The following is a 144,179-nucleotide window of genomic DNA, read 5'->3' on the forward strand; positions in this document are numbered from 1 at the left end:
TTAGACATTTCTTACACTCAATAAAACACAACAACAAGAAACAAACAAAAAAAAGGAAAAAAAGAGAGAAAAAAAGAAGAAAAAAAATAACTCCCCCAAAAAAAGAAAAAAAAAAGAAAAAAAAAACCCTTAATTCCCCTTTGAAATTACAACCAAAAACTAAAAAAAAATAAAAAAAGTTAAATATAAAATTTTTTTAAATTATTTAAAAAAGATAATAAAAAAGCTTCACTCCCAACCCAAAAATTAAAAAGAAAAAAAAAACAGGTCAGAGGTCTCAATTACCTCCTCTTGTTTAAACTGCCTAATGCGGTAACTCCCCCAAAATATTGGGTGTGAGATAACTCACACGCAGCTGATGACTTCTGGAAATTGGTGCCCACCCAGTTCCCTCTCCCAACTCCCATCACTATTTAAAATCTTCTCAACAAAAAATAATAAAATTTTTATTTCTTTTATTTTTTTTTAATCAACTTTGCCATTGCGAACTTCCATTTCTTCCAAAAATCTGATTCCCTTCTTGCAGCTCTGCCCTCTTTGGAGACTGTGGAGGACTATGTCGTTCCTGGAATATCGTAATTGGTAAAGACTGAGCAAAATCCATAGCTTCTTTAGGATTATCAAAGAACTTTGGTTGATATCCATCCTGAAAAATCTTCAGTACCGCAGGCAATCTAAATGTTGCCTTATATCCTTTTTTCCACAATAATTCTTTCACAGAATTAAATTCACGTCGTTGAAACATAATTTCCTGACTCAAATCTGGATAGAAGAAAACATGATTACTCTGAACCATCAAAGGAGATCTGTTTTGCTGTGCATTTCTAATAGCCATACGTAAAATAGTCTCTCTATCACAGTAATTTAAACAGCGAACCAGAACAGGTCTTGGATTCTGTCCTGAAAAAGGTCTCCTTCTCAAAGCTCTATGAGCCCGTTCCAATATTAAACCTTCAGGAAACTTATCTTGTCCCAACACTTGTGGAATCCATCCAGTAAAAAATTTTCTTGGATCTGGCCCTTCTATGCCTTCTGGCAAGCCGACAATTTTCACATTATTCCGTCTGGATTGGTTCTCCAAATAATCAACCATTTTTGCTAAATTTTTATTCTGATTCTGTAGCGTTTCAATTGTCTTATTCACATCTTGCAATTGATCTTGTACATCAGATAATCCTTGATCACACATCTCAAGTCTTTCAATAGTTTCGACTTTAAAAGCTCCATAATCAGCCATCTGTTGAGTATTGACATCCACCAATGCATTAATCTTAGAAGTAAGATTATTCATAGAATCACCTTAATGCATCATTGAAGAAAATATCTTATGTTCAAGACTCTTGAAAAGTATATCAACATCAGTAGATCCAGACATGGTGGGATCCTGCTGTTCTTGTGGAATCAGAGGACCTTCTATCCCTTCTTTTAATTTAGTAGCTTTTCTTGCAGTTTGACTCCGTGTAAGAGCCCCTGCCACAGACCCCCCAGAAGTGTCAGGAGGCTGATGATCAGGGTTATCTTTGATCCAAACCTCCTTTAAAAGCTTTGTTTCATCAGTATCTGGAAGAGCTGTTGTAACTGGTGGTATAGCAGTCAAATAACAACTCTTTAACTCTCCAACTGGTGGCGCCGCAGCTAATTCAGCAGTCAAAGTCTCAGTAGACGTTGTTTGAAATACTGGCATCTGGCCAGCCCTTTGTTCTAAAGGCAGCTGAAAATGACCTTCAGAAAGACTTACAAATTCAGAGCGGAGCTCCAAGGCCAAATTCTTCGCTTCTTTTCCTGGATTAATTTCACGCTGAGTCGTCGATTTTTGTAAACAAGCAGGCTCAGATAATTTCGGAAAATATAATTTTTTAACAATCTGTTGATGTTTCCTTTTACTTTTTTTTAACAAATGTACCATTAGGTATTAATTCAACACCTCATACTATTTATAAACTTTTTAAAAAAGTTTTAATGGGTACTTAAAGACAAAACAATAAGTTAGAGTCAGGAGAGGACTGGAAGGTACATCTGTTCCTTACGCCATCTTGCCACGCCCCCCCCGCAATGACTTCTGTCTTCCCCGACTTCGACCGCACAACATCCGACCCCACCAGCAACCGTTGTAGCATGTGCCCCGAGCATCTGCACCAGCCCTCGCCATCACCGAGAACTACAGCAATTTCACTTCCGGCTCACGCCGTGACGTCCCTGCTGCCAGCTGTAATGATGTCATTTCCCCTGGTGCAGCAGACACGGCTGGGGAAGGAGGCCAGCCACGCAGCAGCTCCCCACGTGCTGCCGCCATCTTGGGCCAGGCAGCGCCCAACAGGAGGGCCCACAACGTTAAGAACGATGTGGTCAACACGGGCGATGACCAGGCCGCCCTACCAATGCTGACCGGGCATACACCCCCATCCCCATGCAGCTATGGGGCATGCAGGGCCTCCTTGACCACCAGGGGCCCGCTTCAGCCTTAGGAGATGAACCCGTCCCCCAACCCATCCAATATGACCCGCATACGTCGACCCCGGCACCCCTGACCACCCCTCCACCACACCAGCCACACACACCCCTGCCACCAGCCCCCCACCACTTCCCCTCTGACCAGTGACCAGGAGCCAGACCTACGACGGTCACAGAGACCCCGGCAGCCGCCAAATTGTCTCAAACTGTAAATATTATATGTACATAGTGGGTGTGATTCCTTGTTATTGCCCCCACCCCCGGACAATTTTAAAAGGGGTGAATGTGGTGGTACTCCTCCGGCCTACTGCAGGGGTTGACCTCAGCACCTGCAGGAGTGTACCACTGGCCTACTACAGGGGGCAACCTCTGTACCTGCAGGAGTGTAAGGGGACAGGACAGCACCTGGGCAGTTGCCAATCAGTCGGCCTAAATGGATCAAGCCCCACCTGGTCGGGTGTCAATCACCCTCCGGGATATAAGCCTCCGCCGGCCTCCCGAGGCCTCACACTGAGTTGCTGCACCCACAGCCAGCCTGGCTCTGTGGAGGTTTTTGTGGATTAAAGCCTGTTGTTCAGTCTTTACCTTGTGTGTGTCCGATTCTGTCTAACAGTGCACCACAGTTTCCCAGCAGTTCAGTGCAGTGGCAGCTACTGTATCTGTCCTGCAAACCTGCGGCTGTACTGATATTTAGGGAGACATGGTCAGCAGATGCAGAATGACCAGCTGAGTATTTCCAGCATTTCCTGTTTTTTTGTTTTAGATTTACAATATGTGATCCCCCCAAATTGCTACATTGACACATATGTTTTGGTCTTGTTGATCCTTAGAAATCTATTGGAAAGAAAATTTTTAATGTCTTTTCAACTATACTCCAGGTGGGGCTACAACCCAATCCATTAACTGTTCTTTTTGGGGAAATGACCCAGATATAGGGTGTTTTTCTGTACCTGTTCAATGGGCTGTGGCCTTCTCTACATTGTTGGCTAGAAGAGCCATCTTATTCAAATGGAAAGACTCTTCTAGGCAGCAGGGAGATGGAAAAAAGGAGATAAACCACAGAACTACAGGATGATAGGCTACACAACTTCAGCAGGGGGGAGGGGCCAGATGAATCTCTAGAATGTTCCACCTCAATGCAGTTGTGCAGTGGTGGCAGATCACAGGAAATATCTGAAGAGAGTGATGGTTATTTTTTGAATGAACACAATTGTTAGTTGTGTGAAACTGGCTCAGGTCAGACCTCGGGCAGATCAGCATTGATTACGACTGAATGGTTGCTCCAGACCACAGAGTCCAATGACTGCTTATCCAGACTTTGCACGACCATACTTTACTGTAGACCCACTGATCCAGCTTTTCCTCAGAGAAGGAATCTCCCTCAGCTGGATCTATGTGAGTGTTATAAATGAAGGTTCATATGAATCCCACAGATTAAAAACCAGACTGAGATCGAGGTACAAAGTATAGGTTTATTCTCAATGGATGTAGATGGAACAACAGAATCAAAATGCTAAATTAACCTAAACACACAGTATGCAAGGGGATGGATATACACTGCGGTTAATGAGGGAAAACTGGCAGAACTTAGGAAATTACACAAATGCACATACAATAAAAAATCAGATCAAGGTAATGCTATGTGCTCCCACCCCTTGATTTGTATGGACACGGCCCTAACGAACTGGTCTCGGGACTCACCCCAACCCAACACAAAAGGTGATACTCACAGGCCTTGAGGAGTCAAAAAGAGATAGAGCAAAGGAAAGCATGGCCCTTTATAATCCTGCAGCAGTTATTAGGGTGCCAATCACTCAAGGGCTGTCTGGGCTCCATTGGCTGCTGTGACCAATGGCTCAAAGCCAAGTGCAGGGGTTTGGCAGGGGTCAGCACAGGTTAGGGCTGAGTCCAGGGAGGCTGCCTGGACTGCAGCACCTGATCATTTAGAAGGGGCAATCGCAGGGGTCACCTTGATGGCTTGGGCCAAGTCTGACATGCATGTGTTCTCCGAATAGGAGCACAGCAGTGGCACCATGTGGGGGGCAGGATCTCTCCATTATAAACCACCCCTTTGGAAGACACAGTGCTCCCCAATCATAATGTACAATAAATACATCTAACGGGTCAATGCCATGGTCTGTATAATTTGGCAGGCACAGCACAGAATGATTATAGAGATGATAACCTGGATGAAGGCAATTTCCCGATATATAATAGTTGCCTGGACACCCATTATGGAGCCATGTGTCTCCCCATGAGGTGGTATGTTGCAGGACTGGTCCCTAATTTTTTTAAATTTTAGCCACTGTGTCCCAAATGTGGTCAGCTAGGTGGGTGATGTTGGTGGATTCAACGGGTATGTAGGTGCAGCACTCCTTACCAATGACAGTACAAGTGTAAAGTTAAAACCTTGTGCTTTGCTTTCTGTTAATTTTGTGACTCTCCCTTTAAGAAAAATTGTTGTTTGTAGAATTACCATAGTTGCTATGATGTCATATGCTGTAGTATCCTGGCAAACGGGGAGCTTGAGGTCAGTCTTTGGAGAACCATGGAGGAGGTGTAAGCATTGAAATACTTTTCTTTGAATTCATCAATCTTATCATCTTATTAGTTTTAATCATTTCTTATATTTTTATGTCTTTAAATATAATGGAATGCTTCGTTAATTCATCATTATGAAATTCTCAATGTGGTTATGCAAATATACGTTTATATCAACTAATTAAAGGATACATAAAGCTGCAATGAAGAAGTTTGGTTTATTGGAGTGATAAGATTGTATTTTGGAATATCAAGGCTTATGTTTTTTAGAAGATGACATATTTTGAAATTGGGAAATAGGAACAACATCTACAACAGGTACCACCATTTGCTGCCAGCAGGTAGTTCAGGGCCATCTGATTTTGAAGTGCAACCATGCAAACCGCCATCTGCTCCGCCGCCATCCAGGTCAAAGCATCTTGCACGTGGTGCAGTTTCACTGCCGTCTCGTTGGCCAACATCTCGAGAAAACCAGTCATTTGGATCACTTCAGTGGAGAGCCGGGTGGAAAACCTTGCCGCTATTATAATGGCTCTCTTGATGCAGTGGTCGCCAAATGCTGGGTGCTCCCCCCAGGTCATTGAGAGAGTGGATGAAGTGTGACAGCTCTGTAGTCAAACTAAAGGATGCAATTTGTGCTTTTCCCTTCAATACACTTTGGAGCATAAGAGGCCATTTTCCTTTTGGCCATCTTGAGCTCTAAGCCACCTTTTCAAAAAGCTGAAAATATGTATCTATATCTCCCTCATCAAAAGGAGGAACTAGATTTACCTCTCTACTAGCCAAAAAACTCTCCCCAGGAGTTACAGCCTCAATTTTCTATCTCAATGTATAACTTCTCTAATTGAAACCGTCTGTCCCTTTCAATCTTTTCCAAGTCATATTTTCTTTGCCTTTCAGTTTCCTCCAACTCATATTTCCTCCGTTTTTCAGCCTCCAACACTCTCCGTTTTTCTCTTTCTTCTTCCACCTCAATTTCTCCAATTCCAATTGCAACTCAACAGATCTATCATCTGGAAAATTATCTAAGTCTTTCTCAGCAAACTTTCCCTCACCTATATAAAATTTCACTATAATCCTCTGTATTTGTATTTTCCTCATCCAATGCTTGACTTCAGTCAGCTTTAATGCCTTAGAAACAACCATCAGTTCTTCTTTTCTCTTGCTCTGCAGGTGATGGTTGTAACAAAACTGTACTAACATCCATTGCTGCTGTTTTTCCACACACAAGCTTTAAATTAGCTTGAAAAAAACAATTAACTAATAACTCACAAAAACTCCAATTTTAAATCCAAAAGGACAGACCCCCATAAAATATTATGAACCCAGAGGACCCCAAAACCCAGCAGCAATAGATATTCACCAAGAAAAAGTTACTTAAGCAAATGGTGGTACCTGTTGTAGATGTTGTTCCTATTTCCTTTTGATTATCTTTAACAATGAAAACAGAAGCACACTTTAACTTAACATTATTGACTTAACTAACCTAACTTAACCCCCCCCCTTCTAATTCTACGCGCACGAGTATGTAATGGGTGCGTAAGTTCAGAAAAGTTCTTTGGTTCACAGTCCAATCTCACTTCTCATTCCTCCAAGTTCACTGGTTGCAGGCAATTGTTACACTGTGCACAGAATTTAACATTAATAAAGATCACCAGACTTTGGAGCTTGAAAGGTAAATGGTTACCGCTCAGGAAGGTTCTTGTCAGTTTTCAGAGAGAGATTTGTTGTTCCAGAACATCCACAACTAATTTACTTCCATCAGCCACTTCAGTGTCTTGCTGATGAAACTTGCCCCTCAGGGTTCTCCAGATGATAACCTTTCTTTCAGGTCACCATAGAGTTCCTTTCTGTTTCCCTTATTCTAAGTGAAACATTAGACAGCCAGTCTACTCCGTTTGCATGAACCACACAAGTGCTTCGGCCAGGCTGAACTAAACACTCACAACCTGTCTTCCAAATGAGGTTTTCCACAAGCTTGCCAGCTTGTCCTGTTCCAGTTCCAGTTCTGCTGCTGACTGTAAAACTGATGAACTGATCTATCTCTCTCTCTCTCAGAGAAAAAGCCTGTTTTTTTCATTCTGCTGGCCAAACCACATGACCCTCTTAGAACAGCAAGTTCCACTCCAGGCAGCCTGCGGCCTTGAGATGTCTAGCATTAGCAGACCTCCAGTATTTTAAATATCTGTTTTAAAGTGTTTGTATGTGACCTAAACACTAACAAACCCTGCCCCAATTTATCTCCCTAAAACATACCTATATTTTGTCACAGTATGGCAGCACTAATGTGGGGAAACAGCAGCCATACCAGGTGGCAGGGAGCCAGGGGTAGGTGCGGTGCCTGCAGACCCAGTGAGTGCCATTGAAGGTCTAGGGAGCCCCCAGCTTGGTGACACCATTGGAGGTGGTGAGTGTGGAGCCTGGGTACCACCTGTGCAGACAGTTAGTGTCACCGACTGTGAGGTTGAAGGTGTAACAACTGGGGAGTCTGCACCAGTATTTCTTTGGTTTGTGGAGGAGCTGTGGGAAGATGTGCAGGGTCGGGACTCGAGTGGAGGTCAAATTGTAAGGGAAATACTAGTTCCTAAAGCACCCCATCGGGGGTCACTGGAAAGGACAGTGTTCAGTGGGAAGGTCAGGCGTGGTGGGCTGCAACTGGGCCCATCCCATACGGATAACCTGAAGCTTGCTGGAGCAAAAAATCTATGTAAGCAGTTCATTTGAGAGTCATCCAGCAGATTGGGGGTGGGGGGGTGGGGGGAAGGGTCAATGGTCATGCTTGATCGGCATATGCTGGGGTTTGAACATAGATCCAGCAGTCTGATCTGTTTAGTAGTAGTGGGGAAGTCGTAGGCAATGCTGAGGGAAGGTGTTTGTTGATGTGACATTGCCGATCATCTCAGCGAGCAGCAGGGATAAGTGCGAGACTTTTATCGTCTAGGGGGGGGGGGGGGGAAGGGATTAGAAAGGAAGGGAAAAGAGTGAGTGGGATGTGGAGACAAGACGGGTTAGACTGGGCCAGGATCGCGACCCAATGGGTGTCCCCAGCACCCATTTTGGGGCTGTGGGGGGGGGGGGGTGGCGGACTGGTGATTGTCATCCCACACTCTCCCCGAGTCCTCAGTTTGGAATCAGGAGATGGGGAGTGTGCCAGGTGTTGGGACCGTGGGTTCTCCCCTTGGCCAGTGGGCCATAAGTTTGATTCACAGCCTGCTGCAGCATGCTCAACCAGTGAGTCGGCTGTCAGAGAGCAAATGCTCTCTCTAAGCAGGCCATTCATTCTTTTGATTAACCCTGATGCCTGTGGGAGGTAGGGTAGTGGAAGAGCCACGAGATCCTCATCTCAGCAGCCTAGCCCCAGTGAAGTGTGAGCCCTGATCAGATTGTACCTCCCACAAGTCTCCATAGATGGATGAGAGGTACTGCAATCCTTTGATGGTGTTATTCTGGTCGGGTTTCTCGCAGGGCACTGCCACCAGTACACCAGATTGTGTGTCCACCATCGACAGGGCATATTGGTTTTTATTTTGGCATGGGAGTGGTCCGATACCTTCAATAGGCCATACGCGACCTGCTCCCGTACCGTGGCGAATGTGATCTGGCAGCCCCATTGGCCAACCCCGTGGCTTCACCTATTGACAGGTAGGGCAGTCCACAACACTGATCCAACGTCAGGGCAACCCCGAAATGCTCTGTCCATCGCTATGTGATATCGGCCCCTAGATGGCTGCTTTTGTGCTGTGTCCATGCAGCCAGCGCCCCATTGTTAGCTTCAGGTGGGAAGGTGGTGGCAATGCATATTTGAGCAGCCTGGTCCACTTGGTGGACTGTGATCTCCCTGTGGATCTCCTGCTACCAGATAAAATGCAAGTGCTGCTGCTGTTGTCCCCAGAGGAGGAGTCCGTGGATTTCCCACCCCATCTCGTGCCACCGGGCCATCCACACTGCCATGATGGTGGGATCCTCTAATGTGCGTGCTACTGCTGCCAGCTCGGCGAGCTGGCTGGAGCTACCCTCCCCTTTCCCCTACAGGATTTTTCCCGTAGCAGGGTGAAGTGCCGCCATCTACCAATACTGTTCTTTCCCGCCCCTTTCCAGCGGCTGCAGCCATCTGTGAACTAGGCGTGTGATTTTTGTTGAGGGCCAGCCCAAGGACACAAGGGAGGGCGGGATTTCCGCTAACTCTGGGACTGGGTCCTGGGTCTGTGGGAAGTGTGATATAGAGAATTTAGGTTAAAAAGACTTAAGTTAAAATGTGATGATTAATCATAAACAGGGAAGCCAGAACGGACAGAGAGTTTACTAGCAGTCAAGGACAGAAGGATCTGCTGAATATGTTTTTTTAAACCTATCTTTTCATGGTCATAGTGAGAGACATGCAGGAGACAAAGGATTGATAAGAAGTGTGAGAAACAGAATTTAGTGAATGTAGAGTTCACAGCGTACGTAACGAACGTGATAATTAATAATGCAGTTATACTTAGAATGTTTTTGTAATACTAACCAATTAAAACAGTATTAATAAGAAGGGGAAGGGCAAATAATAAGGGTATAAAAATCAATGCACTGTATGTATCGGGGCTTAACTGGTGAGAAACCAGTTGAGTCCAACTCTGCAGACTTGTAAATAAAGCTTGTCGTGTCATCAGTTTTAAAGAGACTCATGTGTGAGAAGTTTTATTTCTGACAGGAAGGACATGACTTGCTCGTGGAGGAGGCTGACCCCTTCTGGACTGGGCTCAGCTCGGTCCACGATGTACTATTGCCACGAGATAACCGCTGGCACGGCCTTCTTTGTGGGTGGAATTGGAGGATTTGACCCACGCATGATGGGCAGGTGGACTGACTGGGTCAGTGCCGGTTTGCCAGGAAGCAGGCAAACAGCTGGAGCCCAAATGGGCTGTTGCAAGCAGCGACTTCAGGCTTTGTCCAGGAAGCCCAGTGGGACTCTGCGACCTTGGAGCTTTTGCCAGAGGCTCCCATCAGCTGTCAGCTCTCGCCCAAACCTGCAACTCAAGACGAACACCTGCTTGTCTGGGAGCGAGGGCTAATGCTTCTTCGACGGCTTGCTTTGCTGTGTCAAAAGCAGCCTGTTGTTCGGGTCCCATGGGAAGGTGGCCACTTTACGCGCTACCCTACAGAATCATCTAAGTATCATGGTGAGGTGGGGTATACGCTGTCTCCAATAACCCAGGAAACCCACGAAACTCTGGCTGCCAGATTTACTAGTGAGGACAGCAACATTTAACATCTGGTTTCTGGCCAACGCTACCCAGTCATCTCGCCCGCGTCCCAGGAGGGCTACCCTAGTGCTGCAAATTAGAAGCCGAGTTGATGTAGGATGAGTGAGATCTCAGTGTTTCTACCTGTCCTTCCCCAGTTACCAATCTCCCAGCCCATTCGTGAACTGCTTTTCACTCCCCCCCTGCAGTGGTCTCACACACCCCACCCCCTTCACTCCTTCTACTGTCCGGCATCCGATATCCTCGGCCCTTCTGTCCTCACTCTCACGCTTAGCCTTATGAAGGTTCCCGACCCGGAACGGGGACCGTCCGTCCCGCCCCATGGTCCTGTCTGACCCGATGAGGCCCCGCAGCTTCTCTTACGTTATTTGTGTGTTAGAGTCGAAAGTTCCTCAGCATGGAAGCAAGCCGTTCGGCCCACCTTCCCCATGCCGGCCAACCTAGACCCATTTGCCAGTCTTGGTCCATCCCCTTGTTCTTCATCGTGAGATTCCCTTGGATGGGGTGACCTGTCTCCGCCCCATCGCTGCCGACTGAACAGTCAACACAAACAACGATACCAGTTGGAGAGACGAGTTGAATAATGTGCCCGCGGCCATATTCACTGGGAAGTATTTGGAGCGGTGAATGGAGCCAGAGGCTCCCTAATTGAAACCGGGACTATCCCGAGTGACCCGCAGGAATGTGCGAGGCCACGGACGGCTGATTGGGGCGTTCATTGCGGCTCATTAAGCAGCGCTGGTAGAAAGAGGTGGCTCGGTTCTACGGCTTCACTCAGCCGGCTGGCGTGACTTGTGATGGACGGGCTACGGGCTCTGAGTTTGATCTTCGCCGCGATGTGTTCAGCGCAGACTCCCTCTCTGCTTCTCCCCGCAGATAAATGTTGGTTGTCTCCCCAATTCCGCAAAGCTTGTGGGTTTGCGGGAATTTCCGGCCGCGAGTGTGTGCGGAGAGGCTGTTGCTTTGATGGAGGGAGCGCGGATTCGCCGCAGTGTTTCCACTCCCTGGACAGTCTGCCCGGTGAGTGTATTCCCGGCCCGCCGGTGTTCCGGGACTCCCCGGGTGTCTGGAATCGGGCTGTGGGCAGCGTGTCGGGGACAGACTTTATCCGCTCTCTTCTCTAGTGACAAATTCCCTCTGGAGAGGGGAACTATTCTGTCTCTGGACTCCTCTCCATCACGGGAGGGTGGTCTTGGTTACTGCCTCCTCTACTGACGGGTTGGGGGTCGCTGGTGGTCTGATTTGTTCTCTCACCGTTCAGTGCCCGAATTTCTTGCTCTTTAATTTCTCTCCCGAAAGTGTGAGCCCCAATGCCCCGTTAATGCCGTCTATTCGGATTCACTCAATCCTCTTCAATGGATGCGATGCTTCTCTGGTAAACCCGTGCGGGTAAGAAGCTTGTCAATTTAATACCAGGAATTGGTGACGGTGTGGAGGCGTCGAAGGGGATAGGCGGGGTCTTTTCGCTGAGGTCTCTCCCGGACACTGATTCCCTGATTCCCTTGGCCATTCGTAGTGTGCACGGAAGACGGACGGGTGCTGGTCGCCATCTCCAAGGATCTGACCCTGCCTCCTCTGAACCTGAGCTCGGTGCATGTGAAGGATGGCTCCGGAGCTGAGTGCCATGCCACCTCCGTCTCTGCGGACACCGTGCTCTTCCAGTTCCGACTCACCGAGTGTGGCACCACTCAGCGGGTAGGTATCGGGCCAGGGATCCAGGCAGGCGCACAACCGGGGGCTAATGATCTGATCTCCCCTTCAGATGGACGGCGGGAACGTGGTGTATGAAACGGACGTGTTGGGGGGGTTTGAGGTGCTGGATGGAGCTTTGGGCTCGGTCACCCGAGACAGTCCCTTCAGGTGAGTGAGGAGACCGCTTCAACGGGGAGCGGAGGAGCGCGGTAGGTTTGCAGAGTCATGTCGGTTCTCTTGCAGGGTTCATGTACAGTGCCGTTACAACGGAAGCCAGCAGACCGAGCTGCATGTGACGCCTGGGGTTTACCCCGTGTCTCCGCCCCTGCCTGCCGTGGAGACGGGCGCCCTGCTTCTGGAGCTGAGGATAGCGAGAGGTAATGAGCGCTCACGGACGCCCAGTGCACAATTGCAGGCTCTCTCCAAACAGTGGCCGATCTTCACCGTTCTCTCTGCAGACGGCGCCTACCGGAGCTGGTACGTGGCAGCTGACTACCCGATCACGAGGGTGCTGCGGGAGCCCGTGTTTGTGGAGGTTCGTGTCCTGAACGTCAACGACCCGTCGCTGGTGCTGGTTCTCAATGAGTGCTGGGCCACGCCTGGACCCGAGATGTTTTGGGGTCTTCGCTGGGATCTCCTGGTGGACAGGTGATGGTCGGAGTGTTTGCGGCGAACTGGGGCCGGGGAGGCCACGGCTGTGAAGCACCGCCCGGAGTTCTTCTCCCCACCCCACCCCCCCTTCTCATTGAACCCGCTTTATCCCTGTTCCAGGTGCCCATTTGCTGGTGACCACTACAAAACTCGCCTGTTCCCGATGGCCGCCGCTTCCCACCTGCGCTTTCCAACGCACCATCAACGGTTTGTTGTCAGCACCTTCGCATTCTTGGACTTGGATCCATCCCGGGCTCTGAGGAGGGAGGTGAGTGCCCTGCAGTGCCTCTCCGGCCTTCACTTGCCTGCATTGTGTGCCCTCCTGTCAGTGATGGTGGGGGCCCCCGCTGGTCCCCTTTGACGGGAGAAGTATTGATCTCCTGCCTCGGGTATTGGCCTTGACCGTGCCGCATTCTCCATCCCCAGGTTTACTTCCATTGCAGAGCAGAGGTTTGCTCTCCATCCGTCCGAGACGCCTGCACGGCTCCCTGCCACCCCAGTAAGTAGCAGCTCGGAGATTCCGCGACTGAGTTAAACAAGAAAATCTCAGATGTTGCGGTCAAGTGTAGGAGGCAGACACTCGACACTTTATACAGTAAAGTAAAATGTGGGCTGAGCCCTTCATCTGGAAAGTAGAGCCGCCTGGATTACGCGGGGAGGAACACGGGATGCTATCTGGATGCATAGGAGAAGAATAGAAAAATCTGTCGAGTGGTGGATGGAAGCGGCAGAGAATGGCTGCCCTCTAGGAAAAGGCAGGGAACTGGGGGAAGGGTGCGCTCGAAGAGGCCAATTGAAATTGGAGAAGTCTTTATTGCGAACTATTCTGGTTGGGGACGTGCTAAGATGGTGGTCCTCTAATTTTTGCATTGCCCCGAGTTGGCAGCACATGAGGCCATAGACCGATTTGGACAGGTGACGGGTCATGGTTTCCATTTCAACGAAAGAAGCGGTTGATTTTTGTGATGTCCTTGCTCTTACAGCGGACAGTCAATGTAATCACCAAAAAATCTTTCAGTCTGCGCCCAGCTTTTCCGGTGTGGAGGATGGGTCATGGAGAGCACAGGATGCAGTGAATGACCCTGCAGGTGCAAGGTCAAGCTTGTGGCTGCGAATATTGAGGAGGTAGTTAATTTCTATTTGCCATACAAGTAGATTCAAAGGCAGTGGATTTAAAAAGTCCTAGAGGGAGCGAATCTTGCTCAAAAGGACGAGGTATTGTTTCTGGGATCCTGTTGTAAGTGGATGATGTGCGACGGCTGGCGTTCAAGGTAGTGACAGCACCTTGGGGACGTGCCAGGGTCAATTGTGTAGAGAAATGACTGAAATGCAGAGGAATAGTGAGTTGATAGCAAGAGAAGGGAAATCCCCCCCCCCCCCTCTGTCGAAGCAAGACAACATCCTTGAAGCACGTCAGCAGATATAGAGTATAGTGAGAGAAAATCCTTGCAGGAGGCTGGTGGGAAGAAGTGTAGTTGAGGTAACTCTTGAGTTGGTGGCTTTGTATCCAATCTCTCTGAACGCTGCATCTCCCAAGAAAGATGGAGATGGAGAAAGCAAATTCAATGTCTGGGTGAATGTTCACAGCAATGTTTATAGTTGACGACCCCTTCATGGACGCAGGAGGCAGCACCAATGTAGCCAACGCAAGAATTGCAGAACCTGGCCTTGGATGGATGGCGGAATGATAGTCGCGTTTATTTCTTCCTTTAAGCGGACAACTGAACTTTGCTTGTCAACTTGAATGTACCCGAAGTTTTATAAGGGAGGCTGAAGTGTCTGAGCCGTGATAGAGGGACGGTGATTGGAATTCGTGGTAGCGCCTGAAGGGAGGGGAAGGAGCACACTTGCGAGCCTGGGATCATCACACTCCTTCAGCCCTAATGTTGGTGCTTGGAACATCGGGGGGTTGAGTGCAACCTGCCTGGACCTGCTCGCTCCTGGGACGGCAGGGCTACCGGATATATCGGGCGACCGGGACAAGGGCCGAACCCCGGCCTGGAACATTTTACGGCAGAATTGTTGCTGCGCTGAGCATCCGCGACACCAGTGATCTCTCGTCCTGAATGTTTTGATCTCTGGCACATATTTTCGATTCCCCTGGTAATTGAGGGCGGGAGATTCTAGCAAACGAGCAGTTGAACAGGTTCCAGGGAATCCACTCGTCCCATCCTGGTCTGTTCTTAACCGTCTCCCATTTGGTGACATTTGTCCTTGGGTGAACTCTACTCTCCCAAACACTCTCCTTGATGCCCGCCTCCCCCACATCTGTTCTCATGGTGACTTCGACTCCAGGACCTCTTCCCTGTAAGAGGCTGTCCTACACAAAGTCCTTGTACGCATCTATACCAGCGGAAGCTGGACCGAGAAATGGGTGTCTCCCGAGCAGAAACAGGTCAGATTCCCTTTGGCCTCTGCAGCGAACATTTCGGCCACGTTAACTCTATCCCAACACCGTCCAACCAAATCCATTGCATCGGGTAGTCGGTGTGACCTCTTGCATCGGCGAGGCCCCAGCTGGTGAATTTTAATTTCTCTTGCCAGTCTCTCACGAACAGTGCTCGACCATTTGCACATAGCGATTAGGCCCAAAACTCAGAAGCGCATCACAATTCCTGGAAAGCCTTTAGACAACCCCCGTCTATTTAGTTCCGGTATGTCCAAGACTTCACTTTCCCTCTTTTCTGTAACCACACTCCTGCCATGGTCTCCAGCTGTCTCCCCACCTCCAACCTGTCCAATCCCTGTCGTCTGATCCTCCTCCAGCTGGGGGGTGTGGGGGTCCCGACGCGAGACATTGTATTTCTCTCAATGGACGCTGCTCGACTCGGGGCATCGCTCCAGCCCTCGTTCATTCGAATTTCCGCTTCTGCACCTTATTTCCCCACCCCATCCTTGTCTCTCTCTCTCCCTGCCTAGAAAGACGAAGAAGCGCAGAGGGCCGGGCTGGCACCTTGGTTACGGCCGCTGGGCCCATCATTCTCCTGGAAGACGAGGAGCGCTTAGGCGCCGGGTTGCACCAGCAGGAGGAAGGTAAGACTCGTTCCTGCAACCGGAGTGAGCGGGGAGGTGGAGCCGCCCTAATCTCGTCTTGTCCTCACAGATGGTGCCGACGATTCCCAGTCCCTTGTCCTGTCTGGAGTGGCGGTCGGGGCGGCGCTGCTCTCCGTGGCCGTGTTGGTTGGTGCTGTGGCTTTGTGGAAACGGGAGGCAGGGGTCGGCGCCGGCTCCGATCGCTGCTCAGTGGAACTGTAGGTCTGTCGAAGAATAAAGTGCTGTTGTGCCTGATCTCCGCTCTCCACTGGTTCTTTCTTCAGCTGGGAGGTTGTTCTCCTTTCCAGCGGGTATTTACTTGCTGGGATTTGGGATGTCTCCGGGAGTGATTGCCGGGGACATTAAATATTTGGAGAAATCTTTTCCGGTATTTTACGCAAGTTACTGAAAACGATGGTGAGAGTAACGGGGCTAAATCCCTTGATGCCTTTCCTGAGTCGAAGTGTTGCCATTGTGTAGGGTCTGTATCCATGTGCTTAGTTTCCCGGGCTCCTTCCGCACAGGACTTTGACCGTGGGGGAGACTGAAGGTTCACTAGCCTGGTTCCGGGTATATGGACTTGTGTGTCATATTAACCATAATAACACAGAAACGGGCCATTTAGGCCCTTTTAGTCCCACCTACTTGCACCCTTTCCATAACCCTCCATTCCCCGCCCATCCATATACCTATCCAATTTTTCCTTAAACCACAAAATTGACCCTGCTGTCACTATTCCCGGAAACTCATTCCATGCAGCCACGACTGAGTAAACTAGTCCCCCCTCATGTAACTTCTAAAGTTTGTCTCTTAACTCATGACCTCTTGTTTCAATCTCACCTCTCAAGGGGTGGGAAGGAGAGGGGGGAAAGCCTATCCACTTCTACTCTATCTATCCCTCTCAATGTTAAATACCTCTATCAAAAATACCCTTCATCCCTTCTATGCTCCAAAGAATAAAGACCTAATCTGCTCAATCTTTCATTGTAATCTAGATTATGAAACTCTGGTAACATTTGCATAAATATTCTCTGCACTCTCTACCTTGTTGATAGCCTTCCTATGATTCAGTGACCAGAACTGCACAATACTCTAAATTTGGCCTCACCAATGGCTTGTACATTCTCATCATCACTTCCCAACTCCTGTATTCTATGCATTAATTTAAGGCCAGCATACCAAAAGCCACCTTCACCACCCTATCCACCTGAGATGCTAACTTTAGGGAACAATGCACTGTTATTCTTGGATCTTGCTGCTCCATTGTATTCCTCAATGCCCTCCCATTTACTACATTTGTCCTGTTTTGATGCTTCCTACCAATATGAAGCACTTCACACTTCTCAGCATTAAATTCCATCTGCCATCTTTCAGCCCACTCTTTGAAGGAGTCCAAATCCTTCTGCAATCTCTGAAAACCTTCACTATCCTCTACACCTATTTTAGTATCCTATGCATATTTACTATTCTAGTTTATCAGATTAATGTATGACAAACAGCAATGTGCTTCCAGCCTGACAGTTATCCACTATGACTCTCTGGCATCTCCCTTCCAGCCATTGTTGAATTAATTTGACTCTCAGAATTCATACCCATGACTGAACATTCCTAACTAACCTTGCATGCAGAACCTCATTGAAGGCCTTACTCAAGTCCATATAGACAACATTCCTAGTCACCTCTCAAATAAAATTTCAAGATTGGTCAAACATGACCTTCCATGCACAAATCTGTGTTCCTGATCAAACCCTGTCTCTCCAGAGACTTGTATATACTATCTAAGAATGCTCTCCATTAATTCAGACATCAAATTTACAGACCAATAATTGTTAGGCTTGCTCCTTGAACCCTTTTCAAACAAAGGAATAAATGTGCAATATGCCATCTCTAATATTAATGAATTCCAAGGCTAGTAATAAATTTTCACAGGCTTTGATATTGACTAACACCATCTTGTATCTAAGTAAATAATTGAGATATTTATATTGTATTCTTTATAGGGGGTTATTTGTGTGACCCTAAAGTCCAGAGAAATGCTTTTTCATCTGGTTTACATGTACAGTTAAATATAAATTTTGCAGCATCTGAAAGTCTTCTGGAAATCCAAGGATACAAAATTCTCTGGTTCCCTCTATTCACTGCACCCTTCATGTTGTCAAAATGTCACTAATTTGTAGACAGGAATGGTCCTTCCTGAATCCACATGACCTGCTCCTGATGGAACAATTTCTGCCTCCATATTCCTTAATGATATATTCCTGCATTTTTCTCATTGCACTCAAGAAGCCTCCTGGCATTTTGAACCCACACTCTATTCCACACATGGTCTTAGAAAAGTCTTCAACTACAAAATGTCATCGCAACTCTTGTACTTAGACTATATTATACTCAATGACTGTAAGCATGCCTAACAATGTCTACTTTTATCACCATTCTTTGAAAGTGGTGAGAAACCTTTACCCCTGGGGCCTGTTCTACCCTCCAGTTCTGTATTAACTGTACATTCTATTTTATCTTCCCAAGATGCATTATTTCAATTGTTGAAGCTAAGTGCCACCGTTTATTTCTTTGCACACTTTCCCAGCTTATCTGGATCTTGATTAAATTTTTTAAAAACTTGTATGGTGCCTACCACACCACCCACTCTGGTGTTATTGAAAAATATACCAATAATGCCATAATGCACTTGCTTCCAAATGATTAATATACTCTATGGTGGATCTCCTCTGGTCAACTGTGGCAACAATCTTTGAATGGCACAGTCAGCAGTACTTGATACTTATTGATTCATACTATGGATGGTTTGAGATAGTAATGACTGCTGAAGAGGTGATGTCAGGTAAAAGGTCTAAATTGAAGAGGCACTTTTCAGACAATGGCACACAGTTTACAAGTGAGAAATTCACTTTGCAGCAATGTGGGATTTTGACCACATCACGAGCAGCCTGGAGAACCCACAGTCAAACGGGTTGGTTGAAAGAGCTGTTAGTGCGAAGCTGCTCATGGAGAAGTTCCACAGGGAAAATACAGATGTGTTCCTCAAACTGCTGGACCTCTGGAACATCCCTCATGACACCACATTGGGCTCTCTGGCACAAAGCCTCGTGTCAAGGCAGATGTGGGTGACCCTGCCAGTAGCAAGGTTGCTCCTGGAGCCTCAGCTAAAGAAACCCACAAGAAGTTAAGTCTCAGCTACTAAACAGGAGACTAACACACAAAAGGTGCTATGATAGAAACAGCTGACCACTTGAGCCATGAACAAAAGGGCAAGTCATAAGGATGCAGACTCCACGAGGTTATGACTGCATGGGTATAGCAAAAAAGGAGCTCAGGTCATACCTGGTAAAATCAGAAGGGTGTATTGGAAAAACCATTGACACATCCTACCTGTAAAGGAGTTACTCCAATCCCTAACCATTCCTGATGAGACTATAATCCCAGGATCTGGAATGTGAACCAGGGGTAGGCAGAGCTCCCTCAGGAACAACCCATGAAACAAATGGCTACACCTGAGACCACAGATAGCACATCCTCTTGGGCTGAAGCACCCCAAGCATCCATGTCCACCAGTGGTTACTATGTAATATGCGCTGGGTGTATTTGTAAGACGAACTCAAATTATCGGACTAAACTGAATTGGCTGTTCATCACTGAAATGTAACTATTATAAGGTACAGCACCAACATGGATTGTGGTATGTGGGGAGGGGGCTGCTCCCATTGGCAGCTTTGCACCCGCTGCAATTGTGTTCTAGCCATCGTACTTGCCACAGCGCTACTGTGCATGTGCAAGTCCCCGTGAGGTGGGGCTGTTAAAAATGGAGCTTGGATGATAGCAGATGCTGTTACAAGAGGCTCCCATCGTACAGTTTGACAGTAAAGCATTGATTAAGGTTACCACTTGTTATTTGGTTATACGGTGCAATAACAAACAGATCTGATCTGCAGGAGGACCTATACCCTCACAGGTATGTTCACCGGTGCTGCTGGGGAGGGTTGAAGCTAGAGTTGCAGAGGGGATGGGAAACTGAGCAGCAGGTGAAGGGATTAGAGCAGGAACCCTCTCCTGTGCCCTTCTGTTCTGAGCTACCTCCCTTCTTCAGTTCCATGAACCATCTCTTTCACCCCCCCCCTCCCCCTCCCCCAGTATCTATTCCAATGGTTTCATGATGGCAGGAGTTGTGGATGGCAATTTCCCTCTTGAACAAAGGCAGCAGAATGGAGTTGAGGCAGAAAATATGCAGACGCTGCAGTAGAGAATCTTGAAGAAGATCCCAGGCCTTACGCTGGTTGCCCTTCCAGTAGTGAGAATGCAGAAGGACCAAAGGAACTGCTCACACTAACCATCCGAGACTCTCCTATGTACAAAGCAACACTTTTTTATTTGCGTTGCTGATAGTTGTCCTGCATGTGTATTGTGTGCGTGTTTTGCCCGAGGTCCGGAGGACGCTGTTCCCTCGGGTTACACTTGCACCATCCGCAGAAAATAAATGTGGACGTGCCTTGCTAAATTTCTGCAGCACGTTTGAAGATCAGCGGGGTGGAAACACTTGTAAGGCGCATGCGTGAAATTAAGTCACTTCGAAGGCGCGTGCGCCAAGTGGACCCTGACAGACGCATGCGTGGAGGGGGCCATCATGCCGATGAAAGGTCGGTTCCCGGTTCGCCGAACGCTCGAGTACCTGCGGAGCGGGGCGCTGGTGCTCAAGGACTCGGTCAAGGTTGTGGCGGTCAATTATAACACCCACGGCGAACTGAGCGAAGGGGCGAGGTCAGTATCGGGGCGGATGTCCGGCACAGCTCTGCACTGCGGAGGAAGGGAATTGGGGGGAGGTGGAGGTGAAGAGAGGGTGGGGAGGGGGAGGGGAGGGGAGGGGGAGGGGAGGGGGAAGTAGAGGAGTGGGGAGATGGAGGAGAAAAGAGGTTGGGAGGAGGAAATGGAGGAGAGAGGGTGGGGTGGGGGAAGTGGAGGGGAGGGGGAAGTGGAGGGGAGGGGGAAGTGGAGGGGGAAGTGGAGGGGAAGTGGAAGTGGAGTGGAAGTGGAAGTGGAGTGGAAGTGGAAGTGGAGTGGAAGTGGAGGGGTGGGGGGTGGAGGGGAGGGGGAAGTAGAGGAGTGGGGAGATGGAGGAGAAAAGAGGTTGGGAGGAGGAAATGGAGGAGAGAGGGTGGGGTGGGGGAAGTGGAGGGGAGGGGGAAGTGGAGGGGAGGGGGAAGTGGAGGGGAGGGGGAAGTGGAGGGGAGGGGGAAGTGGAGGGGAGGGGAAGTGGAGGGGAGGGGAAGTGGAGGGGAGGGGAAGTGGAGGGGAAGGGGAGGGGGAGGGGAGGGGGAGGGGAGGGGGAAGTAGAGGAGTGGGGAGATGGAGGAGAAAAGAGGTTGGGAGGAGGAAATGGAGGAGAGAGGGTGGGGTGGGGGAAGTGGAGGGGTGGGGGAAGTGGAGGGGAGGGGGAAGTGGAGGGGAGGGGGAAGTGGAGGGGAGGGGGAAGTGGAGGGGAGGGGGAAGTGGAGGGGAGGGGGAAGTGGAGGGGGAAGTGGAGGGGGAAGTGGAGGGGGAAGTGGAGGGGGAAGTGGAGGGGGAAGTGGAGGGGAGGGGGAAGTGGAGGGGAGGGGGAAGTGGAGGGGAGGGGGAAGTGGAGGGGAGGGGGAAGTGTAGTAGTGGGGAGATGGAGGAGAAGAGAGGTTGGGGAGGGGGATATGGAGAAGAGAGGATGGGGAGGGGAAGTGGAGTAGAGAGGGTGGGTATGGGAAGTGGAGGAGTGAGGAGGTGGATGAGAAGTGTGGGTGGGGAGGGGGAAGTGGAGGAGAGGGTGGGGAGGGGGAAGTGGAGGAGAGAGGGGGAAGTGGAGGATTGAGAAGGGGAAGTGGAGGCGTGGGGAGGGCAAGTGGAGGCGTGGGGAGGGCAAGTGGAGGCGTGGGGAGGGCAAGTGGAGGCTTGGGGAGGGCAAGTGGAGGCTTGGGGAGGGCAAGTGGAGGCTTGGGGAGGGCAAGTGGAGGCGTGGGGAGGGCAAGTGGAGGCGTGGGGAGGGCAAGTGGAGGCGTGGGGAGGGCAAGTGGAGGCGTGGGGAGGGCAAGTGGAGGCGTGGGGAGGGCGTGGAGGCGTGGGGAGGGCACTGGAGGCGTGGGGAGGGCAAGTGGAGGCGTGGGGAGGGCAAGTGGAGGCGTGGGGAGGGCAAGTGGAGGCGTGGGGAGGGCGTGGAGGCGTGGGGAGGGCAAGTGGAGGAGTGGGGAGGGCAAGTGGAGGAGTGGGGAGGGCAAGTGGAGGAGTGGGGAGGGCAAGTGGAGGAGTGGGGAGGGCAAGTGGAGGAGTGGGGAGGGCAAGTGGAGGAGTGGGGAGGGCAAGTGGAGGAGTGGGGAGGGCAAGTGGAGGCGTGGGGAGGGCAAGTGGAGGCGTGGGGAGGGCGTGGGGAGGGCGTGGAGGCGTGGGGAGGGCGTGGAGGTGGGGGGAGGGCAAGTGGAGGCGTGGGGAGGGGAAGTGGAGGCGTGGGGAGGGGAAGTGGAGGCGTGGGGAGGGCAAGTGGAGGCGTGGGGAGGGCAAGTGGAGGCGTGGGGAGGGCAAGTGGAGGCGTGGGGAGGGCAAGTGGAGGCGTGGGGAGGGCAAGTGGAGGCGTGGGGAGGGCAAGTGGAGGCGTGGGGAGGGCAAGTGGAGGCGTGGGGAGGGCAAGTGGAGGCGTGGGGAGGGCAAGTGGAGGCGTGGGGAGGGCAAGTGGAGGCGTGGGGAGGGCAAGTGGAGGCGTGGGGAGGGCAAGTGGAGGCGTGGGGAGGGCAAGTGGAGGGCAAGTGGAGGCGTGGGGAGGGCAAGTGGAGGCGTGGGGAGGGCAAGTGGAGGCGTGGGGAGGGCAAGTGGAGGCGTGGGGAGGGCAAGTGGAGGCGTGGGGAGGGCAAGTGGAGGCGTGGGGAGGGCAAGTGGAGGCGTGGGGAGGGCAAGTGGAGGCGTGGGGAGGGCAAGTGGAGGCGTGGGGAGGTGGGAAGTGGAGGCGTGGGGAGGTGGAGGAGAAGAGTGTGGGGAAGGATGGGGGAGTGGGGGAGAAGAGAGGGTGGAGAGGGGCATGTGGATAAGTGGGGAGGGCAAGTGGAGGAGTGGGGAGGGCAAGTGGAGGAGTGGGGAGGGCAAGTGGAGGAGTGGGGAGGGCAAGTGGAGGAGTGGGGAGGGCAAGTGGAGGAGTGGGGAGGGCGTGGAGGAGTGGGGAGGGCAAGTGGAGGAGTGGGGAGGGCAAGTGGAGGAGTGGGGAGGGCAAGTGGAGGAGTGGGGAGGGCAAGTGGAGGAGTGGGGAGGGCAAGTGGAGGAGTGGGGAGGGCAAGTGGAGGAGTGGGGAGGGCAAGTGGAGGAGTGGGCAGGGCAAGTGGAGGAGTGGGGAGGGCAAGTGGAGGAGTGGGGAGGGCAAGTGGAGGAGTGGGGAGGGCAAGTGGAGGAGTGGGGAGGGCAAGTGGAGGAGTGGGGAGGGCAAGTGGAGGAGTGGGGTGGGCAAGTGGAGGAGTGGGGAGGGCAAGTGGAGGAGTGGGGAGGGCAAGTGGAGGAGTGGGGAGGGCAAGTGGAGGAGTGGGGAGGGCAAGTGGAGGAGTGGGGAGGGCAAGTGGAGGAGTGGGGAGGGCAAGTGGAGGAGTGGGGAGGGCAAGTGGAGGAGTGGGGAGGGCAAGTGGAGGAGTGGGGAGGGCAAGTGGAGGAGTGGGGAGGGCAAGTGGAGGAGTGGGGAGGGCAAGTGGAGGAGTGGGGAGGGCAAGTGGAGGAGTGGGGAGGGCAAGTGGAGGAGTGGGGAGGGCAAGTGGAGGAGTGGGGAGGGCAAGTGGAGGAGTGGGGAGGGCAAGTGGAGGAGTGGGGAGGGCAAGTGGAGGAGTGGGGAGGGCAAGTGGAGGAGTGGGGAGGGCAAGTGGAGGAGTGGGGAGGGCAAGTGGAGGAGTGGGGAGGGCAAGTGGAGGAGTGGGGAGGGCAAGTGGAGGAGTGGGGAGGGCAAGTGGAGGAGTGGGGAGGGCAAGTGGAGGAGTGGGGAGGGCAAGTGGAGGAGTGGGGAGGGCAAGTGGAGGAGTGGGGAGGGCAAGTGGAGGAGTGGGGAGGGCAAGTGGAGGAGTGGGGAGGGCAAGTGGAGGAGTGGGGAGGGCAAGTGGAGGAGTGGGGAGGGCAAGTGGAGGAGTGGGGAGGGCAAGTGGAGGAGTGGGGAGGGCAAGTGGAGGAGTGGGGAGGGCAAGTGGAGGCGTGGGGAGGGCAAGTGGAGGCGTGGGGAGGGCAAGTGGAGGCGTGGGGAGGGCAAGTGGAGGCGTGGGGAGGGCAAGTGGAGGCGTGGGGAGGTGGGAAGTGGAGGCGTGGGGAGGTGGAGGAGAAGAGTGTGGGGAAGGATGGGGGAGTGGGGGAGAAGAGAGGGTGGAGAGGGGCATGTGGATAAGTGGGGAGGGCAAGTGGAGGAGTGGGGAGGGCAAGTGGAGGAGTGGGGAGGGCAAGTGGAGGAGTGGGGAGGGCAAGTGGAGGAGTGGGGAGGGCAAGTGGAGGAGTGGGGAGGGCAAGTGGAGGAGTGGGGAGGGCGTGGAGGAGTGGGGAGGGCAAGTGGAGGAGTGGGGAGGGCAAGTGGAGGAGTGGGGAGGGCAAGTGGAGGAGTGGGGAGGGCAAGTGGAGGAGTGGGGAGGGCAAGTGGAGGAGTGGGGAGGGCAAGTGGAGGAGTGGGGAGGGCAAGTGGAGGAGTGGGGAGGGCAAGTGGAGGAGTGGGGAGGGCAAGTGGAGGAGTGGGGAGGGCAAGTGGAGGAGTGGGGAGGGCAAGTGGAGGAGTGGGGAGGGCAAGTGGAGGAGTGGGGAGGGCAAGTGGAGGAGTGGGGAGGGCAAGTGGAGGAGTGGGGAGGGCAAGTGGAGGAGTGGGGAGGGCAAGTGGAGGAGTGGGGAGGGCAAGTGGAGGAGTGGGGAGGGCAAGTGGAGGAGTGGGGAGGGCAAGTGGAGGAGTGGGGAGGGCAAGTGGAGGAGTGGGGAGGGCAAGTGGAGGAGTGGGGAGGGCAAGTGGAGGAGTGGGGAGGGCAAGTGGAGGAGTGGGGAGGGCAAGTGGAGGAGTGGGGAGGGCAAGTGGAGGAGTGGGGAGGGCAAGTGGAGGAGTGGGGAGGGCAAGTGGAGGAGTGGGGAGGGCAAGTGGAGGAGTGGGGAGGGCAAGTGGAGGAGTGGGGAGGGCAAGTGGAGGAGTGGGGAGGGCAAGTGGAGGAGTGGGGAGGGCAAGTGGAGGAGTGGGGAGGGCAAGTGGAGGAGTGGGGAGGGCAAGTGGAGGAGTGGGGAGGGCAAGTGGAGGAGTGGGGAGGGCAAGTGGAGGAGTGGGGAGGGCAAGTGGAGGAGTGGGGAGGGCAAGTGGAGGAGTGGGGAGGGCAAGTGGAGGAGTGGGGAGGGCAAGTGGAGGAGTGGGGAGGGCAAGTGGAGGAGTGGGGAGGGCAAGTGGAGGAATGGGGAGGTGGAGGAGAAGAGTGTGGGGAAGGATGGGGGAGTGGGGGAGAAGAGAGGGTGGAGAGGGGGATGTGGATAAGTGGGGAGGGGAAGTGGAGGAGTGGGGAGGTGGAAGCGAAGAGAGCGTGGGGAGGGGGAAGTGGAGGAGTGTGTAGGTGGAGGAGAAGAGAGGGTGGGGAGGGGGAAGTGGAGGAGAGATAGTGGGGAGGGTGGAGTGGAGGAGAGAGGGTGGGGAGGTGGAAGTGGAGGAGTGGAGAGGTGGACCAGGAGAGAGGGTGGGGAGGGGAAGTGGAGGAGTGGGGAGGTGGAGGAGGAGAGGTTGGGGAGGGAGGAGGGGTATCGGGGAGGAGTGGGGGAGAAGAGAGGGTGGGGAGGGGGAGTGGAGAAGTGGGGGAGAAGAGAGGGTGAGGATGTGGAAGTGGAGGAGGTTGAGGAGTGGGGGGAGAAGGTGAGGAGTGGGGAGGAGGAGGTGGAGGTGTGGGGGAGGAGGTGGAGGAATGGGAGAGAAGAGAGGGGGAAGTGGAGGAGTGGGGATGAGGAGGAGGTGGAGGAGGCAGACGTGTGGGGAGGAGTTGGGGAGGTGGAGAAGAAGAGAGGAGGGGAAAGTAGAGGAGGGGGGAGGTGTGGGGGGAGTAGGAGTGGGAGGAGTTGGGAGGGTGGGAAAGAGAGGAAGGATAGGAAATTCCTAAAGGAAATGAGCCAATGACAATTTTTCTCAAGCAAAATATTTCAGTAACAATTGGGTCTAGAGCAGTGATTCTCAACCTTCCCTTCCCACTCACGTACCATCTTAAGCAATCCCTTACTAATCTCAGAGCACCAATGGCATAGGGATTACTTAAAGCGGTATGTGAGTGAAAAAAAAGGGTTGAGAAACACTGATCAAGATCATTAACATGGTTGGCGATTGATAGCTTAAACTTCGGCTCACAGGTGAAATGGTCATCTATTATAGAGAAGACCATCTCAAGTACTCAATGCATTGGATCAGGTTGGGTGATGAGCAGGCCTGATATGGAAGGTCTTTTCTGTCAGTGTAATGAGGGGGGACTGAGTTTATACTGTTTGAAGATTTATCTTCACTCACACACGCATGCACACCGCACACGCACATACAATATTGTATTACCAGTTTCATTCCCTTTTCTTCATTATTACTCTAATAAAAAATGATGAGAAAAGAAAGAAAGGAAGGTATATTTGTGGTTTTCACACTGTCTCTGCAGGAATCTGTGAAGAAAATGATGGCACTACCTTTTGGAGATTGGGTTTCAGTAAGGGAGATGGGAAGGGTATTTATCCTGGAGCAGTTTTCTCTAGGAGGAACATAGCAGTCTCTGCAGTGATGGCCTTTGGGGAGGGCTGTGTCTATGTCGACATCTGAATTGAAGGTGAGGGGATGTGGAGGGGCATTCTGCCCGTGCGGACTAGGTGAGATGAGGGGCAAGCACTCTCCTCGTCTGGCTCTCATACAAAAGACAGGTGGAGGATTAGGGTGAATGGTGGAGAGAGAAAGGGAACATGCTGGGTTTGAGCAGGGGAGTTGACATCCACACAGCTCTGCTGGTAGGTAATAGCTTGGAGGGAAGGAGAGGGTAAAGCTGCATGTATGCGTTTTGAGTTACAGAGTTTAAGGAGGTTATTGTCCGTGTACAATTTTGGCTTTTTCGGTAGAGGGCACTGTTTGTTATCCCTGGAATTTTTAAATTAAAAGGTTTGCCGAAGGAAGATTTTTAAAATCTTTATTCACCATCCTTTCAGGCAGTATGTTTTCGATCTCTTGCTATTTAAAGTTACTGAGACTTTTTTGTGGATTGCTAAAAGGGTGACTTACAGAAGCTTTACTAATCTCCAATACAAGTGGACTGCAAAGTTGCTAAGCTTGTAATGCCAGTATGTTTACATTTCTCTTTACAGAAAGTTTGTTTTTTTCAACATACCTCAGATCCAGTATCAGAATCCTTGGGTTCAGATTGTCATGTTCAAGAACCAAACTCCATCATCATTTCTTAGGTTTTATTTGGGTAAGGTTTTTATCTTTCTCTTGGGTTCTGAGATTATGATGCTACCTTGAAACCACTGACACATCAGCTGCCAGCTTGTTGGGAGTGGGAGGGGCTGTGGACTTCAGGGTAGTAGCTGCACAATCGGATATTTTCTGATGGCAGGAAGAAAGTGCATGGAGACTCTTTTGGGGTGGGTGGGAGAAAGTCTACAAGCTAGGGGTGCTTCAGGGTGGTCGATGCTTCTTCAGAGTTTGTGCAGCACACGGATCAGGTGGTGGATGCTGGTTTGGGATGCTTTGATGTTGTCACACTGCCTCTGGGTTGAAGGGCCTTATCTGAAACTTCTGTTGATGGGCAGCCTCTCCAAGGATGAGGGAGTGTACGCCATTACTGCACGCTAACCTTGCTTGAAACTCACAGGTCACACAGTATCAATAGAAAGCAAAGGGGAAACTAATGTTTGAGGCCTGGGCCCTTCATCAGGTATAAGCAAAACTGAATTAAAAAAAAAGTGAGGGGAAAGGAGTGGGGGAGCACAGGTGGGAGGGTAGGAGAGAAAGAAGCTGTGCAGTCCAGGGGGAAGGGATAACTAATAGGAGAGGGAGAGCTGGAGGGATAGGGAATGAGAGAGACGAGGGAAGGAGGTTAAAGGAAGTTGGGGGAAGATTATGTTACTACCGTCTGGTTGAAGTCCGCTGAGACAGGATACAAGGTATTGGCCGTCCAATTTTCGGTAGGCCTCAATTAGTAAATGCACGGACAGACGTGTCGGTGTGGATATGGGGTGCGGAATTGAAACATTTTCCCAATGTGGCCTCCTCTAAGCCGGGGAGACTGGGAGATCATTTCGTTGAACACCTTCGCTCTGCCTGTGGCAACAGCAAGGTCTTCTCAGTGGCCAACCATTTCAAGCCCGAAACATTGGTTATCCTGAACTTCCTCTGGATGCTGCATGGCCTGCTGAGCTTATCCAGCACATTTGTGCATTGCACCTGACCCCAGTGCGTGTGGACTTCTCCTGTTTAACTTGATACCAAGCAGTATTAGCATAGCAGTTAGCTCAATGCTATTACAGCATCAACAACACTGGTTAGAATTTGCCACACTCTGCAAGGAGTCTGTACATTCTCCCCATGGGTGTATTTGGGTGATGTGAGTTTGTGGACAGGGAGACTTGTTACCATGCTGTATGTCTACTAAATAATCTTGGAGGAAATGGGTACCTTGCTTGTAGATTCATACATGGATACACTGCAGGGTATTGCTTCCTGAGGGGTGAGGGGTGATAGATGAGGAGGGGAGTATACTCAAACAAATAGTCCTGGCTCTTTTTGGTGTTAGAGATGGTCCATCTCAGTTCAAATCTGTCCAAGCGATGTCAGGGTATGCTCTCAAGGTAGATTGACCTGTTGAGCTTTGCCATTTTGCAGTTTTCACAGGCCAATCGTCTCAGATGGGTTGATATATTGTGGTGAGATGGTCTCAGGTGGAGCAGTATGGCTCTAGAGGTTTCTGTGAGATTGTCTCAAGGGTAGGGTTGGTTCACAATGAGAAGGTGGGTGGGAACTGAATGGTGAGACCTTGCCAGTGGGAATGTTAAGTATGGTTCAGTGGGTTGATACCTGTGATAGGTCCGTCTTTCTTGGGAGAAAGAGTGGAACTGTCCCAAAATGAAATGGGACCATCTTAAGAATTGTGGCCAAAGAGGGGGATTGTGTCAGTATCTCCTTGCAGAGACAGATTGATCCAAGGGCTGGCCAACAGTATAATGTTTAAAATGATGATTTTTGCCATTTTCTCCAGGTGATGGTGAGCAGGTCTTGGTTGATGTGGAAGGAAAGAATCACCGAGAAATCACTGACCATGTCAAGATGATCCTAGGAAAGAGCCAGTAAGCTTTTGTTTTGTCCCCAGTGCCACCTTGAATTGATCAAGCTGTAAGTCAAAAGATTCGAGCAGCCTAGTTACATGACCAGCGGTAACCCAAAAGTGTTGGTTCACAAAATTCACAAATGACTAAATCTATGCCATAACAGCTTTGTTGTGAGGAAAATATTTTTTTACTATCTGGCTCGGGCTTGTCCCCTTTTTTTTTGTCCTTCTATCTGACAGTGTTCTGTCCTCAACCCTCCCCTTAGCGTCCTCCATGCCTGTCGTTCTCCTATCTTAAACCCTCTATCTAAGGCAGCATCCTGGTGAATCTTCTCTACACCATGATTGAATCCTTCCTATTTGGTGCTTGCCAGAGCTGCACTCAGTTAGTGGCATGATCTGTGTTTTATAAAGTCCCTTGAACTCCCCAATAATGATAAGTATCCCATGTGTGCTCTTCACCTTCAGGGAAACGTGGACTCGTGCCCCAAGTCACTTTGTTCATCTCAATTTGTAGGGCTGCTTGTAGAAGGAGAAAAGAATCAGGGTTAAATTGCACTATCATTCCTCCACGCATCTTGTTTCCTCGCAGGTTAGCAGTACCAAGTATATACATCTACAAATTTACCAATTAAACCTCCAATATTTATATAAAAATGGTCAGGCCAAATGTCCCAGCACTGAATTTTTTAACCCCCCCCCCATGGTACAGCACTGGTGACAGGCATCCAATCATTAAAACAACCACCACCATCATCTCTCAGCCTTCCTTACCAAGCCAGTTTTGTATCCAATTGGGGAATGGCATTCTGAACCAGCCTTTCACAAGTCCGTGTAGATTACATCAACTGCACTGCCTTCATTGATGCATTTTGTTACTACGTCAGAAGTATTTCAAATCAAACAGGATCTCTTTTCCCCCCACCCCTTTTTAAAATAAAATAATGCTGACCATCTTTGATCCTATCTCTCAGTATGTGGATTGGTCTGATCCCTTAGCCTTTTCTTCCAATAATTTCCCAACCAGGATGACAGATTTCTTCCAAAAGATGTAAACTCTTGGAATGTCCCACTCCTTTACTTTACCCTGTAGGATGGCTCTTCTAAATGTACGGTTAAATGCCTTGATGTCGAGGACATTCACACTCATCTTGTCTCTTGGTCAGTAGCTAACTGGTCCTGGTTAAACCTGGACTAGACAGTGGTGAGCTCTTTTCTGGAGAGTGACTGCTCCTTCACAGCACCTGCGTCGTCTTGCTGAAGGCGAGAGGAGACTGAACAATCAGGTTGGATTTTTCCCACCTTTCTATTGACACTACATACCTGAACAATTTTCCACATTATTGGGCAGATGCCAAAGTTTCAGCAAGATGATGAGTGACAGTGACCTAAATTTGAATCTGCTGCTGTCCATGAGTTTCCTCCTGGTGCTCCGGTTTGGCCTATCCTCTCAAAACATGCAGGGGTTAGTTGGTGCCATGGGCAGCACGGGCTTGTGGGCCACAGGGGCCTGTAATCAGGCTGTATCTCTAAAATAAAATTAAAATGAACACCTTGGTTAGAAGCACAGCCAGCTCTGGAGTGCAGATGTTCTCCAGGATATTGTCTGCTTCATTGACTCGGCCACATCTGATGGTGGCTTCTGTAATGGTATGGATCTCTGCACTTGTGGCTGGATGTGGTGGCTAATGCTGTATCTTTGCCCTTCAAGCTCGCATGGTATATCCTCCCACTGTGAGTGGTTTGACTGCCCACTCCTACCCACAAGTACATCTAGGCTGTCCAGGCCTTTCAGCATTTAAAAAGTTTCAATGAGATCCCACCTTCATTCTCCCAAATTCAATGAGTACAGACCAGGAACCATCAAACCTCCCTTCTATTCCTGGAATCATCCTTGTGAACCGCCTATGAACTCTCTCTTACGTCAGCACATCATTTCTTAAATGAGGAGCCCATAACTGATCTCAACACTCTGTGAGGTCTCACCAGTGCCTTACACAGCATCAACATCACATCCCTGTTTGTATTCTATTCCTGTTGAAATGAATACCAGCATTGCATTTACCTTCATCACCACCACCTCTACCTGCAAGTTTACCTTCAGGGTATCCTGCATGAGGACTCCCAGGGTACTTTGCATCTGGGAATTTTCCATTTTTCTCCATTTAGAAAATAGTTTGTCCATTTATTTTTTTTCTACCAAAGTGTTTATGCACTTTCTGACATTTGCCACTTTTCTGTGCATTCTCAAAGTATGTCTGACCTTCTGCAGCCTCGCTGTTCCTCAACACTATCTCCTTCTACCTAACATTGTATCATCTGCCAACTTGGCAACAAAGCTATTCATTCCATAACTAAATCATTGCTATACAACATCAGAAGTGGCCCTAACATTGACTCCTGTGGAATACCACCTGCAACTGCCAACCAACAAGTATGTACTCCCTGTATTCTGACACTGCTTCCTGCTAATCAGCCAATACTCTACCCACACTAGCATGTTTCCTGATTATACTATGGGCTTTTAATTTGTCAAGTAGCCTCGTGTGTGGCACCTTATCAAAGGCCTTCTGAAAATCCAAATACACAACATCCACTGCATCTCCTTCATCTAGCCTGTTTGTCCCTTCAAACAATTCCTATAAGTACAGCTAGCAAGATTTTCTTTCAAGGAAACCATGTTGGCATTGGCCTATCTTGTCAGATGCCTGCAAATACTCTGTAACCTCATCCTTAAGGTTGTACAGACCATAAGAGGTATGGTTCCTGCAATTTGCAGGTGGTCTCAGTCTGGCAGTGCATGAAACCATGGACCACTGGTTCTCGACCTTTTCCTTTACACTCATATACCACTTTAAGTAATCCCTATGCCATAGTTGCTCTGTGATTAGTAAGAGATTGCTTAAGGTGGTATGTGTGTGGAAAGAAAAAGTTTGAAAACCACTGTTTGAATCGTACCTAATTGACTCATTATGTGTACAGTTTCATAACTCCAAAGGAAAAGGACCAATGACAAATTTTCTTAAGCAAAATATTTCAATAACAATTGGGTCTAGAGCAGTGATTCTCAACCTTCCCACTCACATCCCACTGTAAGCATCCCTTACTAATCACAGAGCACCGATGGCATAGGGATTACTTCAAGTGGGAAGTGGATGGAAAGAAAAAGGTTGAGAGCCACTGTCATGGACAGATATTTCAGCAACGGAATAGGGCACAAGGCGATTGATGCTAATGCAATGGACAAAGCCGAGCTGCTCAATGAAGCAATTTCCCAGTCTGTGCCCAGTCTCTCCGATGTAAAGGAGACCACAATGGGAGCACCGGATGCAGTAGTGTTAGGTCTGCTTTGTTCGAGAATGAGTGAGTCAGACACCAGACTGAGTCGAAATCAAGGTTCTTTATTACCGGATTGTAACACTTACAACTAACAGTGTTAGTTGGAGAAGGCGCATTCTTCTGATATCAGCAAGTGGTGTTTTTTTATACCTCAGGACACGTACTTAGTAAATTATCATACCATTACATTGTCCAATGAATAAGCTGTTGCTACCCTTCCTTCTCTGTTAGTCTGCTGCTCATCAGCTTGTTATTGCTAAATTTATCTTGAGCGTACAAGGTCACACCTGCATCCTGTTACTCCTTAGTACTGGGTGACTCCTTCTCCAGTCCCAACTCATGATGTTTTTACCTTACAGTAGATGACCTTGCAAATTCACTCGTGAAGTGTTGCCTCACTTGGAATGACTGGGGTGCCAGTGGTGAGGGAGGAGGTGTGGGCACAAGTGGAACATTTCCTGTGGTCACAGATAGGGGACAAGGGGATGGTTAGTGGTGAGGGAAGAGTGGACGAGGGAGGAGAAGGGAATGTGTCTGGTGGTGGGATTACGGAGAAGATGGGGGAGGATGATATGTTGGATGTGGAAGCTGGTAAGGTCGAGAAATCCTGTCCTTGTATATGGGGACGGAGTGGGCCTGGGCCTTGAAAGAAATATGTGTGGATAATGGAGGATATGCGGTGAGGACCAAGTTGAAGGTGGAGGAGGGAAAGCCACATTGTTTGAAAGTGGTCATCTCTGATGACCTGGTATGGAAGACCTCACCCTGGAAGCAGATGTGATGCAGACAGAGGAATCTATTCCAGAGGAATAGATGACAGGGGTGTATTCAAGGTAGCTATGGGAGCTGGTGGGCTTGTAGAAAATACCTGTCGAGAGTTTGTCTCCTGAGCTGGAGATGGAGAGACTGTGGAAAGGAAGTGTTGTTACAGATGGACCAAGTGAATTTGAGGTTGGGGTGGAAGTTGGCATCAAAGTGGCTAAAGTTGACGAGCACCAAACTAGTCATTGAGCACCTCCACAATAGCATGGATCTTCTGGTGGCCCTCTATTTCGATTTCCCCGCCCAATTCCCTTGCTGATATATCTCCATGGTCTCATGCACTGCCAGATTGAGAACACCTGCAAATTGGAGGAACAACACCTCACATTCTGTCTTGCATTAACATTGACCTCTGGTTTGCATTCAAAATCTGCACCCCCAAATCTTTCCCCATGTCTCCTCTCTCCCTGCTCTGTCCCTCTCTTCCCTTTTCCTTCTGTCTCCTTTCACAGCTCCAAAACTAATTCTCAGCTTTCCTCTCCTATCCTGTTATTATATCCAATTAACACCTTTTGTCGGTCTGTACTCCTCCCCCTACCAACTTCCCTTTTTCACCAGCCTTCTATACAAATGCTATCTTTTTAACTCATCACTTGTGGAAGGGTTCAGGCCCAAAATGTTGGAAATAAACCATTACCTCCTTTGGCTGCTATGAGACTGGCTGAGTTCCTCCATTATCTCAACATCCTTTGGTTTCTCTCCAGTGTAATCACATCTATATTGTCAACTGATGACTGTAGCTGAGCGCAAAACTCCAAATGCAGCCTAACCGCTGTTTTGTAAACTGTGTTTTGTGCCCTGTCCTCCGAAGACAATTGTGCCATATGGCTCATTACCACCTGATCTCTTTCAGGGCAATATTCACTAGAACTAGAAGAAACCTCTATCCATTGACCTTCCTTCATACCCTACCACTTGTTTTACGTGACCCAACCCAACTTGACTTCCCAAATTGCATGACTTTGCACTTGCTTAAATTACATCTACCCATGTGCCACTTGGCTTTCAATCAAAGTTGTCTCCTGCTCTATCATTGGACAGCCATCCTCGCAAAACTATCCTTCCACCTCTGCACTCTGCCTCCAATCAAGAAACCAATCATGGATCCAATTTGAATCCTAGAACAATTTGGCCCATCTCACTGATGCTGACTTGTGTTGACATTCTCGGCTGCTTGTTTTTGGCTTTAATCCTTTTAAACTGTTCCTATCCATATTTGTTCAAAAGTCATTTAAATGTTGGAATTATATCCACTTCTATTCGGCCCTCCTGCATTGTTCTACACAATGACCACGCTTTGAGTGCAAAAAGTCACCCCTCAGATCCTCCTTCAATCTCTCCCCTCTCACCTTGAGCCTATGCTCTCTAGTTCTTGAATCATCTACTCTTGAAAAAGGAGTGAGAAATCCTCAGGTCCCACTCACATCATAAATCTCATTAGCACTCTTTCCACTTTAATGATATCCTTCATGTTGCAGTGTTCCAGATATGGCACACAAAGCATGATGCTATTACAGTGCCAGTGACCGTAGGTTGGAATCCACTCTCTGTAAGGAGTTTGTACGTTCTCCCCCATGCCCACGTGGGTTTCCTGTGGGTGCTCCAGGTTCCTCCCACATTCCAAAGGTATACAGATTAAAAAATTAATTGGTTACGTGTGTATTTGGGTCGAGAGTGGGCTTGCGGGCCCTTAGATCCTAGATCCTACTGCTCTGTAACACTGCCCAGATCACTGCCATTTACTGTGTAGGTTCTATCCATGTGAAACTTCCCAAAATGTCAGCGGTAAGTGTTTTTACATAGTGGATGGTGCCTGGAATTCACTTCCAGGGCTGGTGGGGGAGAATGGTACAATGGGGACATTTAAATAACTCTTACATAGGTACATGAATGAAAGAGAAATGGAGGGTTCAGGGCTGTGAAGGAGTGAAGGGTTAGATTGATGTGGTGTATATTTACATAGGCTGGCACAACATTGTGGGCTGTAAGGCCTGTACTGTAATGTTCTGAGTTTAAAGATGCAGCAATCCGTGAAAATTGCTCATCCCGTATTGGAGCCATCTCTTGTGTTGCCTGGATGGTGCAGTGCTCCCTGGGTTAGCTCTCTGTGTAAAGAGCACTCTTTCTTTCCCCCCCCACTGTGCAGTGTTCCCTCTGGAATTGTGTGGTGTCTGGCCCATAATTATGGCTCCTAGTTACAGCAATACCCCTGATATTGAGCAGAACTGCCTCTGTGCTCCCTCTGCAGTTACACTCTATCCCAGTCCCATCCTTCATCTGTGCAGTGCTGCCTTATTACTTCTGGAGTTGCTGCAAATATCATGCAATAACCTGGTGACTCTCTTCTGAATGAAATGCCCATCCAACTCTCCTCTCTTTCCAAATGTTCAGCACCATGCCTTTGTACAATTCCCACTCGCATTTATTCTACAGCTGCAACATGTCCTGATTGCTGCTAAACAGCCCTGCGAGTGTAGTATCAATGCAGCTGCTGTAATTTGGCTGTATCATGAAGCAGCAAGATTCGAGGGGGGGGGGGGAAATGTACCGTGTATTTTTGTGGAGTGGTTCCTAACAATATCCTTCATTTCCCTCCCACAGAGAGTTGCAGGATGCAGCACAACTGGCAAAGGACAAGCATTCGCATCCTGCCAATTTTGGATGCAAGAAGTACTGCTTACGGGAATGCATCTGTGAAGTTGAAGGACAGGTTCCCTGCCCAGGTCTGGTGCCTTTGCCCAAGGAACTCACTGGAAAGTTTCGTGCTGCCAACAAATAGGAAAAGCTATGTAAATAAAAGTTTTTACCAAGGACTATGCTCAGTATTTCCAGAAGCCGGTGACCAGCTTGTTGCTCTTCGTCCAGTGTAAACTAAACTTCAGCAGTTCCACACAAGACCATTGAAGGGGCAGGATTTCTTGATCAAGAATGCAAGTATATTGGTGTTAAACAAGAACATCCGCAGACGGTGGGGTTGAGTGCAGTACACAAACTTGCTGGAGAAACTCAGCAGGCCATGCAACATCCACAGGAAGTAAAGAATAATCAGTGTTTTGGGCCTGAACCCATCATTGGGAATCAGGAAAAATAGATAGCCAATGACAGAAGATTTGAGAGAAAGGAATAGAATCCATCCATGCATCTGAATGGGAAGAGTGTAGTCGAGGTGACTATGGGAGTAAGTGGAATTTTAGAGGATATTATTATGGCCCTGTGGCTCAGAAGGGAAGGGAGGAGAGACGAGTTGTCGTGATAGGATATTCGATGGAGGAACAGAGGTTCTCTGCACAAGATATCAGGGTCTAGATGTCTTGGATTAAGTAGAGCCTTCACAAGAGGGAAGGTGAGCAGCCAGACATCATGGTTCATGTAGGGAATAATGACATGGGAAGGAAGGGAGATGAGGCCCTGCAAAGTTTGGGGAGTTAGATGCTGTTAAAGGACAAGGCCTTCAGGGAATTAGTATTGCGATCTGTGCTGCATACTAGTGAGTTTAGCAATAGAAGGATATGTGGCAGGAGGAAGGGCTTCAGATTTCTGGATTGTTGGGTACTCTGCCAGGGAAGATGGTACCTATACCGGCGGGCCGGTTTGCTTCTGCACTGGAGAGGGACTAATATCCTTGCAGGAAGGTTTTCTGGTGCTGCTTGAACTAGATCTGCACGAGGATGGGAATCAGAGTGCCAGAGAAGATAGTGGAGTGGTTCTGGATAAAAATGATGTGACACCTGCATACAAAGAAAGGAACAAAAAGGTGGTGGGAATAATGTTCTGAGTTGTGTATATTTCAAGACAATAAGTATTGCATAAAAGCCGGACACACTTAAAGCTTGGATTGGCATGTGGAATTATGGCGTTGTGGCCATTAGTGATACTTGGTTGCAGGAGAGGCAGGACTGGCAGCTCAATGTTCCGGGGGTTCTGTTGTTTCAGAGGTGGATCGACGCTGCCAGTCAGAGAAAATGTCTTAGCCGTGCTCAGACAGGACAGTCTAGAGAGCTCATCTACAGAGGTTATAGGAGTGGAACTGAGGGGATGACCACATTAATGGGATTCTATTACAGACCTCCCATTAGTCAGCAGGAATTCAAGGAGTAAATCTGCAGAGAGAAAGCAGACAGCTGCAGGAAACATAAAAGTTGCAATAATAGCTGATTTCAGTTTTATTCGTATTGACTGAAATTCCCATGCTGTAAAAGGGCTGGATGAGTTAGAGTTTGTAAAAATTTGTTTAGGAAAGTTTTCAAGATCAATAGAAAGAGGTCCCAACTCAAGCGAGAGTGCAACATTGGATCTCCTATCTGGGAATGATTTAAGGACAGGGATTGGAAGTGTGTGTAGGGGAACATTTTGGGTCCAGTGATCATAATGTAATTTGTTCAAGAGAATTATGGACAAAGGAAAGTTGAAATTTTAAATTGGAGAAGGGCCAATTTTGAGGCTGTAGAAAAGCACTGGTAAGCATGGATCGGGGCTGGTTGATTTCCTGCAAGGGTGTGCCTGGTACATTAGAGGCCTTCAAAGGGTCAACTTTGAGAATAGAATTTATATGTTCACGCCAGAATTATTTGACAGGCACAGGGAATCTTGGTTTTTGAGGGATATTGATGATTGCAAATTCTTCTGACAATTGGCTCTAGCATCTTGGATGTGAAACAAACCAGCCTGCCATATCCTGCTCTTTATCTTCATCCTTTTTTTGAACAAAAGAGGTCAAGTTTGCTATTTTCTCATCCACTGGTGTCCTCTACCGGCACCACCTACGGCTCCTAGAACGCTTCCACCAGCGTTGTCTCCGCTCCATCCTCAACATCCATTGGAGCGCTCACACCCCTAACGTCGAGGTACTCGAGATGGCAGAGGTCGACAGCATCGAGTCCACGCTGCTGAAGATCCAGCTGCGCTGGATGGGTCACGTCTCCAGAATGGAGGACCATCGCCTTCCCAAGATCGTATTATATGGCGAGCTCTCCACTGGCCACCGTGACAGAGGTGCACCAAAGAAAAGGTACAAGGACTGCCTAAAGAAATCTCTTGGTGCCTGCCACATTGACCACCGCCAGTGGGCTGATAACGCCTCAAACCGTGCATCTTGGCGCCTCACAGTTTGGCGGGCAGCAGCCTCCTTTGAAGAAGACCGCAGAGCCCACCTCACTGACAAAAGGCAAAGGAGGAAAAACCCAACACCCAACCCCAACCAACCAATTTTCCCTTGCAACCGCTGCAATCGTGTCTGCCTGTCCCGCATCGGACTGGTCAGCCACAAACGAGCCTGCAGCTGACGTTGACTTTTTTACCCCCTCCATAAATCTTCGTCCGCGAAGCCAAGCCAAAGAAGAAGAAGAAGAAGGTGTTCTCTGAGCATTCCATGAGTTTGGAAGATTCGAACGCCAGGCCCACTCTCCCCACAGCCTTTAAACCTCTTTACTGCAGGTCATTGGATCTTGGTGACTTCTATCTTGAGGCCTGGGAATTTTTCTGATGCATGCTCCTCCTGTTTGGGATTGGCTCTGTTTGGACCAGCAGCAAACAAATTTGTTTCAGTGATGTTGGAAGGTGTGTTTTGATGCAAACCATCACCAGCTGGTCAAAGCACAATGTCAGTGCAACTGAGCAGTAGTCATTTCGTCTGGTTACAGGCACTTTCTTGGGCACTGGGTGGGTACCTTGAAGCCTGTGGGGACAATGGACTGCTGCAGGAAGATGTAGTCTATGTCCATTATGACTTCTATCAGCTGAGCCACACAGATATTCAGCACCCGAGCAGCTATTTTATTTGGACCTGCTGCTTTGTGCAGGTTCACCCTGAATAGGATCTTCCTCACCTCAGCACCTTGAATGTACATAGTGGTATTAGGCATCCAATCCACACCACAGGTTCAAAGTTGAAATGACTGTTTTACAAGTGCTTCCCCATTTCATACTAAAATAAGTATCATTTCAGTTGTGAAATTAATGGAGATTAAAATAGATGACCTCCAAAAACTTGTAAATGGAAATTAAATCAAGATCTTACTCCTGCTCCTAATTTGTGTGTTCCCATGTTAGTTTTCTCTCTTCATGGGCTTTCTTTCCAGAATTCTCTCTTCTACTTTCCAGAAGTTGCAACTCAATTCCAGCGTGATTTTTGTCTTCTGTCTATTCTCCTCTTGATGCCCTTCCAAAGTCTTCTCTACATGGCATTTCTAAAATGTGACACATTCCAAAGATTCAGAAATGACCAAGTATTATTTTACTTACGGTACTTGTTTCAAACTTTATTTGCAATTAGTAGAAGCTGATTCTGGCCATTGAAACCCATGCCACCCAATTACACCCAGTTAACCTAGAACTCTGTATATTTTTGGAGGGTGGGAGGAAACCAGAGCAGCCAGGAAAAACCCACGCAGGTTGCAGGTACAACCTCCTGAGAGTCAGCACTTGATCATGTGGGAGGGTTGTGAGAAACCCCACTAGTAAAACCTAACTCTTGATTGTTACGTGTATGACCAAGCTACCACGAAAACCTTTGCCTTGCATGCTATCCAGGCAAGTCAACCTATAAATAACTATAGCAGGTACTTTAAAAAAAATTGAAAACATTATCGACCATGTTAGGTTGTGTCAAAGATACAACCGGTTTTATTTCTGTTGTGCTATAAAAGGAATCAATTTATGCTTTCTTGGGAATCAAACACTAGATGGCACAGCAGGTAGAGCTGCTTTCTCACTGCACCAGAGACTGGGATTTAATCCTGACTTCAAGTGCTGTCTGTGTGGAGCCTGCAAGTTCACCTGACTGGGTAGATTTCCTCAGGGTACACCCGTTTCCTCCCACGCTGCAATGACGTGAGGGTTGGTGGGTGAATTATCTGCAGTTAATTTAGAGACACAGCACAGTAACAGTTCTACTGGCCCATGAGCCCCCACTGTCAAAATACACGTGTGACCAATTTACACACTGCCCTGTATACCTTTGGAACATGAGAGGAAGCTGGCACACCCCGAGGAAACCCATGGGAAGAACGTACAAGCGTCTTACAGCAGCATATTCGAACCTGGATTGCTGGTGCTGTAATAGCGTTCTGCTAATCGCTATGCTAACCATATCTGGCCTGTGTGGGTGAGGCATAGTATCTTGAGGAAAGTGGGAGGAATAAGATTGGATCAGTGTGAAATTCTGTAAATGGGTGGTGGTGAATGTGAGCTCAATTTTAACATTTAAGAAAAATTTGGACATGTAGATGGATGGGAGGGATATGGACTGGGTGCAGATCATTGGGGCTCGGAAGAATAATAGTTTGGCAAAGACAAGGGCCAAAGGACCTATATCTGTACTGTAATGTAAAGTTCTATAAAGCTCTAGTTAGATCACACTTGGAAGTTGTGTTCAGTTCTTGTTGCCTCATTACAGGAAGGATGTGGAAGCCTTAGAGAGGGTGCTTCCTTGATTGGAGAAGACTAGACTAATAGAGCTTGGGCTTTTCTCTCTGGGGAGAAGAAGGATGAGAGGTGACTAAATTGAGGTTTACAAGAGTGAGAGGCTTAGGGTGGACAGCCAGTACCTTTTTCCCCAGAGTGACAATGGCAAATACCAGAGGACATCTGTTTAAGGTGAGGGGAGGAAAATTTAGGGGCGATATCAGGTCATTTATTTATACTGAGAATGGTGGGTGGCTGGAATGCATTGCCAGCGGTCGTGATGGTGGATGCTACAATAGGGACATTTAAAAGACTCTTAAACAGGCATATGAATGCAAGAAAAAGAGGGTTATGTTGTAAAATAAGGAAGGTTTGCATTGTTGAACAGGTTGATACAACATCATCGGCCAAAGGGTCTACTATGCTGCAATGTTCCATATATAATTTTAAAAGGGGCCATTTAATTGTTAATATCAGCTAATAAATGAAAGAAATTGCAACAAATAGATATTTAAGCTATTATTTTTATTCAATAAATGGCCCAATGCATGCTACAGGAATGTTATCAAACACATTTGGTACCAAGCCAAATATAGATATAGGAAAAGGTCAAAGGTCAACTTTAATGGAGGTAAGAGGAGAAGCAAAGAGATGCAGGGAGAAAATTCCTGAGCTTTCAGGTCTTGGAATCAGAAGAGGTTTTTGGCAACAATAAACCAATTGTACTCGGGGATGACTAAGAGAGGTATATGGATAATTTGAAAGATTAGAAAGCTGGGCAGGTTGAGAGGAAAAATGAAGTGGCATGATTGGGAAAGAAGACAAATTTGAACTGATGAACATCCACAAATACAAGCGCTGCCTGGTGAGATACGACAAATTAGGACATGGCAGCAGGGATTTGGATAGCCGGAATTAAGGTGGAAGCAGAAAGCATTTAAACTTGTGAATCTACAGGAGTCATCTACTGCATCCAGTGCTCCTGTTGTGGTCTTCTCTACATCAGAAAGACTGGACACAGACTGAGAGATTGCTTCACTGAGCACCTTTGCTCTGTCTTCATCAATGACTGGGATCTCCCATAGCCAACCATTTCAATTCTGTGCCCCACTCCCGCACCAAAATGTCTGTGCATAGCCTCGTGCACCGCCAAACCAAGGCCACCCATAAATTGGATGAGCAACATCTAATATTCCATCTTGGCGCTCTCCAACCAGATGGCATTATCATCGACCTCCAGTTTTTGTTAGATCACTTCCCATTCTCCCTTTTCCCTGTACCCCTCTCCTTTCCTCCAACTCTCCCCTCTTCATTCACACAGTCATTCACCCCCCCCCCCCGTCATTGTTTATTGTTGTCCCTCCTTCCCTTACCTACTCTGTGGGCCAGTACTCCTCTCCCTGTCACTCACCTCCAACATTTTATTCAGGACCCTGCCTCGATGAAGAGCTCAAGCCCAAAAGTGGTCATGTATCTTTATCTCTGCTATATACACTGTTTGACCCGCTGAGTTTCTCCATCATTGTGTTTTAAGTTAAACTAATTATAATATCCATGCTCTTAAGACATTGAGCTCAGTGGAGCAAAACCATACTTCAAAATTTAGCAGCATAGACCTTATACGATTATCCCAATAATATTTTTAAGGCACAGGATCAAAGCTCACAGCTTAAAATCTGAGCACACATTTTCATGCTGAATTCTGACCTTCATATTCATCTTTCATTTTGGACTGAACTCCAACATACCCTCTCACTCACTTGTGAAGCATCGATTAGATTCTACTGTGTTCTGATAAATAAGGTGATGTGTCTCTTCAGCAAGTCTATATTAGTTGTCGTCATTACTTGACTACATTATTCCCTGAAAGTGGTGTAATTGGTAGATAGGGTCATAAAGCAAGCTTTAAGCATATTGGGCTTCATAAATTACAGTATGGAATACAGGAATTGGAATGTTATGGTGATGTACAATACATCGGTGTGACCAAATTTGGAGTATTGTGTGCAGTTTTGGTCAACTAACTACAGAAGGATTTCAATAAGATTGGAAAAAGTGCAAAGATTTACTAGGATGTTGCTGGGACTTGAAGAACTAAGTTACAGGGAAAGGTTGAACAGGTTGACACTTTATTCACATTCCTTATTCTCTGGAGAGTAGAAGAATGAGGGAAAATTTGATAGAGGTATACAAAATTAAGATGGATATCAATAGAGTAAATGCAAGCAGGCTTTTTCCGCAAAGGTTAGGTGAGATAAAAACTGGAGGACATTAACGGTGAAAGGGAAAAAGTTTAAAGGGAACACTAGGGGGAACCTTTTCACACAGAGAGCGGTGGGAGTGTGGAACAAGCTGCCAGCTGAATTGGTGAATGCAGGCTCAATTTTGACATTTAAGAAAAATTTTGGCAGGAATATGGATGGGAGAGGTATGGATGCATGTCAGTGGACTAGCCAGAATAATAGTTTGGCACAGACTAGAAGGCTGAAGGACTTGTTTCTGTTCTGTGGTGTTCTATACTTGTATGGCTTTATGTAATCATTTCCATCACTCCACCTCCCCATCCTCCTCACTTTATTTAGATGGAATATGTAATGGGACATCCCTAATCTGGACAAATGTCTCATCTCAAGCTTTAACCAACTCTTTACCTGTTGAGTGGGAGGTGGGTGGGTGGGTGGGAACCAATGCTGCTGGAGGAACTCAATGGGTCAGGTAGCATCTGTGGAGAAAAATTAACACTCAACATTTTGGGTCTGGGCCCTTAATCTGGACTGAAAGCATGCTGGAGAGTTAACAAGTATATAAAGGTCCCTTCAGTGGTTTGTGAAGTGCTCCAGAATCCAGCATCAACAATCTCTTGTGCCTCACCTTCGGACGACAACATTGACTTTCCTTGGGTGCGTTTCCTGAGTTTTCTTTATCCTCTAACATAACAGATCCACAATTATTTGACCAATATGAGGCTCCTTAGCAATGTCTCTGCTGGAAGAACTCAGCAGGTCAAATGACTCCAACTGCTGTTTCACTTTCAAAAAGTTTTCATTTAGGAAAGAACTGGTTTTGCTGGTCACAAAAGGCATACCACATGGAAACAGACTATTGAGTGCACATCAGTCATCAAGTCATGTTGATCTGGAAGCATTTATTGCCTTTAACATATTTTTTTTGTCCCTCGCAGTTAACATGTAAACTGAAGTGGTAGAATTGAATTTAGATGTGAAATTTATAATAGTATCCTGCATTGACGCCTTCAGTTCCACATTTTCCATCTTCCTCTGCACCTTTGATATATCCTAGAGTTCCAAGTCATGCACTTTGAGTGGATATGTTGAACCTGTAGTAACGTAACAGGTGTATTTACCTTACAGAAATGTTAAGTGCTTTATCTGGGGAAGAGGGGAGTAATAGGTCTAGCCAATGGTAATGTGAACTCCCCAGGTAATGCTATTCCTTTATTGGTATCCCATTTATTGTCAATCGATCATTCAATCAATTAGTTGCCATTTGACTTTGTCTGCAGCTCCTTCCTAAAGCAGTCCATCCTGTGCCTACACCAGCTTCTGGCATTAAATATGCAGGATTCCTGTGGAGGGGTGCAGAATAAATGCCTAGCTCCCTCCTGAGACAAGCTCCCAACCAAACTGGAGGAGGTGGGAGGGGGAGTGTGACAGACGAGGCAGCCCCATTGCAGTTTAAAATGCAGCAGGATCTGCGCCGTTTTCCATTCTCAGGCTTCCATAACCATATAAACCCAGAATCAACCAGGTTTCAGGGAACTGAGTAGAATATATAAAGGAAAAAATATCCCACAGTTCCTGGTGGATTTGCCAGGCAGCTTCAGAGGATCAAATCAGACTTCTATAATGTTTCATGATTACCAGTGTTCCTAAAATTGATTAAATATCTCCACTGTAGTTTTGCTTTAGGTTTTCAAGCAACCTCAAAAGGGTGACAGGTAATTAGTACTATTGGAAACTTGTGTACAAAGCAAGTCCATCAAACTGTTAATGTCTAAACTGTAGTGAAGCTATTAAAACTTTTCACATGTTAATTTCATTAAATATGCCACATCATGATCTTGTTAGTCCAAAAAGAAATCTAACACAAAGCAGTTAATCTTCCAGGGTATAGGCTAAAGATGAATGATATCCACGAGGACTCAAAGCCAGCTTCTTTTAATTCAACACGACCTTCACATAGAACATGATTATTGAAAATGTGCTTTATGTTCTTACCTTCAGTACTTCCAACATGTTTGACTCAAGTCTCTTCCTCACATTTATTTATCTTCTGTACTACATTATGATCTCTGACCCAGATAAACATGTTGTTTTTAAAAAAGGCCGTTGGAATTCACTGCGCTTTGAAAATTCTTGAGCAGCAGCTTCAGCTGCTCAACTGATAACGGTTGTGTGGTTTGACTTTCTATTTATATATTTCTCTGACCTGCAAGTAGAAAGTGGAGACAGCGAGCCACTGTTAACTGTCCTGGTTTTCAGCATCCCCGACCTCCCTATCTTACATCCACCTTCGAAAGAACAGGCGCCGCCGCCATCTTGAGCTCAAACCCCACGGTTGCATGGCTCCTTTAACAGGTCATTTAAAGCTTTTATGGAGCTGGTGGCATTAGGACTGGGCGATTGAACCCTGCGGGAGGGCACCGTGTGTCTGCTCTTCACTCTCTCCAGGTCCGCACCAATAGCAGCGCTGCCATTACACCAGTTCTGACCCTGTACCAATTTGAGGAAGAGGATAGAGAATTGGCACTTGCATGGTTGGTTGGCATTCAACATACAATGTGAATGATCCATGTAGGAGGAAGAATATTAGGAGTCAATATAAACAATGCTTAAGAGAGGGTTCAGCAATAGCAAAATTTAGGTGCAATCACAAAAAATACTTGGCTTTTTTTGAGGCACAGACTACAAAAAGAGGCACCCATTTCAAGGTGCCATATATTAGGAAGGATAGCAAAGTTTTATTATATCTTTCCAATATGTCCTGATGAATGATTGTCAACTTGAGACATTAATTCCATTCCTCTTTCCATAGAGATGACTTGACTACTTCAAATTTCCACTATCTATAGTTTGTTTAATTTTTATCATTAATGCTTTCTACAGTAGAAACAACAGCATGAAAAATATTTTTTTAAACCTCTTTACTAATCCTGAGGCTGTAACAGTCAGATTAGATGAGAGGGAACCCAACTTAGTGGGTCCAGGACATTTTGGCATCCACAATTTGGAGCCAGATATTTTGCCTCCCACAGTTTGGTGCTGGACATTTTGGCTCTAACAGTTAGGAGATGCCACTGTCAAGAGAGGGGAGTGCATTCACAGTGTTGCTGTGGCCCATCAAGACCTACAGTTTTGTGTACTGTGGGGAGATGGAAGTGAGGAGAGTGTGGAGATGTCACTGTGGGGAGACAGGAATGCAGAGATTTTATTCTATTATATTTAATTAAAAATATAATAAATTAAATGCCATGTCCTTCTCCAAAGGTGAGCGCCAAAATATCCAGCACCAGACGGTGGCAGCAAAATGTCCAAAGGGCTACAAGTCTTGGCTTTTTTTTGCCAAAATGTCCATCGGCCAGCTGTGGACGCCAAAATGTCCGGTTCCACAACTTATGTACAGTACCTGGATTCCAGGTAGTCTTTGATAAGACACAACACAAGTGGCCACAAAATAAAATTAGAACAGTTGGGATTGGGGGATCAACAAATTGGCATGGAGCGAAGTTTAACATGGAACATAGAAATCTACAGCACAGTACAGGCCCTTCCTCCCACAGTGTTGTGCTGACCTAATAACCTACTGTAACAGAGAAAAAGAATGAGTTATTTGGGGGTAGTACAAGTGGATTGATGTGGGGATTGGTGCTGGGTCAACAACTATTCACAATCCAGGTCAACTATTTGGCTGAGTGGGTCAAGTCCATATTTTCTAATGAGTCAAAACGTACTGGCAGTGAAGGTTCCAAGAGAATGCAAAGAAGCTTCATTTAATGTAGCCAGGCAAAGTGATACAGACTAATAATCTAAGGATCTACTTTAGAGGCTGGTCAACATGAACATCCCCAAGGAGCTTGCTCCACCATTTGATAAGGTCTAAGTGTTAACCTCAACTGTGCATCCCTGTTTCGACCCTCTCCCACCCCCCCCCCCCCCCATCAATCATCAACTTCTTGCTTATCAAGTTCCCCTATCGTTAAAATATTCAGACTCTGCTTCCAGCACACTTTGGGGAAATGACATGCAAATATTTACTTTCTGAGTCTCCGCACTGTCTTTGTTGGGTGACTCCTTGTTTTTAAACAGTGGGCCCAACTTCCAGAGTCTCCCAGAAGAAAATATCCCTCAACATTAACATGTAAAGACATCTTAGGATCTCATTTTTGTCAATTGTCCCTCTCACTTTTCCAAACTCCACTGCATATGAGCCTTGCCTATCCAACCTTTTTGTAATTGGTTACAAATCCTCAGTTTTGTAGAGATCATAATAGCAGAGAATACACCCTGCAATTTGAGAGGGAGAAACTAAAATCAGACATGTCAGTATACCAGTGGAATAAAGGGGACTACCGCAGTATGAGAAAGAAACTGGCGAAAGTTGATTGGAAAGGCACACTTAGAGCAGCAGTGGCTGGAGTTTCTGGGAGAAATAAGAAAGATGCAGGACAGGTATATTCAAAAAATATGCAAAAATTTCACAACTGTGTTTGATGAGAAGTCAACGCCAAAGTAAAAGCAAATGAAAGGGCATACAAGGAAGCAAAAATTAGTGGGAAGAGGGAGGATTGGGAAGCTTTTAAAAGCTTACAGAAAGCAACTAAGAAGATCATTAGGTAGGAAAAAATAAACTTTGAAAGGAAGCTATGAAATAATATCAAAAAGGATACCAAGTGCATGTTTAAGTATATTAAGAGAATGCAAGGCAAGAGTATAGATAGGACCAATCGAAAATGACGCTGGAGAAATTGTAATAGGAGACAAGGAACTGAATGAGTATTTTGCATCAGTCTTCACTGTGGAAAACATTAGCAGTGTACCTGACGTTAAAGGTGAAGGGAAGAGAGCTGTGTGCAGTCACAGTCACCAGAGAGAAGGTGCTTGCGAAGGTGAAAGGTCTAAGGGAGATAAGTCTCCTGGACCAGGTGGAAAGCACCTTCGGGTTCTGAACTAAAGATTGTGATGGCATAAGTAATGATCTTCCAAGAATCAATAGATTCTGTCATGGTTGTGGAAGACTGGAAAATTGCAAAGGTCACTGTGCTATTTAAAAGAAAGGAGGTAGCAGAAAGGAAATGATAGATTTGTTAGCCTAACATTGGGAGTTTGAAACTTTATGGAGCACCTGGAGGTGCATGACACGATATGCCTGTCAGCATGGTTTCCTTAAGGGAAAATTTGCTTGACAAATCTGCAATTCTTTTGGAGGAAATCATAGGAAGGCGAGACAAAGGAGATGCAGTGGATGTCTTGTAAAGGCCTTTGAAAAGATGCCCCACATGAGGCTGCTTAACAAGATGAAAGCCCATGAAATTACAGGAAAGATACTTGCGTGGGTAGAGGATTGACTGATTGGCAGAAAACAGAGAGTGGGAATAAAGGAATCCTATTTTGCAGAGATCAGTTTTGGGGCCACTTCTTTTTATCTTGTAAAGGATTTGGTTTGCAAAATAAACAGTTTTGTGCAAAGAAATGGCAAATAAAATACAATGTTGGAAAGTGTACGGCCATACACTTTGGTAGAAGGAATAAAAGGGCAGACTATTATTTGGATGGGGAGAACAGTCAAAATTCAGAGGTGCAAAGGGATTTAGGAATCATTTGTAGGATACCCTAAAGGTTAACCTCCCGGTTGATGAACATGAATGCAGTGTTGGCATTCATAACTAGAGGAATAGGATATAAGAGCAGGGATGTGAAGTTGAGGTGTTATAGGGTACTGGTGAGGCCTCACTTGGAGTACGGGATGCAGTGAACTGCAATTCACTGTCTGTGTATTGTTCAGATGGCTGGCTCCTCCCCTGGCTCCACCCTCACCTGCCCCAATATAAACCCTGGTTTTCCCGCCTTACCTCAGATTCACCCAAGGCCTATTGTATCTACTGGTCATTGATTGTAAGCTATTAAAAGTGTGTTTGAACTCCTCACTTGTCTCTGAGTGCATTCAGTCGTGCTACACGGATACCCCGTGTCCTGGCATAGGAAAGGATTCAGAGAAGATTCACAAAAATAAATCCTGGAATGAAGGGATTCGCAGTTGAAGAACATTTGATGGCTCGTTTACTGGACTTCTTGGTGGTCAGAAGAATGAGGGTGACCTCAAAGAAGCATTTTGAGAGGCCTGGATGGACAAGATGTGACCGTTGTTTTCTATGGTTTTGGAGCCTAGGACAAGAGGACACAACTTCAGGATTTAAAACAGAGATGTGGAGGAATTTCTTCAGCCGAAGAGAGGTGATCCTCTGGATTTTGCTACAAGCTGTGGAGGTCAAGTCAATGGGTGTATTTAAGACAGAAATTGATAGGTATCTGAATTGTCAGGGTGTCAAAAGTTATGGGGAGAAGGCAGGGGAGTGGGAGAATAGATCAGTTCATAATGGACTGGCAGCATCAAATTCAATGGGCTGAATGGCTACTTCTGCTCCTATATCTTAAGATCTATGGTCTTCTGTATTGTTATTATTACAAATAGTAACATGATTACAAATTTAAAATGAAATTGCTTACAATTCCTTTGAAGAGCTGGAACTCAGCAAGTCAGGCAACATTGCTGGAAGCAGAGGATGGTCGACCCTTTGGGTTGAGACTGCATTGGGGCGGTATTGTCAGCCTCCCCGATGCTGCCTGACCCGCCAGCTCCAGCAGTGTGTTTTGATCTCCACATCACAGCATCTGCAGTCTTCATGAACCATAAAATTCTTGATTTACTGAATGCTCTCTATCTTTTTTAAATTGTTTAAAAGACTGATGCAGAATTCTCATTCCATTTAAAAGAAGACATTTAGAGGGTTAAAGAAACCTCTCAATGGCAGAAAAAAAACCACATCTCAGTTCTTGATTGCAAAACTGATTCTTATCAATCACTCAGCAGACTATTAAATCCCAGTACAAAATATAATACAGGGAAAATTTATTTCATGTCCTAAAGCACTATAATGATGTAAAAAACATGGCGGTCAATTTGAACACAGCAAGCTGGTTAATAACAATGTGACAATATCCTGATACAAGAACAGCAAGTCATCTCAGGCTGTGGAATGGGACTGGATAAGCAGGCACCAGTAACTCAGTTCAACAATACCAGACGCCACGAGTGAAGGATTGTCAATTTAACACTGGCCCAATTTTTTCGCTGCCCAGCCAGTCTCGGTGATGATGGGGAAGAAACATTGGTAGGGGGTCTGGGAACACACCTTTGTGTGAAGTGGTATGGTGGGATCTTTAGTGTGCACCTGAATTGCAGGGCGGGAACTAATCTGACATCAGAAATACCCTTGTGATACCTGCGTGGATTCAGAGACCAGAAATCTATCAACTTTTCCTGGAATGATACCCGCATTGATACAGCAATATTTGTGTGACCTCAATTAAACACACCTGTGTGATCTTAATGAAACACGTCCCCATCCCTCTGCCTTCTTTCCTTCAGCTCCCCACCCCTTTCCCTCTCCATTCAGAGTGTTACCCCCTCCCAATCCTCAACTTTTCTCTCTGCTGCCCTCCCTTAAGTGTTGGCCCGTGCTCCTCCTCCTCCTGCCCCTTCTTCCCTCCTCTCCTCCCCTCCCCCCACCTTTTATTCAGGCACTTGCTTTCTTTTTGCTCATTCCTTGACCAAGGGCTCAGGCCCGAAACTCTTGGCTTCCAATAGATGATGTGTGACCTGCTGTGTTTCTCCAGCACTCCTGTGTATTGGATTATAATTGCGGCATCTGCAGACTTTCCTGTTTAACTCCAATAACCATGTTCACATTACACATTCTGGGCATATCCATCCTCCAGTTACTTTTAGTTGTGTTTATTGCACGACTGCATGAAGATCTCAAAATGAAATAAGTGGAGAAAGAAATTCATAGATTTGTTGTTTTAGATTGTGGCATTTTATTGAAAGATTTTTAAAAATAAAAGGAAATGAAAGTTTGCCCACATTTCTCAGTGCATTTTTACATCACTAGAGGGATGGTCTTCAGAAGCTTTGTTTTGGATATTTTACTATTTCAGCTTTCTTGTTTGTGCCACCATTCTTCATTTGCATTTTGTATTAATTAACATCAGCAGAGAGATGATTGGTCAGAGAGAGGGATGGGCGGAGTCAGGAATATATTAGCTCACCTGATAGGCAAATAGCACAAGTTTCAGATAAACAGCAGTGAAGTGCTGGTACCCAGGCACAACACCTCGACTTAAGCCAGGAAGGAGCAGCAGCAACATTTTACCGGAACACAATTGAGAGGGCCCTTTCTGGCTGCATCGTTGTGTGGTACAGTAGCTGCAAAGCATCAGACTAGAAGTCAATGCAGAGGATCATCAAAACAGCTGAGAAGATCAATGGGATTTCCATTGACGACATTTGACGACATTTACTGGGAACGTTGCTTAAATAAGGCTCAAAGAAGCATATATCATTCCTTCTATCCAGCACACACTATCTTTTAACATACTACGATCGAGGAGGAGGTACAGAAGCATCAAAATCAGGACTGTCAGGCTAGGAAATAGCTTCTTCACACAGAGATTGATGATCACGTAATCAATAAATTATACTAAAATATTTATTTTAAATGATATGTGTATGTACATATGCGATTATTATGTGTATATGTACAGTCAAATGGTAATAAATGAACTCAGACCCATGTAGCTGAGACAGGAAGCAAATTTTGCTTCAATCCAGCTGGAATTCTCTGAGGAACCTTCAGGTGTGCATGTTGCAGTTCAAGACAAAGTAACATATTGACTGACTGAAGGATCTTAGTGGCTTTATTGTTTTACAGTAAATCGGGCACTTCAGTGACAATCACACAGTACAAAAATACTCAGAGGGTGTCTTTTTTGTCTTGTTCGTCATCGGTCTGAACTTTTAATCTGCCGTTTCCAATTTTGCTATATTATGACACGTTGACTTACAGAAAAATACAGACATTGTTTCAACACAAAAATGTGTTTTCACATTATGTCATCGGAGGCATTGCAAACAGTCCCAAATCCCCCTTAATTAATGGTCTGCTGAATTAAATAAGGCAATTTCTTTCTATTTAAAAATGGCAAATCTTCTGCGGGAAATCATTTTGATCATCAGAAGGACCTTGCTATGGTGGATAAAACGCACTATTTAAATAGTCTGAGAAGTCATTGCCGTCTGCTGTTTTGGACTGCTTTGGGTAATATTCATCCTTGTCTAACGTCAGTTGCTCCAGATCCTCATCTGAAGTTGAAGGACAAGTCACAGTAATCCGAGGCAGCTTGGCCATGCAGCAAGGATCAAGAGAGAGAGTGCAAGAAGAGAGGACCAGGAACACATATCGGGGGAAAAAAATTAGAATACACACAAGGAGGGGGAAAGAATTTAAATTAAAGGAGACTGAAATAATACATGTATTTCCCAACATAAAAAGCACACACCTTGAAAGAACTAAACAACAGATGAAAATAAATCCAAACTTCCATTTATCATAATTTGAAATCATGGTTATTTTGCTGACTGTACATCAACACGAGAGAGAACCAGAAAGGCAGTCTGCCTACATGGGCCATAAAGGTACTGCTGGCCATCTTACGTCCCTCTATTAAGTCACCTTTCATCCTCCTAAACTCCAAAGAGACAAGCTTGCTTTGTAAGACATTTCTCAAATCCAGGAAACAACCTGGCAAACAGCCTCTGTACCCTCTTCAAAGTTTTCACATCCTTCCTGTCATGAGGCAACCAGAACTGAACTCAATATTCCAGAGCCAGAGTTTTATAGACCTGCAGCATTACCTCGTGGCTCTTGAACTTAATCCCCCAACTTAATGAACACCACACACCTTCTTAACCACCCTACACCTTGCGCAGCAACCTTGACAGATTTTTAGAGCTGGACCTTAAGATCTCTCCATTCCTCCACACTCTTAAGAATCCTGCCATTAACTCTATACAAGTAAGTGTAAAACAAATCAGGGAAAAGAACTGTTTAGCAGAGAGCCATCCCTCAGTTTCACAGGTTTCATAATTTATTGAAGCCAAAATGAGGCATGTAAGAAAGGAATGGCAGTTGTCGTGGGGGACTTTAACTTCCACATAGATTAGGAAAATCAAGTTGGTCGAGAGAGATTGGAGGATGACTTCGCAGAATTAATCTGTGATACCTTTCTTGAGCAGCATGTTAAAGAACCAACAAGGGAGAATGCTATTTTAGACCTAGTATTGTGCAACGAGATAAATAAACGATCTAGTAGTTAGGGACTCTCTTGGAAAAAACAATCATAGTCTGATTGAATTTCTCATACAAATGGAGTGTGTAATAGTTAGATCTAAAACTAGTGTATTATGCTTGACCAGGGGAGACTACAACAGGATGAGGGAGGAATTGGTCAGTGTGAACTGGGAGCACAGGCTAGTTGGTAGAACAGTTGAGGAACAGTGGAAGACTTTCAAAGAGATTTTTCACAGTGCTCAACAAAAATATGATCCCGTTAAAAACAAGGGCAGTAAGAGAGGGAAGAGTCAGCCTTGGTTAACTAAGGAAATAAAGGAAAGTATAAAATTAAAAGCTGATGTGTACAAAGAAGCCAAGAGTAGTGGGAAACTGAAGGATTGGGGAAACTTTAATAGGCAACGAAGGACAACTAAACAGGAAATAAGGAAAGGGAAGAAGGATTATGAAGGTAAATTAGCACAAAATATAAAAGAGATAGCAAAAAACTTTATAAATATATAAAACGGAAGAGGCTGGCTATTGTTACAGGTCCCTTGGAAGATGAGAAAGGGAGATTAATATTGAGTAATGAGGAAATGGCCAAAGTATTGAACAGATATTTTGTGTCAGTCTTCACGGTGGAAGACATGTCCAGCATGCCAAAGAGTGGTGATAGGGATGTGAAGGGAGGTGAGGGTCTCAATAAAATAATTGCTACAAAAGAGATAGTGATGAGCAAACTAATGGGACTGAAAGTGGACAAATCCCCTGGTCCTGATGGGATGCATCCCAGGGTACTGAAGGAAATGACAGGAGTTATAATTGATGCGTTGGTAATCATTTACTAAAATTCTCTGGATTCTGGGAAGGTCCCGGCAGATTGGAAGGCAGCAAATGTCACATCACTTTTTAAAAAGGGATATAGGCAGAAGACAGGTAACTATCGTCCAGTTAGCTTAACCTCTGTAGTCGGGAAAATGCTTTAAGCTGTCATTAAGGACGAAATAGCGAGACATTTAGACCAAACGGATTCCATCAGGCAGAAGCAGCATGGACTCAGAAAGGGCAGGTCTTGTTTGACAAACTTGCTGGAGTTCTTGAGGATGTAATGGGTGCGGTAGATAGAGGGGAACAGGTTGATGTTGTATATTTGGATTTCCAGAGGGTGTTTGATGAGGTGCCGCATAAGAGACTTATCAATAAGATGCAGATGAATGGAGTCAGGGGAAGTATATTGGCAAGGATTGAGGATTGGTTAACAGACAGAAGACAGAGAGTCAGGATAAATGGGTGTTTTCTGATTTTTCTGATTGGCAGACGGTGGTAAGTTGGGGGGGGGGAGCCCGCAGGGGTCAGTGCTGGGTCCACAGCTGTTCACTATTTACATTAATGATTTGGAAGAGGGGACAGAGTGTAATGTAGCCAAGTTTGGGGATGATACTAAATTGAGTGGAAAAGGATGTGGAAAGGCTGCAGAAGGATATAGTTAAGTTAGGTGAGTGGGCAAAGGTCTGGCAGATGGAGTACAACATTGGCAAATGCGAGGATATCCACTTTGGGAGGAAAATTAGAAGAGCAGATTATTATTTAAATGGTGAAAGACTACAGCATGCTGTAGTGCAGAAGGAGTTGTGAGTGCTTGAGCATGAATCACAAAAAGTTGGGTGGCAGGTACAACAGGTTATTAAGAAGGCAAATGGAATGTTGGCTTTCATTGCGAGAGGAATTGAATTCAAGAGCAGGGAGGTCATGTTGCAACTATACAAGGTGCTGGTGAGGCCGCTCCTGGAGTACTGTGTGCAATTCTGGTCTCCATACTTGAGGAAGGATATACTGGCCTTGAAGGAAGTCCAGAGGAGGTTCACCAGGTTGATCCTGGAGAGGAGGGGGTTGACTGACGAGGAGAGACTAAATTGCCTGGGATTATACTCACTCAAATTCAGAAGAATGAGAGGAGATCTTAGAGAAACATATAAAATTATGAAAGGGATAGATAAGATAGAGATAGGAAAATTGTTTTCACTGGTAGGTGAGATCAGAACTAGGACACAACCTCAATATTCAGGGGAGTAGATTTAAGACGGAGATGAGGAAAAGCTGTTTTTCCCAGAGAGTAGTGAATCTATGGAATTCTCTGCCCAGGGAAGCAGTTGAAGCTACTTCATTAAACATATTTAAGGTTCAGTTAAATAAATTTTACCTATGTTTATTCAGAAACATTATATCAACTGCCAACAGCACTGAATCCACGCTGCTGAAGATCCAACTGCGCTGGGTAGGTCATGTCTCCAGAATGGAGGACCATCGCCTTCCCAAGATCGTGTTCTATGGCGAGCTCTCCACTGGCCACCATGACAGAGGTGCACCAAAGAAGAGGTACAAGGACTGCCTAAAGAAATCTCTTGATGCCTGCCACATTGACCCCCGCCAGTGGGCTGATCTCGCCTCCAACCGTGCATCTTGGCGCCTCACAGTTCGGCGGGCAGCAACCTCCTTTGAAGAAGACCGCAGAGCCCACCTCACTGACCAAAGACAAAGGAGGAAAAACCCAACACCCAACTCCAACCCACCAATTTTCCCTTGCAACCACGTCTGCCTGTCCCGCATCGGACTTGTCAGCCACAAACAAGCCTGGAGCTGACGTGGACATTACCCCTCCATAAATCTTCGTCTGTGAAGCCAAGCCAAAGAAATATCAACTGCTGACCACTAAATTTTCCATTCACTGTAAACCTTCCTCCAGGTGGAAGGGGTTGAGCACATTTTTTTCATCTGTTCCCCCCTGCTGCCCCTCCTCCCTTCCCCCAGCCTAGATAGATAAATCTGTCAGTGATTTGAACTCATAGTCTTTGGCCTTACAGGCTTGAAGGTGGGAGCATCCAAACATCCTGAGCTGTTTAGTCCAAATACTGCAACATGTCTGGTTCCAGGTGCAGGACCCAATTGTGGGCATATGGCTGAGGTTGTGGATAGGACAGAGGTTGTGGGCATAACATATGGGCATGAAGAGAGGTGGGGGTGTGTGTCTGGATGGGTTTTCTCTGGGTGCTTCGGTTTCCTCTAACCCTCCAAAAATGTATGGGGTTTGTAGGTTAATTGGTGCATTTGGACATCACGGGCTCGTGGGCTGGAAGAACCTGTTACTGTGCAGTATGTCTAAAAAATAAACTTGTATCTAAGTGTTAGGGTGTGTGTGTTGTGAGCCTGCCTGACATCGTGTGTGTGTGTGTGTGTGTGTGTGTGTGACATCGTGTGTGTGTGTGTGTGTGTGTGTGTGTGTGTGTGTGACATCGTGTGTGTGTGTGTGTGTGTGTGTGTGTGTGTGTGTGTGTGTGTGTGTGTGCGCGTGAGACTGTTCTAGCTAGGACGTCCCACACTTCCCAACAACACATAAAGCAGCTGTGGTGGAACACAGTAGTGCAGGAGGTGACTCACTACATTGTACAGGATGGCCCGCCTCTGACCCTGTAACTCCTCCCTGTAAGATTCCCAATAAAGGCTGATAGCCCTAATCTCGTCCCTCCATACCAGCCTTGGATCTGGGCCAACAGCATGTAAAGACGTGCCTAATGTTTCAGATTATTAAAGCCCTTAATCACTCGCTTCAAGTCTGCTTGTGGTTATTGATCGTGCTACACCAGCCATGCACGCAATGACTTCTGCAGCTTGTTAAACTTACGATTTAATTGTCCCTTGTGTCCTGTGCACAGTTTGGGCTCCTAACCTGAGGAAAGACGAATCTGCTGTTGGGTGGGTCCAGCAAATGTTCACCAGACTGATCGCTGGGATTTCAAGACTGACTGATGAAGAAAGATTGGATAGACCATAGTTATATGCATTGGAATTTAGAAGGGATGAGAGGTATCTCACTGAGACATATACAGTTTGGACAGGAATGGACAGCTTAGATGAGGGAATGATGTTCCAATGTTGGGGAAGTCCAGAGAAAGGGGCCACAGTCTGAAGATATGGGGTCTGCCATTTAGTGGAACTCCCACAACAGAATGTTGTCAAGGTCAGGGGGACTGCGTTTGCATGATCAGGCATGATAGTATTGAATGGTGGGGTAGGCTTGAGGTGCTGAATGACCTTCTCCTGCACCTATTTTGTATGATTCTATAAATATTAAACATTTGAAGGATAGGTGAGCAATGGAGAATTATATCTTTGACCTTTCTGATACAAGCTATGATGTACTTTGATTTGCTACAATCTGCTTATCATGCTTTATCTCTAGTAAACTGGGACAAAGCATGATCATAGCCTTGGTCATTGGAACAGCTCTACAGTTCCAACATCAAGTTAATTACTCTGAGTCCCCACATCAAAAAGGCAGCTACTCACTGGCATTGTATGATTCACAATATGGAACGAAGCATGCTTTTGTAAACCCCCACTGGCGGAGTTCATGGTGCGATTCATCGAGGTCACAGATCCCTAATTTTAAGAAAAATGTTGAGTTGTTGAGTTCAAGTGCATCGCAATCTATTCAATCTGTAAAAATATCTCAATGTGTAACTTCACTGATTGGGCAATTCCACAGCACCACGTTGTGGAATGAACAAAGAAAAGGGTGCAAGATTTTCACTTGGAGTGGTGATCGCAGAAAATAATTTAGGCAATTGTCACATCAATAAAACTCCGATAATCCAGCATCTGGCTCTTTAGAAATCCTAGTGGTCCTGCGCTTAATGCACTCATTGGCCTGGAAAGTGACCATGGGAATCCAGAGTGTGAGCAGGGGTCAGGATTGTGGGCCAAGGTGCAGAGGGCTGCTGGATTTGCTGCTCCCATTAACCTTATTGGGTTCACTGGAAGATTTATTAGAACACGGACTAACATGTCGTTATGGATAAATGTGTACAGCACGGTGCAGGGCCTTCAGTCCACAATGTTATGCTGACTTCTGTAAACCTACTGAGTGAAACACGAAAGTTTGCAGATGCTGTGATGGTAGTAAAAACACACTGAAATGCTGGAGGAACTCAGCTGGTCTTTCAGCATCCATAGGAGACAAAGATATATTGCTGATTTTTGAGCCTGAGTCCTTGAAATCTTAAATTTGCCTTTAAATGTTTAAGTTTAGACATGCAGCATGGTAACAGGACATTTCAGCGACAGGTCAGCACTACCCAAATACCCCCAATTAACCTACACATCCACTACGTTTTGAACAGTGCAAGGAAACTGAAACCCTCAAGGAAATCCCACACAGACTCGGGGAGAATGTACAAACTCCTTATAGACAGTGCAGGATTTGAACGCCATTCCGATCACTGGCCCTGTGAAGACGTTGCACTAAATGCTTAGCCATCCATGCCGTCCCTTCTTCAAGGAATAAGCAGGATGAGCAAACACCCGGAAATCTCAGAATACAAACAATGCTGGCTGGGGGAGGAATCCAGACCAACAAATTGGATATGATAAGGGGAGAGGTGAAAATTGATGAGGTCTGTGCAAAAGGAGACAGTGAAAATGGAAAGAGTTAGAGCTGGGGGAAGGCAATGGAGGAAGAAGTGAGAGGGGCTGGGGTTTAATGAAAGCCAGAGAGGTCAATATTAATGCCATCCGGTGGTGGGATGCCCAGTCAGAAGATGAGGTGCTGTTCCTCCAATTTGCAGGTGATCTCAATCTGACAGTGCATGAGACCATGGACAGACGTATCAGCAAGGGAATGGGATGGGGAATTGAAATAGGTGGCCACTGGGAGATCCATGCTATTGCGGCAAACTCTTTAAACCGCCGCCTTGCACAGGGGCTGGCAGGAACCGCAAGGGGAGACGAGTAGGTACCCAGACTTTGGGTTTTAAAGGGTGTATTAAAGATTTTGACAAGAAGCGCTCCACTAAGATTGTTTCCCAACCCCGCAATGCCCAATTCTACCTCCTACCCAAGATCGACAAACCCAATTGTCCCAACAGGCCCAATGTGTGCACATACCCCTGCCCCACCGAATTGGTTCCCGCTTACCTCGACTCTGTTTTGTAGTCCCTGGTCCAGTCCCTCCCTACTTACATCTGGGATACTGACATGACCTCCATCATTTCAACTGTTCCAATTCCCGAACTTAATTGCCTCATGACATCCAATCCCTATAATGAAGACCTCAAAGCCCTTTGTTTCTTTCTGGACAATAGACCCAACCAGTTCCCTCCACCATCACTTTCCTCTGCTGGCAGAACTTGTTCTCACCCTCAATAATTTCTCCTTCAGCTCATCCCATGTTCTCCAGGTTAAAGGGATAGCCATGGGCCCAGCGATGCCTGCCTTTTTGTTGGCTATGCAGAGCAATCCATGCAACAACCCTATACAGGCAAGGCCTGTCAATTCTTCCTCTGCTACATCAATGGCGACTTAGATGCTCCCTTATGCACCTATGATGAGCTTGTTGATCTCATCCACTTTGCTGCCAACTTGCTCCCCAACCTCAAATTAACTTGGTCCATCTCTAGTAACACTCTCCCTTTCCTCGATCTCTCCGTCTCCATCTCAGGAGACAAATCTTCGACAGACATCTTCTATAAACCCACTAACCCATCAACTACACCCCTTCCCACCCTCTCCCTTGTAAGGATTCCATTCCATTCTCTCAATTCCTCCATCTCCATTGCATCTGCACCCAGGACAAGGAGTTCCATGCTAGATCATCAAATATGTCCTCTTTTCCAAACAACATAGCTTTTCCTCTAGGACCATCAACTCAGCCCTCACCCTCCATTACCCACACATCTGCCCTAGTCCCTCTGCCCCCATGAGTAATAAGGACAGGATTCTTCTTGCCCTTACCTACCAGCTCACCAGCCTCAGCATCCAACACATCCTCCTCAGACATTTCCACCACTTACTACGTGATCTCACCACTGGACTCACATTCCCCTATCCTCCTCTCTTTGCCTTCAGCAGGGGCCGCTCCTTCCGTGACTCCCTTGCCCACTCCTCCCTCTCCACCAGTTGTTCCCTTGTTGCCTACCTCTGTGACCGCAGGAGATGCTTCCACTTGCACCCACACCTCCTCCCCCACCAATATTTAGGGCCCCAAACAGTCCTTCCAAGAGAAGCAATGTTTCCCTTGTGAACCTGCAGTCATCTACAGTATCTGGTGCTCCCATTGTGGTCTCTTCTACATTGGCGAGACTGGGCACAGACTGGGAGATCACTTTGTTGAGCACCTCAGCTCTGTCTGCTGCAGTAGTGTGGATCTCCCAGTGACCATCCATTTCAATTTCCCATCCCATTCCCTTGCTGACGTGTCCCTCAATGGTCTCATGTACTGCCAGACTGATAACTTGCATAAATTGGATGAACAACACCTCATATTCCGACTGAGCATCCCACAACTGGATGGCATTAATATTGACTTCCCTGGCTTTCATTAAAAATCCCATTCCACCCCCTCACTTCTTCTTCCTTCACCTTCCCCCAGTTCTGTCTCTCTCCTAACTGTAACCCTGTCTCCTTTTGCACAAACATAAGCATTTCTCACCTCTCCCCTTATCATATCCAATTTGTTGGACTAGATTCCTCGCCCTGCCAACGTTGTCTGCATTCTGACATCTCCTGTTTGTTGCTCATTCTGCTTCAGGTCCGAAACGTCAGCCATGTATCTTAGACTGGACACTGAAAGATCAGCTGAGTTCCTCCAGCAATTCACTGTGTTTTTATCTGTAAACCTACTCCTCTGTCAAATTTACCCTTCCCAGCCAACCTCACACACCCCCAGCCCATAATGTCCAATAATCCAGAAAATGTGCCGGTCCAAAACCCCCATTGTGTCAGATTATTGGAATTTTAATCTCCCTATTTGTCTACCAATCTTAGATTTTTTTTTCATTCTCATCAATTCTGGATCTCCTAAAGCCTTAGGGCAGTGTAGAACTGAGCAGATAGATCCACATTCACGGTTTTCCAAAGAGGGGATACTTGCTCATTCAAGTTAAAGGGGCCAAAAACCAACCAAGGCGCCTCAAGACTGCTTTCAAATTACCTTCTAAATCAATCTTCTAAATCTTCACCCCTGAGGTTTGGATGCTTGGGTAGTCATGGCAACTGGGGCTCAGTTTACTGGCATTCAACATTTTTTTTAGGATACATTGAGAAGAAAGAAGTGGGTTGAGTGGATTAGAAACCAGCAGTCGAAAATAATCTACTTAGTGGTGATGTACGAGCTTAACTTACCAAGTTGCTTCTATTGCATGGCATCTTTTCGGAGACAAAATTCTCTGGTTCCGATGCCTCATTCCCGGACTCTTCACTCCAATCGGGCATGGCAGTGCTTCCGCTGCTCCTTGAATTGGATGTGACTCTGGTGTCAGGGTTCACTGCCCTGTCCCTCAAAATAAGTATCTTAATCACAGTGCCAGAATTCTTCAGTGCATGTACTGCCTCGCGATGAGTAACATTTTGCAAACTTATTCCGTTGACCTGAAAAGGGTAGAAATTTTGTTGGCGCAATGAAATTGTGGTGGGAGTAGACTGTTTGGCCCCTCAAGCTGACCCTGCCCTTCAAAATGATCATGGCTGATCTACCCCTGGTCTCAACTCCTCTCGTGAGTCATTGCTCTGAATCCCCTGATCTTCTTCCTGTTAGAATATCTTCAGTGATCTACCGTATATACTCATGTAATTGTCGATACTGTGAAATAGTCGACCCTCCGCTCACTCCTTTTTTTGGCCCAAAAATCGCGTGTTTTCATATGACCCATGTAAAAGTCACCTTTCCTGTTTTATGGCCCCGATCGCTGCCCACTGGAGCTCCCGTCATCGCGACCACGGATCTCGCCACAGCAACTTGCCCAATGGAGTTCCCAAGGCCCCAACTGCCTGCCCATTCGAGCTCCCAAGGCCCCAACCATGGATCCTTGCCATGGCAACCTGCCTACCGGAACTCCTGAGGCCCTAACCGTGGATCTTCGCCTCAGCAGCCAGTCCACCGGATAAGGAGGTGCAATTTTCCAGACCCTGCCAAATGTCCACATAGAGCACTGGTTTTTGCATTGTCTGCTCTGCCGACCCCAATCTTGGGAACTCCACAAGCCCGGAAAGAAACCTGCCTATCTTACAATAACAAGGGAAGATAAATCACCAGGCACAAAAGAAATATACCCAAGGCCGTTCTTTTTTTTAAAAAAGCAAGGGAGGAAGATTGCAGAGACTTACATTTGTTTTTCAATACTTCTTGCTGACAGTGGACTAGCTTCTGTTAAACATTGTAATATTGCTTAAAATGAGAGGAAAGGATGAGCCATCCACCCATAGACAAGTTTGTTTACCATCACTGCTGGGCACTTAATCATAGAGCAATGTAACACTGTCTTTTGAAAGCCACAGATGATTCAGCGTGAATTGATGAAGGGGAGAGAAGCTGTCTGATTCACCATCAAACATTTTGGCCAAGTAGCAAGAGGGCCAATATATTTGAGGCTTTCAACAAGCTCCTGCATGGCGGAATGTTCAATAGAAGGGAAACATCCATCAGATCTAGAACAAGTCGAATCAGAAATAACTCAATAGCAGAGACCGACCGAGGTGTAATGTCTGTGGGGTGTTTAGTGACAGAAGGCTGGTTCTACTGGACTCTGTACTAAATCCTTTGCTTTCTTAAATGAACTTTAATGATTTAGACTTAAACCTTGGAAGCTATTGGTGATTTTAAAAATGATTTGTGTGGTTAATAGTGAGAAGGAAGGTTTTAGATGTCAGGAGTCAAATGGATATTGAAGGGACAAATGCCTATTGCATTTGAAACCAAGCAAGGAGGGAATGCACAGTAAATGTAAAGACATCTCCTTGCCAACAGGGCAAGTCTGTCTTTCCCAGTCAAGACTGGAGCTGTTAAATCACAGCCTGGGATCAGTTCCATTCACTGCATCACAGGGAAGATGTGACTGTCCTGGAGAGAGGAGAAAGACAAGGAGTTTCCCAGGACTGGAAAGTTGGAACAGTGAGGGAAGAGATGCCTGAGCTGTTTTGTTTGAAATCACAAGACAAGGGGAGACTTGACTGGTGTTCAAAAAATTATGAAGAATACATAAGAAGGACCTAAGTAGAGGGGTCAAACTCTAGTGGTAGAAGTAGTAGAGTTGAGGAAAAGTCTCTGCCCGTAAGTTCGACCCTGGAGCTCACTGCCTGAAAGGACAAAGGAAGCAGACATTTTTCTCACATTGAAGATAGTACATGTGTATCCACTTGAATGTACATTGTGCAACGTACATGACAACAAGCAAATAAATTTGCAGAACCGTGACCTACAGATATAGAGACCTGGCACTGGATGTTGGGGGAGGCAGGTTGGCTCATTTACAACTAGAGACTTTCTGCAGCTCTGTTTGATCACCAATGAATTTGGCAGATCTCCTTAATCATCACTCATCACTTTCAATGCATTCTTTCAAAAACAAAAAAAAAATGGTGTTTGATGTTGGAATCAAATATTTAAAACAGACAGGATGGAGTCAAGAGTAGAAACAACCCAAGGTACGACAGGAACCAAGTCAGACCAAGGCTAAACCAGCATGGGCAATGAAGATTGAAGAGGGTTGTGCATACAATGTGTTCTCAGCGCTGACTTCTTCAACTTCTGAACTACTGATCAGATAATCCCAGATATTTTTCTGCAAATCAGTCACACGAGAACAGCAGATGTTTTTAGTACTGTTATCATTCCACACTCTTATTGAAAGGATGTCTCTGTGACAGCAGTGAGGTGAACTGGAATTCACTGTCTATGTGTTGTTCAGAAGGTTGGCTCCACTCTCAACTACCCCAATATAAACCCTGGCTCTCCCACCTTACCTCAGATTCACCCGAGGACTATTGTGTCTACTGGCCATTGATTATGAGCTATTAAAAGTGAGTTTGTACTCCTCACTTGTCTCTGAGTGCAATCAATAGTGTTACAAAACCAATCAAACAATTCGAGGGTGTTCTTCCTAACACTTTAAACAGAGAACAAAGTAGGGTGTTGCCTCAAATCGCAGCAAGAATACAGGCCGATACTGTATATTAGCTGTGTTTCAACTCTCATCAAAGCTGCAAGGACCATGTGATATCAGTTAACCAGGTTTTCTCCAGAGTACTGAGAAAGATTTATCTCACTTCATAGTTCGGAAAAATCAGCTGCATACAGAGGGAAGTTAAACAGTAAATATGTCCGTGTCTTTTTTCTTTGAATAGTGAATATTTTAACTGCTTTGAATATCATTCAAAAAGCTGCAACATTCCCCAGTGCCTTGCCATGTCCTGCCATAGTTTAACTTCCCAAAACACATCTCCTTTTGCATGCCTGAGTTAAATTCCATCTGCCATTCCTTTGCACACTTTCCTAATTGTTGCAGATCATGGTCGAGGGTAGTGGGTACTGTTGTTGTCTTCCTCCACATAGCATCTATATTGTGTGGTTTATCGTTATTGCTTATTAAGTTATGTCTGATTCCTCAGGAGTTTGCGGAGGAGCTAGTGGAGTTGTTCAAGTGAACCGGTACGGAGTTGAAGGGCCGACATGGCCTGTTTCCGTGCTGTAAATGGTTATATGGTTATATGGATTACTCATTTTTAAAAAGTCAGATTGCTCTATCAATGGTTCCGTGTTGGAGTGAGTAGAGAGCACAAAGTTCCTTGGTGTGCAAATAAAGGATACCCACAACCCCTCCTCGTTCATCAGGAAAGCACAGCAGTGCCTACACTTCCTAAGGAGGTTGAGAAGGCCAAGGCTACTGGCCCCCAGTTTGACAGGAGAACAATCAAGATGATCCCGTCTGGCTGCATCATTGTCCAGTACGGTAGCCGCAAGGCCTCAGACAAAGCATGTTTCTTATCTGATACCAACGACCCTATCCATGTATGTTATACTGAGCAACAATGAAACATTCCCTGCTTGTGCACTTGGAAGATGCTGCAAGCTTTAAATGGTAAAAATTGAATATGAGCAGAGAGAGCAGGCATTTTAAAACATTACAACACAATAAAGCACTGTTGGTTTTACTGAAAATCAAGATACAGGCCTTACACCTGATAATGTTGTGCTGACCTACATAAACCTAATCCTTCCCTACCTCACATCCATAGCCCTCTATTTTTTGCATTCATTTGCATATCCAAGAGTATTCTGAATGTACTAACCTCCACCACCAGTGAAGGCAATGCCTTCCAGGCACCATGTCAAAAAATCTATCTCTAACATCTCCCCTGAACTTTCCTCCTTTCACCTTGAACTGATATCCTGTCGCCCCATGAAAATGGTGCCGGCTGTCCACCCTATCTAACTAACCCTATATCCAGTCACATCCTTCATTGGTTCAAAGAGAAAAGCCTTAGCTCTGTCAACCTTGCTCCATTTGATGCTTTATGAGTGAGATGTACACTCCAGGCCAGGTGCAACTGTACCTCAACTCGTTTTGTCCCCCTGGTCCAGTCCTTCCCCGCCTACATCCAGGATACTTCAAATGCCCTCCACCACTTCAACAACTTTGAGTTCCCTGAATTCGACCACCTCATATTTACCATAGAATCCAATCACTATACACCTTCTTTCCCCCCCCATACCGAAGGCCTCAAAGCCCTTCGTTTCTATCTGGACAATAGACCCAACCAGTCCCTCTCCATCATCACCATCCTCTGGCTGGCAGAACTTTGTCCTCACCCTCAATAGTTTCTCTTTTGACTCATCCCACTTTCTCCAGGTCAGAGAGACCTGTTACCCACATGGGTCCCAGCTATAACTGCCTTTTTGTTGGCTACGTTGAGCAATCCATGGTACAAGCCCTACTCAGACAAGGCCCCTCAACTCTTCCTCTGCTACATTGATGACTACTTTGGTGCTGTTTCCTGCACCCATGATGAAGTTGTCAATTTTATCCACTTTGCTGCCAACTTCCCTGCTGACCTCAAATTTACTTAGCAACACTATCCCTTTCGTTGATTTTTCCATCTCCATCTTGGGAGCCCAACTCTTGTCAGACATCTTCTATAAACCCACTAACTCCCACAGCTACACCTATTCTCTCCCTATTCCCTGTCAGGATTCCATTCCCATCTCTCAATTCTTCTGTCTCCATCCCATCTGCTCCAAGATGAGGCCTTCCATGCCTGATCAACAGAGATGTCTCTCCTTCTTCAAATAACGTGGCTTTCCCTCTACCACCCTCAACTCAGCCCACATCCGCATATCCATCATTACCTGCACATCTGGCTTGTCTGCCCCTAGACGTGACAAAAACTGGATTCACCTTTGCATCTGTGTCCAATATATCCTCCTCCTCTATTTCCACCATCTTCTACATGATCCCACCACCAGATATATATTCCTCTCTACTCCCCTCTCCACCTTCCACAGGACCACTCCCTCCGTGAGTCTCTTGTCCGCTCCTCCCTCCCCACCAATCGACCCCTTGGCGCTTGTGAATCTACAGAGGCCATTGACTGACTGGATCCAGTGCACCCATTGTAGTCTCCTCTATGTTGGAAAGACTGGACGCAGACTGGAAGATCACTTTGTTGAGCACCTCGGCTCTGTCTGCCACAATAGCATGGATCTCCCAGTGGCCACTCATTTCAGTTCCCCATCCCATTCCCTTGCTAACATGTCTCATGCAAAACCAGACTGAGACCACCTGCAAATTGGAGGAACAACACCTCTTCTTCAGTCTGGGCACCCTCCAACCGGATGGCATTAACCTCAACCTCCAGTTTCTGTTAAAATCCCCCCATTTTCATCCCCTTTCTCCTCCCCCACCTCTCTCTCTCTCTCTCTCTCTCACACTCTCTTCCTCTCTCTCTATCTCTCTCTCTCTCTCTCTCTCTCTCTCTCTCTCTCTCTCTCTCTCTCTCTCTCTCTTCCCTTTTCCTCCTGTCTCCTTTCACAGAATCAAAATCAATGCTCATTTTTCCTCTTATCATATCCAATTATTACCTTTTGTCTGTTGGTCTGGAGTCCTTCCCCCCCCCCCCTTCCCCCTCTCTCTCTCTCTTCCCTTTTCCTCCTGTCTCCTTTCACAGAATCAAAGTCAATGCTCATTTTTCCTCTTATCATATCTAATTATTACCTTCTGTCTGTTAGTCTGAAGTCCTCCCCCTCTCATTTAAAAAAAATAAATATACAAACTTTATTCAAACTACAACTGAAACTAAAAACCTCCATAAACATGTGGCCACAAAACCATGAGAAGCAGTAATTACAACCACCTCTCTATTACACAGTGTTACACGTCAAATTAAATCACAATTTTCATCATCGACTAAACACATGATCCCGTTGGGGGCCCACTACCTCCCCCTCCTATTCTTCAGTCTTTATACTGATGCCTTCCTGTCTTTCCATATACTTTGAAGAAAGACACAGGACCGAAACGTCAGTAATATATCTTTGCCTCCTATGGACACTGGGAGACCAGCTGAGTTCCTCCAGCATTTCTGTGTTTCTTTTTTAACTTGTCCCTCAACCAGTCTCCCAAGCATACAATCATGAAGTGGTCATAAAAAAGCTCTGATGGTACTGTTTTGAAAGTTATCAGTTTTGTGCCATATAACAAGCAGATTAACTGGTCTTTATCACATCATTGATGGGTGATGCTACGTACAAACCTTAGTTATGCTACACAATGATAACGGATCAGAATATTTCCACTGTCCACCAGTGAACTGAGGATTGTAAGAGTGTACAGTATATAATGGCAGGCACTCTTTCTTTATTTTGCATCGTCTTGACCTCCTCAAGCAAGGATCCAATGTGGGAATGCCTCTCAAATGTTACCACAAATTAAATGGGAGCAATATGAAAGGATCTTGCAAACGTACCTCCAGTACCATGTCTCCCACTTGTAAACCAGCAAGATCTGCAGGACCATCCTTTGAGACTTTGGAAATGAAGATTCCCTAGCACAGACAATACGTCAGATCAACATGTTACTTGAATTGCAGGATACCATTTGTTCTTTTATAAATATTTTAATTTTAGATAGTAACAAGCCCCTCCAGCCCACATCGCCCAATTAATCTATAAACCCCATCCGTATGAAGGGTGGAAGAAGCCGGAGCACCCGAAAGAAACCCACCCAGACACAGGGAGAGCGGACAAATTCCTTACAGACTACGCCAGTTACAAACCCAATTCAGAAGTGGAATAACCCTTTGAATAACACCACAGAACTCTTGGGGGAATCCAAGAATATCCTTTGCATGTCACTGGGCAAGGAAGATTCACATAATTTTACTCAAAATGGCAGACCTAACTCCAAAATTAATAAAAGTCAAAAAACAAAAAAAACTGGTTTTTCAGTAAATGATTTTTGTTTGATAAATTAACCACAGATACTGGAAATCTGAAACAAAAAAAAATGCTGGAATAACCCAGCAGATCAGACAGCAACAGTGGAAAAGGAAACAGTTGACGTTTCAGGTCTGTGATCAGGATAAACATTAACAATTTCTCCTTCCACTGATGCTGACTGGCCCATTAAATGGGTTGGGCACTATCAGTAGCCCCAATAATCGCAATGACAAAGACTGAGGGGAACGATAGGTTTTATTGCACAGAAGGCTTGAGCTGGCCCAGATCCAAACCAGGGAAGTACAGGGAAGGGATAGATGGCCTGACCTCTATGGCCTTGGACCCAGGGGAGGAGTCCAGGTAAAAGTGGGTCAGCCTGAGCCAATTAACATACATACTCCATACCATTACAGGTGTGAACACATGAAGAAATTGCAACAGTGTGTCCAACTGCTCACATTCTTCACATTGTTACATTGAACTGTCTGTTGTAGATGCCCTGTACAAGAAGCAATACTCCACTCCTCCCTGCAAGTTCTCTTATTCACTAAAGCACTGAAAGCTTAAGATGCTCCAAATCTTAAACGAAAACTGAGAATGGCGTTCAGGTCAAGCAGCACTTTGAACTAGTTCTTTGTGTTGAAAATCCTTCATCGGAACTCGGGAAAGTGGGAGAAAATATGTATTTTAAGCTGCAGGGACGTTTGGGAAGGGACAGACCAGTGGTAAACAGTGACACAGCAACTCTGTCTGCGAAAGGTTCTCCCTGTAACCCACGATCCAAAGAAATGCCAGTTGACAGATTCACTGGTGGGTTGGTGAGGGGTAGATATCTGGAGGGAGGTAGTGGCATCGAGGGTTGAATAAATGGGTGTGTGGAAAGGGGTGCTGCTTAGTTGGCACAGACCTGGTAAGCCAGAGAGCCTGATTCAATGCACCAAGCCTCCATTGGACTTCAAGAGCAGCTCTGATAGGGTGAGGCAAGGGTTCCCAAAGTAATTAAGCTGGGTATGGTGCCACCTGACAATCTCATTCTATCAGAGATATTTCCATTCCACTCCCTCTTTGCAACATGAACCCCACCCTATCAGATATCCATCCCCCTCTCTCCCTACAACCTGGACCCCACCCTATCAGCAATATTTCCATCCCCCTCTCTCCCTACAACTTGGACCCCAACCGATCAGCGATATTTCCATCCCCCTCTCTCTCTACAACCTGGACCCCACCCTATCAGCAATATTTCCTTCATTCAAGGTTCAAGATTAAATTTATTGTCATGTAATTAAAACCAGTGTCACATTACTCGGAATTGCTTTTGTTTGCTGTAAGCCAGACAGGTTCGCCATCAGCAGAAATTGCCTGAAGCACCACTAACAGTCAGGGAAAGAGAATAAAAGAGTCACCGAGTGTCCGTGAATTTGTTTCCAGGACTCCCACAGCCTCCGCAGCCACGCAGAGTCCAGTCCGAACCTTCAGCAATCCAAGCTCCAGATCCCAACCTCTGATATGATTAGGAACCATTCAGCACCCTTGGCACCCTCTCTCATCCTGGATCTGATACCTGGTGACCCCTTTTGAGCCAGATTCCTGCAGTCCACAGCCTCCATGGGTTTTTCGCCTCGAGACACCAGCAGCCCGCTGTCAGTGTATGGTTCTTTGTTCCCACCCCTACCCTCTCTAAAAACTAATGTTTTCTCCTTCGGTGACTCACAGGAGTCAGCAGGCGCTGGAATGTGAAGCCAAACTCAAGGCTGTTTCAGGTGGCCAGAATACACTGATGTAAAGCTGTATATTCTATCCGTATGTGGCTGTCATGGTACCCACCTGAAAGAGCAGGATGGCGCACTCAGCATCCGAGGGATAATCTCCAGTTCACTGAAGTCCCCCAACGCACCTGAATGCAGCCACCTGAAAGTGACTGCTAAGGGGCGGGCTGATGACAATCAGCCAGCGACCCAACTCCTTGCTGCCTGATAGCCCCCGCCACATGTCCTGACAGCCCCCCTCCCCGCTTCCTGACAGCCTCCCTTCTCGCTGCCCCTGCCCCGACATCCCGTGCCTGCCCCCCCCTGCCCCGACGTTCCCTGCCAACAAGAGCCAAAGTGCGCTACCATCTGAACGACAATTCCATAGCTCTATATCCGCTTCTGCAGGCGCATTCCTGGTGGAGAATGCACCTGAATGCGGCTTCTATCTACTGGAGGAATTCAACAAATTGAGCAGCATCGGGTGGGGGGTGGGAGAAATGGTTGATGTTTCGACCTCGAACTCTTCGTTGAGACTGATTGAATGTCGTGGACTGCTGTTTTTCTCCCACACATACTGCTTGAGTTCCCATTGAATTTCCAGAAGATTGTGATCACATTTTCTCCTTCCCCCCCCCATTCTGGTCAGGAGTATTGAGCAAAGTGAAGAGAGAGTGTAATCCGGGCTGTTTTTGAGTGATGTTTATTTGCGAATAATCTGATGTGTGCTTTGGATTTTGCCAGGACCACTCCATTCCAGTCCTCAGCCAAGGCATAAAGCAAAGGGCTGAATCTAGGGCGAAGTCAGAGTGACCACACTTGGCATCACTGCAGCATTTACCACATTGCAGCCTCCAGAAGCACTGAATTCAATGGCTTCAATGGTGGCAGCCAGGTCTCACGTAAAAGTTGTGGTTGTTAGAGGTCACTGGGGGGATTTCTCAGGACAAGAGTCCAGGCTCCAACCATCTTCAGCTGCGTCATCAATGGGCTTGCTTCCATTGGAAGTTCAGAAGTGGGGATGTTGATCAATGATTGCCCAAAAAAATATAGAACGTTACAGCACAGAACAAGCCCTTCGGCCTGTGATGTTGTGTTGATCTGTTGTGCCAACTCAACCATCTAAACCCTCCCTATTTCACACCCATAACCCTCTACCTTTCTGGTGACCATGTGCTTGTCTAAGAGTCCCTACTGCAGTGGCCTCCATAACCATCCCCGGCAAGGCATTCCAGGCACTCTGTGTATAAAAATACCCCTGGTGCCTCCCATAAACTTTCCTCTCCTCACCTGATACAGTTGACCTTTGGTATTTGCTACTGTCACCCGGGAAAAGGATGCTGGCTGTCCATCCTATCAATGCCCCTTGCCTGGAACATGCAGGACCGAGGAACCTGCCTGACTGCTACCCAATCGATTCCCTCTACTATGGCCACTGCAATCTGCACTATCTACCCAATAGACATAGCTATTCTTCAAGACTGATGTCATCTCCCATATATATATATATATATATATATATATATATAGAAACAGGCCCTTTAACCCACTGAGTAATGCCAACCATCATGACCCCATTTACACTGATTCCATACTCACCCATTCTATCCTCCCCACATTCTCATCAAATCCCCCCTCCCACCCCAGATTGCACCATTCACCTGCAAACTGGGGGCAATTTACAGCAGCCAATGGACCTTCCAGATCATATACTTTTGGGGATGAGGGAGGAAAGCAGATCAGGCAAAAAAAATTTTCATGCAGGAAGACCATCAAAACACCACACAGGAGGTCATGATTGAACCCAAGTTCCTGGAACTGTGAGGCAGCAGATTCTTTGGCTTACCATCACCACTTCCCTCCCCCCCCCCCACCCCCCCACCACCCCGCCACCTCTGAACCCCCCGGCCTCACCCTTGACCTCTGTCACGAAGAAGGACGAGGCATTCCGGTGCATGATAGCATGTCCACCTGCTGGTTAACCTCTGAAGCAGCATGCAACCTGACGGAAATGCATTGCTGCTTCTCATTGTTAATGGGTCTACAGTATATCCTGGAACTACCTACCCAATAGAAACATGAGTAGGAATGAGGCACTTCATAGAACATATAACATTACAGCACAGTACAGGCCCACAATGTTGGGCCCACCTACATTAACCAATTCTACAATCTAAACCTTACCTACCTCTCACTCATCCATGTGCTTATCAAAGAGGCTTTGAAATGTCCCTATTACCCCAGCTTCCACTAGCACCCCTGCAATTCATTCCAGGCATTCACCATTCTCTGTATATATATAAAAAAAATACCCCTGATGTCTCCCATAAACTTTTCTCCTCTCACCTTATAGTGATGTCCTCTGGTATTTGCTATGGTCACCCCAGAAAAAGGTGCTGGCTGTCCACCCTATCTATGCTTCTCATAATCTTGTAGACCTCTGTTAAGTCCTCTTTCATCCTTCTTCACTTCAAACAGAAAAGTTCTGTTCACCTTGCTCATAAGAGGCAGTCTCTAATCCAGGCCACATTCTCTAATCCAGGCAATCTCCTCTGCATTCTCTCCAAAGCTTTCACATCCTTCCTGTAATGAGTTGACCAGAACTGAACACAATATCCTAGCTGCGGTCTGACCATAGTTTTACAGAGCCACAATGTTACTTCACGAAGATAGCTCATCATCACCTTCTCAAGGAGCATCTAATAACTGCTGCCATTGTCAGCCCTGTTCATATGCTGGAAAATGCATTTTGCAGACTTTATCAGTGATGTCTCTATTCCCTTCTGCTGCAGACCATAAGAATAATTCCTCAGCATGCATGCATTAGCCTTCCAGAAATGTACACACTTGACTACAGCACTTAATACCCCGAATACACCTGAGGTTGTCTGATCTTGGAAGCTAAGCAGGCCCAGGCCTGGTCAGTACTTGGAGGGGAGACCACCTATGAACACCAGGTGCTGTAGGTTTCTGTGAGGGACACTGGACAAAGTGCCAACTCTCTACCTGCCTTATGGTAAACAAAAGTTAAAGAATTTCATGCATGTTACGTTCTAAATGAAGTAAGTATTAAGTGACAATAATGGAACTTTTACTGTATGAGGAAATTCCTTGTGGAGTCATTATTTCTTTTGTCAGATATTAATTAAGTAGGAGTCTTCACCAACAATGATGAGTCTTACAAAGCAATTACATCAACAGCCATCTGGGTTCAAGTCTGTATGTTCTCCCCATGTCTGTGTGTTTCCTCCATGTGCTCCAGTTTCCTCCCAACCTTCCAAAATTGAACGGGGATTGTAAGTTAATTGATGTACTGGTGGGGGGGGGGGGGGGGTGGGCACGGGCTCATGGGCCGGAAAGGCCTGTTACTGTGCTGTATCTTGAAATTTAAATTTATCTCTTGAATTCATGGCAACCCTGCTCCCTTCGCATTGTTCCTAAGGAGAAAGCAGGCGACATATAACATCTGTTATTATCATGGTGCATGCCAACCTTCCAGATATCCATTGTGATATCCAGGAAGGAACAAGAAAGATCATGGTAACCTGGAATGGAGAGTTTAGCGACAACAGACTCTCTGGTTGCAGGGTAAATATCTGCAGCTCAAGAAGATTACGTGTCAGGCTCCAGCTCTCATTTTTTTGAATCCTCGACAAATCATCTTCTTCATTGAATCTTCAAATCAGTCTGTAAACCATGCTAAGGAACTGCACCCTCAGTCCTCTGGTGTAACCTCAACGATAATAACAGCGGCCAATACAAGTTGCAATGTCCAAGTTCACCTCCAGGTTTATTCAAGTAAAAGATTAGTATCACCTTTTCCAACAAACAGCTGACTTTCATCTCTGAAGATGAACAGCTCAATTTCCTGCGTTCTAAGGAACATAATGATCACCAGGTCCAACTGCATGACATTGATCACAGGGATTGATTCCAAAAAATAACACATTAGGAAAGAACTGGCACTGGGATATTCAATGCTCAAAGCTCCACACTTGGGTCCTCACCCACACACTAGGGCTTCCCTCAAGGAAACTGTGACTAAAGAAAAAACTTCAAGCATTTCACAGGACACCAAGAGAAATATTTAAATCATTGCTGGATGTTTTTACAATAGAAACAAAGGGATAAAAATCTGAGAGGTTCAACAACAGCTGATAAAAAAACATGCAAACAATTGAAATAAAAGTAAGCTCCTAAAACAAATGAGCTCTTTTTTAGATATTAATAGACCTATTGTGACCTCTTAAATGAATGTGAGCAAACCTCATTCCAAAATAAAACATCTTAACTTGATATGGGAGGCTGGCGGGAGTGGGAGATGTTGGTTGGTGAGAGAGGGATGGAGCTGGTGAGAGAGGGAGGGGGCCAATGAGAGAGGGAGGGGGCTGATGAGAGTGGTAGGGCCTGGTGAGAGAAGGAGAGGGCTGGTGCGAATGGAGGATCTGGTATGAGTGGGAGGGTCTGGTGAGAGTGGAAAGGGACCAATGAGAGAGGGAGGGGGCTGGTAAGAGTCAGAGGGGGCTGGTGAGAGTGGTAGGGTCTGGTGAGAGAAGAAAGGGGCTGTGAGGATGGGAGGGGACTGGTGAGAGAGGGAGGTTCTGGTGAAGAGAAGGAGGGGGTTTGTGAGAGTGGGAAGGGGTTGGTGAGAGTGGTAGGGTCTGGTGAGAGAAGGAAGGGGCTATGAGGGTGGGAGGGGGCTAACAAAAGGCAGTTGACGAGAGTTGGAGTGAGCTGCCAGGGTTGTTAGAGTGGAAGGGGGCAAGCAAGGGTGGGAGGGAGCAGGTGAGTGTTGGAGGGAGCTGGCGAGAGAAAGAATGCTCAGGGTCATGGCTGCATCTACAATCATCCACCTGTGGCATGGACCTGATTTATCATCCCTCCCAAAAATATTGAAGACTCTTAGAACTGCCAGAGGGGCTGGGGGTTATGTCCTGTGTACGATAAGAGGATGTCATTCATCCTTAGTCCTTTGTGTAATTTCACTGACATCACACAGACAGACACAACCTGGGTTTGCATGTGCCTTCCTGGATACTTCAAAGCAGAACAGGTCACCTGACAACACCAGCTTGCCCCAACTAGAAAGACTCCATCTGTGCAGGTGCAGAGAAAACCTTTTAAAATGGAGCTTTGTGGGCTGAACACAAAAGCTAACTTGGGTGTTGGTTTGAACTGTAGAGGGCAGCGCCCATCAGGATATTGGGTTCAAGTGTCAATAGCCTGCATGGTTAAAAGCTCAGCTGAATTGCCGAGCAGTGTATGCACCTGACTGTATACCACTTGCCGCCACATCTGAAGTGAATTTTGAGCGCTGATTAATAATTCTACAAATCATGCAACATAAGAGGTCATTGCCGGTCTGCTGTAAAAATTACAATTGGCCATTTTTTTTAAGTTCAGTGATGCAGTGTACTAATACACCCTTCTCTGGCCCATGACCCTGCGCCTCCAAACATACCAATTAACCTACAAACCATACATTTTTGTGGGGTGGGAGGAAACCGGAGCACCCGGAAGAAATCCACATAGTCACAGGGTGAATATACAAGCTCATTACAGACAGTGGCTGGATTCAAACTTGGGTTTGAATGGCATAAAGGTCAGTAGAGAGCACTATGGATGTCAGTGGAAAGAAAAAGATGAAGCGTCTATGTTTGTCTGTCGAACAGAAAGTCAAGCTGTTGGCAAAACGAGTGGAGTAAATGTGAGACGTCCTACAGAAGACCCCAGTCTATGACCTGAAGAAACGAAAGGATAAACTGTTGAAGATCTATTCTGAAAGAGATGAACAGAAGTTAATGAAAGATAGAAAAACACTGCATGAAACTAAAAGTGAAGATCTCGATCGTGTATTGATGGAGTGGATCCAACAGCAATGCAGTGAACACCTGCCACTTAATGGTTTGCTGATTGCGAAACAAGCAGAGGTCTATCACGATGAACTGAAAATTGAAGGGAACTGTGAATATTCAACAGCCTGGTTGAATAAATTTAAGAAAAGACACGGCATTAAATTGTTAAAGATTAGTGGTGATAAAACATCACGAAGCAGCAGAGAAATACATTGACGAGTTTGCCAAGATCATCGCTGATGAAAATCTTATCACAGAACAAGTCTACAGTGGTGATGAAACATCACAGTTTTGGCATTATTGCTTCAGAAGGACACTCACCTCAGCTGATGAGACAGCCCCTACAGAAATTAAGGATGCCAAGGACAGAATAACTGTGCTGGGATGTGTTAATGCAGCAGGCACGCATATGTGTAAGCTGGCTGTGATAGGCAAGAGCTTGTGTCCTTGTTGGTTTAAAGGAATGAATTTCTTACCAGTCCATTATTATGAAAACAGAAAAGCATGTGTCACTGGGGATGTCTTTTCTGATTGGTTTCACAAACATTTTTGTACCATCGGGTCGTGCTCGCTGAAGGGAAGCTGGACTGGATGACAACTGCAAGTTTTTTAAAATTCCTCGACAACTGTTCAGCTCTTCCTCCAGCTGCAAATCTCAACAATGTTCATGTCATGTACTTTCCCCCAAATGTGATTTCCTTCATTCAGCCAAGTGACTAAGGTATTCTTAGATCAGTGAAGAGTGAATAGAAAAACACCTTCTTCAACAAAGTGCTGTCAGCAGTGAACCGAGGCTTGGGAGTGGCGGGCTTCCAAATGGAGTTTACCATACAGGATGCCATTTATGCTGCTGCCAACACTTGGAACAAAGTGACTGAAGACACAGTTGTACGTGCCTGTCACAATCTCTGGCCTGCAACTGATGATGAAGAAGAAGATGGTGATTTTGAAGGATTCTGTAGGTCAGGTAAGAAAAAAATGCTGCCTGACCTCCTTACATATGAAAAAGATAAACTTTCAGAGTCTGTCAGTCAGCTGGAAGAAGTGGATATTGAAGAAGTTGTTAACGTCGATGATTGTTCATTCATTGACCAACGGTGAAATTGCTGAAATTGCTCGGCGAAGATCATGAAAGTGACTTAGTTGATACTGCAGAAAAAGTGCCTTTAGACAACATGGTGAAAATGTGTCATGGACTTATTGATGCACTAGAGCAGCGGGTATTCATTACTGAACAGGGGAAATCAGAGAGAGACTTCTTAGACAAAAACCATTGTTAATGAGGCTGATGACCCTGGAGGAAATATTTGACAAAGCCATCGAGGAGAATTTCTAGTGTTTGGTGCTGTATTTATCTTATTTTGTAAGCAGAAGTTGTTTTTTGGTACATATTAAACATTATTTCATGCTCGAAAGGCCTGGCCAGTGTTTTGTTGTTGTTGTTTAACCGCTGATTCAAATATTCTGCTGAAACTACCGAGTTGCTAAAAGCCATTGCTCTGATAACCGGAAAAAAACCTGATAACCAAAAAATTTCCAGTCCCAAGCATTTTGGATGTGTGGAAACGTATTGTGCTAAAAGCTTCATGATATTAGAACTGCTGTAAGGAAAAAAAATGGATGTCCACAGGAAATGTTTAGCAGACAAAGGTAACCAGTAGCAATGGATAAATCTGGGTTTTGTACAGAGTGAGCTGACTTCGCCACCATGACCACCAGCCCCCCCACATCTCCATCGGGCACACTGAACTCAAAACGGTCAACCAGTTTACCTACCTCGGCTGCACCATTTAATCTGATGCAAGGATTGACAAAGAGATAGACAACAGACTCGCCAAGGCAAATAGCGCCTTTGGAAGTCTACACAAAAGAGTCTGGAAAAACAACCACCTGAAGAAACACACAAAGATCAGCGTGTACAGAGCCGTTGTCATGCCCACGCTCCTGTTCGGCTCCGAATCATGGGTCCTCTACCGGCAACACCTACGGCTCCTAGAACGCTTCCATCAGCGCTGTCTCCGCTCCATCCTCAACATTCATTGGAATGACTTCATCACCAACATCGAAGTACTCGAGCTGGCAGAGTCCGCAAGCATCGAATCCATGCTGCTGAAGACCCAACTGCGCTGGGTGGGTCACATCTCCAGAATGGAGGACCATCGCCTTCCCAAGATCGTGTTCTATGGCGAGCTCTCCACTGGCCACTGAGATAGAGGTGCACCAAAGAAGAGGTATAAGGACTGCTTAAAGAAATCTCTTGGTGCCTGCCACATTGACCACCGCCAGTGGGCTGATCTCGCCTCCAACCGTGCATCTTGGCGCCTCACAGTTCGGCAGGCAGCAACCTCCTTTGAAGAAGACCGCAGAGCCCACCTCACTGACAAAAGACAAAGGAGGAAAAACCCAACACCCAACCCCAACCAACCAATTTTCCCTTGCAACTGCTGCAACCATGCCTGCCTGTCCTGCATCGGACTTGTCAGTCACCAACGAGCCTGCAGCTTCGTCCGCGAAGCCAAGCCAAAGAAAGAAAGAACAGAGTGAGCAGGACCTGTCTGACATTACCCTCAGACAAGGCACCTGAATTTTGACAGGCCCAGCCCATTGAAGAGTCACGTGCTTCACAGAACCCATAATAGAGATGTGCGTTATTAAAAAAAGGACAGGAGATTATAAATAATTTACATCCAGCTCATCAATCACTTCAGATCAGGAATCTTTATCTAATGGGAAGGTACTCTTTTTTAATAAATGTAAATTTAAATATCTGGACCATGAGCCCTTGCCACCAAAATACACCAATTGACCTACAAAGTCCATACATTTTTGGAGGCTGGAGACAAATGGAGCACCCAGAGGAAACCCATGCAGTCGCCAGGCGAATCTTCGTGCATTTCTGGCAAAGCAGATTCAAATCTAAAAATTCCAACTAAAAATAAAAAATACTAACAGGGAAAAGAGGGGGGATGAAATCATAGAACACTACAACCCAGAAACAGGCCTCTTCGGCCCTTCTAGTCTGTGCTGAACTCTTTTTTTTGCCTAGTCCCACTGACCTGCACGCAGTCCAATAAATAAGCTTCACTGAGAACAAATATTTTCAATGAGACAAGCATGTTGTTTCGATGAACGTTTAAACTTACTTCATCATTGATTTTATATGGCGTTGACTCCTTTCCTCCGGCAATGCTGATTCCCAGCGCCCCCATGTGGCTGTGCACTGTAATACTGACCTTTAACAGAAGCACAAATCAGAAACAGTGCTGTTCCAGGCAAAGCGTTCTTGTGGGACGTTTCTATGCAGATGGTCACTGGGTTATCGTGCCTGGCCTGGCCATTTATTTCCTTGGATCAACAATCAACACTTTCACTGCTAGCTGTCAAAACATCACATTTGACCCAGCTGAGATGAATATCCGTGGGCATCTTCAAGCCCGGGTATCCCTAGAACGGGAACATGTGGTGTCAACACAATGGTTGTGGGACCATTGGGCAGCAAGGAAAATATACTGCATCTTGGTGGAGGTGGCAATGTTTTAATGTAGTTGCCTTGAAAATAATGTTTTGATTTGATGTAATTGTGTTGATAAAGACTTAAAAATTTGCTGGAAAGAATTGACTTGGGAGATAACCCTGGCAACACGTGAACCAAGCAAGTAGGACAGAGAAATAAAATTGAGAGTGTTGATTGGTAAAACATTAGGGAGCATCTGCAATATCTAATAGCAGCCAGCCCACTCACTCGAGTGGAAGAGGCATAAAGATACAACCACTGGCTCCATCAACCACTCAATTACACTAGCCCATTTTAGTCTCTTGTGAAGAGGGGCATCTTATTGATCAGACAGGAAAAGAGGTTGAAGGTCACTGCTCCCTGCTCCCCCCTCCCCATGTTATTGAATGTCAGACCCGCCCACGCCTGATGCCACCTTACTGTTGATCACATGAACGAGTTCCTGGGTCAGCCCCCAGGTGCTGGGTATAAAACCTGACCCAGTCACTCTCTTTCTCCTTCATCCTCTTGGTGAGGTAAGTCCCCGATCACTCCAGCCTGGAGATGGCGATCTGTGCTGGAGAACTAACGATGAGGTGTGTAGGATGGGTAGGGGGCTCTGTTTCAAATGCACCTCAAGAAGAATCACGGTGGGTTGTCTGATCTAATTTGTAAATAGATACAGCAAGTTGGGTGCTGTGCCAGGTTGATGGGGAGGGGTAGCAGCTATTGTTTGTTTTGACCCTCTGCATTTGTAGTTGTTTGTAGTTAAGGTGGCTTTTATTGCAGCGATATTGATCTGCATGCCTGTGTGTATCTCCTTCTGCGCATTTGTTTCCTGTTATAAATAAAGTTCACAGTTTAACACTCCCACATGTCTAGGCCTGTTACTCGTTGAACTCTTTTTCCCAAACAACATCTCCCATGTTCTGATGAATTCACTTTAGACCCTACCACTCACCTCCACGCCTGGGGAGATTTAGAGTATCTGATTTACCCTCCTATCCTTTGGGACGTGGGAGGGATCCGAAGCACACTAAAACTGGGAGCACGTGCACAGACACCACCGGAAGTTGGGAGCGTTTGGGATCGACCCAAGGCACAGGAGCTGTGAGGTTTCAGCTCAATGAGCTGTGTTCACTGTCCCACCCAGTCGTGTAAAGTTAATTCTCAGGTGAATTCGCAGAATTCATTAGCATTAGCAATATTACAAAATTCTGGGCAATATCTATTTCCTAATCAGCACCTGCCAAAACCGAATGAGCTGGAAATTCATTCACGGAACTCCAAAAATAAAAATTTCTGAAAGTTCGCTTCAACAGGAGTAAAGCAATGTTACACACATTTCTGCGTGCCTTCCCTCCGCCCCCACCTCCATGGAGAATTGATCTCCTCTTTTTCTGCTGGGCTTTTTGTCCTCCTAACCTTTTCTCTGTTGTAATTCTATAAGAACCGTGTCCCAGAGAAATTCACCTGCAGTGAGATTCTCAGCTTCAACGGTTTGAAAAATGAAGTGGTTATTGTGGTGGGGAGCAAATTCTAAGGGTTCAAACAGTGAGACGTGGAGTATTAAACTGTGAACTTTATTTATAACACTGACCAACTTGGGTAGTTACCTTCAGCAAAAGGATGAAGGAGAAAGAGAGCGGCTGGAGCACACAGTCGGGTTTTATGCTCAGCACATAGGGTCTGACCTGGGTACTGGTTTATATGAATCCAGGTGATGAATTGTAAGGGTCTAACATTCAATGTTACGGGTGGGGAAAGGGGGGAGATGCAGTGACCTTCGATCTCTGTTCTTGTCCGACCAGTAATGTGACCCTCCCGTGTTACAGTTATTCACGCACAGAAAACCCACGTTCAACTCAGAGAGTCACTGGGTTGTACATAATTGAAAGTGACCCAACTGGCCCACCCTGACCATCTTGCCCATTGAGCTAGCATCATTTGCCCGTGTTTAGCCCATACCCCTCAAAACATTGTGCCTCTCCAAATGTCTTTTAAACACTGCAATTGTACCTGCCTTCTGGCAGCTTGTTCCACTACACCTTTCAGGTATCTTTTAAATCTTTCCCACCTTAAACCTATGGTCTGGACTTTCAGATCTCCTAACCACTGGAAAAAGACCATTAGCATCCAACTTCCCAATGCCTCTCATTATTTTATATTCCACACCCTACTTATTCCAGCTCTCCTGGAACCACTGCTTTAAGGACTAGTATTCTTTGGGACCTTGTATTATATTCTGACAGCACAGGTGAAAGCCATTTGACCCATCAAGTCCATGCTAGCTTGCACGGTCAGTCGCACACCTTCACTTGCTTTCCCTTTCTCACATCCCCATCAACTCACCCTGAATCACCTGTGAACCCCGGTGAAGGTGGGAGTTTGAGACTTGTACAGGAAACATGGCCCTGTGAGGTGAGAGGGAGCCTGGAAAACAGGGTATTGGTCCATTTAAAGGAAACACGAGAAATAGGATCTGGAGAATTTAACAAAGGCATCAAAGTTAGTGTAGCTTTTAACGCAACGCTATCTCAGTGCCAGGGATCTGGGTTTGAACACAGCTGCTGTCTGTAAGAAGTTTGTATGTTCTCTCCAAGACCTGCGTGGTTTCCTCTGGGTGCTCTGGTTTTCTCCTTCTCTCTACGGGGTTGGTAGGTTAATTGGGTGTAATTGATCAGAATGAGTTTTGTGGGCCAGAAGGCCCTGTTATCGTGTTGTATTGTTAAAATAATTAAAATCTCCTGTCACTGATTGACAGTGGGGCTAATTTACCATGGCCAATGAATTTGCCGGCATGCTTTTGGATGTTGGTCGAAACCACTCAGTTATAGGGAGAGCATGCAATATTCCACAAGGTAGCGCTCAAAGTCCCGGATCGAACCGGTGATGAGCCACAGGGGAGCCTACTATGGCCTTCTCCACCATAAATCCAGTTTCTCATGCAACAGGTCAGCTTGGGATCAATCAGCAAGCGTCCCACAGCGTTAACCAGGACCATTAAGCACCATCCGCAAGGAGAGACGACTTCTGCGACCCACAGGAGCAAGGGAAGTGGGCATGGGGGCGAGCCTGTGTGATATGTCCCTGCGAGTTGCAGACATTTAGATACAACTCTTATATCCTTGCAGAGACCAGCCTGCAAGGAGCACTTTGCTGGAGCTCTGATTGGCCCTTGTATTAACCCTCACTGTCTGAGGGCCTTTGCGTTTATAAATATCTGCTGCATTGCAAGGGAGATAACACTTCAAAAGTACTTCATGGCTGCTAAGTTTCTTGAAAGATTCTCAAAGAGGCATTGTTGATTGATTCCCCTTATATGGAATATTAAATTTTAGAACCATAGAACATTACGGCACAGAAAATAGATCATTTGGCCCTTCTAGTCTGTGTCAAAACATTATTCTGCTAGTCCCATTGGCCTGAACCCAGTCAATAACCCTCCAGGTCTCTCCCGTCGATCCAGTTTATTCTCAAAACTTACCATTGAGCCCGCATTTACCATGTCACATGGCAGCTTGTTTCACACTCCCACCACTGAGTGAAGATGTTCTCCCTTTCACCCTAAAGCCAAGTCCTCTCATATTTATCTTTCCTAATCTAAGTGGAAAGAGCCTACTCACATTTACTCTGTCTATATCCCTCCCACCATAATTTCAGAAACCTCTATCAAATTTAATTAAGTGAAACATTTTTGCTCCTGTATTTTATCCTATTATTTCATGAATTCAACGTGAGTTTAACTAACTGATCCTGATGGTTCTCTGGCAATGATTTACTTTACAATTTATGAAATTTGATTTAAGTATTCTCTAGCACAACAGTTCCAATTGAAAATTCCTGCACTCTGTTACAGAGAGAGATTTGCCTTGTTTTTGCTTCACATGTAAGTACATTCATTCATTGTGATGTGTCCTTCATATCTTTTTTTCCTATCCCTTTCTACATGGGAATAAAGTCATCGTGGATTCTGCTAGTTGGAACCCATGTTTGGTTTCACCTCACTGTTGAGTTCGGAATGACCAGACCATTGAATTGATGAACAGCATCCATCGTGGTGACCTGCATGGCTCTATCAAAATTGGAGGGTGCAGGCTCTGTTTCCTGCAGAACACAAACTCCCATGGGCTCTGTTTACTGCACACATTTTTTTTTAAATTTAGAGTCACAGCACAGTGATTGGCCCTTCCAGCCCATAAGCCCACTCCACCCAACTGCACCAATCAATCTATGTACATTTTTTGTAGGGTGGGATGAAACCAGAGCACTTGGAGGAAACCCACACAGGACATGGGGGAAAACGTACAAGCTCCTTCCAGACAGCTGCCAGATTCCAACCCGGGTCACTGGTGCTGCAAGAGCACATTGGTAAAGGTTATGCTATCCATGCCAACTTACTAGAATTGGTTAAATTTCATTCTCATGGCTCTGTTTCTCATGCTTCCTTTAAATTAACCATTACCTGGTTTTCCACATTCCCTCTAAACTCACAGTCTCCTGTGTATATTTTAAACCCTAGGTGCTTTTTCTCCCACGTTCTCATTAAGCCTTCCAAGACCCCAGTCTCATGCTCCCTCAAAACTCACAGGGTCCCCAGTTCCTGCCTTGATCACTGAAAGGCCAACTGCGTGACATCATTTTAAAAATTGATTTCAGTGTGTTGGTTTATTCCTAAAAATTCTATCCATAGTCTGAAAAAGCTGACACCACCAAAATTCTGAGCATGTCTGATTGTCAGAGGTTCATTGTAATCTGAATTTATTTTTAGAACATAGAACACTGCAGCGCAGTACAGGTCGATGTGCCGACCCATATATTCCTTAAAGAAAAACTAACCCCGTAACCCTCTATTTTTCTTCTATCATCTAAAAGTCTCTTAAATGCCTCTAATGTGACTTTAAGAAATATTATGGTTATGAACCATTATAGTCGGTCTCCCGATTAGTGTCAATCGACTTAAACACACGCCGTTCATGGGAAGAAGTACAGTCACGGTGGATCTGTGCATCAGCACAGCGGATATCAAATACGGAGGTGGTATTGAATGATTCATTCAAGAAAAATAAAGATTGCAGTGGACAATTCAGTGGACAAAGAATTGCTGGATGAACTCATCGCGTCAGACAGCATCCATGGGAGAAAATGGTCAGTCAATGTTTCAGGTCTGGACTCTTCATCAAGACAAGGAAAAGAGGGTGTTGCATATGAAGGGGGAAAGAAACTTGGGGGGGGAGTGGGGGTGCTTAGAGATGATAGGATATACAGTGGTTCTCAACCTTTTTCTTCCCACTCACATCCCACTTTATGTAATCCCTATACCATCGGTGCTCTGTGGTTAGTAAAGGATTGCTTAAGGTGGGATGTGAGTGGGAAGGAAAGGTTGAGAATTACTGCTCTAGACCCAATTGTTACTGAAATATTTTGCTTGAGAAAAATTGTCATTGGCCCATTTCCTTTGGAGTTATGAAACTGTGCACATAATGAGTCAATTAGGTACGATTAAAAGAGTGATTTTCAAACTTTTTCTTTCCACCCACATCCCACCTTAAGCAAACCCTTACTAATCACAGAGCACTGATGGCTTAGGAAATACTTAAAGTGGTATGTGAGTGGAAAGGAAAAGGTTGAGAACCACTGGGATAGAAGGTAAGAGAGGAGGGAGAGGGAGAGAAACACCATTGGGAATGGTGGGGGAAAAAGTTAAAGAGAGGGGGAAATAAAGTAAATACAGTGGCAGTTAAAGAAGAATCAGTCAGGAAGGGGGGGGGGGTCACCTAAAATTAGAAAAATCAATGTTTTAGGTTTAAGGGTGTCCAGGAGGAATATGTTCCTCAAGTTTATGTTTGGCCTCACCCTTACAATAGATGAGGCCGAGGACAGACGTCAGTGTAGGAATGGTTGGGGGAGATGAAGTTGTTGGCTAAAGGAAGCTCAAGTTCAGATGCAAAAATAGAGCGTAGGTGTTCAGCCAAGCAGTCACTAAAACATTTTGGGTCTGAGACTCTATTGAAATAGATAATTTGTTGTTTTGTTTCTGCTGAATGAGATCGGAACGATTGACGTGAAACATAAGAAATAGGAGCAGGAGTCGGCCATCAGGCCTGTTGAACCTGCTCTGCTATTCAATAAGATCAGGGCTAATCTGGCTGTGGGCTCAGCACCACCTACCTACCTGTTCCCCTGTTCCCCATAACCCTTAATTCTTCTACTATTCGAAAATCATTCTGTCTGTAGATATATTTAATGAGGTAGCCTCTACTGCGCCCTTGGGCAGAGAATCCCACAGAATCACCACTCTCTGTAAGAAGCAGTTCCTCCTCATCTCCATCCTAATCCCCTAGTTCGAGTCTTACCTCCCAGTGGAAACAACCTCCCTCTGGTTCCATCTTAGCTTTTCATTTCATAAGTTGATCTGAATCTATAAGATCCATTCTCATCCTAAACTCCAATGGGTATAGTGCCAGACTACTGAATCTCTCATCATGGGCTACTCCCCATAAACTGGGGAACTTGCTCTGCACCACCAGTGTATCCTTACTCAAGTAAGGAGACCAGAATTAGGCACAGTACTCCAGGGTCACTAGACCCATGTACAGTTGCAGTAGGACCTACCTGGTCTTAACTTCCATCCCTTTTGCTTCTCTGTTGCTGTCTCAAAAACTCACAACAACCCAACTATGGGATTCCAAACCCAGTGAATGCCTCATCGGAGCTGGCATGGGGAATAGTGAAACATAAAACCCGTACCGTGGAGTTGGTCTGTCTCAAAACCTACAGACAGAGAGGAAAGAGTGACTGACGGAGACAGCTTACAAATGATCCTGTGGACCCTAGATTTTCCAACTGGTGAAAACCTCTCAGCAAAGGAGGAAATTTAAGATTGGAGGGAGAATAATTAGAAAAATGGATACATTTATTCAATGTTAGTAATTAGAATGAGCTAATTTTATGGGGATAACCATTAAACAGAAATTCAGCTGGGTCAGGCACATAATCACATCATTGAGTCATTGATCTGGAAACAGGCCCTTCAGCCCAAATTGTCCATGCAGACCAAACTAGTCCCATTTGCCTGCATTTGGCCTATATCCCTCCAGACCTTTCATCCAGGTACCTATCTCAAAGCCTTTTGAACATTACAAACAGCAGGTCAGAGGATGATTGTCCTGTTGGATGTAACTCCCCAAAGTTATTCCGTGATCTGCATGTGCCTGGACGTCCACAGTTTCAGCAACTCTTAAGAAATTCGATACCCAAAAGAATGCAGCCTGTGTAAGTGCTATTCCATCAACCATCCTAAACATTAATTCCCTCAATTGCTGGCATACAGTGGGCCCAATCTGTGCTAACTATGAACGACACTGCAGTTACTAAGCTATGCTCCGATTGCAACTCTTGAACCAGCAAACCTTCGTCACCAAGAAGTATAAGGGCAGCAGGTACATGGTGACACCAGCTGCATGGAGATCCCCTTCCAAGTATCGCACCATCCTGTCCTTCACCACGTTTGGTCAAAATCCCAGAATTCCCTCCCCAATAACTCCTCCCCAGAAGGACTGCACTGGTCCAAGAAGGTAGCTCATCTCCACATTCTCATAGATTTAAGGATTGGCAATAACTGTTGGCTCCACCTATCATCCTCATCCAGATGAACAATTGTAGAAAATAGAGAGGGTGAACCGTGGAAAAAAAAACTAGATCTCTCAGAAGTGTGATGTACCAAAACTACCTTGGATATTACTGCTATCGAAACAGGAAATCCTTAAAGATGTTACCTTGGTCCAAGTTCCTTCGAATCGAGTGGATATATGAAGCGTTGCATGGCCTCCATTTGCATACCTACTCTCCATGCTAGCACTGGTAAGTGGGTTGCAGACATCCTGTCTGCTGTTTCCCGAAGTGCATATCAGCTTGCATGGTCTGTGCTTATGGCACTGAGAAGTTCTCAAGTGACTACTCTGACAAATGTCTTCTGTTCCATAAAAGCTGCCAGAAAATTTAGATACAGATCCCTGAAATTTTAAAAAGTGAAATGATAAAGAAAAATTGAAAAGGTAGCAATTTAAAAAGTATTTTGATGAATTGTATGCAGTGAGGCATGTTTATACAATATATTTCTGGACCAGCAAAAGGTTATGATAATCGTTGCAGGGGAAAACTTGCACTCATGCCCTACGAACATCATTGTGCCTGCAGCCAAATTCTGGGGATTGGTTGAGGGATGAATATCAGAGGATTTGAAATGTCTATCTGAACGAGCCACTGTAGCACTCGATCCGTGATGCATGAGAGCAAAGCAAAAAAACAAAATGGGATCAACCTGAAATAAAAACAGAAAATGGTGGAAATGTTCAACAGGCCAGGCAGCATCTACAGGGAGAAAGACAAAGTTTACACTCCAGGTCAGTGATGTTTCATCCTCTGTTTCTGGTCCTTTGGAAAGTTACACTCAAATCTCTTGATTTTGACAGATTAGATTACTGCAATGGAGTCAAGACAAGTGCATTTATAAGTATACAAATTTTCCTTGCACTTATGCGATACAGAAAGGTGCTGGAGAAACTCAGCAGCTCATGCAGCATCCACAGAAAATAAAGGGTACCCAACATTTCGGGCCTGAGTCCTTGATCGAGGTATGAGCAAAGACAAGGGGAGGAGAGGAGAGGTTGGGGGGGGGGGGGAGGATGGGACAGGGGAGGAGTACAGGTAACTAATAAGAGGTCATAGATGGGTATGGGTGGGAAGGTAGAAGAGAAAATAGCAGAGAACTGACAGGGGAAGGATAGCTCTCTGAATGGAGAGGGAAGGGGATGGGGAGCTCAAGGAGACAGAGGGAGAGGGGTTTAATGGAAATTGGAGTTGGGGGTATTGGGTTTTATTCCTCCAATTTACGGGTGGCCTCAGTGTGGCAGGGTGTGGTGCTATGGATAGACATATCAATGTATGGAATTAAAATGGTCGGCCAGCGGACAGAGGGAAGGTGCTCAACGAAATGGAGCACCAGATGCAGTCGATGATCCCTGCAGATTCACTTGGAACGATTGTTTGGGGCAATCCTTTAAACCCATCCCTGAGTCTTTCTCTTTCCCTGCCTCCTTTCATCCAGCTCCTGTAGAGCTCGTCGAAAGAATCAAAGACTTGTTGATCCAAACCAAGGCTTTTATTAGCAAACGACAGGAGCTCTTCACAGGTGGCCGACCAGTCCGGAATGATCCGACCTGGCTAGGGACACAACCCTTTAAGGCCCAGACAGTAGGTGTGGCTAAGCTCTCAGCCAATCGCTGTAAGCACAGTCATTACATATCTAGATACTGTAACTATATACATTGGAGAATAGGTCTGAACTATCACAACTCCCCATCCCCTTCCCTCTTCATTCAGAGAGCTACTCCCTCCCCCTATCAACTCAGCTTTTCTTCTCTTTTGTCCTCTCACCTATATCCACCGACAGGATTCCTCTTACCTATTAGCTCTGCCTCTACCTCTGCTCCTCTACTCTCCCACCTTTTTATCCAAGTGCCTTCCTACTTTTTGCTCATGCCTTGATGAAGGGCTCAGGCCCAAACGTTGGATTCTATTTACTTCCTAGAGACATTGAATGACGTACTGAGTTTCTGCAGCACCTTTGTACGTTGCACTACAATTGCACCGTCTGCAGTCTTTCCTGTTTAACTGCAATGAACTTGCGTTGTGATACGACCACCAGCCGACTGCAGGGGGTAATCTCTGTACCTGAAGGAAGACCATCTCAGTGGCTGACTCCACTTGGCAGGCTGTCAATCAGCTGACCTGAATAGGCCCCCTAGGGGGCTGACTCCACCCGGCCGGCTGTCAATCAGCCAACCCGAATCAGCCCCTCCGGAGCCAGTCACACGAGGAGCCACCAAGGCTTGAACTGGTGTTCAGATTTTACTGGAATAAAGCCTGTTGTACAGTCTTTTGAGTTTTGTGCTTGCTTGCTGTGACCTCAGCGCCCCACAGCTTGTTTTAATGTGTCTCCCTTTGTGCTTTGGTCTTCCATCAGTTGTGCCGAATATACATTTAAACATTACAATGATGGATTTGTTTCAGTGTATAATTTAGGAATGTCTTTTTAGGAATAACAGATGAATTGAGTTCATCTTTCTGAAATAGTTAATGCTTGGTAGACCACATCGACTGTCCATTGGTGTGGTGGTGGGGTGGGGATGGGGTGGGGGGGTGGGGTTGTCTGCTGATCTGCTTGCAGTTGACCCCAAGGGTCTTGACAGGGCTAAGTGTGGAGAGGAGAAACCCTCGTCTGAGAAACTCTACAACAAGCCGTCACTTTAAAAATAGGGGGTTGCCTATTTAAGGCAGAAGTGAGGGGTTTTGGAGCTGTCTGTTCAAGGGCAGCGGTAGAGTCCTTGAATATTTTTGAGGCAGAGTCAGGTAGTTGATGAGCAAGGGGGCAGCATGGTTAACAGTTAGTGCAACACCATCACAGCACCAGGGACTCGGGTTTGAATCCGCCCGCTGTCTGTGAGGGGTTTGTACGTTCTCCCCATGACGTGCATGGGTTTCCTCCAGGTTGCCTCCCACCCTCCAAAACGTTCTGGGGTTTGTGGATTAATTGGTGTATTTGGGCATTGCGGGCTCGTGCACTGGAAGGACCTGTTACTGCACTGTAGGTCTAAATTTAAATTTTAAAAGGTTACTGGTGATTCAGGGGAATGCAATAAGACCAGCCGCGATTTGCGGATAGACTCAAGGGCTGAATGGCCTACTTCTGCATACTTGCTGGTGCTTAGGAGCCTGTACAGGTCAGTACAAGCCTCCCCCCCTCCCCCCCCTTGGCCCACAGTGTTGTGCCAACCTAATAAACTACCCTAACAACTGCCTGGAATTTCCCTACTGCACGACCCTTCAGTTTCCTCTGTTCCATGCATCTATCTAATGGTCTCTTAAAAGGTCCCATTATACCTGCCTCCACCATCTTTGCTGACACCCACCGTTCTCTGTGTGAAGAACTTGCCTCTTACACCCCCACTGTACTTACTCCCAAGTACCTTAAAAACAATGTCCCCTCGTGTTAGCTATTGCCGCCCTGGGAGAAAGCCTCTTGCCATCCACACGATCAATGCCTCGCGTCATCTTGCATCTCCCTCATTCTCTTACATTCCAAGGAGAAACTGACTAAATTCACTCAGCCTATCCTCGTAAGACGTGATCTCCAATCCAGGCCAGATCCTTATAAATCTCCAATGCATCTTCTCAAGAGCATTCACATCTTTTTTGTAATATTTCTGGACTGAAAGGAATGGAATTAGCCTGTGAAACACAGGACAATGAAAGGCTCAGAAGGGAATCCTTGGATACTGCAAACCTGCATAAATTCAGTGGTTCCTGATCAGGTTACACAAGCCAACAGCATGGAAAACCACTTGCCAAATTTAAAACAGACATGATTCTCGACAGGGAATTATTCGGCACAATGCCTGCAAAGGAAACATGCTCTGTGATATTGCTGTCAGTTGGCCCGTGAATTGTTTTGGCGCATGCAATACGTATGAATTCTCCCATTACAAAGGGCAATTCCTGGCTCAACCTCCATCTCCAAAGGCAGAAAGCAATTTATTTCAAACAAAAAAAAGTAATAAAATTAACAATAAAATTGATAATTTTTTCCATGTCATGTTTTGCTTTGCTTTACAACATAATGTCTACCTTTCTGCATGTTGTTGCAGTGCCAAACACTATATCCAAATTAAACTAAAAATCTGCTGCTTGCACCTGAGGTTCCCATCAAAGAAAGCCTCTACTTCCTCAGGAGTTTGCGGAGGAGCTAGTGGAGTTGTTCAAGTGAACCGGTACAGACTTGAAGGGCCGACATGGCCTGTTTCCATGATGTAAACGGTTATATGGTTATATGGTAAGACCTGCACAAGGTTTGCATTAGTTGTTGATCTTCTGATGGCTATGCAGACTTGAATCAGAACAATGTCTTATCTTTCAGTAAAAACACAATGTTGGAGAAACTCAGCAGGTCAAAGCATAGCAACGGTAAAAATACATAACCGACGATTCAGGCTTGAGCCCTTCATCAAGGTCTGGAAAAATGTCGGCAGGCATCTGAACAAAAGAGTGGAGTGGGGGAGGTATGGTCACAAAGCAGGAGGTGATAGGTGGAGAAGGGAGGAAGGGGACAGCAGCAATCAAGGGAAGGTGGGTAGGATGGGTGAATGGAGAACTGGAAAGGGGAAGGTAAGAGGGGGAGGGAGAAGTGGAGAACAAGTTGACAGAAGTCGACATTAATGCCATCTGACTGGAGAGAGCCCAGACAGAAAATCAAGTGTTGTTCCTTTGATTTACAGGTGGTCTTGATGGGATTGTAGATGAGGCCATGGACAGACAGGTGAGTATGGGAGTGGACACAGAACTGAAACATTTGGCTACTGGGAGGTCCCTGTCACTGGCGTGGACGGCTCCCTACACTCTACCCCTTAAATGAGTGGCAGAGACCATTTCACATCTTTAAAACTGCTTTTATTTGGGATGTAGAAGAAAGCCAACGTGTCCAGAGGAAGTGTACCCACTTCTTTGCTGAATGCTGATTTGCTAAGTGTGTGTGGAGAACGATTGTGATGGTTCATCTCCAGCAGCCATATGACAGAGGACTCCATGATTTATGGGCTGTTCCTGGGAATACACATAGAGACAGATATCCAGAGCTGCTGGAAGACCATCAACATGGTGAAAGATCTTCTTTGGACTACCTGAAACCTATTGGTCTTCAGCACAAGGAGATGCCAGTGAGGAATGCAGCCAAATGGCAGTATTCCAGGCTGCAGCCAACTGGCAGCATTCCAGCCTGCAGCAGTACATGCTGAGGTGCAGCCAACACGAGGTCACTGTGGGGAAGGTCCATAAGTCTAGAGTCCTTCCATCACCATGCATTGTTGGTCTGAGTCCGAGGGAAACTCTCTCAAAAATAACAGAAAGGAGTAAGGACAAGGTGCTAATGGAGAACAAGTGACACTAAAGATGGGAAAAGACTTTGAATAGTTTTCTTTATTGTAAATAATTTATTGTGAATAAAGTTTATATTTGGAAAAAAATTGAGGTCAAAGCCCTGGAGAGCTTCAGCAATTGGGAATTTATTCCATCCAAATTCCTCATAATATTAAACCTCTTCATGTAATTATTAATCTCCTCTATTCCAAGGAGAACAACCACACTCATGATAAACATAGAGGTTTACACAACAACTTTGCCACAGCTCTCCCGATAAAGCTTGGCATTCTGTACAGCATTGCCTGACCAGCAGTGTCCGAGAAGAGCACAGATTGAGCTCAAGGTCTTTCTCCTCCTGCACCCTGCTTAAAATGAAGTTTACTCTTCAATTTAACTCCTGCTCAGTCGAATAAACTGCTGCGTCATTATGAGAATTGCTGCTTATTTTAGAATTGTTGGAAAATGATGGGAATCTTTCAATGTTAATAAACACAATCCATCCTTTTATTAAAATGGAAAAATGGGGGGGCATGGCAAGATGGCGTAGTGTCTAGACATGCAATCTCGACCTCTCTGGCCAGACTTTTAAATACCCGTTTTTTAACCCTTTGTTTTCAAGTTTTAACTTTTTAAATTTTAGTTTAAAGTATTAAGGAATTATTATGGCCACGAATGGTAAAAAGACTAAACCTCAAGTTCAAAAGAAGTTACATTTTTGAAGTGCTGAAGATTTGGGGCCTAGACGACTTGATACAGCCCCAGGCTCAATCTTTTCATTGTCTAAACCCCAAAGATCACCTGTAGGGGCTGAAAAAAAATCTATTGCTCACCAAATGAAGGATGGCACTGGAATTACCCGTTCTCCGGAAGAAGGTGTGTGTTCCCAAGAAATGGACCCCAATTTGGAAAGCCTTTCGATCTCAATGGAGGGAACATGCAGGAAGACGACTCCATTGTTGGAAATGCATCAGGTAGCATTTCAATCTGAAGAAATTGTTTTTCTTCGCGAATTGATGAAAAAAACAATGAGATACGGGGGGAGACCAGCAGCGACCCCCTGAGGAAGTCAGGGTGCTGTCGCTGGGAGTCCAGACCTGCAGTAAAACTTTTAAAATGCCTTCTGTTGAGTTGCAGCAGGAGCTGCAGTTACCTTGTTCTGTCCCTATGTCAGAAAGAGAGGAGCTGAGCTTTACTGACTTACAGTGTATTCAATTGAATGCAATTGTTCAAGCTGTTGTAAAACCTTTGTTGACATCTCAAATGAATGAAATGGTTCAAATGAATGCTGGTATAAGTTCAGAATTAAATATGGTTAAGACATGTGTGGATGCATCTTATGAAGAATTTTTAAAAATTCAGACTGCTTTTTTGGACTGTAAACAAGTGACTTCTAACAGAAAAAGTGTTGAAGGTGGAAAAATCAGTCATAGAATTAGGAGAACGTGAGAAGGAGCTAGAAAGAAAAATAGATTATTTGGAAAATCAAAGCAGAAGGAATAATGTGAAAATTGTTGATTTGCCAGAAGGTATAGAAGGACAAGATCCTCTTTGTTTCTTTAAAGACTGGATTCCGCAAATATTAGGCCAAGAATTTTTCTCTGGGGGATTGGCACTGGAAAAAGCCCATTTTCTTTTCTTTGGCTTGGCTTCGCGGACGAAGATTTATGGAGGGGGTAAAAGTCCACGTCAGCTGCAGGCTCGTTTGTGGCTGACAAGTCCGATGCGGGACAGGCCATAGAGCTTTAAGAAGAACACCCTCAGCTGGTCAACCACTGATGCTTGAGTTATTTGCATAGAGAAGCAATACTTCGACTTGCAGTACAAAATGTGAGACAACGACAAACCCCATTATTGATTCAGAATAGCAGAGTCTTTTTTTTATCCTGATCTGAGTCAAGAGGTCATTCAACGTCAATGTCGATTCAATCCAGTTAAAGAAGTTTTGTGGCAATAAAGGTTATAAGTCTACTTTTCGTTACCCTGCAGTGTTAAAGGTGTTTTATGGAGACTATCAATTTCGGTTTTTTGAAACTGATCGTGAAGCAATGATTTTTGCTGATTCATTGCCAGATATAAGAGGACAAAGACATAGTCCACCATTATCTCCTAAAGAAAAATCTGGTTGTTCTGGAAACGGAAGAAATGGCAGAAATGGGAATAACGGGAATGGAAAGAGTCCAACTTCTTCTGAAATGGGATCTTCAAGATTGGAATCTTCTGGATGAAAAGAAGAATTTTCTTATTCTATTTTTTATTTTGTTATTATGATATTTTGATGTTACTGACTGTTTGGTTGGGGAGGGAGAGATATGCACTAAGTTCTTTACTAGTCATCAGCCATTGGTGGGTGATCCACACCCAATTTTGGTAGTTTTTTTGGGGGGATTTTCTTTTTTCTTTAATTTTTTTAGTTTTTAATTTGTGATTTTTTTTATTGGAGGGCCTATATACATTGATTTGAGTTTTTATATAAAGATATTATTGGTATTTAGTAATAATAGTCGATATGTCAAAGTTGAGGTTTGCTACTTTTAATGTTCGAGGATTAAATATTCCGATTAAACATAAGTGAGTTTTGGCATATATTAAGAAAATGAAAATTGATATTGCCTTTTTACAAGAAACACATTTGAATGTGAAGGAAAGTGTGAAATTAAAAAGGGACTGGGTTGGGCATGTATATTCTTCTTCATTTAATTCTAGAGCTAAAGGTGTAGCAATTTTGACACATAAAAATTTATCTTTTGAACTACAATCAATGGAGGAAAAGGCAGGATTTATTCTTAAATTGAATTGTAAAATTTTTAGTGCATTTTGGACTTTAAATGCAGATGATGAAGTATTTATTTCAGATGCATTTTTATGTTTTGGTCAGGTTACTGATAATATTTTAGTTGGTGGTGATTTTAATTGTGCTTTGGAACCTTTATTAGATAAATCTCCGAAGAAAGTTAAAAAATCCAAGATGGCAATTCAGGTCCAAGTGTTGATGAAAGATCTTAATTTAGTAGATATTTGGAGACGTCTTAATCCGACAGAGAAAGATTTTTCCTTTTATTCATCTAGACATGAATCGTTTTCAAGGATTGATTTCTTTTTAGTATCGGCACATTTACAAGGGAAAATACAACAAGCAGAATATAAAAGTAGGGTGATTTCAGATCATTCTCGGTTGTATTTTACATATGAGACTTCTGAGAAAATTCAAACAGCTTATTGTTGGAGATTTAATACAATGTTGTTAAAAAACATGGAATTTATTGATTTTTTGAAAAAACAAATTAATTTTTGTGAAAGAAAATTCTAATTCTGTTCAAAGTAAGTTTGTATTATGGGATGCTATGAAAGCCTATTTGAGAGGACAAATAATTAGTTATACTTCTAAAATAAAAAAGAATCGATTAAATCAGAGTCTTGAATTAGAACAACAGATCGATGAGTTAGAAAAGGAATTTCAGAAAGATGTTACAGAAGATCAGAAAATAGAATTATCTAGGCTGAAATTGAAATATAATACTTTGCAATCTTATCAATTTGAATGTGTGATTAATAGGACTAAACAACGGTATTACGAATGGGAAGAGAAAGCACATGAGGTATTAGCGTGGCAATTAAAGAAAGAACAGATATCGAGGACTATTAATGCTGTTAGATGGAATTCTCTTATTACTTATAAACCTCATGAGATTAATTATGAGTTTTATTCATTTTATAAAAAGTTATATACATCTGAAGGAAAACAGGAAACTGGATCGAATGATTTTTTTTCTTTTATCACAGTTGAATTTACCGATATTAGAGGATGGAGATATACAGGAGTTAGAAGAACCATTTACTGATTCGGAAATTAAAATGGCTATGCTGGAAATGCCGAATGGTAAATCGCCTGGTGATGATGGATTTTCGGTTGAATTTTATAAATTTTTTTGGGGATGTATTACATCAAGTTGGAAAACATTATGAATTACCTGAGTCTTGTTCTAGTGCTTTAATTATAGTAATTCCTAAAAAAAGATAGAGATCTTTTGAAAGTATCTTCATATAGACCAATTTCATTGTTAAATGTAGATTATAAAATAATAGCTAAAATATTAGCGAATAGATTGGCTAAATTTTTTACCAAAGTTGATTCATATTGATCAAACAGGTTTTATAAAGAATAGATATGCTTCAGATAACATTTTGCACGTGATTAGTTTGATTAATAGATTTTGACAATCTTTAGATCATCTGATGGTGTTATCCTTAGATGCAGAAAAAGCATTTGATAGAGTTGAATGGATTTTTTTGTTTAAAATTTTAGAGAAATTTAAGTTTGGTCCTTCTTTTATTGGTTAGATTAGGGCTCTATATAGTAAACCGATAGCTAGAGTATTGACGAATGGTTTGATTTTGGAATCTTTTAAGTTAACGCGATCAACTCGTCAAGGTTGTCCTTTATCACCAGCTTTGTTTGCGTTAGTGATTGAACCTTTAGCACAGTTGATAAGACAAAATACACAGATACAAGGTATGAAAGTTTTAGATGAGGAGTATAAAATTAATTTATTTGCTGATGATGTATTGGTGTCTTTAATAAACCCAGCTCAGTCACTTTTGCATTTGAAGGAATGTTTAATACAATATGGATGTCTTTCTGGATATAAAGTTAATTGGGAAAAAAGTGAAATATTACTGGTAAGTGAAGGAGATTATTCAGTTTATAAGAATATTATTAATTTGAAGTGGACTGATCGAATTAAATATCTGGGTATAATTTTGAATGTTAATTATCAATCTTTATATAAATTAAATTATGCTCTGTTAATGAAAAAAATTAAAACTGATTTGATTAAATGGAAAGATTTACCTATTAATTTAATGGGAAGGATAAATACAATTAAGATGAATATCTTTCCGTGTATACAATATTTGTTTCAATCTATTCCATATTTACTTGATAAAATTTTTTTTTGAGATTTAAATAAAATAGTTAGGGAGTTTTTATGAAGGGGTAAATTTTCGAGAGTAGATTTGAATAAATTAACTTGGAAATATGAGTTAGGGGACTACGTTTACCACATTTTCAAAATTATTATAAGGCAGCCCAACTTAAATTTATTAGTTCATTGATGGATTTGGTACATCCTCCTAGTTGGGCTAAAATTGAGGTGGCAAGTATTTCTGAATTTGAAATACATCAATTTTGTTTAGGTGGAATATAAATTTGTTACTAAAACATTTAATGAAGTTATGGATAAAGAAAAATAAAATGATAGGCTCTAGGGGTAAATTATTGGCTTTGACTCCATTGTATAATAATCAACTTATTTCATTTTCAATATATAATCAAAGTTTATTGCATTGGAGATTTAAAGGTGTGAAAAATTTGGGAGATTGTTTTAAAGAGGGTGAGTTAAATCTTTTAATCAGATGAGGGATGATTTTGATATTGATAAGAATTCTTTATTTCTTTATTATCAAATTCGATCTTTGGTAAAATGTATGTTTGGTAGAGATATGATTTTACTTAAAATGACTAAATTTGAGACTTTTCTTATGAAGGTACCAGAGAAGGGTTATATTTCATTTATGTATCAAATATTACAGGATGGTATGGATAAAAAAGATTGGGATAGATCTAAAAGTAAATGGGAAGCGGATATTGGTTTTATTTTGTCTGAAGAGGATTGGTTAGATATTTGTTATGATAGTGTAACTAGATTGATAAATGCACGTTATGCAATGATTAATTACAATTTTTTACATCAATTTTTTACATCAATTCATGCTGTTTGGTCATGAATACATATACAATCTTTTTGGAAGAAAATTCAATCATTTTTAGAATATCTGTATAAGATTAAAATAGTTTTAGATCCAACAGTATTTTTATTGGGTAGTTTGCAACCTCTGAAAGGCTTGGGATTAGATAAATTCCAGCTTGCCTTTGTATATTTAACTTTATCCGTAGTGAAAAAATGTATTGCTAGTACGTGGAAAGATACAAATATGATTGATATTAATAGATGGCATAATGAGATGAAATATTGTTTAATAATGGAAAAAATTACATATTTCACATGATAATTATAATTTTTTAATTAATAAGTGGCTGTTATACTCGGAATATTTACATTTCAATTTATATTGATTAGATTTTAATATGTATATTTAACTTTTTTAAATATTCTTTCTTTTTTCTTTTTTTATGGCTCTCCTTAGGAGAGTTGGCTGGAAGTTGGGGATTCTTTTCTTTTTTTCTTTTTTTTTCTATATATATATATATATATATAGAAAAAAAATCATTCATGTTCATGTTTAATTGCTGTATATGTCATATATTATTTGTTTTTTGAACGAATAAATAAAGTTTAAAAAAAAATTAAAAATGGAAAAATGAAGCAATGGATGTTCCCAATAACAATTTGAAACCGAGTCTACCGACAAATTGGAGGAATCACCAGGGCTGCAGTGCTGTTGGACCTCACCGGAGCGCCGCTCCGGCATTTCACACCCTCCCCCCCCATTCCCCACCCAAGCACTATTCCGTACATACAAAGAACCTGTTTCTTCCATGACCTGTCATCCTCCTTCCTTGTCCTACCGTTCACCCTCAATTATACGGCGCCAAGTACAACACAGCAGCCACCAAGGACAGGTCTCGTGGGATCTCCTTGGCACCATTTTTTTGGTGAGCTCTGGCACTTAAAAAATTAGTGCTCCCCCCGGGAACAACATTTAATAGCCCATCTGGCACTCTCCAACCAGATGGCTCCCCACTCCCTTCCCTTTCCTCTCATATCAGAGCTACCTCATTAACTTGGCCTTTTCCCTTGCACCCATATCCACCTACTCCCTCTTGCCTGTTGGCCCTGTGCTCCTGCCCCTTCTTCCCTCCTCTCCTCTCCTCCCCCCACCTTTTTATTCAGGCACTTGCCTGCGATTTGCATATACCCTGATGAAGGACTTAAGCTCTGAATATGCTAACCTTTTTCTTTCCCCCTGGAAGCTGCATGACCTGTTGAGTTTCTCCAGCACATTTGTGCACAACGGTTAACATAAATGGCACAAAACCTGACAAGGTTCCATTTAACTGGATCAAAAAGAAGAGCAACTTCCATCTTTAATCATAAAGAGCTGCCAAACTGATGTGTGGAAAACATGGGTAAAATGGCCAGGTGTGGTTACCATGAACTCAGACTGTTTATGGTCAGCCAGAGTTCTAAATGCCATTTTCAGATGTGAATTCAGGTGATGTCCAATTGTGGTTCCAGATTAGCTAATGATTAACATACACTTCAGTGTGGCAGAACTCACTCTGTGCTTTGTTTCCAATTGGTCATTGCACCCTGCTCAATAACTATCTCAATCACTCAATGTTTCCGTCAGTGGGCAAACTTTCCTTACTTCCTCATAGTGATTATCCAATTCTTCGGCTTCCTGCTCGGGGCTGGCTCTGAGGCGACCAACCCACCTATCACGGCCTGCAGAACGCTTCAGCTCCTGTCTGCAAGAAGGGAGTTGCTGTTTAGACTGTGAAGTAGCACAGAGGACGTGACTTAAGTCCCAGTCAGGAGTGGTTGAGCTTGCTGAGGACTTTGGATGGCTTTGCAAATAATCCTGCAGGCAAGAAACAAATATCAGGATGAACTATTTAATCTGATGCATCATGTATCATATCACATGCTTCAAGTTATTGTGCAACTAAGCTTTTAGTTTACATGCACGCACTAACACGATGTACCACCCATATTACATCATCTTCACTCATTACTTGAAGGTATTCTCAGTCACATTCAAAACCAGTTACACAAGAAAACCAATGGTTTAAAATGTCATTCAAACATGACATATCATCCTGTCACAAGAGGATCGCAGGAGAATAATATTAATGCAAAATGGTTTAATCAGTATCTCAGTCAGGATGTTTATAAAGGTAATGATTTGAATTTTGCCATGATGAGTATATTTCTGCCTTTCAGATTCCTTTCACAGGTGAATATAAAGGCATTTCTGATCAAGGGACCTTTCAAAATATTGGTCTTTGGGAATGCAATGATTTTGAGGAAATCTATGTGCATGCTGGGATTAGTTCACCCAGACCTTTTCCCATGTTCAGTCAAACAGTCGTGTAGATGTAGTGAGTCATTGATCACTTAGCATAAATGGCACAAAACCTGACAAAGTTCCATTTAACTGGATCAAAAAGAAGAGCAACTTCCATCTTTAATCATAAAGACTACGGTTGCTAGTTACACCATAAAGATCACTTATTAATGCCCTAATTCCTTACTCTAAACAGTAAACAGTGGTTCCAACTTCATTCAATTCCTTAAGGTGCCTTTATTGTCATGTGCATGTGTACACAAAATTTGCTCATTTTTGTTTGCCTGTGAAGGTTTTCAAGGAGTCTAGTGCACCTGCCAAGAAGAGAAGTGAGCAAGAGTCCCTTCAGAGACATCGAGTGTCCAAAGATCCCACCACTTCCTCTGATGCCTCCTGCATCGCTGTCACCTCCGTAGCCACACTGCCTCCTGTCTGCTCCAGTTGTGAACCCGATCTCCTGGTGTCCATCACCCTCCTTGACCCTTGGTTATGAACCCTCGATGCAATCAGGGAATTGTCAGCACCCAAGGTGCTTGCCATCAGCACCCTGACGGATCCCGGCCCCAATCCCTGGTTCTCCCAAGCCAGTCTCACATTTAGCCGTGGCCATTCAGTTTACCCCAAGATCTGCAGCTTCCTCCTATATCCCAAAGACAAGTGACTGGGGCAAGTGACCACTCTACATTACCCCTCAATGGGAAAAAGGATCAAAGTAGAGATGGCGGTCACCCGTGAGAGGTGGGGGTGAATAAAGATGGGGAACAGGACTGATGGGATTTCTGCATTGGGATTTGGCATAGAGCCTGTGCCAGAAATGGCTTGCATCATAATAAAGTAGCATGGCCAATCACAATCCACGTTACATACAAGCTGGCTCTTGTTCCATCAGTATTCATTAATCATTCTTAATTTTGTCTTTTTTTGTTTTATTTTCATTATGTTTTTGAAATAATTGCTCACCTAGTCCTTACCCTTCTACTTCACTGATTTAAGTTCTCACTGATAAAGAGTTTCAAAACTAATACACACCAAGCATTTGAAAAGTAGCTGACTCCAAATAGTGGTGTTGAAGTTACATTTGAAATCTAATATTGGAGAAATTGCAAATAAATTAGTTATTGCATGAATAGTAAACATCACCTGAGTTGGGAATTTCCTAGCGCTTGGTTCAAATATCACAGCACCTCTGTCCAATTTGAAACCGAGCCTGGAAAACTTGTGAAGGAGTGTCCCTTTGATTAAAGTTGGCCAGCGGGTATGACTGTAAATACATTTGTTTTGAATCTTATGAGAGGTGGCACGGTTGGCGTAGCAGTTAGTGCAATGCCGTTACAGCACCAGCGATCAGGACCGGGGTTCAAATCTCACACTGTCTGTAAGGATTTGGTACACTCTCACCATGTCAGCGTGGGTTTTCCCCAGAGGCTCCAGTTTCCTCCCACCATTCGAAACATACAGGGGTTGTAGGTTAATCGTGTGTAATTGGGCAGCAAGGGCTTGTGGTCCAAAATGACCTGTTACCATGCTGAATGTCTCAATTTAAATTTAAAAATAATTACATTTAAAAATGTAAATGTTCCTATTGCTGCTCAACTAGCGGCTGTGACTTAAGCCATGTGTCAGATTTACACACCAGTCCAGGGACTGAGAAAGGACCATGGTGTTACATCTTTACCTTCTGGATGAATTGTTACTTCTCTCGATGAATGTAATAGGTCTAATCATAATGTTTAAATAAGTTTTCTCCTGGGTCATTTGCAAACTATCACTCTATGTACGCCACCAAAATACTTTTTATGGTATCTTGTCACTGTCTTAGCGGTTAGCTATTACAGTGCTAGAGAAGCCAGGTTCGAATCCACTGCTGTTTGTAAGAAGATTATACATACTCCCTGTGACTGCCTGGGTTTCCTCCCACCCTTCCAAAACATACAGGGTTTGTAGGTTAATGGGAGAGGTTATGGGTTTGCGGGCCAGTATGTCTAAATTTTGAAAAGGCATTAAAGATTGTTGGGAGAAAGATGAAGATTTTAAATGTTAGCATTAATGTTACAGGCTGAACACTCTTTGTTAGAATGGAAAGGGTTGGGAATCCAAACGTAATTCTGTTTCGCTTTCATGGGATTCTGCCTGACCAGCATTTTCAAAAGGTTCAGTACTAACGTATATGCGACTGTCAATGGGCAGCTGGCCTGTCTCCCACTGGTGACTCCTCCCCTTGTGACCCTGGAATAAAGGTTGACCTCCCTCTCCCTATCCTCAGTTGAATGCTTGGAATCAGGCCAGCTATGTCTAAAGTACAATAAAGGCTATCGTTCCTCACTCAACGGCTTTGGAGTCATTGATAGAGTGGTATCAATTAATTTAGAATAAATCTGGAGCCTATGTTTGGAAGAGCCTGATGAGATGAGAATTCCGCCACTCCACCACACTATTCCAAATAGAGTTTCCTTGCACTGTTAAACAAGAAAGTCTACAGATGCTGGGGTCGAGGGCAACACACAACGTTTCAGGCCTAGCCCTCCATCAAGGTATAAGGTAAAACAAGCAGGACCCTGAAATAAAAGGGTGGAGGAGCGGAAAAGGAGAGGAGAGGAGGAAGGAGGAGGAGTGCAGGCTAATGGACAAGAGGTCGTAGGTGGAGACAGAGGAATTTGTATGGATTCTGCATGACCTGTTGAGTTTCTCCAGCACATTTGTGTATTCCTTGCCCTGATCCTGAGAGATTAGGTATAATGTAGCAGGCCACTTGGAAGGCAAATTGAACATTGCAGAGAAAGCTTGAATGTTTGACTAAAAATTCTTCAGAGTTATATCCAGCCTCAGGGAGGCTGCACCTACAATATTGTTCACGTCAAGTTCCCCGACCTCAGGAACGCAGATTTCTCAGATTGATTCTCAAAGACAGAAGGTTGTCACACATGGAGAGAATTAAGCAGACTCTGCCTGTGCTCTTTTATGTTTAGAATTATGAGATGTGATGCAGGGATGATATCTCCTCGTTCTCCTCCAGACTGTGGTTAACAGAGCCAGGGACCATGGTCTCAAAATGAGAGGTGAACTGAAATAAAAGGACATTTTTTGACCTTTAGGCTGATTGAATGTTCGGAATTCTCAGCCCAGGAGGGTTTGTGGAGGATCAATCATTGTGCAGCGCACAAATGTGCTGGAGAAACTCAGCAGGTCATGCAGTGTCCACAGGGTAACCAATGTTTCAGGTCTGAGCCCTTGGTCAGGTTCAAGAGAAAGAACAGGTGGAGTGAGGAGGGAGGAAGGGCACTTTCAGGCAAGAGGAAACAGGTGGATATGGGCAGGAGTTGAGGTGTTTAGGGGGAGGGGCATCTCCCTGATAGGACAAGGAAGGGAAGGGGTGGGGAGCTAGAGAGAAAGATAGGGAAACAGAGAGACTATGAGAGGGGGTTAACTGAAATTGGAGAAACCGATGTTAGTGCCGGCTGGTTAGAGATGGCCAAGATGGAATATTAGGTGTTGGCAGTTGGCCATGGTTTGGCAGTGGATAAGGCCATGAGTAGACATGTCAGTGTGGGAATGAGGTGTTTAACTCAGAATTAGTCATTGGGGTTTTTTAAGAGAAAGGTAGATCGTCAAGGAATGTGTGCAGAAAGTGAGGTGGAGGGGAAGAACAGCATGAAGGGCTGAATGGCCTTTTGTTTTTTTTTTAAATCCTTACTCAGAAAAACCCTCTTGTTGAGGGGAATTTTCATGTTCAAATCGCTGCCCTTTTTAAAGGCCAAAAATTGTAAGGTGCAGAAATTAAAGGTTAATTCTTGGTGGCAGATAAGTTTTCAAATCCGCTTGTAGGCTTGTAGGCTCATTCTGAGTCAACTCAATGTGGCATCAATTGATTGCTATAAAATTATTACTGTGTGACAAGAATCAACCTGAATGTGTCGACCTGGCTCATTTATAGCATCCATTGGAGCGCTTTCATCCCTAACGTCGAAGTACTCGAGATGGCAGAGGTCGACAGCATCGAGTCCACGCTGCTGAAGATCCAGCTGCGCTGGGTGGGTCACGTCTCCAGAATGGAGGACCATCGCCTTCCCAAGATCGTGTTATATGGCGAGCTCTCCACTGGCCACCGTGACAGAGGTGCACCAAAGAAAAGGTACAAGGACTGCCTAAAGAAATCTCTTGGTGCCTGCCACATTGACCACCGCCAGTGGGCTGATATCGCCTCAAACCATGCATCTTGGCGCCTCACAGTTTGGCGGGCAGCAACCTCCTTTGAAGAAGACCGCAGAGCCCACCTCACTGACAAAAGGCAAAGGAGGGAAAACCCAACACCCAACCCCAACCAACCAATTTTCCCCTGCAGCCGCTGCAACCGTGTCTGCCTGTCCCGCATCGGACTTGTCAGCCACAAACGAGCCTGCAGCTGACGTGGACTTTTTTACCCCCTCCATAAATCTTCGTCCGCGAAGCCAAGCCAAAGAAGAAATGTGCTCTGTAGCTGAGGTGAAACTCAAACCTGTTATTTTAATAAGAGAGCTGAAATTTGAACTGGTCCAAAGGAGTGCTACAGCTGCTTGTTCAACAATGTAAAGGATCTTAATGACACCATGTTGAAGTAGGGCAGAGATATTATCTTTTGTGTCTTTGTCAATGTTTACCCGATCATTATCAGACTGGTGTCTGTGAGAATTTTCCATGAACAGGTTGGCTTGTGTGTTTAATATGTTGCCGCAGAGACAGTTCTGCAAGCAGAAATATTTTATGAGGTGCAATGAAGGAAAGTTGGAAGGCATTTTCTTTCATTCATACAGGAGGAAACCCTGAATGACACATTACTCACAAGCTGCTCCATGTTTATACCCATCATTAAGTACATAAGGACATGGGAAGCAGGAGAAGGAGTTAGGATCAGGCCCTTCGAGCGTGCTCCCCCTTTCAATAACATAATGGCTGATCTATCCTTGAACTCAGTTCCATCTACCTGGCTTTTCCCCATAACTTTTAATTCCACAGCTATGCAAAAATCTACCTGGGGATTAATGAGGTAGCCTCCTCTGCTTCCTTGAACAGAATATTCCTCATCATGCCTGCCCTAAATCTGCTCCCCCGAATCCTGCGGCTACGTCCCCTGGCTCCAGTCTCACCTCCCAGTGGAAACAACATTCCTGCCTCTATCTATCCCTTACAGCATTATAGATGTTTCTATATGATCACCTCTCATTTTTGTGATCATACCTATCTATACTAATCCTATAAACAAGTCTTTGAAGCCTTGGTGACTCAAGTGTCCATCTAGGTGCTTCATAAACATTGTCTTTCAAACTGTCTCAGCAAGTGCATTTCAGACAACAACCACCCTCTGGGTAAAAACCTTCTTCCCCAGAAAACCCTCATACTCCTCACCTTAACCATTTGTTTTCCAGTCACCAGGGCAAGGTTTGAACGTAGAACAGAGAAATTTTCAGCACAGTCCAGGCCCGTGTGGTGCTGACCTAATAACCTACTCTAAAAATTGCCCAGAATTTCCCACTGCATTACTCTCCATCTTTCACTGTTCCATGTATCTATCTAATGGTCCCTGCCTCTACCACCCTTGCCAGGAGAGCATTGCAAGAACCCACTATCTCTGTGTGAAGAATTTACCTCATACACCCACCCTGTACTTACACCCAGGCACCTTAAAATTTAAATTAAAAATACTGATAGCCATTTCAGCCCTGGGTTAAAAAAAAAGCCTCTGGCCATCCCAACCATCAATGCCTCTCATCATCTTAAACGCCTCTATTTGGTCACAATTCATTGTCCGGCACTCCAAGGAGAAAAGACCAAGTTCACTTAATCTATCTTCATAAGGCGTGTTCTCCAGTTCAGGCAGCATCCTTGTATATCTTCTCCGCACCCTCTCTTTCATCATCCACATCCTCCTGTAGTGGGTGACCAGAACTGAACACAATATTCCAAGTGGGGTCCAAGTGGAGTATACAGCTGTAACCCACCTCATGGCTCTTAAACTCGAGCCTATGGTTCATGAAGGCCAACTCACCATCTCCTTCTTAACAACACTATCAACCTGCGATTTACAAGGATATTGCTAGGATTGGAGAACCTGCCTTACGAGGAACAGTTTCCTACTACCCATCTTATCTATGCCTCACCTAACTTTATATCGCTCCATCAAATCCTCCTCAACCATCTCGGCTCTAAGGCAAAGAAACCCAGTGTACCCAATCTGTCCTGAGAGATAAATTGTTCATCTAAGATTGGAGATGTTGTGGACAGCGAAGAAGGTTTTCAAAGCTTGCAGAGGGATCTGGACCTGCTAGAAAAATGGGCTGAAAAATGGCAGATGGAATTTGATGCAGACAAGTGTGAGGTTGGAAGGATAGACCAAGAAAAGATATACACCATAAATAGTAGGGTATTGAGGAATGTGGTAGAACAGAGGGAACTGGGAGTACAGATACATAATTCCCTGAAAGTGGCATCACAGGTGGATAGGGTTGTAAAGGGAGCTTTTGGCATTTTGGCCTTCATAAATCAAGATATTGAGTATAGGAGTTGGGATGTTATATTAAAGTTGTATAAGACATTGGTGAAGCCAAATTTGGAGTATTGTGTACAGTTGTGGTCACCTAATGACAGGAAAGTTATCAAAATGTTAGAAAGACTGCAGAGAAGATTTACTAGGATGTTGCCCGGACTTCAGGAACTGAGTTACAGGGAAAGGTTAAACAGGTTAGGACTTTATTCCCTGGAGTGTTGAAGATTGAGGGGAGACTTGATAGAGGTATTTAAAATTATGTAGTGGGGGGTGATCAATCGTGGTCCTCCTGAAGTCCACAATCATCTCCTTCGTCTTGTCCACGTTGAGACTCAGGTTGTTAGTCTCGGACCATTTCAAAGATTTTCCACCCCTTCTCTGTAGTGCGAATCATCATTGTTTTGCTGATGAGGCTGTTGGAGCCGGATCAGTCGTGGGTCAGTAGCATGAACAGGAGCAAACTGAGCACACAGCCCTGAGGTGCGCCAGAGCTCAATGTGACTGTGCTCAATGCTCTGCTACCACCTGGACAGACCATGGTCTTTCCGGTAGGAAGTCCAGGATCCAGTTATAGAAAAAGGTGTTGAGTCCCATCGAGGATAACTTCTTGACCACCCCCTGGGGAATGATCATATTAAATGCTGATCTGAAGTCAATGAACAGCAGCATCATTCTCCAGGTGGGTCAGGATGTAGTGAAGTGACAAGGTTAAAGCATCGTCTGTGAAATGGCTTCTTCTATGGGCAATTTGTAATGGATCCAGTGTCCCTGGGAGGTGTGTTTGATGGGTTCCATCACCAGACACTCGAAGCTTTTCATAATGGTGGACGTCAGTGCCACAGTGAGGTAGTCATTGAGGCCGGTTATTGCTGCCCTCTTGGGTACTGGATGATGGTGGCTGTCTTGAACCCTGTGAGGTGTTGAAGATATCTGTGAAGACCTGTTGTCAATTGGACAGTGCAATCTTTCAGTTCCCGGCCAGGTATATTGTTTAGTCCCGCTGCTTTGTGTGGGTTCACCTTGGATAGGGTTCTCCTCACCTTGGCCACGACAATTGGGGGTGGGGGGGGGGCTTTCATCAGGGGGACCTGGAGGTTTCTTTGGCATCATCCTGTTCTTATCATCAAACTGTGCATGGAAGGTGTTCTGTCTGCCTGGAAGGTGTTCAGTCTGTCTGGAAGGTGTTCAGTCTGTCTGGAAGGTGTTCAGTCTATCTGGAAGGTGTTCAATCTGTCTGGAAGATGTTCAGTCTATCTGGAAGGTGTTCAATCTGTCTGGAAGATGTTCAGTCTATCTGGAAGGTGTTCAGTCTGTCTGGAAGGTGTTCAGTCTATCTGGAAGGTGTTCAGTCTGTCTGGAAGGTGTTCAGTTGTCTGGAAGGTGTTCAGTCTATCTGGAAGGTGTTCAGTCTATCTGGAAGGTGTTCAGTCTGTCTGGAAGGTGTTCAGTCTGTCTGGAAGGTGTTCAATCTGTCTGGAAGATGTTCAGTCTATCTGGAAGGTGTTCAGTCTGTCTGGAAGGTGTTCAGTCTGTCTGGAAGGGGTTCAGTCTGTCTGGAAGGTGTTCAGTCTGTCTGGAAGGTGTTCAGTCTGTCTGGAAGGTGTTCAGTCTATATGGAAGGTGTTCAATCTGTCTGGAAGATGTTCAGTCTATCTGGAAGGTGTTCTGTCTGCCTGGAAGGTGTTCAGTCTGTCTGGAAGGTGTTCAGTCTGTCTGGAAGGTGTTCAGTCTGTCTGGAAGATGTTCAGTCTATCTGGAAGGTGTTCAGTCTGTCTGGAAGGTGTTCAGTCTGTCTGGAAGGTGTTCAGTCTGTCTGGAAGGTGTTCAGTCTGTCTGAAAGGTGTTCAGTCTATCTGGAAGGTGTTCAGTCTGTCTGGAAGATGTTCAGTCTATCTGGAAGGTGTTCAATCTGTCTGGAAGATGTTCAGTCTATCTGGAAGGTGTTCAGTCTGTCTGGAAGGTGTTCAGTCTGTCTGGAAGGTGTTCAGTCATTGTCCTTAATTCACAGGTTGACTTATGATTTGTGCCACATGCGCCTCGATTCGCTGGTACCGCACAGCTGTCTGTGAATATGCAAAGGAGAGTTCAGCCCTGGCTGATTGTAGTGCCATCCTATCCCCTGTCCCGAAGCCAGCATCATGAGCTCTGAGAAGGGCCTAGACTTCTGCATCCAACCAGGGTTTCTAGTGAGCCTTGGTTGTGAAGCATCTGGTCTCATTGAAATCCTCATGCATTTGCTGATGTAGCCAATCACTGACCTCGTATCCTCCTGTGTTTTCATTTTAGGTGGCCACCTCCCTGAAACAGATCCAGCCTGTGGTGTCAAACCAATCTTGCAGCGCTGCTATGGCCCACCCCACCCCCAACCCCGGCCACATCCTGATCTCCCTGTGAACTGACCTAGTTTGGTTTGCCAGTTATCTGTACATTGTGGTTAGCAGGACAGATATGTGATCTGAGTAACCAAGGTAGGGGTGAGGTGCAGCCTTGATGTTGGTGTACACCCAATCCAGGGTGTTCTCTCCTCTGGTGGCGAAGTTCTCATACTGTTGAAACCATGGTAAGACCATTTTCAGGACAACGTGATTGAGTCACCAGCAATAATCATGACATTGTTAAGGTGGGAAGTCTGAGCTTTGCAGAGGGCACCATAAAGCTTCTTATGGCTTCATCCTCATTGGATGAAAGCAGAACAGACTGCAGCAAGCAGCGTGGCTGAGAATTCCCCGGGCAGGTAGAAGGGTCTGCATTTCACCAGGGGCTACACTCTCTCTACCGATCAGAAGGTCTTCACAACAGAGACATTGGTGCACCAGGTCTCGCTGATGTAAGTGCCATCCAGCTAGATCACTGGGTTTGGAATGGCGTCCTGGAGCCACATTTCTGTAATCACCAGAGCACAGCAGCCCTGCAGATCTCTCTGGTTCAGATGCAGCCTCAGGTAATCCATTTTTCTCTCCAGCGATCTTACATTTGAGAGTAAGATCATTGGGAGCTCGGGTCTGAAGGGGTTAACTCTCACGCTAACCCTGATGCCGGCCTGTTTTCCGCCCTTCTGCCTCCTCCAGCAACGCTTCTAATCATCTCCCACACGTCTCCCACGATCTGCTCAGCAGAATCTTACGGATCCGATAATTTGAAAGTCAGGTTTGCGTTTTGTATTTTGACAAGAGTTTTCTGATCATAGATACAACGTAATGGGTAGGGGATTGCCTGCTCCCCATCCCTTTCGCAGGGATCAATCCCTCTGTGACTCACAGACTGGGTGATGTCCTTCATCAAGATGCAGCCCTTTATCGAGGCCAAGGGTGCAGAGGGGAGTAAGATAGTGCAATGAGGGCACAAGCCAGTCGGGGATTGGGGAAGCTAGGGAGGACAAAGGGTGATGGACAGACAAGGAGGCAGCGGCAGGTGACTGGCAGATGCCCTGGACTGAGGGAACAAGAGGCAAGAGGAGAAAATGGGGTCAGGTGTCATACAGAGGGTGTGATCAGTGGGGACAAGGGCTACCAGTGCTGCAATCTAAAGGTAAAAGTAAATGTTTAATTATTGAAATTCATTAACTTGTCCACCGTAAGGCAGACAGAGTCTTCACTTTATCCAGCGCCACTCACAGAAACCTACAGCACCTGGGGTTCTTAGGCAGTCTCCCCTCAAGTACTGACCAGTGCGGAGCCTGCTTAGCATACTGGAGTAAACAGAACTGAAAGGGGTGGTAAAATCCTCAAGGCGAAATTTGGCTGATGGAAGATGGAACCAGAAGAGGAGGGGAACAAGAATGGGTGACTGGCTGGTTGGGGAAAGGGACTGAAATGGGAATGGGGTGCGGAAATGACTTGGAAGAAGTGAGAGGGGGCTCGTTACCTAATTTGGAACCATTCATACCATTGGTCTGTAGGCTGCCCAGGCAAAATGTAAACTGTTGTTTCTCTAGTTTATGCTGGGCCTTATTCTGACAGTGGAGAATGCCCAGGACCGACAGGTCGGGGTGGGAATGGGAAGAAGATTTGAAATGGCAGCATCTGGGAGCTCAGAATGGTCATTGGGACAGAGTGTAGATACCCCCAAGTCTCCATTTCAACTCACTAATGTAGATGAGGCCACATTGGGAGCACATTGGGAGTTCATGAAGGGATGCTCATGAATCTTGCTCACGTTGAAGGGCTCTTTGGGACCATGGAGGGTGGTTATGGAGGAGGTGTGAGAGCAAGTATTGCACTTCCTTGTAGGGGTAAAGGAATCACTCGTTGGCCAGAGTTGGAAAATCACATTGCAGAATGGGTACATGATCGGAGGCAAGACTGCTACATGGTCACTCAAAATAAAATACACATTTGCACTGCAGTGGGTCAAATTGCATCAAGACCTCAGGGATGATTTTGAGGCTACAGTCGGCTGGTGCAATCGTTTCATGAACAGGAAAAATCTGGTATTTCGCCAAAAAACAAAAATTTCACAGAAACTACCAAAAGATCTTGATCATAAAGTTGTAAGTTTTCACCAGTTTATTATACGGAACCAGCAGAAACACCAGTTTTCATTGGCAAATATCGGAAACATGGACGAAACCCCATGAATTTCGCCATGATAGGCAATAGAACAGTGGAATGGAAAGGTGTTAAAACGGCAAACCAGTACAGGCCATGGATGACAGGACAAAGTTAAGACGCATGGAAATCTTAAAACACAAAATTAAGCTGAAAATGAAATTCCCTGCAGGTATTTTTGTACATTTTCATGAAAAAGAATGGATGGATGAAAATGGTGTAAAACTATGGATAGACAATGTGTGGAACATGCGGCCAGGCGGTTTACGCAAAGAATGGAATTTGCTGGTCTGGGATATGTTTCATAGCCACTTAACTGATAATGCATAATACTTACATGGTGGTTATCCCAGGTGGTTTGACATCTTTATAGCAACTTCACGATGTCGTCTTGAACAAAGACCATGTGCGTGAGGAATGGAATATGTGGATGTCGAGTGCAGAAAACTAATTTACAAAAGGCGTGGCAATGTGTGCTGCATCACTTGAAATGCGGTGTAACTTCATGCTCAAGGCACGGGACAAATTTAAAGTGGAGACTGTGATAAAATCATTTAAAAAGTGCAGTATCTCTTGTGCAATTGATGGCAAGGAGGATGATTTATTATGGGACACTGACAACAAAGCTGAAACTGCCTCATTAGATCTGTATGATGACTGTTTAAACAGTGAGAGTATGGATGTGCTAGCTGCCATCTTTGGTTCAGACAATGATAGAGAGAGTGATTTTGAAGGGTGTTGATTTCAGACGATGATAATGATTTTGAAGAGTGCTAATTGTACTGTTTTCAATAAAAATCTGTCGCAGTTGGGTTTTTTTTTGTTTTTCAAGGGTCGACATAAACCGGATCAGCATGGATCAGTTTTTGAGCAGAATTTAAGGTCTCAAAAATGTATCTGGCTATGTCGACCCTCATTTTGTTAGTTTTTTTGGGTTTCACGACTCAACTTATACGGTGAAATATAAGGTAATTTAAATGCACTGTAGCAGAGGCAAACCTGCCTGCCAGAATGCTGATCCCCACCTGTTAAGGTGCAACCCGTCCCTTTTGTACAATTCGTCCTTACCCCAGTGGTCTAAGAATCTAAATCCCTGCTTCCCGCACCAGCTCCTCAGCCACACATTCAGATCCACAATCTCCCTGTCCCTGCCCTCACCAGTACGAGGAACTGGAAGCAAACCGGAGATGACCACGCTGGAGGTCCTGCTTTTCAGCCACCTTCCAAGTTCTCTGAAGTCACGCTCTTCCCGACGTAATTTGTGCCGACATGCACTACCCCTTCCGGCAGATCAGCTTCAACCTTGAGAATGCCCTGCAATTAGTCCATGATATCCTGGATCCTAGCACCAGGCAGGCACCATCCTTAAATCCCGCCTGTAGCCGCAGAAACCCCTTTGTGTGCCTCTCACGATGGAGTCGCCTACTACCACGGCTCTGCCTGACTTCCGTCTCCTCGGCTTTGCTTCAGCATCAATTTTTGCCTTGCCTCTCAGACTGGCAGTGTCTTCTGTCCCGACAGCTTCCAAGAGGGTGAACCTGTTTTCAAGAGGTATATCCCCAGGGGCTTTCTGAACCCCAAGCACTCATCCCTTCCTCATCGTCGCCCCCTACCCCTTCTCTCTTCCGTTGTATTCTTTACAAATTTCCTGTATATGCTTTGTTTATCCTTGTAAAATTCAATAAAAATATTATTAAATGAAAGAATCAAAGCCCTAAACAAATCCCAGATCAACTTGTACATCTGATTGTCTATGAATGTGGCCACAACTCCTTGCCAATGTCTTCAACACCCTGGAGCTTGAAGGAGACGAGAACAGAGGTCAGCCTGGCAAAAATCACATGCTGGGGAGCAAGGGGTTTCAGCTTGGCAAGCTGTTTATTCCAATGTAAATTGCAAATGATCCCCCTGAATAAATTCTCTCTCCCTGAAACTTGCACCTGTGGAATTATGGAGAATACTAGAACTGCTCTGTGTGTGATTGATAAAAGCCAGAAAAAAATCCTGATTAAACCATAGCAGAAGTGCAGGAAAAGAAGCTGTGCTCAGTTCTTTATCTGCAGTAAGGTATATGTTGACATTGTGAACTAACATGAGTCACTACAGCGACTGCATTCCTTCTGATCCCCAAGCCTGAGTCAGGAACTGTTGTCCCTCTGGAACCTTGGTACTATTTGCCACTGGTAAGCAAGGCAGAGTTACTCCAGAGCAAAAATGCTGGAGAAATTCAGCTGGATACGCAGCATCTATAGGAAGTAAAGGGTCACCAACATTTTGGACCTAGAATGAGCAAAGATCAGGAAGGTGCCTGAAATAAAAAGGTTGGGGGGAGGAAAGGAGAGGAGGAAGGGGCAGGGCGAGGAATACAGGCTAACAGGTTAGAAGCTGTAAATGGCTATAGATGGGAGGGAAGAGTTAAAAAAACAGGGGTGACACGGTTTGCGTAGCAGTTAGCACAATGTATTTACAGCACTAGGAGTATAAGTCCTGCGCTGTCTGTAAGGAGTTTGCACGTTCTCCCTGTGTCTGCGTGGGTTTTCCCCCGGGGGCTCCGGTTTCCTCCCACCATTCGAAACATACCGGGGTTGTACGTTAATTAGGTAGAAAGTGGGCAGCATGGACTTGTGGGCTGAAATAGGCGTTTACCATGGTGTATGTCTAGATTTTAAAAATGTAAATTAAAAGAGAGCTACGGTAATGGGGGAGGGGTAGCTCTCTGAATGGAGAGGAAGGGGATTGGGAACGGGAAGAAAGGAGGCAGAGGGATAGAGCTTGGCAGAAACCTGGGGGGCAGGATTTAACAGAAATGGGAGAAGTCAATGTTAATACTATCTGTTGAAAAGCACCCAGGTGGAATATTAAGGGTTACTCCTTCAATTTGCAGGAGGCTTTGGTTTAGCGGTGCATAAGACCACGGACAGAAATGACGATGTGGGAATGGTGTGTGGAATTAAAATGGCTAGCTACTAGAGGTCTGTGTTATTGCAGTCGATTGAGTGAAGCTGCTCAACAAAAGTGTTGCTTCACTTGGAAGGGTGGTTTGGGGTCCCAAATGGTGGTGGGAAGAGGTGTGGGTGCAAGTGTAACATTTTCTGTGGTCACAGTGGTAGGCACTGAGGGGGGCAATTTGTGGGAAGCGGGGGAGGGAGGGAGAGAGGGAGAGAAAGTGCAAGCAAGGCAGGGAGTTACCAGACAGTTCTGATTTTGAGCTTCAAGGAAACATTAGAAGAGCGCACACAGTATTGGGTTCTTTTTAACCACTGTGAGCATTTGGAATATTGAATAAAGCAGGACAGAGGTAATGTTCCAAAATCAACACAAAGCATCAACAGTGGCCAGATGACTGATAGATTAAACGCGAATTTGATCCACACTATTCAATCCAGCGCTTCCAAAAGTAAATGGGAATCCCAATCTCATGGTTCTCAGAAAACCAGAGATCAGATTAGAAACAGAATTGGCCTTTTGTGAAGCTGTTCTTGTGGAAGCAAGTTTTGTCAGTTCTTCTCAATGGAGCTCTTTCTTTTTCATGCATGGATAGAATCTCGTGTGTTCCATTGCTCAATGATAAAGCACTTGCCCATTGCTTGAGCCTGGACATTGCAGAAACATTGTAAAGTGAGCATTATGCTTCAAGCATTAAATGGGCAGAATGAAGAGTTTCAGAAGACTACATGTGGAGTCACAGAGAGGAGCTGTTCACTCCTCTGGACTCCACTTTGAACCTTCAATTAAGCTTAATTTGTCTCGAAGCAAAGACGTCCTATTATTGGTCATAGGTTATGTCCTTCATGAGATCGATGAGATGTTTATCTTAAGCTCTGTAATTCTTGTATGTTTAGGACATAAAAGGAGGCTATTTGCACACTGGAGACTATGGCAACCCTCAGCAATATCACTCAGCCAGTTATGGAATGCATTCTGCCTGGAAGTCAGTGACTAGTGGTGTCTGCATGGATCTGTTCTGGAACCCATATAACCACATAACCACTTACAGCACAGAACAGGCCAGTTCGGCCCTACTAGTCCATGCCGTAACAAATCCCCACCCTCCTAGTCCCACTGACCAGCACCCGGTCCATACCCCTCCAGTCCTCTCCTCTCCATGTAACTATCCAGTCTTTCCTTAAATGTAACCAATGATCCCGCCTCGACCACGTCTGCCTGAAGCTCATTCCACATCCCCACCACCCTTTGCGTAAAGAAATTTTCCCTCACGTTCCCCTTATAATTTTCCCCCTTCAATCTTAAACCATGCCCTTTAGTTTGAATCTCCCCCACTCTTAATTGAAAAAGCCTATCCACGTTTACTCTGTCTGTCCCTTTTAAAATCTTAAACACCTCTATCAAGTCCCCCCTCAATCTTCTACACTCCAGAGAAAAAAGCCCCAGTCTGCACCTTTCCCTGTAACTCAAACCTTGAAATCCTGTCAACATTCTCGTGAACCTTCTCTGCGCTCTCTCTATTTTGTTTATATCTTTCCTATAATTTGGTGACCAAAACTGTACACAGTACTCCAAATTTGGCCTCACCATTGCCTTGTACAATTTCATCATAATCTCCCTACTCTTGAGTTCAATACTCTGATTTATGAAGGCCAATATTCCAAATGCCTTCTTCACCACACCATCTACCTGAGTATCAGCCTTGAGGGTACTATTAACCACAACTCCTAAATCCCTTTGTTGCTCTGCACATCTCAATAGCCTACCATTTAATGCATATGACCCATTTAGATTTGCCTTTCCAAAATGTAACACCTCACACTTATGTGTATTAAATTCCATCAGCCATTTCTCAGCCCACACCTCCAGCCTTCCTAAATCACCTTTTAATCTACAGTAATTTTCCTCACTCTCCACACCACCAATCTTTGTATCATCTGCAAACTTGCTTATCCAATTCTCCACTACTTCCAGATCGTTAATATATATAACAAACAATAGTGGACCCAGGACCGATCCCTGAGGAACTCCACTAGTCACCGGCCTCCAATTTTCTACCACTACTCTCTGACACCTCCCATCCAACCATTGCTGAATCCATTTCACTACCTCCTTATTTATACCTAATGCCTCCACCTTTTTTCCTAACCTCCTGTGGGGAAATTTGTCAAAAGCTTTACTAAAGTCTAAATAGACAACATCCAAACCTTTTTTGTAACCCCCTCGAAAAACTCAATCAGGTTTGTCAAGCATGATCTACCTCTGACAAAACCATGCTGATTACTCCCTATCAATCCCTGTACCTCCAAATATTTGTAAATACCATCCCTCAGAACACTTTCCATCAACTTGCCTACCACAGACGTCAGACTCACGGGCCTATAATTCCCAGGTTTACATTTGGACCCTTCCTTAAACAGCGGAACCACATGCGCCACCCTCCAATCCTTTGGCACTACCCCTGTGGCCAGTGACATCCTAAATATCTCTGTTAATGGCCCCACTATCTGTCCACAAGCCTCCCTGAGTGTCCTTGGGAATATTTTGTCCGGTCCCGGAGATTTATCCACGTTTATCTTTTTCAAGATAAAATGCTCTTTGTAATTTTTATAAATGACCTGGATGAAGAAGGAGTGTGATGGGTCAGTAACTTTGCAGATGAAACATTTGTGGATAGTGGAGAAGGTTGTCATAGGTTACAACAGGATACAGACGTGATGCATATTTGGACGGATGGAGTTCAATCTGGTTAAGTGTGAAGTGTTGGAAGGTCAAACTTGAAGTTAATGACCACTTGGAAGAAGAGGGACCTTGGGGCCCAAATACATAGATCTCTCAAAGTTGCCAAGCAGGTTGATAGGGTAGTGAAGAAGGCTGGCCTTCATTAGTCAGGGAATTAAGTTCAAGAGCTGTGCCATAATGCTGCAGTTCTATAAAACTCTGGTTCGACCACACATGGAATATTGTGTTCAGTTCTGGTCGCAACATTACAGGAAGGGATGTTAAACTTTTGGAGAGGTTGCAGTGGAGATATATGAGGATGTTGCCTGGATTGGAGAACGCATCTTATGAGGCAAGGTTACAGAACTGGGGCTTTCCTTTTTTGGAGTGAAGAAAGATGAGGGGTGACTTAATAGAGGTCGACAAGGTCAGGAGAGGGTGGACAGTCAGCATGTTTTTCCTGGGGTGACAGTAGCAACTACCAAAAGACATCTGTTTAAGGTGATGGGAAGAAATTTCAGGGGAAGGAACAGAAGGTGCTTCGTAAGGCAGCCTTGAAAATACTGAGCTAACTCCCTGGGATTCCAGACAATTCAATGTCTCTTGATTAGATATTCCTGAGCTAAGATCAATGCTCCACACCTGGAAGATATTTGGCTGCTGCTCACATGAATTCAAGTGCATTTCAAGGCCACCACCTCTGCTGGAAGCCATGCAGGCTGATTGAATTTGGTGGAATCTGGAAGATGGACTGATCACAAATGCAGGCAAGCAAAAGGTGCTCATCATTGGATGGGACACCTGCCTGGAATTCCCCAAGAGCAATGAGAAGGAAGAGATCCAAAAAATATTTGTTACTCCGAGTGAGCCAGTGAATACAGGATGCTAACACCAGATCACATCAGGATTTCTTGGCAAACAAAATGTATCTTGACCTTCAAAATGCATCTGCGTTTAATTCTGATGATGCCCATTTTCTCTTTGAGATGGAATCAAGTACTTGGGACCCACAATTGTGGGCACTGGTTACATCAAAATCAATTTGCTCATGCACTGCCCAGCATGAAACATTTCAGGTGAAGTGTTGTCGCGCATCTTGGTTTCCAAAAACTAAACACTCTGCAGTTTGCAAATTATCCAGCGAAGGAGTAACAGGTGTCAGAAATAAAACTTCTCACACATGAGTCTCTTTAAAACTGATGACACGACAAGCTTTATTTACAAGTCTGCAGAGTTGGACTCAACTGGTTTCTCACCAGTTAAGCCCCGATACATACAGTGCATTGATTTTTATACCCTTGTTGTTTGCCCTTCCCCTTCTTATTAATACTGTTTTAATTGGTTAGTATTGCAAAAGCATTCTAAGTACAACTGCATTTTTAATTATCACGTTCGTTACGTACGCTGCGAACTCTACATACACTAAATTCTGTTTCTCACCCTTCTTATCAATCTTTTGTCTCCTGCATGTCTCTCACTATGACCATGAAAAGATATGTTTAAAAAAACATATCCAGCTGAACTTTTTGTCCTTGGCTGCTAGTAAGCTCCCTGTCCGTTCTGGCTTCCCTTTTTATGATTAATCATCACATTTTAACTTAAGCCATTTTAACCTAAATTCTCTATCTCTAACAATCCACCCCTTTCTCTCTTTAAAATGTGTGTATTATATATATGAATGGGGATTTTAACTCGGGGAAGAGAATTTCGTGCTGAAGTAAAATTCTAACGGGGTCTCCCAGTTCCCCTGGTTGCATAGCCTGTTGGACCATGGAAATCACCAGGCTGCGTAGACAGGGAATAATACAGGGCAAAACAAGTAGGAGGAATAAAATACCTCCGATGACCCACAATAAGGTACGCCACCAGGTTCCTCCAAACCATTTGTCCATCCAATTTAATTTTGCAAAAGGATGCCAGGTTTGAACCGGTACATGGGACAAAGTACGAATATTATCAGTGATTTTTCGAATGGCTTGGCCATTATCATCAATCTGTAAGCAGCAGTTAGTCAAATTAAGCTTTCCACATACACCTCCTTCTGTGGCTAGGAGATAGTCTAGGGCCAGACGGTTCTGATATATAGCAGAGCGCATTTGACCTTGCTGGGATGCAAGTAATTGCAGGGCTAGAGCTGTTTGATTTGTAACAATTAAAAGTTCCTGCAATTTTAGTTGCAAGATCTACAAAAAGGTTATCTCCCTCAACTGCATTACCGAAACTTTCATGGTTATTTGGATGGACTCGAACTAAGTCCGGCTGTCTTAAAGGGGCAGGCACTTTCGAGTGTTGAGTGGAACTTTTCATTGGAACAGTACGCTGGTGTATGCAAAACCAGAGTCCATCAGGGCATGGTGGGCCTGAGTCACCCTTCCAACCGTTAAGAGGGAAAGGAGTGGTATTAGGAATCTGTATATAATGACCCATATTATTTCCTTCTTTTTCCACACAAGGGGTATATGGATGTTGGGTGGTATTTTCTGCCCAGCATTTCTCAGGAACTGAGGTATGGGAAATAAAATTACCCTCCTTTCTTCCCCAAATGCGGTCCTGAAACAGGACCACTGTGTCTCTGCATTTCTTACATTTCACACCTGATAAAGACATAGGCAAACTAAGAAAAATCAAAGAACATAACAATAACATTGTGAATCAAGTCTTTCTGCGAAATCGCAAGGTAAGAGGTTTTTCTCCAGGAACACAAGTCCAATCTGAGTTCGTATCAGGGTCCTGAGGCGCCTCTACAGGTCCCTTAAATCTGGATGCGTGTGTCCACCCCTTCTCTCTTGTTCGTGCTGCAGCCTCTGTAGTTAAGAGAACTTGGTATGGACCTTCCCACTGGGGCTGGAGTTTTTCAGTTTTCCAGGTCTTGATGAGAATCCAGTCTCCTGGTTCCACTTTGTGTAAAGAAAAGTCTAAAGGCGGTGTTTGTGCCAATAGTCCTCTCTTTCGTAAATCTGTAAGAGAGCGTGATAGTGCCTGTAAATAGTTCCTAACAAATATATCCCCTTCCCCCAAGGTGGGACACCCCTCAACTGTACTCCAGAAGGGAAGCCCAAACATCATTTCATAAGGGGACAACCCTACATCTTTTCGTGGGGCAGTACGAATTCTCAATAAAGCCAGGGGCAGACACTTTATCCAAGGCACTTTAGTTTCCACCATTAATTTTGTCAATTGCATTTTTAGGGTTCCATTCATACGTTCAACCCTCCCTGAGCTTTGTGGATGCCAAGGGGTATGCAAAGAGACCTGTAATGCATTACAAATCAATTGCTGGATTTTTGAACAAAAATGTGGACCCCTGTCTGAGTCTATAGAATCCATTATACCATATCTGGGGATTATCTGCTCTAGGAGGAGGCGAGCTACTGTAGAGGCTGTAGCATTTACTGTTGGGAAGGCTTCCACCCATCGGGTAAAGTGATCTATTACCACCAACAGATACTTCCATCTTTGGACTTGAGGTAACTCTGTGAAGTCCATCTGGATACTTTGAAAAGGGCGTATGGCTAATGGTTGACCTCCCATGGTCCCTGTCCTCATTATCTTCTTATTAATTTTTGTGCATAGGTGACAGTTCTGCACCTCCTGTTGGGCCAAGGTGTAGATTCCCTTACACACATATTCTCGAAGCACTGTGTCACATAAGGCTTGGGTGCCCCAGTGGCTCTGATGATGCAGGTGTTTTAAAATATTGCGAGTTATTTCTTTATTTAGAACCATTCTTCCATCTGGTGTCTTCCATGTTCCATCAGGCAGCTGGCTTGCGCCCAGCTGAGCCATGTCCTTTTCTTCCTTAGCAGTGAAAATGGGAGCCTTCTTTATGCCTTGCCTTATTGGGATTAAGGTCAGCAAACGGACTTCTTGTTGCATGGCTGCCCTTTTGGCTTCTTCATCAGCCAGTCTGTTTCCAATTGCTGTCGGGGTATCTCCCCTCTGATGGCCTGGTATGTAGACCACTGCTATTTCCTGGGGTAATGTCAAGGCTTCTAAAGTCAGAGTAATCATCTGTTCGTGTGCCAATTCCTTTCATCTTGATGTAATTAGACCACGCTCCTTCCAGATCTTACCAAAGGTATGCACTACCCCATATGCGTACTTGGAATCAGTGTAAATCGTTCCAGTTTTCTCTGCCAGTATTCTGAGGGCTCTCTGCAAGGCATATAGTTCACAGGACTGTGCTGACCAGCTTCCGGGTAGTCTCGTGGATTCTACTACTTTCCAAGTATTTCCTTCTATTATAGCATACCCACTTCTTCTCATTCCGTCAACACATCTGGCGGAGCCGTCAATGTAGAATTCATATCCTTCTCCCAGCGGAGTATCGCAAAGGTCTTCTCGGGTCTTGGTCTGAAGATCTGTCAACTCGACACAGTCGTGCTCCACCTCTCTCTCTGTTTCACTGCCGTATAAAAACTGAGCTGGGTTGCAGCTATTAATCTTTGCAAACTGTAGATCTTCTCCAACCATTAAAATGGTTTCATACTTTAATATGCGAGAATCAGTCAGCCATCGATGGGCAGTTTGTGTTAATAAAACACTCACAGAATGGGAGGTGTACACAGTCATCTTTCCTCCAAAAGTAAGTTTACGTGCTTCCTCTACCAACAGAGCAGCAGCCGCTACTCTCTGGATACACGTCGGCCATCCGCGAGACACTGGGTCCATCATTTTGGAAAGGAAAGCCACTGGGTGTCGCTGACCGCCTTTTTCCTGTTAAAACTCCCACAGCTGTTCCTTGGTTATGAGTGACAAATAGCTGGAAGGGCTGTTTTAAAGAGGGCAGAGTGAGTACTGGGGCTCGTGTCAGGCGATGCTTCAAGTCCTCAAACCATCCCTCCTCCTCCTGGGTCCATTTCAATGGATATTCATTTTCATTTGTCAGCTTTTCATACATAAACTTCACCAAAGCTGAGTAGTCCTCTATCCATAACCTACAGTAACCTAAGAGTCCCAGGAATTGTCTTATTTCCTTCTTATTACGGGGTAACGGCATTCTAGTGATTCCCGCAATCCGTTCAGGGGTAATCCGTTTCTGTCCTTTACTTATCTGGTGTCCCAGATATACCACAGTTCTCTCAACAAACTGTAACTTGTTCCTGGACCCTTTTTCCCCAGATAATTCAAGAGTCTAATTGTATCTCCCCTCATTTCTTGTTCCTTGGGTCCTGATAATAGTAAATCGTCCACATACTGCATTAGTTGGGAATCATCAGATTGTGGATAGTCCACCAGGATTTGTTCTAGCATTTGTCCAAACAGGTTCGGAGATTCAGTGAACCCTTGGGGCAATACAGTCCACCGAAGCTGTCTCCGTCTACCTGTCCATGGATTTTCCCATTCAAACGCAAACATATCTCTACTTTCCTCTTCTAATGGACATGTCCAGAAGGCATCCTTCAAGTCGATAACACTAAACCACTCATGGTCTGGGTGAATCCGACTCATAATAGTATAGGGATTAGGCACCACTGGGTGGCGGGTCTGAACAATAGCATTCAAACTTCTTAGATCCTGAACTAGGCGATAGGATCCATCTGACTTTTTCACTGGGAGTATAGGGGTGTTATAAGGTGACATGCATTCTTCTAATAGTCCGTCTCGTATTAGAGTCTCAATTACCGGCTGTAGCCCTTTTCTCCCTTCCAAAGAAATAGGATACTGACGTTTCCTTACCGGCTGATGACCTGGTATTAATGTGACATGTAAAGGTGGGATGTCCAGACCTCCTCGATTTCCCTCCTTATACCAGACTCTCTCGTCAATCTGCCGTTCATCCTCTTCCTTTAGAGCACAGAGGTGGACTCGCACTTCTCCGTCCACAGGGAGAGCACCCAAACCTAGGAGAGCCTGTAAGTCCCTTCCTAGGAGGTTAAATCCAGCCGACGGTAACAACAAGAGGTCTTGTACCCCTTCTCTTTCTTCCAGTTTCACTGTTACTTGGGGAATTATTGATACCATTCTGGGAGCCCCTTCTATCCCAGAAATTGTCAAATTACTTTTTACAGGCTCAGTTCCGATTGGCACATTTATTACACTACTTCGTTCCGCTCCTGTGTCCACCATAAACACCACCTCTTCTCCCTTGGGACCAATTTTTAGTTTTACCAGGGGTTCCCTCTTATACTCGGTCCCTAACATTTGGAACCCCTGACCCCCCTAATCTTCTTCCATAAGTTCGAGGGCACGCAATTCCCTCTTGTATCGGGGGCATTCCCTCTTAAAGTGTCCTTCCTCATTGCAGTAATAGCACTTAACGAACCTCCGGGGTCTTCCCTCTCTTGGATATCTTGGATTGTTTAGAGGAAGATTTTGTTTTCTTTCCCCTCTGGATTCGGCATTCATCTGTCGGATAGTCTGTACCATAACCTTTGTCGCCCTCTTTTGATCTTCTTCTTCTCTCTGCACATATACTTTTTGCGCCTTTTTTAACAGGTCACTTAGGGGTTTTTCGCTCCAGTCCTCCTCCTTTTCTAGTTTCTTTCTAATGTCCTGCCATTATTTGGAAACAAATTCAATTTGAATAAGCTGTTCACCCATTGGTGTACTAGGGTCCACGCCAGCATACTGTTGAACATTCTTTCTCACCCTCTCCAAAAAATCAGTAGGGGACTCGTCTTTCCCCTGGTGGTTCCCAAATGCCTTGGTAAAATTGTGACCCTTTGGCACAGCCTCCCGTATCCCTTTAATTGTCCACTCTCTATATTGTCTCATACTTGCCAATCCCTCGGGTGTTCATTTGTCCCACCTGGGTTCATTTAAGGGATATTTTTGTTCATGGGGTCTGGGGTCCCCAGGTTGTTCATATTCCCACATGAGGAGGGCAGCCCGTCGAATCATCTGCCTCTCCTGGGGTGAGAATAATGTTCCCATTATTGCCTGCATCTCTTCCCACGTATATGTGTTTGGTCCCAGGAATTGGTCGAGCTGTTCAGCCAGTCCTATAGGATCTTCCAATAACTTTTTCATTTCTTTCTTAAATCCCCGCACGTCTGTACTAGTTAGGGGAACATTCACATATCCCGTTCCCCTTCCCGGTCCTCCCATAGGAACTTCCCTCAGGGGATTTAGGCTTATTGAAAACTTTGATGGTCCTGGACCAGTCTGAGATCTTGTCCAGGGTCGGTTTACCGGTGGAAGTTTAGGGTCCGACTCCCTTATTTCATTCTTTTTTTCCCGGCCCCTTTCGGGGCAATCAGATTCATCACCTTTCCCCTCCGGTAATGAGCTTTCCTCGGGCGCAGTAGGCACCGGGGGAATATAAGGAGGGGGAAGGTTGTCCAGAGGTTCCCATTTCTTTTCTCCCATTACCCTCAATTTAAAACATTTTGTTAAGGATCCTGGCCAGGGAACCCAACAAAATGCATATGCTGACTCTTCTTGATTCACCTTTGGTCTCGAATTTACATATATGTTTAATGCTTGTCTAACCCAATCCTCATCAGATCCAAATTTCGGCCACCAGACCGAGGAACCTTTAATAGGTTGTTTCGACCAAAGGAGACAATATTGGACCATCTTTTTCTTGTTTTTGTCTCGATATCTTTTACTATCCCAATTTTCAAACATTCTCCCCAAAGGGCTGTCAAGGGGAACTCCGAGGAATTGTCCTGAATTTTCAGATGAGCCCTTAGATTTTGATCCTCCCATTTTCCCACCTAGATCTGTTTATCGTTGCTGAGGACCCTCTCGTTTTGGACCCTACTCCCTTCTTCTCAGACGCCTCGTCGGAGGTACTGTCCCTCCTTCGGTTACCGCTGAGGTTTCCCTGGGGTTGACCCCTCTCTTCTCGGCACTTCGTCGGAGGTGCTGTCCCTCCTTCGGTTACCGCCGAGGTTTCCCTGGGGTCTATCCTAGAGTCCCACGACAGGGTCCTCACGCCACGACAAAAGCTCTATACCTGATCTATTACGTTAGGTTTTTTATCCAAACAGGTGTATCCCGTTACACCTGTTACCCAATCCCCACACCACAATCGTAAGTCGTCACTTACCGGTGTCTTCCCGGGGATTGAACCGTCACCCTTCTCCTCTCCGTCTTGTCGTGTCACCTTGTCCGGATACCACTCACTCAAGCCGCCCGAAGCGACGAGCAAGGGACTAGGAGCCGCTGAACTCAGCGGGGTGCACCACCTCCGATGTCCCTCTTCTCGCCTCCCCTCACGGCCGGAGTGTAGATCCCGGACAAGCCCCCATTTGTCAGAAATAAAACTTCTCACACATGAGTCTCTTTAAAACTGATGACACGACAAGCTTTATTTACAAGTCTGCAGAGTTGGACTCAACTGGTTTCTCACCAGTTAAGCCCCGATACATACAGTGCATTGATTTTTATACCCTTGTTGTTTGCCCTTCCCCTTCTTATTAATACTGTTTTAATTGGTTAGTATTGCAAAAGCATTCTAAGTACAACTGCATTTTTAATTATCACGTTCGTTACGTACGCTGCGAACTCTACATACACTAAATTCTGTTTCTCACCCTTCTTATCAATCTTTTGTCTCCTGCATGTCTCTCACTATGACCATGAAAAGATATGTTTAAAAAAACATATCCAGCTGAACTTTTTGTCCTTGGCTGCTAGTAAGCTCCCTGTCCGTTCTGGCTTCCCTTTTTATGATTAATCATCACATTTTAACTTAAGCCATTTTAACCTAAATTCTCTATCTCTAACAACAGGTTTTTGCAAATACTGGTTACGTTCATCAAAAAGCAACAATTATATCATGGAAATAAATAATTGCAAATGGCACTCGATAATTTTATTTTCTGCAGTCCATTAAGTATTACGTAACCATAAAAACTACCAAAAGAATAAATGTTCACGAAACGTAAAACTGCCCTTCAGTGTGTTAAAGGCAAGGAATACCCCGCACTGCCCAGTTCTATCTCCTACCCAAGATCCACAAACCCCATTGTCTCAGTAGACCAAATGATTCTATGTGCTCATGCCCCAGTGAGTTAGTATCATCTTACCTTAACTCCATTTTGTCCCCACTGGTCCAGTCCATTCCTATCTTCACAATCTACCTCACATACTCTCCATCATTTCAACAATTTCCAGTTCCCTGGACTCAACCACCTCATTTTCACTTTGAACAATCTCTACACCTCCATCCCCCATACTGAAGGTCTCAAAACCCTTTGTTTCTTTCTCAGCAACAGACTCAACTCGTCCCCTCCACCACCACCCCCTCCCGCGCTTGGCATAACTTGTTCTCAACCTCCATAACTTCTTCCTTGACTCATCCCACTTCTGGCAGTCATTTCAAGAGGAATAAGATAGAAGAGCAGGGATGATGAGGCTTTATAAGGCCCTGGCAAGTCCTCACTTGGGAGTATTGTGAGCAGTTTTGGATTCCTCAATTTAAAAAAAAAAGGATGAGCTGACTTTAAAGAGGGTTCAGAGAAAGTTCACAAGGATGATTCCAGGAATGAAATGGTAATATTATGAGGAACGTTTGGTGCCTCATGGCCTGTACGTGTTGGAATTTGGAAATGAGGGGGTTCTCACTGAAATATTTTGAATGTTGAAAGACATGGATAGAGAATATGTAGAAAGTATAGACAGAGTATATGTATATGTAGAAAGATTGTTTCCTGTGGTGGGAGAATCTCATACAGTGGTTCTCAACCTTTTTCTTTCCACTCACATCCCACTTTAAGTAATCCCTATGCCATCGGTGCTCTGTGATGAGTAAGGGATCGCTTAAGGTGGGATGTGAGTGGAAAGGGGAAGGTTGAGAACCACTGCTATAGACCCAATTGTTACTGAAATATTTTGCTTGAGAAAAATTGTCATTGGTCCATTTCCTTTGGAGTTATGAAACCGTGCACATAACCAGTCAATTAGGTACGATTAAAACAGTGGTTTTCAATCTTTTTCTTTCCACCCACATACCACCTTAAGCAATCCCTTTATTAATCACAGAGCACCTATGGTGTAGGGATTACTTAAAGTGGTATTTGAGTGGAAAGGAAAAAGGTTGAGAACCACTGGTCCATGACAAGAGGGCACAATTAAAGATTGAAGGGGATCCACTTAGAACATTAAGTGCGGAGAAATTTCTTCAGCCAAAGGGCGGTGAATCTGTGGAATTTGTTGCAACAGGTTGTTGTGGAGGCCAAGTCTTTGGGTGTATTTAAGGCAGAGATTGAGAGGTTGTTGATTAACCAGGCCATCAAAGGTTATGGGGAGAAGGCCAGGAAATGGGGCTGAGTGAGAGAATGCATCAGTCATGATGGAAAGACGGGGTAGACTCGATGGGCTATCTCTTATGGTCTTTCTCCAAGTCAAATGGGTGGCCATGGATACCAGCATGGGTCCCAGCTAGCCTGGGTTTCCGTTAGCTACATGGAGCAGTCCATGCTACAAGCCTATATAGGCAAGGCTTCTCAACTCTTCCTCCACTACATCGGCGACTACATTGGTACCTCCTCATGCATCCATGATGAGCTCAATAACTTTACCCACTTTGCTGCTAACTTTCACCCCAACCTCAAATTCACTTGGTCCATCTCTTGCAATCTCTGCCACCATCTCGGGAGATAAACTCTCAACAGATATTTTTTACAAACCTGCTAACTTCCCAGTTATCTTGACTACAACTCTTCACACCTGCAAGGATTCTATTCCTTTCTCAGAATTCCTCTACCTCAATCACATCTGCTTCCAGGATGATGTCTTCCATTCCTGAACATCTGAGATCTTCCTTCTTCGAAATGTGGCTTCCCCTCTATTTGCCATCAACTCAACCCTTACCTACAGCTTCTTTATTTTCTGCAGATTTGTCCTGGACTCCTCTGCCCCGAGATGAAACAAGGACAGGACTCCTCTGGTCCTCACCTACCACCCCACCAGCCCAAAACATACAATGTTATCCCTCCACATCTTTCCCTCCATTCTATGCTTTCTGCAGGGACTGGTCTCTTCGAGACTCCCTCATCCACTCATCCCTTCCCCTGTGATGGCAGGAAGTCCACACTTGCGCCCACACCTCCTCCCCCATCATCATTCAGGGCACCGAACTTCACTTCACGTGAATGTGCAGGGTCATCTACTGCATCTGGTTCTCCTGCTGTGGCCTCTTCTCCATATTTTGTTAAGCCCCTCCCTGGTCTCTCTCTCTTTCCCTATCCCTCTGTTTCCTACTCTCCATCCCCTTCCCTTTCCATTCAGAGAGCTAGTCCCTACCCCTATAACTTCTGCACTCCTGCCCTTAAGCACTGATGACCTCTTGTGTTAACCTGTGCTCTTCTACCTGCCCCTTCCTCCCCCCCTTTCTTCTCTCTTCTCCCCACACCTTTTTATTCAGATGACTGCGTGCCTGCCTTTTGCTCACTCTCATCAGGAGTGATTCATCTTATTCATCTTATCTTGACGAGGGGCTCAGGCCTGAAACGCTGGCTACCGTTTGTTAGTTGATACGTGACCTGCTGAGTTTCTCCAGCACTTTCGTGTATGGTGGACAATTACATACATTATATCTAGAGTAAGAAAACATAGTCAATTAGCTGTGCTAATCAGCAATGGAGACTCCAGAACATCTGAGGTAAACTTTCTGAATCACATGAAACGGCACAGTGACTGAGAACAATTAATTTCAAGACATCTGTTTTCTTCATACAGATTTACAAAGTTGATGTTTATTGGCCAAAAGTATTATCGATTGTTTTAAAACTTAATGAATGAATTAAATGAGCACCTCCACAACTTTGAAGCCCATGGCCACAGATAACATGGAGAGCCAGCAGTTTAATAAGTTGAATGAAACTGATTATGGACACATTCGGTACCAATGTCAAGAAAGGCCTGAGATTCACGACAATCACAGTTTGGCAATGTTCATTAAGCTTTACGTCTGCAGTTCACAGGCCACGGGTCAAGTTTACCACTGTCTGTCACCCCAAGAGCAATGAGGTTCCCCAGTACCTGCAGAAAGTAAATCAAATTGGACAACGATCTTCATCCTTGAAGGACTCATGCTAAATTTAATTCATCAGTGGTAAAGAATGATTGGCAAAAAAACCCCTTCATTTATTGTAAAGACAAATTGCCAACTTTCTTGTGCAATATGTGATAAGAAAAAAAATCAAGACAGGTTTCACACGACAAAACTGCTCACAACTGTTGGCAGATTCCAGTTGAAAGAAATGTCAGTGTTCAGAGAAAGAACATGTTGTAGGGGGTCATGCTGATTTGCAGTGACCCAATCACACCCTACTCATTCGGTGCAAATTCCATTTATTGAGCAGGATTGTGGTTGAAAATGAACCCCACCCCGCAAGCTCAAAATGCAAGTCGGGTTTCTCTGCCCCATCCCTTTACAAGTAAAAACACTGTTGCCTATCAATTGCAAGACCAGCCCACGAGCACCATGCTCTCATCAGGAGTGATTCATCTTATAATGAAGGAGAGGCGCGCTGGGGTGAAAAGGCAAGGATGTGGGCAATTCAGGAAAGTAAGAACTTATTTCTACATCCATTAAAAACGAGTACCATTGCTCAATGGTATTCATAAACCTGCATTACCATTATTAAACTCACTATACACAAAATGTAAAATTTACACAATCCAAGCTGCCAAACCGTATAAAAAAGTATCAAATTTCACAGCAAACTGTACAATTATTTTTCAACAAGACCACATACCCCACAAAATTTTTTTTTCTTAAAAATGCATTCACCCTGTGTATAACAAAATTATATGCAAGGATTTCTAATTCTATACAGTAGTGCATCTACCTATATATAATGATTTTTGTTTTTAGAAAAAACATGATAAAATTGTGCATAATTCTTTTGAACTGACTGGTGCAATCACTGTGGGGAACCAGGCACTTTCTTCCAGGTTGCACCATGTTGACATCGAGAGACAACAATCAGATGGGGTCGGTGTGTGCAAACACAGTGGAACAGTTCCAAGGATGGGTTGACACGGATGTTCACAGAGTCAAGGAGACACACAAGGTGGGAGCTTGAGGTAAAATTCTATACAGAAGTGGTTAATCTTTGAGTGGGATTATTGACCTCATTTTTGTTGGAGTCCAATTCTTTAGCAGCATTCATCTCATTTCTCAGGTTCTCTGCTGTCTTTTTCAAGGTCTTCAATTCTCCTGGGTGTGGAGTGGCTCTGCGTAGAAGTGTACCCTGGAGACAAAGTGGACAAGAAGTAAACAGGAGGTGCTTAACTACTACTGACCACAACATTATATTTCCTTCGGAAGGCATTCAAAGCTATAGGCAGCAATCACTAAACAACCTTGTGTTTATTTGTTTTTTTAAATTCAGAGATACAGCATGGTAACTGGCTGTAATGCAGATTATCCAACAGTTGGGACAGGAAGCTGGTCAGGACAAAAGTCATTTCCTATATGCTGGCAATCTGAAGGGTCATCTGACTCACCAAACTAATGGCGGGTCAAAAGTCACTTCCCCTGTCAATCAATGTCAGACCCATCCATGGGTAAAGACACTTTCCAAATTCGTCCGCCTCCTCACCTAAAGCCACATGGCCCTACCTGGGTCGGCCCCTAGACGGCTGCTATAGGACTAGCTCACTCTCTTTTCTCTTTGGAACCATCTCTAATCTCTGCTCCAGTTTGCGAGCCATGGGTGACACTGGAGGACTAATTGTAAGTTTCGTATTGATGAAAGCTGAGGGCTATTTGTGGCATGCACCTGGGAGGGACTATTATGTCTCTCCCCTTGTAGCTCGTAGCTAGATATATAACCTTGTTGATCAGTGTCGTGCCTACTTGTCATAGGAGGAGTGGCAGGTACCATTTGTTTGAACCTTCGAAATTACGTAGGTACAGATTAGTTAACTTGGATCAGAGTATTACTGTTGAGTATTTGTTTCATGTGCAAATAAAGTTCACGATTCAGTAGTAACACATGTCCAGGATTATCACTCATTACCACCACACAGGCCCTGTGGCTCACAAATCCACACCATCCAGATGCATCCAAATAACCTACTAACACTGTATGTCTGTTGTTTGTTGTCACCAGGTCATTTTAAAAAATAATATATTTCAAAGGTGCACTTCCAACAGAAAGACATTTCTTCTTTGTTCGTGAAACATGTTTTCTTGATATACAGCATATTAATGAGTTGTGTTTGATGGCTCTGGACATGCGCTCACTGGAGTGTATAAAGATAAGGGGGAATCTCATCAAAACATACACTTTATCCAGCCCTTGCAATATTGGGAATGTGGAGAAGATAGTTGCAGGGGTTGGAGAGTCTGAGACCAGAGGGAGCAGCCTCAGAATTAAAAAAAAATGTTTCTTTAGAACAGAGATGAGGAGGAATTTCTTCAGCCAGAGCGTGGTGAATGTGTGGAATTCTCTTCCAGAGACAGCTGGGCAAGTCAAGTCACTGAGTAGATTCAAAGCAGAGGCTGAGAGGTTCTTGGCGAGTAATGATGTCAAATGTTATGGGGAGAAGGCGGGAGAAGGGAGCTGAATGGAAAAATACCTTGGCCATGATTTGAATGGCAGAGTAGGTTCGATTGGCGGAATGGCCTAATTCTGCTCCACCAGCTTCACGTCACTGGATTTCTCCAGCTGACATTATATGTAATTATAGGACTTCGCCCAATCATTGAGAGTCCCAAAAATAATTGGTATGTTTAGCATATCCACAACTTAATTACCATTGAAAAATCTATCACCAGAATTCTTACTTCAGTTCAACACAAATTCAGCTTCATTTTTAAAATGCTTTTTTAATTTTAATTTATTTTTTAAAAATTTAGACATACAGCACAGTAACAGGCCACTTCGGCCCACAAGCTACGCCGCCCAATTACACCCAATTGACCTAAAACCCCCGGTACGTTTTGAACGGATGGAGGAATCCAGAGCCCCCCCCTAGGGAAAACCCACACAGATACAAGGAGAATGTACAAACCCCTAAAAGACAGCGTGGGATTTGAACCCAGGTCCAGATTGCTGGCACTGTAAAGGTGTTGCGCTAACCGCTTCCTCAACTGTGCAGCTCCTTTTATTTTTATTCTTTGCCAATTTCCTCTTTTGCCTAGCCAGTACAGCTGCTGCCTCAGACCTCCAGTGACCTGGGTTCGATCCTGATCTCTGGTGCTATCTACTTGGAGTTTGCACGTTCTCTCTGTGATCACTTGGTTTCTCCCCCCCCCCCCCGCCCTCACAACCCTGAGTGTCCCAGTTTCCTCCCATGTCCCAAAGATGTGTGGGCTGGTAGGTTAATTGGCCGTTGTGACTTGCCACCGGTATGTAGGTTGCAGGGAGTCGATTGGAGTGTTGAGAAATAAAATGGGATTGGTCTCAGAAATAAAGTGGATGGCACCTTCATGGTCAGCCCAGACTCAGTGGGCTGAAGGGACTGTTTCAAAGCAGCATGAAACACCACTAGTTCTACAATGTAGAAAATACACAGCATGGCAGGAGTTGCGTGAATCTACATCTCAAAATTGTAGCTTTGCTTTACTCAACAGTTGCAATTCAGTAAATTGCTTTATTTTTTGGACTTGAAGATACTTTTTAGTGTTCAGGTCGATGAAGCATTTGTTTGAGTTACCAATTCCAAGTTTTATTCCAGTGACAACGCAGTTGTAGAGCAGTAAGTAATGTATAATCACTCCAGGTGGATCTTAAGATGCTGGACATAAGACACACTTGACGATGGGCTCAGTCCCAAAATGCTGGTTATACATCTTTGCCTCCTGTGGATGCTGCAGGACCTGCTGAGTTTCTCCAGCACTTTTGTGTATTAACTTCAATCACAGCATCTGCAGGCTTTCCTGTTTCACTCCAGAAGACACACATTTTTTTTTACATAAACTTTTAACTTAATTGCCTCATATTCAAAACACAATGAACAGTTAGTTGTAAATTGATGCTTTTCAACTCTGATTTAAATCAGTCATCAGGCCCAATTAACTGACTTTATGAGAATTGTAAATATCCCAATCTAGAATGTTTAAACCAGTGGTTCTCAATCTTTTTCTTTCCACTCACATCCCACTTTAAGTAATCCCTATGCCATAAATGCTCTGTGATTAGTAAGGGATTGCTTAAGGTGGGATGTGAGTGGGAAGGGAAGGTTGAGAATCACTGCTCTAGACCCAATTGTTACTGAAATATTTTGCTTGAGAAAAATTGTCATTGGCCCATTTCCTTTGGAGATATGAAACCGTGCACATAATGAGTCAATTAGGGACGATTAAAACAGTGGGTTTCAAACTTTTTCTTCCCACTCACATCCCACTTTAAGCAATCCCTTACAAATCACAGAGCACCAATGGCATAGGAAATACTTAAAGTGGGATGTGAGTGGAAAGAAAAAGGTTGAGAACCACTGGTTTAAACCAAATAAATAGCAAATCAACAAAGAGATCAATTTTTGCTTTGTGGGTCACAATAAATAAAGCAAGAACTGGTTTAATGTATTTTCAACATCAATTTGTACAATTTATTTATTTAGTCAATGGTAATTTGTTTATTTAGTTGCAAGCATTTATTGCTTAACTGAAGGGACTGCTGGTAACAATGGAATGGCTTGCTCAACCACTTCACCAAAGTGCTGCTTAAGAGTTTGCCATATTAATGGGACTGAACTCACATTTGCAGTGATATGGGGAAGCAGAGCAAACTCCCTCTGAAGAATTTATTGAACCATCTGGGTGTTTGCAATAGCAAGAGAGTTTCTGCGATTATCATTACTAAATTCCGCAATTTTTTATCAACTTCCAAATTATGAACCAGTTCAACACTCTCACCTGCCAAACTCGGGTCCCTGGATTGTTAGGCCAGGTCTCTGTGTTATAGACCCTGTTATTTATTTGCCTCATCACCAGTGCAAATTTCTGCAGCGGCTAGAAATCAGGGACACAACCAAACGTGTCTGAAATACTCAAAGGGTTGGACATCATATGCAAAGAAACTTTCTCATACCCTTTCCTCATCTTCATCCTCATCCGGATCATCGAGGAAGCGTATTGCACTGATTCGGTTCGTGGCCTGTTCATTCCACATTTCCTCAGAGACATCATTCACTAGGCTCTCCAGTGCAGCACAGCGGGACAAGTTATCTGCTAAAACAAGTTTAACGCTGTTAAACAGCTCGACGATTTTCCATTTATAAACTTACCACATTCACACATAACTACATTTTCTCTGCACAATTTAAAATCAAGAGCTGCACTTTAAAAATAACGAATTCTACATTTGAGGGCATTTTCTACTGTATTCTTTTCACATATTCTTGACATGGAAAATTAGAAACTGATTAAAAAATGGATGATTAAAGTTATTCTCTTAAATGTTTTCTGCTGCCTCTGCCAGCTTGGACAGGTAATAACAGATTTCCAAAGGTATTAACTTTGAGATAGTCAAATGGATTCAACAGTGGCTGGAAGGGAGATGCCAGAGAGTCGTAGAGGATAACTGTCAGGCTGGAGGCCAGTGACAAGCAGTGTGCCTCAGGGATCTGTGTTGGGTCCCTTGCTGTTTGTCATATACATTAATGATCTGGATGATGGGGTGGTAAATTGGATTAGTAAATATGCAGATGATACTGAAATAGGTTAAATTGTAGATAATGAAGGTTTTCAGAGATTGCAGAGGGATTTGGACTGCTTAGAAGAGTGGGCTGAAAGATGGCAGATGGAGTTTAATGCTGAGAAGTGTGAAGTGCTTCATATTGGTAGGGATAATCTAAACAGGACAAACATAGTAAATGGGAGGGCATTGAGGAATACAATGGAGCAGTAAGATCTCGGAATAACAGTGCATCATTCCCTGAAGGTAGAATCTCATGTGGATAGGGTGATGAAATAGGCTTTTAGTGTGCTGGCCTTTATAAACAAAGCATAGAATACAGGAGTTGGGAGGTAATGTTGAGCAGATTAGATCTTTATTCCTTGCAGTGTAGAAGGTTGAGAGGGGATTTGATAGAGGTATTTAAGATTATGAGAGGGATAGATAGAGTTGATGTGGATAGGCTTTTTCCATTGAGAGTAGGAGAGATTGACATGAGTTAAGAGTTAAGGGGCAAAAGTTTAGAAGTAACATAAGGGGAAACTTCTTTACTCTGAGAGTTGTGGCTGCGTGGAATGAGCTTCCGGGAGAAGTAGTGGTGGCAGGGTCCGTTTTATCATTTAAGGAAAATTAAATAGGTATAAGGATGTGAGGGGAATGGAGGGTTATGGGCAGGGTGCAGGTAGGTCGGGCTAGAGGAGGGTACTTGGTTTGGTGCAGACTAGAAGGGCCGAGATGGCCTGTTTCCGTGCGGTAATTGTTATGTGGTCATATGGTCAATTTGAAGTCAGAACGGAATAAATATTTTATAACTGATAATTCATCACAAGTTAAAAAAAAAAGTTTAACCAATACAACAGGGTATCTGTCTGATGTAAATGTTAGTCGTATCTGTGGCTCCGAAAAATAGCACTGGTGCCATCCACTGGAATCCTGTGGGTTCAACAGAAACTGCTGGGGGATCTCAGTGGGTCGAGGAGCATCAGTGGGAGAAAATGTATTGTCCATACTTGGAGCCGAAACCTTTTATCGAGGGCGTCAGCTCAAAACGTCGATCGATATGTCGATTGATGCTGCACCCCCTATTAAGTTCCTGCAGCAGATTGTGTTTGGTTTCAGATTCCAGCATCTCTGGAGATGTCTCCTGCTGTGGGTCCAAACCTGACTCCAGAGAACAGAGTACAAAATCTCAGCTGGTTCTCCACTAGTGGAGAACAGGCAGATAACAGGACAGACATGCTTCCTTCAAGCCGAGCAACTTGCTTGACTAGATAAAGGATCCTGAGTATCCAAGCCAATATGTATCCCTCAATCAGACACAGAGTTGCATTTTATATGGGCCCTTTCACTTCCTCTTCAGGGTACACCCAGGAGTTACTGGCTTATTACATGAAAGCAGCAGCAAATTGAAAGGTCCTTCAATTCCAAATTGATGATAGCCAATTAAACAATTAAAATAATGTCAACGGTGTGGTTAAAGAAGGGTTTCACTGCTTTTCTTTAAAATACTGCCATGGGAATGTTACATCGTGGGAGACCAGTTGGGACATTGCAATCTCACTCAGAAGGCAACACCTCAGGAATGAAGCAATTAGACAGATGATTTTGTTACTGTTGTCTATCTGCTTGTGGGAACATGGTATGATTTTCTGCATCAGCCATCACTTTAGTAAGTACTGTATTTGATGGCATTTAGGACCCCCCCCCCCCTTTCTCCCCCCAAAATAATCACCTCAAAAACCACCCCAGGTCCTATTTACGAAGGTGACATTTTAGTGCCATCATTTTGCAAGATGGCAACAGAAGGAAAACACTCAATCTACTCACCAGTGGGGCGTGGCAAGATGGCGTAGGGAGTGGACGTGCATTCCCGGTCTCCCCCAGGCAGTTATATAAATACCCGTTTTAAGAATATTTCTTTTCTGTTAAAAGTCTTTGTTTTGTTTATCAATTGTTTTTAGTTTAAAATGGCAACAAAGATTAAGGAAAATAGAGTTCAAATACAGAACAAAACTACACTCTCCAACTTTGGAAGAAACTCGGCCTACTTGCCCAGACAGAATCATGGAGTCAAGGCTGGAATTTTCTTAAGAACGGAGCTCATTAATTGGACTGTCGGATAAGCTGGCCTTGGACACCCCTCTGAAAGATGTTTAAAATGGCAACAAAGATTAAGGAAAATAGAGTTCAAATACAGAACAAAACTACACTCTCCGACTTTGGAAGAAACTCGGCCTACTTGCCCAGACAGAACCACGGAGTCAAGGCTGGAATTTTCTTAAGGACGGAGCTCATTAATTGGACTGTCGGATAAGCTGGTCTTGGACACCCCTCTGAAAGATGGTGATGAATATTGATTTGAAATGTTTTATGAAGATAAATTGAAGTAATTGGCATTGGTTGCCCGTGAGTTTTAAAAATCCAGATAACATTAAAGTTTATTAGTGATTCTTTTTGGATGGAATATCGGAAGGATGAATTTATTATCTATAAATACAGAACAAAATTATATTCTTTGACTTTGGAAGAAATTTGACCTATTTGCCCAGACAGAGCCGGAGTTGGTGCTGGAATTTTCTCAAGAACAGAACTTATTAAAGTTGATTTCGGACTCCTTTTTGAAAGATGGCGACGAATGTTGATTTGAAATATTTGAAATATTTTCTGAAGATAAACATATATATGGAACTCCTTGACCTGCAATAAGGTTTATTAGTGATTTTTTTTTTGGATGGAATATTGGAAGAGTGAATTTATTATCTGTGAGTATGCATACATTGCAAACAGATTTTAATAGTTTTGAAAAGGTTTTTTTTAAACTAAACAACAAGATCAGTTTAATATTGAGAAAATTGGAAAAAACGGAAACTTTATTATTAAATTTGGAAATTCAGTAGAAAGAAACTATGAACAAGATTGATGATTTATAAAATTAAAGTCGAAGGAGCAATGTCCAAGAAGAGTTAAAAATTTTGAATAAGTTTTTCTTGAAAATAAACAATAATTTCAACTTAACATTGAGAAGATTGACAAAGTGGAAAATTTGGTATTAAATTGGGAAACACAGAAGAAAGAACTTATGAATAACATTGATTCTTTAGAAGATCAAGACCGAAGGAATTATGTTCAAGAAAATTTTAAAAGATTTGAAAAAAACCTTTTTTGAAAGTAAGCTACAAATTCAACTTGAGACTGAGAAGAATGGAAGATTCGGTGTTGAACTGGGATGTTTAGAGGTGTTTTAATTCAGTGGATGAAATTTAGGAAGACTTGAAAAAAAAAATTTTTTTAAAAACTTTTATTGATTGTAAACAATGTTTAACTCAGTGTTGGGAGGGTGGAAAGGGTGCAAAATTTAATATCAAGTTTGGATTTTCAAAAAAAAGAGTTTATGAATAAGATTGGTTAAATTGATGGACCGGGGTTTTATGGATATAAGAAATGATGATTTTTCGGTTTATACGTGTATTTTGTCTGCCTGGGGGGGGGGGGGGGGGGCGGGGGGGAGGGAGTGGTACTTCTGCTCCCGAAAATCATATGCCACTTGTGGTTTATACCACACCCATTTAGGTTTTTTGGAATTAACCACCACAAGGTGGTTTCCTAAGGGGTTAGGGGAGGTGGGGGGGGTTGAAAATTTGAAAATTATTTAGTATCTATTGTGTAATATTATACTAAGTCAATTTGAAATGAATGTATGGAGATACTATAAATAAATTTCGAAAAAAAATCTACTCACCAGTGCTTTCTGGAGTCATCGCCACTGCTCACTTCCCTGGTAATGAGGCTTGCTCTCTCCCTCCTTCCAACTTCCCACCCGCCAGTGCTTTCTCTCTCTCTCTCTCTCTCTCTCTCTCTCTCTCTCTCTTTCCCCCATCGCTCACGCACTCCCACACTGCTTGGAAGGGAGTGCTGGGCCTTAATGATCAGTCTCGTCGAACAAAGCCTGATCATTGAGACCCAGCACTCCCCTCAAAATACTGTGGGAGAGAGCGAATGACGGGAGGGTGGGAGGGAGCGAGCGACAGGACCCCCGAGCCAACTGAATGAGGTAAGTACACTAAAACAATTTATTCGTGATAAAAATGGGGGAATGGGGGTGGTCCTCTATTCTATGCTAGTGGATATGCCGTCAAATACAATAGCTAACCAGGCTGGAGAAGACTGCTACCACTCCGAATTTGCATCCTCAAATACAAAACCATGACTACATTCCAAATGTTCACACTGACTGCAAAGTGCCATTTAAATTCTCATTTTTCTTTTGCTTCAGAGTTTTTTAAGATTTCATTTGTAGAAAGGCATATTTAAAATCAAAAAAGATTTTGAAATTAAATTTTAAAAAAACCCTTGACCGGCGACCTGGGTTCAAATCCAATAAAGAGTTTACACATCCTCCCCGTAACCTGCATGTGTTTCCTCTCAGTCCTCTGGTTTCCCACCACCCTCCAACAATGTACGGGTTTGTAGGTTAATTGGTGTATTTGGGGGTGGCATGGGGCAGTGGTCTGGAAGGGCCTTTCTAAAATTTAATTAGCATTCCATAGACCGAACAATTTGCTGCATTACTCAGCAGACTCAGGCATAATTTTTATGGCTGGAAGAGATGTGATGAGTGTTTATTGCCATATACGTGAGTACAATGTGTGGAATACAGTTCAGTTCTGGTGGCCTCATTGCAAGAATGAGGAAGCTTTGGAGATGGGCAGAATGTTGTCCAGCCTGGAGAATGCGTCTTAGGGACAAGGTGAACAGAGCTAGATCTTATCTCTTTGGAGTGAAGGAGGATGAGAGATGACTTAATAGAGGTGACTACAAGATTATGAGAGGCATAGATAGGGTGGGCAGCCAGCACCATTTTCCCTGGATAACAGTAGCAAATACTAGAGGACATTGTTTAAGGTGAGGGGAGGAAAGTTTTGGGGGAGCTGACAGACCTCAGGTTTGTTACAGAGAGTAGTGGGTCCCTAACATGCGTTGCCAGGGGTGGTAATTGAAGCTGGAACAATCGAGATATTTAAAAGACTCTTAGACAGGCACATGGATGCAAGAAAAAGAGGGTTAAAGGTGTGAGGCAGGGGAAGTTTAGATTGTTGACCAGACTGGCACAACATTGTGGGCTGAAGGGCCTGTTCTGTGCTGTCGTGATCTACTGTACGGATGCAATAAAATCTTCGCTTCCTGCGGGAATGGGAGAAGGGGAGGGTGGGAATTAAAGGAGAAAATTACGGGATGCACAGTGGTGAAGTGAGTTGAGCTGTTGCCCTCCCCACGCCCAACCATGGGTGCTGACTGTGTTGAACTGCTCCCTGCATTGGGTTTTCTTGGGGTGCACTGGTTCCCTCCCACAACCCAGAAACTGGAGGGTTAATCAATCAGCCACGGTAAGTTGCACCGAATGTGCCAGTGACTGAAAGATCTGGAGGAATAGGTGTAAATGGATGGTTGGTAATTAGTATGGATTCAGTGCCTATGAGGGCTGTTTGTTCTCATTACAATCATTTTTAAATTTTAGACATACAAGGTAACAGGCCCTTCCAAACCACTGCCCCATGCCACCCCCGAATACACTAATTAACCTGAGCACCCAGAGGAAACACACGCAGGTTATGGGGAGAACGTGTAAACTCCTCACAGACAGCAGCCAGATTTGAACCCAGGTTGCTAGTGCTGGAATAGCATTGCGCTAACTGCTACGCTAACTGTGCAGCTTTCCCAAGGAGGTGTTGATGGACTAGATGGAGGAGAGGTCAGTCTGTGTGACAAAGAGTTCACACAGGTTGTATATCATTGCTCCAATAGCCCCTGTGGGACTTTCTGAGCTTCTCCAGCTCTTTTGCCTATTAACTGTAGTCTTTCTTGATTCACAGGTAAGAGGTAGGATTAGAGAGGCAGTAAATCCAGCCCATTATCCAACAGATGACTTGGAGACAAACAGATGGCAAAAGAGCATTTAATTGGCAGTAGCTTCTGTCCTGCCAAGAAAATATGGAGGGGCGATACGTCCTGTCTGTTCCTCAGCATGTTCTAAACTGCTCCCAAAGGTTAAAAAGGTTGACCTGCATTTTAGCACCCAAGCAATGTAACTGTTTCACATCCCATCACACTGTTGGGAGAAGGAAACAGAGGAGGCCACAAGGATGCGAAGGAGGGTAAGTGCGCGGGAGTGAGCTGGAAATTATAATCGTACTCCTCGTTGAATTTGAGGTTGTGTCATCAAGTTTGGGTGGAACGGTTGGCGTAGTGATTAATACAATGCTATTACAGCGCCAGCAATCAGAACCGGGGTTCAAATCCCACGCTGTCTGTAAGGAGCTTGCATGTTCTCTCCATGTCTGCGTGGGGATCCCCCCCACCGGTGCTCCGGTTTCTTCCCACCACTCAAGACGTACCGGGGGTTCTCGGTTAATTGGGCAGCAGAGACTCATGGGTTGAAAGGGCCTGTTACCGAGCTGTATGTCTAAATTTAAATTTAAAATTCAGAAGGTTATGAAAGATGTCCTGGCAGCACGGTTCCCAATTGTAGCAATAATCATGGTGACTTTGGTGCACAATTCACTGTGAAGAGAACAACAAATGAAAGGACAATATTCTGCACTGGAAGTAATGCCATGTTTAAAGAGAAACAATCTTTGGTAAACCTCCTTAAATTTTAACAGTGATCCTCTTTCTTTGCTGGTTAGAAGGTTTTTAAACTTTGGCCAATACAGTACCGTGGTTGTTATGTTCAGGAGGCAGCTGAGGAAGCAAAACACACGTCAAAACCTTCTCTCGTGTTCCTGGATCAGTCTCAGTCTGAAAGGATAGCAGCGGCTGAGACTGGTTCTCAGACAACCAAAGGGCCTTCAGTTTCAAGGTGATCAATGATAATGGCAAGTACGTCAACCTGCATTGGACAAAAGGCAATGGCAAACCATTGAAAAAAGTGTAGCATACTCATTGAAAGGCTTTGTGTCCACAGGGTATACATATTTGAGAGTCACTGCAATGTACAACACAGGAAACAGCCCCTTCAGCCCATCACCATTTACCATCCAATTTCATTTCATTCTCCCCAGATTTTCCTTATCTCCTCCCAGATCCTATCCCTCACCTACATACCAAGGGCAATTTACCACAGCCAATTAACCAACCAACTTGCAATTCTTGGGGATGTGGGAGGATACCAGAGTATGCCAGGGGATACCCATGTGGTCAGGGAAAACGTGCAAACTCCACATGGGCAGCACCAGAGGTCAAGATTAAACCCTGGTTGCATCAGGCAGTTGCTCACATCACCACCCAAGAATGCTTTCAAGAATTATTTCTCTTTTTTTTTGCTTTTATTCCCTATGTACAACCTTCATAACTTTAGGAGAACCTCAAAGATTTCCATCACTTGACTACTGCATTGTTTTAAAAATAGACATTTCAGTGATGTAATACTCCATCACAAGCCAAAATCCAAAAGTTACCAAGGAAAGTTTTCCTTTTTAAGCCTGTTGAAGAAAATAATCAATGGTGTAGAACATGTACATGTGCCAATGGCTCAACAAACCCACAAATTCCCCTTCTCTATATCATAACACCATCCTATAAACTAAATATTAACTATAAACACTCAACACCACAAACGAGGCATCAAGTACGATACACAATGGGCAAGAGAAGAGGTTGCCGGGTTCTTGGTGAAGGTCCTTGTGTCCTCACCAGTGATACACAAGGTCCCAGGGAACTTGAGAGTAGCCAATGTTGTTCCTCTGTTCAAAAGGAGAAAGAGTTAATCCCAGAAATTATGGAACAGTGAGTCTCACTTCGTGTTTGGGGAACTAAAAGGGGATGTTTAGGGATGAGATTTATGCACATTTAGAAAGGCATGGTCCGATTAGGGCCAATCAACGTGGCTTTGTGTGAGGCAGGCCATGTCTCAGATTTAATCGAATTTTTAATTTGAGGAAGTGACAAAAATGGTCGAGGGCAGAGCGAGGGATTTATTTGACAAGGTCCCTCAAGGTACGCTGATCCAGAAGTTAAAGATGCAGGGATACCAGGTGAATTAGTAGTTTAGATGTGGAATTGTCTTCCCCTGATGGAAGAGTGTTAAATCTGACTGGAGGCCCATGGTGTTTTGTAAGGATCAGTGTTGACACCACAGATGTTTGTGACATATTTGGACGGCTTGGATGAAAAAGTAAGTGGGTGGCTTAGTAAGTTTGCAGGTGGCTCAAGGGTTTGTGGAATTGTGGACTGTGTAAATGGCTAGCAAATTATGCAGGAGATTATAGATTGGTTGCAGATGTGTGCAGAGAAATGGCAGATGGAGCTTCAATCAGGACAAGTGTGAGATGTTACACTTTGGGAGATACGATGCAAGGGGAATGAATGCAGTTAATGGAATTGATGGGCAGACAGATGTGAGGTTAATGTCCACTGCTCATTGAAAATGGGCATGCAAGTAGATTGGGTGGTAAAGAAAGGGTACACCATGTGTGCCTTCATTGGGTAAATGGGTAAGGAAGTCACATGGCAGCAATATAAAACTTTGGTTGGGCCACACTTGGTGTATTATGTGTAATTCTAGTCACCCCATTGTAGCAAGGATGCAGAGGCTTTGAGAAGAATCCAGGATGTCGCCTGGACTAGAATTCATGGTCAAGTATGTGCCATTGTTATCACAGCAGAATAGACAGAATTCCTGGTCTTTACCGTATATAATCAGCAGTGATGGCTGGAAAGTGGGAAAGTGTGAATAAACACAGAAACAGAGAATGTTGCTGTTGATAAATTCTTCCTTCCAATGCGGCTTTTGCTGATGCAGCCGAACTAACAAAGAATGCGTAAACTCACATTATCATTAGTTCTCCATGCAACTTTCTGAAATTTAACTCTCCAAATTTATCCCCAAAAATGGGGTACATTTGAGTAACTAAAAATACTAATTGTACTTTATCTCATCGGCGAGCCGAGGCATCATTGCTGCCAAACAGCATCTTAGGCCGCAAAGTCAGAACAGACTAACATTGTGTTAAAATTACAAAATGGGTGGCACGGTTAGCGCAATGCTACTACAGCGCCAGCGACCAGGGTTCAAATCCCGCACTGTCTGTAAGGAGTTTGTACATCTCCCCGTGTCTGCATGGGTTTCCCCCAGGTTCTCCGGTTTCCTCTCGTGGTCCAAAAAACGTGCAGGGCTTGAAGATGAATCAGTGTATTTGGGCAGGACAGGCTCGTGGGTCAGAAGGAGCTGTTACTGTGTTGTATCTTTAAATTTAAATTAAAAAATATATTCTATTTTTAAAAAAGAGCATTTGTTTATATACTTATGGGGATCAGAATCAAAGTGAGAATTTATTGTCATGAAACTTGTTGATTTGCAGCAGATTACAGGGGCAAAATTGCTATAAATTACATTTTTTTAAAAAATTGGTGCAAAAGCCAAAATATTTACATCACATTCCTTGTTTTGATAAAATGTTTAAAATTTAAATAAATTTAGAGCAGTGGTTTTGAACCTTTTTCTTTCCACTCACATCCCACTTTAAGTATTCCCTATGCCATCAATGTTCTGAGATTAGTAAGGGATTGAATAAGGTAGTACGTAGGTGGGAAGAAAAAGTTTGAAAACCACTGTTTGAATTGTACCTAACTGACTCGTTATGTGCAT

The 144,179-nt window shown here is 44.9% G+C and overlaps 4 protein-coding genes across 7 annotated transcripts in view; 2 read left to right on the top strand and 2 right to left on the bottom strand.

Moving 5' to 3' along the window:
- The first annotated feature begins 9,763 nt into the window (after positions 1-9,763).
- Positions 9,764-15,866, top strand: LOC138736444 (zona pellucida sperm-binding protein 4-like). 2 transcript variants are annotated; one of them, XM_069885975.1, is made up of 10 exons: positions 9,824-10,151; positions 11,112-11,255; positions 11,752-11,930; positions 11,998-12,095; positions 12,171-12,304; positions 12,386-12,575; positions 12,699-12,846; positions 13,005-13,077; positions 15,498-15,611; positions 15,682-15,866. In XM_069885975.1, exons 1-10 carry the CDS (start codon positions 10,043-10,045, stop codon positions 15,831-15,833), a joined length of 1,341 nt encoding a protein of 446 aa, XP_069742076.1. In that variant the 5' UTR covers positions 9,824-10,042; the 3' UTR covers positions 15,834-15,866. The 2 variants fall into 2 exon arrangements, with proteins under 2 accessions (XP_069742077.1, XP_069742076.1); XM_069885976.1 differs by lacking the exon at positions 13,005-13,077 and having other exon boundaries at positions 9,764-10,151.
- A 4,341-nt stretch (positions 15,867-20,207) lies between these two features.
- mrps25 (mitochondrial ribosomal protein S25) lies at positions 20,208-35,862 on the top strand. The gene is made up of 4 exons (XM_069885977.1): positions 20,208-20,381; positions 26,928-27,034; positions 28,820-28,907; positions 35,651-35,862. The coding sequence occupies exons 1-4, from the start codon at positions 20,248-20,250 to the stop codon at positions 35,826-35,828; spliced, it is 507 nt and encodes a 168-aa protein (XP_069742078.1). The 5' UTR covers positions 20,208-20,247; the 3' UTR covers positions 35,829-35,862.
- A 15,564-nt stretch (positions 35,863-51,426) lies between these two features.
- LOC138737343 (discs large homolog 1-like protein) lies at positions 51,427-100,820 on the bottom strand. The gene is made up of 7 exons (XM_069888097.1): positions 100,656-100,820; positions 99,582-99,794; positions 78,868-78,957; positions 67,650-67,727; positions 61,035-61,280; positions 57,204-57,296; positions 51,427-51,926 (listed from the first exon to the last, which is right to left on the bottom strand). The coding sequence occupies exons 1-7, from the start codon at positions 100,818-100,820 to the stop codon at positions 51,774-51,776; spliced, it is 1,038 nt and encodes a 345-aa protein (XP_069744198.1). The 3' UTR covers positions 51,427-51,773.
- Positions 100,821-128,639: 27,819 nt separating this feature from the next.
- The window catches only part of lrrc1 (leucine rich repeat containing 1), a 218,589-nt gene continuing 203,049 nt past the window's right edge, over positions 128,640-144,179 (bottom strand). For 2 of the 3 annotated variants that reach the window (XM_069885981.1, XM_069885979.1), the window contains exons 12-14: positions 141,250-141,422; positions 133,952-134,091; positions 128,640-130,162 (exon numbers count right to left, since the gene is read on the bottom strand). In XM_069885981.1, coding sequence (XP_069742082.1) covers positions 130,004-130,162; positions 133,952-134,091; positions 141,250-141,422 — 472 coding nt within the window. In that variant the 3' untranslated portion in view covers positions 128,640-130,003. The remainder of the gene's footprint in view (positions 130,163-133,951; positions 134,092-141,249; positions 141,423-144,179) is intronic. The other variant, XM_069885980.1, reaches the window with a different exon arrangement.

Source organism: Narcine bancroftii, chromosome 6 (assembly GCF_036971445.1).
Source record: "Narcine bancroftii isolate sNarBan1 chromosome 6, sNarBan1.hap1, whole genome shotgun sequence".
Taxonomy (NCBI): domain Eukaryota; kingdom Metazoa; phylum Chordata; class Chondrichthyes; order Torpediniformes; family Narcinidae; genus Narcine; species Narcine bancroftii.

Bases quoted from the DNA above. Each gene is read 5' to 3' on its own strand.
- LOC138736444 (XM_069885975.1), top strand. From the start codon at position 10,043: ATGCTTCTTCGACGGCTTGCTTTGCTGTGTCAAAAGCAGCCTGTTGTT. The intron at 13,078-15,497 runs GTAAGTAGCAGC...CTCCCTGCCTAG, and splicing joins CACGGCTCCCTGCCACCCCA to AAAGACGAAGAAGCGCAGAG. The intron at 15,612-15,681 runs GTAAGACTCGTT...TTGTCCTCACAG, and splicing joins GTTGCACCAGCAGGAGGAAG to ATGGTGCCGACGATTCCCAG.
- mrps25 (XM_069885977.1), top strand. From the start codon at position 20,248: ATGCCGATGAAAGGTCGGTTCCCGGTTCGCCGAACGCTCGAGTACCTG. The intron at 20,382-26,927 runs GTCAGTATCGGG...TTCTCTTTACAG, and splicing joins GAACTGAGCGAAGGGGCGAG to AAAGTTTGTTTTTTTCAACA. The intron at 27,035-28,819 runs GTAAGGTTTTTA...CATTTTCTCCAG, and splicing joins ATTTCTTAGGTTTTATTTGG to GTGATGGTGAGCAGGTCTTG.
- LOC138737343 (XM_069888097.1), bottom strand. From the start codon at position 100,820: ATGGCAAGCACCTTGGGTGCTGACAATTCCCTGATTGCATCGAGGGTT. The intron at 67,728-78,867 runs GTAAGTTTAAAC...TGTCTGTGCTAG, and splicing joins CATATAAAATCAATGATGAA to GGAATCTTCATTTCCAAAGT. The intron at 57,297-61,034 runs GTAAGTTAAGCT...TCTTAAAATTAG, and splicing joins CATGCAATAGAAGCAACTTG to GGATCTGTGACCTCGATGAA.